This window comes from Tinamus guttatus, unplaced genomic scaffold, assembly GCF_059628265.1.
Source record: "Tinamus guttatus ecotype Peru unplaced genomic scaffold, ASM5962826v1 Tinamus_guttatus_pri_ptg000344l, whole genome shotgun sequence".
NCBI classification, from domain to species: domain Eukaryota; kingdom Metazoa; phylum Chordata; class Aves; order Tinamiformes; family Tinamidae; genus Tinamus; species Tinamus guttatus.
In genome coordinates, this window is record NW_028288878.1 from 305,658 (window position 1) to 438,039 (window position 132,382).

At 60.0% G+C, this 132,382-nt stretch overlaps 14 protein-coding genes across 24 annotated transcripts; 7 read left to right on the forward strand and 7 right to left on the reverse strand.

The window, feature by feature from the left end:
• Nucleotides 1-204: 204 nt before the first annotated feature.
• LOC104578339 (keratin, type II cytoskeletal cochleal) lies at nucleotides 205-3,557 on the reverse strand. The gene is made up of 9 exons (XM_010225895.2): nucleotides 3,037-3,557; nucleotides 2,344-2,558; nucleotides 2,098-2,158; nucleotides 1,824-1,919; nucleotides 1,538-1,702; nucleotides 1,278-1,403; nucleotides 878-1,098; nucleotides 574-608; nucleotides 205-476 (listed from the first exon to the last, which is right to left on the reverse strand). The coding sequence occupies exons 1-9, from the start codon at nucleotides 3,544-3,546 to the stop codon at nucleotides 205-207; spliced, it is 1,701 nt and encodes a 566-aa protein (XP_010224197.2). The 5' UTR covers nucleotides 3,547-3,557.
• A 3,939-nt stretch (nucleotides 3,558-7,496) lies between these two features.
• Nucleotides 7,497-11,220, reverse strand: LOC104578341 (keratin, type II cytoskeletal 6A-like). Of its 5 annotated transcripts, none has more exons than XM_088529781.1 (11): nucleotides 10,911-11,220; nucleotides 10,615-10,859; nucleotides 9,800-10,014; nucleotides 9,554-9,614; nucleotides 9,281-9,376; nucleotides 8,994-9,158; nucleotides 8,734-8,859; nucleotides 8,283-8,503; nucleotides 7,952-7,986; nucleotides 7,790-7,849; nucleotides 7,497-7,729 (listed from the first exon to the last, which is right to left on the reverse strand). In XM_088529781.1, exons 1-11 carry the CDS (start codon nucleotides 11,197-11,199, stop codon nucleotides 7,497-7,499), a joined length of 1,746 nt encoding a protein of 581 aa, XP_088385907.1. In that variant the 5' UTR covers nucleotides 11,200-11,220. The 5 variants fall into 5 exon arrangements, with proteins under 5 accessions (XP_088385907.1, XP_088385908.1, XP_088385906.1 ...); XM_088529782.1 differs by having other exon boundaries at nucleotides 10,615-10,844; nucleotides 10,905-11,220; XM_088529780.1 differs by having other exon boundaries at nucleotides 7,497-7,849; nucleotides 10,615-10,829; nucleotides 10,914-11,220.
• Nucleotides 11,221-15,061: 3,841 nt separating this feature from the next.
• On the reverse strand, nucleotides 15,062-19,343 carry LOC104578340 (keratin, type II cytoskeletal 6A-like). Of its 6 annotated transcripts, none has more exons than XM_088529777.1 (11): nucleotides 19,059-19,343; nucleotides 18,709-18,980; nucleotides 17,837-18,051; nucleotides 17,587-17,647; nucleotides 17,264-17,359; nucleotides 16,945-17,109; nucleotides 16,322-16,447; nucleotides 15,909-16,129; nucleotides 15,493-15,527; nucleotides 15,331-15,390; nucleotides 15,062-15,273 (listed from the first exon to the last, which is right to left on the reverse strand). In XM_088529777.1, exons 1-11 carry the CDS (start codon nucleotides 19,315-19,317, stop codon nucleotides 15,062-15,064), a joined length of 1,722 nt encoding a protein of 573 aa, XP_088385903.1. In that variant the 5' UTR covers nucleotides 19,318-19,343. The 6 variants fall into 6 exon arrangements, with proteins under 6 accessions (XP_088385903.1, XP_088385902.1, XP_088385900.1 ...); XM_088529776.1 differs by having other exon boundaries at nucleotides 15,062-15,282; nucleotides 15,325-15,390; nucleotides 18,709-18,977; nucleotides 19,053-19,343; XM_088529774.1 differs by having other exon boundaries at nucleotides 15,062-15,207; nucleotides 15,253-15,390; nucleotides 18,709-18,947; nucleotides 19,008-19,343.
• Nucleotides 19,344-24,270: 4,927 nt separating this feature from the next.
• On the reverse strand, nucleotides 24,271-29,282 carry LOC104578344 (keratin, type II cytoskeletal cochleal). The gene is made up of 9 exons (XM_088529783.1): nucleotides 28,755-29,282; nucleotides 28,173-28,393; nucleotides 26,905-26,965; nucleotides 26,372-26,467; nucleotides 25,862-26,026; nucleotides 25,338-25,463; nucleotides 24,884-25,104; nucleotides 24,646-24,680; nucleotides 24,271-24,545 (listed from the first exon to the last, which is right to left on the reverse strand). Exons 1-9 carry the CDS (start codon nucleotides 29,280-29,282, stop codon nucleotides 24,271-24,273), a joined length of 1,728 nt encoding a protein of 575 aa, XP_088385909.1.
• An 8,187-nt stretch (nucleotides 29,283-37,469) lies between these two features.
• On the reverse strand, nucleotides 37,470-41,563 carry LOC104578345 (keratin, type II cytoskeletal 8-like). Its single transcript, XM_088529785.1, has 8 exons — nucleotides 41,200-41,563; nucleotides 39,676-39,890; nucleotides 39,505-39,565; nucleotides 39,327-39,422; nucleotides 39,085-39,249; nucleotides 38,675-38,800; nucleotides 37,920-38,140; nucleotides 37,470-37,779 (listed from the first exon to the last, which is right to left on the reverse strand). The coding sequence occupies exons 1-8, from the start codon at nucleotides 41,533-41,535 to the stop codon at nucleotides 37,470-37,472; spliced, it is 1,530 nt and encodes a 509-aa protein (XP_088385911.1). The 5' UTR covers nucleotides 41,536-41,563.
• A 7,215-nt stretch (nucleotides 41,564-48,778) lies between these two features.
• Nucleotides 48,779-53,311, forward strand: KRT18 (keratin 18). The gene is made up of 7 exons (XM_010225898.2): nucleotides 48,779-49,222; nucleotides 50,635-50,717; nucleotides 51,316-51,472; nucleotides 51,568-51,732; nucleotides 51,955-52,080; nucleotides 52,724-52,947; nucleotides 53,191-53,311. The coding sequence occupies exons 1-7, from the start codon at nucleotides 48,779-48,781 to the stop codon at nucleotides 53,303-53,305; spliced, it is 1,314 nt and encodes a 437-aa protein (XP_010224200.2). The 3' UTR covers nucleotides 53,306-53,311.
• A 2,764-nt stretch (nucleotides 53,312-56,075) lies between these two features.
• EIF4B (eukaryotic translation initiation factor 4B) lies at nucleotides 56,076-67,604 on the forward strand. Its single transcript, XM_088529786.1, is given in 16 exon segments — nucleotides 56,076-56,089; nucleotides 59,363-59,446; nucleotides 59,449-59,499; nucleotides 60,485-60,693; nucleotides 62,865-62,981; nucleotides 63,223-63,277; nucleotides 63,810-63,953; nucleotides 64,619-64,729; nucleotides 65,000-65,179; nucleotides 65,289-65,523; nucleotides 65,748-65,875; nucleotides 65,960-66,173; nucleotides 66,322-66,389; nucleotides 66,591-66,678; nucleotides 67,083-67,155; nucleotides 67,392-67,604. Coding segments are annotated over 16 exon segments (1,839 nt in total). The 5' UTR covers nucleotide 56,076; the 3' UTR covers nucleotides 67,461-67,604.
• Nucleotides 67,605-69,962: 2,358 nt separating this feature from the next.
• Nucleotides 69,963-76,549, forward strand: LOC148593718 (tensin-2-like). Its single transcript, XM_088529760.1, has 7 exons — nucleotides 69,963-70,037; nucleotides 74,531-74,639; nucleotides 74,848-74,885; nucleotides 75,898-75,936; nucleotides 76,048-76,086; nucleotides 76,202-76,251; nucleotides 76,540-76,549. The coding sequence occupies exons 1-7, from the start codon at nucleotides 69,972-69,974 to the stop codon at nucleotides 76,547-76,549; spliced, it is 351 nt and encodes a 116-aa protein (XP_088385886.1). The 5' UTR covers nucleotides 69,963-69,971.
• Nucleotides 76,550-77,555: 1,006 nt separating this feature from the next.
• On the forward strand, nucleotides 77,556-90,622 carry TNS2 (tensin 2). The gene is made up of 23 exons (XM_088529761.1): nucleotides 77,556-77,727; nucleotides 77,806-77,856; nucleotides 77,937-78,059; nucleotides 78,966-79,030; nucleotides 79,890-79,973; nucleotides 80,685-80,797; nucleotides 81,883-81,943; nucleotides 82,025-82,094; nucleotides 82,323-82,452; nucleotides 82,541-82,606; nucleotides 82,683-82,799; nucleotides 83,880-83,971; nucleotides 84,059-85,174; nucleotides 85,277-85,475; nucleotides 85,860-86,171; nucleotides 86,251-86,379; nucleotides 87,037-87,129; nucleotides 87,198-87,275; nucleotides 87,438-87,515; nucleotides 89,157-89,325; nucleotides 90,191-90,259; nucleotides 90,339-90,368; nucleotides 90,481-90,622. The coding sequence occupies exons 1-23, from the start codon at nucleotides 77,578-77,580 to the stop codon at nucleotides 90,620-90,622; spliced, it is 3,537 nt and encodes a 1,178-aa protein (XP_088385887.1). The 5' UTR covers nucleotides 77,556-77,577.
• Nucleotides 90,623-91,207: 585 nt separating this feature from the next.
• SPRYD3 (SPRY domain containing 3) lies at nucleotides 91,208-98,980 on the reverse strand. 2 transcript variants are annotated; one of them, XM_088529788.1, is made up of 10 exons: nucleotides 98,833-98,980; nucleotides 97,379-97,454; nucleotides 97,183-97,307; nucleotides 96,975-97,110; nucleotides 95,968-96,156; nucleotides 92,519-92,668; nucleotides 92,382-92,439; nucleotides 92,006-92,125; nucleotides 91,772-91,926; nucleotides 91,208-91,345 (listed from the first exon to the last, which is right to left on the reverse strand). In XM_088529788.1, exons 1-10 carry the CDS (start codon nucleotides 98,958-98,960, stop codon nucleotides 91,211-91,213), a joined length of 1,272 nt encoding a protein of 423 aa, XP_088385914.1. In that variant the 5' UTR covers nucleotides 98,961-98,980; the 3' UTR covers nucleotides 91,208-91,210. The 2 variants fall into 2 exon arrangements, with proteins under 2 accessions (XP_088385914.1, XP_088385913.1); XM_088529787.1 differs by having other exon boundaries at nucleotides 91,766-91,926.
• A 2,717-nt stretch (nucleotides 98,981-101,697) lies between these two features.
• On the forward strand, nucleotides 101,698-105,919 carry IGFBP6 (insulin like growth factor binding protein 6). Its single transcript, XM_088529762.1, has 4 exons — nucleotides 101,698-101,986; nucleotides 103,260-103,381; nucleotides 104,784-104,903; nucleotides 105,787-105,919. The coding sequence occupies exons 1-4, from the start codon at nucleotides 101,698-101,700 to the stop codon at nucleotides 105,907-105,909; spliced, it is 654 nt and encodes a 217-aa protein (XP_088385888.1). The 3' UTR covers nucleotides 105,910-105,919.
• A 1,800-nt stretch (nucleotides 105,920-107,719) lies between these two features.
• On the forward strand, nucleotides 107,720-108,382 carry LOC148593721 (uncharacterized). Its single transcript, XM_088529763.1, has one exon. The coding sequence runs from the start codon at nucleotides 107,720-107,722 to the stop codon at nucleotides 108,380-108,382; it is 663 nt and encodes a 220-aa protein (XP_088385889.1).
• Nucleotides 108,383-109,795: 1,413 nt separating this feature from the next.
• CSAD (cysteine sulfinic acid decarboxylase) lies at nucleotides 109,796-118,789 on the reverse strand. The gene is made up of 14 exons (XM_088529754.1): nucleotides 118,696-118,789; nucleotides 118,453-118,579; nucleotides 116,391-116,481; nucleotides 116,143-116,249; nucleotides 115,930-116,045; nucleotides 115,771-115,850; nucleotides 115,633-115,687; nucleotides 114,573-114,689; nucleotides 112,450-112,514; nucleotides 112,277-112,358; nucleotides 111,983-112,182; nucleotides 111,827-111,878; nucleotides 110,683-110,772; nucleotides 109,796-109,985 (listed from the first exon to the last, which is right to left on the reverse strand). Exons 1-14 carry the CDS (start codon nucleotides 118,711-118,713, stop codon nucleotides 109,812-109,814), a joined length of 1,374 nt encoding a protein of 457 aa, XP_088385880.1. The 5' UTR covers nucleotides 118,714-118,789; the 3' UTR covers nucleotides 109,796-109,811.
• A 2,964-nt stretch (nucleotides 118,790-121,753) lies between these two features.
• ZNF740 (zinc finger protein 740) lies at nucleotides 121,754-130,997 on the forward strand. Its single transcript, XM_088529765.1, is given in 8 exon segments — nucleotides 121,754-121,762; nucleotides 122,041-122,155; nucleotides 122,158-122,195; nucleotides 122,277-122,298; nucleotides 122,301-122,362; nucleotides 127,209-127,338; nucleotides 130,703-130,821; nucleotides 130,908-130,997. Coding segments are annotated over 8 exon segments (585 nt in total).
• The last annotated feature ends 1,385 nt before the right edge of the window (nucleotides 130,998-132,382 follow it).

The window sequence follows — 132,382 nt, forward strand, 5'->3', positions numbered from 1 at the left end:
CTGGAGACTGGGGAAGCTCCAGGAGGGGCCGGGATCTGTCGGCGGGACGATGTTTTGCTGCAAAGCTCCATTCATGAAGGATGGAAGGAAGCTATGAGCTGTAAGGGAAGCAGTTCTTTGCTGGATGCCGAGGCTGGACTCGAGGGGCTGCACTGCTGGCCAGAGGCGGGAGATGCTTCTTCCCTTGGAGGAACTGAGGAGGGCTCAGTATTTTACACCTGTAGATTTGACCGTTGTGGTTGTGACACATCTCCGCACGGAGGAGGATCCAGCCCCAGGACCAAAGCTGCCCCCTGCGGAGCTGCACACCCTTCCACTTCCAGAGGAGAAGCCACCGCTGAGGATTCCTCCTCCCACGCCACAGCTGCCTCCCACGATGCTTCCTCCTCCGACTGCGCATACTCCTCCTCCCACACCGTTGCCGACTCCGAAGTTTCCAACTCGACCTCCAGCAACAGTGGTTCTGCCTACCACAGCTGGGAGAGAAGGAGAGACTCAGTGATCAGCCTCATAATCCCAGGAATACCCATCAGCAAGGGCATTTGGAGAGGAAGGAGACTGCACGATACTTACAGACATTCACGTTGGACGCGTTATCTCCACACAGCCTGGACAGGGAGAGGAACACGGGTTATTTACGCCATACAGAAGAAGGTACTTCAGCTAAGCACGACACTGCACTTTCCCAAGTACTATTTTATTTTCTGCTTTTCTTAAAATCAAGCAAAACTATTGGGACCTACTCCCTGTCAGGGCCTTCTTTCTAGAAAAAATGAGATCAATTCAAAGCCCAGATTTAAATGGGTTGTGACACATAATGAAATCTAAATCTATTCTAAGGAGCTAAGTCCATCCTGAGGAGGACAGCAGATCTCACCTGCTCTCCTCTCCCTCCAGCAGTTTCCTGTACATGGCAATCTCAACATCCAGTGCAATCTTGGTGTTCAGCAGCTCTTGGTATTCCTTCACCAAGCGAGCAAGATCCTCCTTGTCTTTCTGCAGGGCACATTCCAACTCTTCCAATTTCCTCCTGGCATCCTTGATGGCCAGCTCACCCCGCTCCTCTGCCTCAGCAATAGCTGCCTGCAGCTGCTGGATCTGGGAAAGAAGGAAGGCAGATTCTCAATCCCCTTCCGCATGCCTTCGTTGGAGCAGTCCGCAAGGCCCAAATGGGTGGGAGAAGAGATAGGAACAAGCAAGGTTCTCCAAAACCATTAAACGATCCTGGTTCTCCCAGTCTGTTCCTCTGGACCCATCCTGATGCCAGATAGCCCTACCTGCTTCTTCACGCTCTCAATTTCACCCCGCAGCCTCTGAATGTTCCTGGTGAGCTCTTGGATCTCTATCTTGGTATTACGCAGGTTGTCTCCCTGCCTTCCAGCAGTGCTCTGCAGCTCCTCATACTGATAACACAGAGACAAAACAATCCTTGAGTGACAGGAGCTACAGGGAACTCAACCCTTTTCCTTGCTGCATGGTAAGGAGGGCAGCGAGCCATGATGAGCATCGGAGCATCCTCAACTGCTTTGGGACTCACCCGGCTCTGGTACCAAGCCTCAGCCTCAGCCCTGCTTCTCTGAGCAATCTGTTCATACTGCTGTCGGACTTCCTCAATGATGCTGTCCAGATCCAGGTGGCGGTTGTTGTCCATAGACACCACCACAGACAAGTCCCGGCTGAATGACTGCATCTGAGCCAGTTCCTGAAAGCAAGAGAGGAATTAATGTGAACTTTTGAGGAGCTGAGGAGGGAGCAGCAGTTGCAGAGAGCCCAAGAAACTCCCAAGACTAAATGCACCTAGTCAAACATGAATACCTTCTTACCTCCTCATATATGTTCCTCAGGAAGTTGATTTCATCAGTCAGAGCTCCCACCTTTGCTTCCAACTCTACTTTGGTCATGTAGGCACAGTCCACATCCTAAGGGAAGATCACAAAGGTAAAGAGCCTTCTCCTCTGATCCCTGAAGAGCTGATGACAACCAGTGCCTCCTGAGGAAGCTGCTCTTCCTCAAGCTGCCTCCTTTCAATGCCTTCCCAAACTGTCCCCAACCCACATACACACACACACACACTTTAGTGGTGTCTGTGTGACTCACCTTCTTGAGCACCACAAACTCATTCTCGGCAGCGGTGCGCCTGTTGATCTCTTCTTCATACCTGTTGAAGGGAAAACAAGAGGATGAGTCTCTTGGACTACCCCACAGTCAACCAGTTGAACAACGTACTCTAGAAACCATCTTCAGCGCTCAGGAGCAAAGGGAAGACAGCGGTGAAATCTCAGAGCTGCTTCAGATCTCCTTGCCTTGGTGGTTACTTCTTCCCCATCAGGCCCCAGCACTTACTTGCTTTTGTAATCCTCAACATATTGGCGCATGCACTGCAGCTCAGACTCCAACTCTCCCCTCTGTCCCGCGAGAGAGTCCAGTCTCCTCCTCAGGTTCTGAATGTAACCGTCAAAGATGACATCGAGGTTCTTCCTTGGCCCAGAAGGCCCTTGCTGTTGCAGGAGCTCCCATTTGGTGGAGAGGACCTTGTTCTGTTGCTCCAGGAAGCGAACCTGAAAGCCCACAGAGGGGAGTGTAAGAGATTTCCCCTGGGATTCTGGGAGATGTGTCAGTCCTTGTACTTTCTGGGCAGCTTAGGGATTTTTTTTCTCCAGTTTAGCCTGCATTAGGTTGAAAATATTTTAGGTAATGCTTGCAAAACCTTCCAAAGTATGAAATTAGATGTGTCTATATCTCAGAGAACATTCCCCTTATGAGGTACAAAGAGTACTGAATACATATCTCTTGTCTTGATTCTGCAGAGAACACTAGAAATAAAAGCTAAGGAACATTTGGACCAGACAACTGTAGAGACAGTCCTTTGATTTTCCTGTGGATGTAAAATTTTCACACTTACTTATAAGAACTACATGAGAAAATCACTGCCCACCTTCCAGACCCGCCAACATTGAGCTTATAAGGACCTCTCCACAACACAGCAAAGATCCTGAGAGTCTCCATTCCCAGCTAAATACAGTTCCATCCTCTCACCTTGTCAATGAAAGAAGCAAACTGGTTGTTAAGGGTCTTGATCTGTTCCTTCTCCTGACACTTCACTTGTTGGATCTGAGGATCAATATCAACATGGACTGGCCGCAGGAGGGTTGGGTCAACTTGCACAGGTTGAATGCCTGCAGGGAACCCAGGGCCACCTCTCACAGAGCCACCAAAGCTGCCTATTCCTCCACCAATGACACCTCCTCCGAAGCTGCCAATTCCTCCTCCATAGCCTGCACCAAAGCTACCAATTCTAGATCCATATGCACCACCATAACATCCACCCACGGCAATCCTTCCACTTCCACCTATATTATGGAGGCTCCTGCTGCTAAAGCCTCCACAACGTCCGCCGCCTCCAGTTCCCCTGCATGTGGAGAATGAGCTATAGCTGATCCTGCTTCTGCCCCCGCTTCCTCCAAAGCCACCACCGACGGCAGAGCAAGAGCTGTATCCCCTTCTGCTTCCGCCTCCAAAGCTTCTACAGATCGACTGCCGAGACATGATTGCTTCTTCTAAGCAGAGTTGAGAAGTCAACAAAGCTGTGCTGCAGAGGGGCGAATGCAGAGAGAAGTGTTGAGAGTCTTCTCTGACTCCACAGCTTCAGGCATTCCCTTTTATCTGTTTCAGGAGGTGGGCTGGGTCTACATGGGTGTGAGGAGGAAACCAATTTATTGTGTTCATCAGCTTTGTGCGGTTAACAGATTTTTGCCAAATGTAGACTCCACCCAGAATTACACTTTGCAATGTAGAAGAGCAATAAAACAGCAAGAACAGTGAAACAGGTCTCAGTGAGTAAGTGGACTCTCATATCTCTACGGCATCTGGAAATATATCTTCTACACTGATGTAGTCATGTTCATCCCTCCTCCCACCTTTCCATCCATTCTTAGCAATTTCTCGTTTATCTGGATTTGGATCTTTTGCACCGAAGCACAATGTCAGGCAAGCATTTTGGTCAAAATCAGCGAGAATGAGACTTTCACAATTCCCCCAAACACACCCCAAGTCTTTTTTTTTTTTTTTTTTTTTTTTAATGTGGAAAACTGCTGATTGCTTTTCAGGAAGCAGTTTCCCAATGTAGAGCAAGAATGCCACACATTAACATTTAACAAGGGTCAGCATTTCTTTTTTAACCAGATAGGAGGTGCTTAGCTCCTTTGCTTACCATCACTTGAGATGGGAGTGCCTTCTCCTTCTAGAACAAATTCCAATTGAATGTATCTCTGAGAGTCTGGGTTTAGCAGGTACCAAGATGATGAACACTACGACACACCAGGAATGAGAGAACGTGGATGGCCAAGCTCCTTTCCTATGCTTTTCCAATGGATTCAAGAAATGTTGAACCTGCAGAGGAATGGAATGACGCTTCGGATGCTTGATGTGGTGGTGGCTGGAGACAGGCAAATCATAGAGAAGCACAAGCAGAGATATCAATGGCTTTCTTAAGATAACTTTTTAATTAAGTTGGTAAGTAAAAAATGTAGCTGAGTGTCATATTTGATCATTTCTGAAAGAGGGAAGCAAAGGGGGGAAGAAGCTCTGAGGCTCCATTAAGTAGTTACAGTAAAGAATGCTGCTGTGTATCATATGTGTTTTAGATTTGAGGCAAGAGCACCTTAGGCTACAGTTTGGGGGTGAGTAGGGCTGGGGACTTCCAGCCTAAATTCACTATAGGAAAAAAAATGTAGTTCTAGGACACCAGCTTCAGCTTCAAACTATTGAAAAATAATGGTCAATATCATGCACCTAGCAATGAAGTATGAATTTCACAGGTAAAAAGTCTTGAGGATATTTCATGGGTCATATTAGTCAACCATACATTTTAGTGACATTTATAAATTGTTGGAAAAATACATATCTTATATTTTTTCGTAGATAGTAACTTCTAAAACTCATCAATAGTTTTCAAAGCAAATATATCTTACAGTCATCTAAGCAATTCACGTATCCAAAATATGAGATGACTTTAAGATTCCAAGGGCAAATATACTTGTTCATTAAGTCTTCAGAAAGTTCCCTGAGACAAGTAAATTTTGTTACAAAAACCAGATTGCCTCTTCTCTTGGCCTCATTCCACGTTGCCAAACACGGGGTTTGCTCTTCTCTGTAAATGCCCTCATGATATCACAGATGGCTACCCGAAAACCAAGAGGAAGATCTGCTGTGTCAGCAAAATACCAAGATGCTGACCAGGTTCTACACATGCAGATAAGACGCCCAGATTGAGTCAGTCTGACGTCTTCAGACAAGATTTGGAGATTATTCCCAACCTGGAGTCATATCAACCTCCTCCAGGTAAAACTCGATAGACAGCCTGGGCTCCAGCCCCCCTTCAGATCTCTTATGCAAGGAGCTGTGCACAGCAAAAGCATCAACATTTGGGCAAGAGAAGCCCAACAGAAAAAGCAGCTTGAGCAGCCCAAGCCAGGCTGCAACTTCAGGTCACACACAGCCAAGCAAATCTGGCCAACATTCAAAGGAAGTGTAGATGAGGGCACCACACTGATTCCCAATAGCAATCCCACAAGAGCGTGTTTCAGGTTTTAAGGCTAAATATTAGCCTGTGTTTCTCTTCAGAAGCAGAGCAGTTGACTCTTCCCCTGAGCCAAACCCCAAAGCACTCTTGGCACAAGCCCCTCTCCTGAAACTCCTTGTCTTCTCCTCGCTCTGGCCAGGCAGATGCTTCCCAACTCTGAAAGTGCTCTGATATCCTCAGAAATGAGCAGAAGAGCCTTTCCTTGAGTCCCATCACCGGCCCCATTGCAAGCTCATGCAGCCTTGCGTGGAGCTCTTGCCAAGTCCACCAGACTTTCTAGACCTGCTACAGGGACACTGGCAGCTCTGAGCACGTTGCTGTGGGCGTCCTGAACCACTGCTGCAGGTGTTTGTGTCTCTTTGATCTCATCTTGTGGTGGAAAAACTGAAGCACAGCACAGATCAAACACATGAGCACTGCACTCACGTCCTGCTCCCATGCACCCCCCTGGGGCCAGAGCAAGACTCATCTCCCTTGCTCTCAATGTAAAGAAAACCCTTCCGGACACTTAGCTTTCCATGGAATGGAATGGATGGCTACCTGAGGTGGCAAGTTGAGATGACCTGTCCCCTTCTAGCCCCTTGAAATCCCACTACCAGTCAATGTGGAACAGGATGAGTCAATGCTCCTGAGAACTTGTAGAGTGAAGGACTTTGCAGCCTGCCTGGGCAAAGCTGTCCTGTGTGCTTAGATCTTCATCCGTAGTGATGTTCACAGAATGTTGCAATAAGGGTGCCGTACTATCACTGCACATGAGTTCTGCCACTGCCACCTTCTCATGACCTTCTCAAGACAAGCGTAATCTGTTGCCTGCTACCTGCCAATTCCCATTGTCGACATCTTTGGGTCTCCACCAGTGGAACCTTGATGCACTCAAAGGGCTCCTGCACAAAGTCCATCATTTTCTACATTCAGGCACTAACATGGCTGGTGAGAGCCAAGAAAGGTATCATGAAAACCACCAAAACCTACACGCTTGCTTCTCCCATGCCACACACCATTTCCATTCCCTCCTAAAACCATGACAACATGATAATGTTGAACAGAGGAAGAACCCAGAGTATGTCCACAAGTGGCTTCCCCAAGACAACACTGGTTATGTAGGAGTGACCCTTAAAACAAGGACACATAGACAGGAGATATGTTCTCTGCAATTTATTGAGAATGGCAACATCCTGAGGAAGTAGGACATACCATGAAAAGAAGAGGAAGGGAGGTGAGGACCGTACAGCCTGTTCCATGTCGCAGGGAGCGTAGGGCTGAGGAACACGCTTGGCAAAGAACATGCTGGAGAAGGGCCTTGTGTTCATCAGGTGTCGACAGCTTTTGCAGAGCAAGGAGAGGTGGAACCAAGTTGCCCAGTTGCTCCACTCCAGGGCCAGTCATCCCTCTGGCCATCTGCTTGCTCCCCAGCTCTGCCAAGATGGAAAGTGCTTTGCCCAGCCTTGCCATGGCCCCTATGACTAGCGAATGGAAGAAGTAGATGTACTACTTGCTGAAGCACCCCGGAGACATGGCCATTGAGGAAGCAACAGGAAGGCGAGTGAGCAAAGAGGACTTCTATACATGTTTGCCTCCAGGCAGCCAGAAATGTACAGCAAGAAAGGCAGAGCGTTTCCCTCCGTTAAAGCAGCTCTCCGTGCTGGGTATCCGCAAGGGAGACTTTTCTTTGCTCGTACTGATTCATCACTGGGCTTGGGGCTAGCCAGCAGCTTGCCAGGACCGTGAGGAGGGCATGGCCTTGCCACCAGACTGCCTTTCTGGGTCAAGCCCAGAAGACAAGCTGGTGCGTGGAGGGCCATGGGGGACAAAGTTCGTTTCTTGCCAGGATACCGGAGGCGGATTTAAGGAGGCTGTGCTACTGCCAGGAGAAGAGAGGAGATGCTTCTTTGGTTGTGTGCTCTGACTCGAGGGCTCAGAACCGCACGCCAGAAGATTTGACAGAGGTGGTTGTGACACATCTCCGTACAGAGGAGGATCCTCCACTGGAGCCATAGCCGCCACCTCCTCCAGAGCTGCAGATTCTTCCACTTCCAGAAGAGAAGCCACCACTGTGAATTCCTCCTCCTATTCCGCAGCTTCCTCCCAAGCTTCCACCACTGTAGCCTCCTCCTACTCCACATACACCTCCTCCTATGCCACTTCCACCTCCGAAGCCTCCTCCTATGCCACTTCCACCTCCGAAGCCTCCTCCCATGCCGCTTCCACCTCCGAAGCCTCCTCCCACGACTCCTCTGCCTCCAGAGATGGTGGTCCTGCCAACCACAGCTGGAAGAGAAGCACAGGTTACACGTTGTACAGGACAATCAGGGGAGTCGTAGTTGACTTAGCTCAACACAACCTCACAATTGAATGAACATGGATACTTACAGACATTCACGTTGTTCATGCCATCTCCACACAACCTGTGATGGGAAATAATATTGGTCAATAACTGAGAAAGCTCAGGCTGAGAATGCCACCTTTTTCATAACTATACCTTCTCTATTCTTTCTGGGCTCTTTTTGTGTGTGTGTGTGTGTGTCCCAATTAGTAACACTCAACTTTGTATTTTTATAACACAGATGGGTCAACATTCTGAAGGCAAAGAATTATATCATGAGGAAGAAGGAATACATTCCCAGGCATTTATCCCAAATCCTACTATAGAAACATAGTGTAATCACGTAACGATCAATCAAGAACAAAAAAGAAAGGGCACCTGCTCTCCTCTCCTTCCAGCAGTTTCCTGTACATGGCAATCTCAACATCCAGTGCAATCTTGGTGTTCAGCAGCTCTTGGTATTCCTTCACCAAGCGAGCCAGCTCCTCCTTGTCTTTCTGCAGGGCACATTCCAACTCTTCCAATTTCCTCCTGGCATCCTTGAGGGCCATCTCCCCACGCTCCTCTGCCTCAGCAATAGCTGCCTGCAGCTGCTGGTTCTGAGAAAGAAGGAAGGCAGATTTTCAATCCCCTTCCACACGCCTTCGTTGGAGCAGTCCCCAAGGCACAAATGGGATGGAGAAGAGGTAGGAACAAGCAAGGTCATCCTAAAGCATTGCTTTACACTGACTACACTTCAATTGAAGCATCCTGGTTCCCCCAGACTTCTCCTCTGGAATCCATCCTGATGCCAGTACCCAACGTGGTTGAGGAGCTCAAGGAGCCTTACCTGCTTCTTCACGTTGTCGATTTCAGCCCGCAGCCTCTGAATGTTCCTGGTGAGCTCTTGGATCTCTACCTTGGTATTGCGCAGGTTGTCCCCCTGCCTTCCAGCAGTGCTCTGCAGCTCCTCATACTGATAACACAGAGACAAAACAATCCTTGAGTGACAGGAGCTGCAGAGAACTCAACCCTTTTTCTTGCTGCATGGTAAGGAGGGCAGCGAGCCATGATGAGCATTGGAGCATCCACAACTGCTTTGGGACTCACCCGGCTCTGGTACCAAGCCTCAGCCTCAGCCCTGCTGCTCTGAGCAATCTGTTCATACTGGCGTCGGACTTCGTCAATGATGCTCTCCAGATCCAGGTGACGGTTGTTGTCCATAGACACCACCACGGACAAGTCCTGGCTGATTGTACGCATCTGAGCCAGTTCCTGAATTCAAGAGAGGAAGTAACATGAACTTTTAAGGAACTGATGAGGGAGCAGCAGTGGCAGAGAGTTGCAAGAAACTCCCAACATTAAATGCACCTAGTCAAACATGAATGCCTTCTTACCTCCTCATATATGTTCCTCAGGAAGTTGATTTCATCAGTCAGAGCTCCCACCTTTGCTTCCAACTCTACTTTGGTCATGTAGGCACAGTCCACATCCTAAGGGAAGATCACAAAGGTAAAGAGCCTTCTTCTCTGATCCCTGAAGTGCTGATGACAACCATTGCCTCCTGTTGGAAGCTGCTCTTCCTCAAGCTGCCTCCTTCCAATGCCTTCCCAAACTGTCCCCAACCCACATAAACACACACACACTTTAGTGGTGTCTGTGTGACTCACCTTCTTGAGCACCACAAACTCATTCTCGGCAGCGGTGCGCCTGTTGATCTCTTCTTCATACCTGTTGAAGGGAAAACAAGAGGATGAGTCTCTTGGACTACCCCACAGTCAACCAGCTGAACAACGTACTCTAGAAACCATCCTCAACGCTCAGGAGCAAAGGGAAGACAGCGGTGAAATCTCAGAGCTGCTTCAGATCTCCTTGCCTTGGTGGTTACTTCTTCCACATCAGGCTCCAGCACTTACTTGCTTTTGTAATCCTCAACATATTGGCGCATGCTCTGCAGCTCAGACTCCAACTCTCCCCTCTGTCCCAGGAGAGACTCCAGTCTCCTCCTCAAGTTCTGGATGTAACCATCAAAGACGACATCGAGGTTCTTCCTTGGCCCAGAAGGCCCTTGCTGTTGCAGGAGCTCCCACTTAGTGGAGAGGACCTTGTTCTGTTGCTCCAGGAAGCGAACCTGAGAGCCGACAGAGGGGAGAGTAAGAAATTTCCCCCGGAATTCTGGGACACGTGTCAGTTCTTAAGCATTTCACTTACTTGGACAGCTAAGGGATTAATTTCTCAAATTCCCAATGGAATTGCAGCTCATTCAAATTTACATATATTCTCCTACAAGGCAATCTGTAATTCTCTGGTTTTTCTTTGAAATGAAATTAATTTCAGACTTTACTTTTAATTTTTTATAGGATCACATCCATGAGAAGAGCAATTGTCAAAAAGAAAAGTACAGTAGCGAGACCTGTGTTAGATATCTAAATATTCTATGATGACTTAACCCTGAATCACTGGAACTTCCACACATTAAGCTGAAGAGATGCCTGGGCAAGAGACTCTTCGGAATGTACTCAGGATATTGCCTCTTCTATTAATATTAAACCTTATCCAGTCTTCGATATATGTAGTAAGAACTTAACAATGACCTCTTACTAAAGCATCAGTCTTGCTAATTTTAACAAGTACTAGTTCGTGAGAAACAAACAAAAAAAAAACTCCTTTTCCATAGCACAAGTAAGTCAAAAGAGCCCATGCTCAGTAAAGCACAGCCCTAAATTCTCACCTTATCAATGAAGGAGGCAAACTGATTGTTCAGAGTCTTGATCTGCTCCTTCTCCTGGTTTTTCACTTGCTGGATCTGGGGGTCGATCTCAACATGGACTGGCCGCAGTAGGCTTGAGTCAACGTGCACTGGATGGATGCCTCCAGGGAATCCAGGGCCACCAAAACCTCCCACTCCTCCACCACCCATTCCTGGTCCACCAAAGCCTCCCATTCCTCCACCAATTATTCCTGGTCCACCAAAGCCTCCCATTCCTCCACCACTCATTCCACCAGCACATACTCCTCCACCGTAACCACCCAGTCCTCCAAAGCCACCACCGTAGCCAATTCTGCCTCCATAGCCTCCACCACCATAACATCCACCCACGGCAATCCTTCCGCTGCTGCCTATGTTATGGAGGCTCCTGCTGCTAAACCCTCCACAATGTCCACCACCTCCAAATCCCCTGGACGTGGAGTAGGAGCTGTAGCTGATCCTGCTTCTATTGCCACCTCCTCCAAAGCCACCACCAATGGCCGAGCAAGAGCTGTAGCCCCTTCTACTACCGCCTCCAAAGCTTCTACAAGCTGACTGCCGAGACATGACTATTTCTTCTTAGCAATGTCAAAACTGAGAAGAAAGATCAACAGAGCTAAGCAGCAAGGAGAGCAATGCAGAGAGAAGTGCTCAGAGTCTTCTCTGACTCCGCAGCTTCAAGCACTCCCTTTTATCCTCCTCAAGAGGTAAGCTGGGATTGCATGGGCGTGAAGATGGAAACCAATTTATTGTCTTCATCAGCTTGGTGATGTTGACAGATTTTCAATGTAGCTTTACCATATTTGGGTCTGTCTAGAGGCACACCCTGCAATATAGAAGGGAATAAAAGAATAAGAACATTGAAACAGGTCATAGTGACTAAGTGGACTCCAGTGTCTTTACGGCATCTTGAAAGCCGTCTTTTACTGCAACACGCTTCTCTAGCCCCTCACTAGCTTCCCTGCATTTGTTAATGGTCCCCAGTAATTCCAAATCTAAATCTTTCAATCCAAAGAAACACTGAAAGGAGAAGTTTTGATGAGAGCCCAGCTATAATATGGCTTTCACAATTCCTTACACACACCCTAAATCTTCACTCTGTGTGTAAATTTGCCTTTGGCACTTTAGGAAAGGTTTCCCAATCTTGAATGGGAATTTATGACAACAAAGTTTGAAGAAAATCAGCATATTCTTCTCTTAGAAAGGAATTACCACTCCTTGGAGTATGAGTAGCATCACTTTGGATGGGAGTGTCTTCTCCAAGTGGATTAAATTCCCTCCAACTGCATCACCCAGATTCTTTGATAACTGACTACCGAGGACCTTGGACAACACTGGAGCAGAATGAACAAGGCAACATGAATGTTTCTGCTCCGTGCTTCTGCGATGGGGAATGTCTACCTGCAGAAGACTGGAAGGATGCTTTGGACAACTGCTATGGTGATGGTGATGGGGACAGAGACAAGAAATGGAAAGACAGATGAATAATTTGGGGCATGGGGAGTTCCTACTGTTCAGATGAATGTGGTTGACTGCATAATTACTTGGTTATTTCTAAAGATGAGGCAACTAAAGAGAAAGAAATGTTAAGAAAAGGAACAGTGTGGTTTTCCTTATTTTCAGAAGCTGTGATGCATAAGGGACATACTGTACAACTCTGTACTAAGAAGTCTCTGAAAGAATCTCATTTTGATTGCATGCATATGAACTTTTAAATAATTATTCATAAGGCATCAGATTAGGGTCCAAATTGAAGAATGACAGTGATGTATAATGTTCTGAAAAAGGCACTAGTTAAATACAGAGGTCTGTAAGCGCTATTTAAACTCTATTCTGCAGCTATTCTGCATCTGAATATTATTACATTCAGATGAATATAATATTATTAATCACATGTATCTTTAAGTTAAATGTATTATTCATCCTGAATGTAATAATATTCAGATGCAGAATAGCTGCAGAATAGAGTTTAAATAGCGCTTACAGACTCTGTATTTAACTAGTGCATTAATCAGAACATTCTACATCACTGTCATTCTTCAATTTGACCTAATCAGATGCCATATGAATACATTATTTAAAAGTTCATATGCATCAGCAATCAAAAACAGAGAATCTTTCAGAGACTTCTTAGTCACAGAGTTGTACCAGTAAGTCACCTTATGCATCACAGCTTCTGAAAACCTAACCCGGAAAATCACTTGCAAAAGCCATAGGAGTGAGGAGACACAGCTCAGGATGGCAGCCTCAAGGGTGATCCCCATGTGGGTGGCATGTCCTCCATGGTGCACTACAGCAGGAAGGAGACTCTTCCCCTTAAAAGGGGTCTATGATGAAGAGAGTCTCATATGATGGTGGTACTCGCAAGCCCCAATGATTAGTGCATCCTGCAGTCCAGTTGACCACTCCAAATCAATGGTCCTTAGGAGATAAAGGACAGATCAGAGGTTTCTGTAAAAAAAAAAAGAGGCTGCCTCTTCTCTTGGCCTCCTTTCACATTGCCAAACATGGGGGCTGCCTTCCTCCACAGACAACGTGAGTGTATTGTAACATCCACATGGCAGCACCACAACAAACAGGAAGATTTGCTGCATCAGCCACATGCCAAGATGCTGACCATGTGCTATAAACACATATTGAGTCACTGTGACATCTTCAGAGGAGATTAGCGGATCATTCCCAACCTGGAGTCACATCAACCTCCTCCAGGTAAAACTCAATAGACAACCTAGGCTCCAGCCACCCCTTCAGATCTCTTATGCAAGGAGCTGAGCATAAGATGCTTATGCACAGCAAAAGCATCAACATTTGGGCAAGAGAAGCCAACAGAAAAAGCAGCTTGAGCAGCCCAAGCCAGGCTGCAACTTCAGGACACACACAGCCAAGCGAATCTGGCCAACATTCAAAGGAAGTGTAGATGAGGGCACCACACCGATTCCCAACAGCAATCCCACAAGAGCGTGTTTAAGGTTTTAAGGCTAAATATTAGCCTGTGTTCCTCTTCAGAAGCAGAGCAGTTGACTCTTCCCCTGAGCCAAACCCCAAAGCACTCTTGGCACAAGCCCCTCTCCTGAAACACCTTGCCTTCTCCTCACTCTGGTAAGCCCCAATGACCCTTTTTAATGGAAAGAGGCCAGGCAGATGCTTCCCAACTCTGGAACTGCTCTGATGCCCTCAGAAATGAGCAGAAAAGCATTTTCTTGAGTCCCATCACTGGCCCCATTGCAAGCTCATGCAGCCTTGCATGGAGCTCTTGCCAAGTCCACCAGACTTTCTAGACCTGCTACAGGGACACTGGCAGCTCTGAGCACGTTGCTGTGGGCGTCCTGAACCGCTGCTGCAGGTGTTTTGTGTCTCTTTGATCTTTGTGGTGGAAAAAACTGAAGCACAGCACAGATCAAACACATGAGCACTGCACTCACGTCCTGCTCCCATGCACCCCCCTGGGGCCAGAGCAAGACTCGTCTCCCTTCTCTCAGTGGAAAGAAAACCCCTCTGGGTGCTTAGCTGACTTTCCGTGGAATGGAATGGATGGCTACCTGAGGTGGCAAGTTGAGATGACCCATCCCTTGAGATCCCCCTACCAGTTAACACTGGTTAAATAGGAATGACATAGACAGGAGATATGTTCTCTGCAATTTATTGAGAATGGCAACATCCTGAGGAAGTAGGACATACCATGGAAAGAAGAGGAAGGGAGGTGGGGACCGTACAGCCTGTTCCATGTCGCAGGGAGCCTAGCAATGAGGAGCACGCTGGGCAAAGAGCATGTTAGAGATGGGCCATGGGTTCATCAGGTGTCGGCAGGTGTAGGCAGAGTAAGGAGAGGTGGAAATGGCACTCCACTGGAGCTATCAGGGGAACCAAGTTGCCCAGTTGCTCCACTCCAGGGCCAGTCATCCCTCTGGCCATCTGCTTGCTCCCCAGCTCTGCCAAGATGGAAAACACTTTGCCCAGCCCTGCCATGGCCCCTATGACTAGCAAATGGAAGAAGTAGATGTACTACTTGCTGAAGCACCCCAAAGACATGGCCATCGAGGAAGCAATAGGAAGGGGAGGGAGCAAAGAGGACTTCTATACACATTTGCCTCTAGGCAGCCAGAAATGTACAGCAAGAAAGGCAGAGCGTTTCCCTCCGTTAAAGCAGCTCTCCATGCTAGGTATCCGCAAGGGAGACTTTTCTTTGCTCGTACTGATTCGTCACTGGGCTTGGGGCTAGCCAGCAGCTTGCCAGGACCGTGAGGAGGGCATGGCCTTGCCACCAGACTGCCTTTCTGGGTCAAGCCCAGAAGACAAGCTGGTGCGTGGAGGGCCATGGGGGACAAAGTTCGTTTCTTGCCAGGATACCGGAGGCGGATTTAAGGAGGCTGTGCTACTGCCAGGAGAAGAGAGGAGATGCTTCTTTGGTTGTGTGCTCTGACTCGAGGGCTCAGAACCGCACTCCGGAAGATTTGACAGAGGTGGTTGTGACACATCTCCGTACAGAGGAGGATCCTCCACTGGAGCCATAGCCGCCACCTCCTCCAGAGCCGCAGATTCTTCCACTTCCAGAAGAGAAGCCACCACTGTGGATTCCTCCCAAGCTTCCACCACTGTAGCCTCCTCCTACTCCACATACACCTCCTCCCATGCCGCTTCCACCTCCGAAGCCTCCTCCCATGCTTCCGACTCCAAAGCCTCCTCCCATGCCACTTCCACCTCCGAAGCCTCCTCCCACGACTCCTCGGCCTCCAGAGATGGTGGTCCTGCCAACCACAGCTGGAAGAGAAGCACAGGTTACACATTATACCAGACAATGATGGGAGTCCTTGTTGACTTAGCTCAACACCACCTCGTGATGGAATGAACATAGATACTTACAGACATTCACGTTGTTCATGCCATCTCCACACAGCCTGTGGAGAGAAAGTATCACGTGTTATTTACTATTTGACATCCTAACCTTGGAACTTAAATAACCTTTTCCCAAGGTTTTGTGATTTTTTTTTCTGTATTCTAACCTTAATTTGGCACTTTGGCATCATAAACTTAATTTGTGAGAGGAAGCCATGACAATTTCACTTAGAGTTTCTTCCAGAGATAAGGTTCAAATAATCAGCACATAACAAAATTGAACTTGGACAATATGTCCATTGTTAATTCTGGCCTCCATCAAACTGAATCCAAAGGACACATAGCTATTTTACCCATTTTGATCAGAATAGTCACGCCGAAACTAGAAAAGAACTGCACTACTCAAGGAGTCCAGTGCAGATAGTCAAAGGTCAAGTGCCCACCTGTTCTCCTCTCCCTCCAGCAGTTTCCTGTACATGGCAATCTCAACATCCAGCGCGATCTTGACGTTCAGCAGCTCTTGGTATTCCTTCACCAAGCGAGCCAGCTCCTCCTTGTCTTTCTGCAGGGCACTTTCCAGCTCTTCCAGCTTAATCCTGGCATCCTTGATGGCCATCTCACCCCGCTCCTCTGCCTCAGCAATAGCTGCCTGCAGCTGCTGGTTCTGGGAAAAAAGAAAGGCAGATTCTCAGTTTCTCATTTTGTCAGCTGAGATCAGCTATCAAATCCCCAAGTGAAGGCAACAATATCTTTTGGAGTGAACAGCAGAGAGTTGAAGAAGACATTTGTGCCCCATACATCATCATTTCTGACCAGCCTCATGTGGATAAGCATCAAGGCACCAACAAGCTCCTACCTGCTTCTTCACGCTCTCAATTTCGGCCCGCAGTCTCTGGATGTTCCTGGTGAGCTCTTGGATCTCTATCTTGGTATTGCGCAGGCTGTCCCCATGCCTTCCAGCAGTGCTCTGCAGCTGTTCGTACTGATGGCACCAAGACAAAGCACACCTTAATGGAACATTCCTGGGGCCTAGACAAGATCTGTCAACAGTTTCACAGCTCACGTGTACCCTCAGCACTTATGACAGCATGGTGTTGATGGCCAGCTCAATGTTAAAAGTGGTTCTGAGACTCAATATTCCTTTCCTGTTATGTTTTTGAACTCTGAGATAGATCTTAATCATACTAATGTGCATTCACTGGCTTCAGAAGACCTATTTTGTCCTGCCATTTTCTTGTTAGGCCTGTTCCTTCAGCCATTTTTACTGAGGAGTGTACCTTGCACAAAGCAAGATCCTGGAGTCCTTGAAAAGTCAGCCAGGCCCCTCAAAAACACGCTTTCTTTTGAGACATCCTTGCATGAATGTCTGTAGGACTCACTCATCACCTAAGGGGATTCCCTCTGGGGTCTCCCATTTTGTCCTAAACCATCTGAAACTCTGGCCATGAGCCAGGCTCCCTCAACTGCTTTGGGACTCACCTGGCTCTGGTACCAAGCCTCAGCCTCAGCCCTGCTGCTCTGAGCAATCTGTTCATACTGGCGCCGGACCTCCTCGATGATGCTGTCCAGATCCAGGTGGCGGTTGTTGTCCATAGACACCACCACGGACAAGTCCCGGCTGATCGTCTGCATCTGAGACAGTTCCTGCAAAGCACCAAAATCAGAGCAGACACAAATTAGCAACGAAAGCCACTGCGCTGCTCCCCGAGCAAACCCACCAAGGACCCAAATGAGCCTCAGATAAACAAAAATACATCATCAGAATCTCAGCTACCTAAGGGAAGGAGAAGCTCCTTACCGCCTCGTAGATGCTCCTCAGGAAATTCATTTCATCGGTCAGAGCTCCCACCCTTGTTTCCAACTCTACTTTAGTCATGTAGGCAGAGTCCACATCCTAAAGGAATGATTAGAGAATAGTTTCATCTCTTTTGGGAAACTACTCGGGACAGCAGAAACTGTGTATTTTGCTGAGGGTAACAGCACCATTCACTGCACAAAGAAAAAGCAGCCCAGTAGCAGCTTGCCAGCTACTGAGCTTGGACCTTCCTTTAACAGGGAATCCCCTGGAAGCACAGGTAAAGGCTATATTCAAGTGCTAATTATGCATCATGTGTGACTCACCTTCTTGAGCACCACAAACTCATTCTCTGCACTTGTGCGCCTGTTGATCTCTTCCTCATACCTGGGGAGAAAAAGGGTACAAACTGAGTTTCCTGAACTTTCCAACCTAAGGCCGCTAAACCGAGATGAAGAAAAAATATTTGAACTGAGTGATGTCTAGAATTGTTATAAAAAGTATGTGTGTGAAGAAAAATGGCCTGGGAGATAACGGATGCTGCTTGAGTTGTTTTCTGTGTTACTCTGCACTTACTTGTTTTTGAAATCCTCAACATATTGCTGCATGTTCTGCAGTTCTGATTCCAGTTGTCCCCTCTGTGCCAAGATTGAATCCAGCTGCCTTCTCAAGTTCTGGATGTAATTCTCAAAGATGACATCGAGGTTCTTCTTTGGCCCAGAAGGCCCTTGCTGCTGCAGGAGCTCCCACTTGGTGGAGAGGACCTTGTTCTGTTGCTCCAGGAAGCGAACCTGAAACCCAACACATTGGAGTGTTCACCACGACATGCAGAACAGCCAAGGCACCCGTTTCATCACATTAAAAGGGTGCTGGTTCTCTTTTGCATGATGGTGTGAGAGCCAGGTAACATTCTAATAAGATTTTCTACTGATGAGTAAATTGCAAGATCAGTAAACGGAAGCAGTTTCTAAGATATATACAAGTCAAAGGAGCTTTTAAATGTAGCACCAATTCCAAACACATTTCCAAAGCAGGCAGTGTAAACATCTTAGATTTCTACTCCAAATAACTAAATAAATAGAAAAAAAATGCATTAGTGAAAACCTAACATAAACCTAACCTAAAGGAGGAAAGCTTTTGAGAAGCGATCGGTACAGAAGTACAAGTTTGCCCATGAAACTCATAGGTACCCGGAGGTGTTTAACCTGCTTGCAAGAATAATCTATTGAGTCTAGTTCAACAGTCTAGAATAAAGCCCTGAAGATATAGCTTTGATCTCCTATGGAAGAGTGATTCCCATCTTTTCCCTGGCAGTACTAAATAAAAAGAAATATTCCCAAGCTTCCCATCCTACCGACATTTAGCTGGAAAGGCCAATATTTCTGCAGCACATGAAAGTTCCTCAAAGTTTTGACACTTAATTAGACATATTAATCCCATCCTCTCACCTTATCAATGAAGGAGGCAAACTGATTGTTAAGAGTCTTGATCTGCTCCTTCTCCTGGTTTTTCACTTGCTGGATCTGGGGGTCAATCTCAACATGGACTGGCTGGAGGAGGCTGGTGTCAACCTGCACTGGCTGGATTCCAGGGCCACCTCTACCAGGGCCACCAAAGCCAGGGCCACCAAAGCCTGGTCCACCAAAGCCTCCTACTCCTCCACCACCCATTCCTGGTCCACCAAAGCCTCCCATTCCTCCACCAAAGCCACCCATTCCTCCTCCACCACCCATTCCTCCACCATAACCACCCAGTCCTCCACCAAAGCCACTCATTCCTCCAAAGCCACCACCGTAGCCGATTCTGCCTCCATAGCCTCCACCACCATAACATCCACCCATGGCAATCCTTCCGCTGCTGCCTATGTTATGGAGGCTCCTGCTGCTAAACCCTCCACAACGTCCGCCACCTCCAAATCCCCTGGACACGGAGTAGGAGCTGTAGCTGGTCCTGCTTCTGTTGCCACCTCCTCCAAAGCCACCACCAATGGCCGAGCAAGAGCTGTAGCCCCTTCTACTACCACCTCCAAAGCTTCTACAGACAGATTGGCGAGACATGACTGTTTCTTCTAAGTAAAGCCAAAAAAAAATGAAAAGAGAAGATCAACGCAGTTGTGCTACAGCAGATGAGTACAGAGAGAAGGAAAGTGAGTCCCTCTGACTCGAGGGCAGTCAATGCTCCCTTTTATCTGTTTCTGGAGGTGGGCTGGGTGTGCATGGGCGTGAAGGAGGAGACAGTTATTGTCTTCATCAGCTTGGCGTGGTTTACAGATTTTCATCTTCAATTTGCCAAACATTGACCCTACCCAGAAACACACCCTATAATGCAGGGGAGAATTTTAAAATGATCCAACAGTGTCTACCAAATGGTAGTCTTATACTTCTGCGGCATATTAACAGTCTCTCTATGATATGCTGGTCTTTTTTTAACCTTTCATTTATTGCAGTTGGTTTCCCTGCTTATGTTTATCTTTATTTTCATCTTTCAGTCCAAAGCCCCATGGCAGGCAAGCACTGCCGCTCATGCCAAATTGTAGCACGGCTTTCACAATTCCCAAAACACACCTATGTTACACCCTAAGTCTTCTTTTTTACGTGGAAAATTGCCTTTGGCTTTGAGAAGCAGTTTCTCAATCTAGAGCCGGGGCTCAGCAAATTGCATTTTGATGAGGAGCTGCATCTTTTTGATAAATAAAACTTCACCAGTGCGACGTTCCTGTGGCAATGGTTGGTGCTTGGAATTTCTTTTGTTGTTGAATTGAAATCTTTCTGAAAGTGAATCTTGGAGTCAAGATGGTCTCTTCATCAGGAGAAAAATGTCATTAATGTGACAGATGGCAAATTCCTTTGGGATTTTCTGTAGGTTTCAAGAAATAACTGAGCATGAGAAGAGCCAGAGCACACACAAGGCACCCAGCAGCTGCCCTTGGAAGCAGGGACAGACAGACAGCTCCAAGAAAAGGCAAGGAAGAGGAGGGAGGAAAAATCATGCTGACCACATAATAAATATTGCAACAATTTAAATGCAATTAGTTAAGCAGAGGATGCTGGAGAGCTAAGCTTGTTTATAAAAGGATATTAAAACATCGAGAACAACATGCACAATAATGTCCACACAAGGGAAAGCACATTTTCGGGCTATTGGTATTGATATACCAATATACCGAGTGTATTATTGGCAGACAGATACACTTGTGATTTGTCTTGAGTCCCCTTTGAGAATAGAGATATATAAAGCTTTTTAAGCTTATTAAAATACTCTAGTTTTGATGCTCAAATGACAAAGAATTAGCTTATGATATAGACTTGCAATGATAACACTATGAAACATCATGCATTTCTCATTTATTTTGTAGAAGTCTGGTTAACAAATAACATTGCTTTTGTTATTTTTTTTTATTTTTGCACTTTTATTGGCAAATGTTTTGAAGTCCCCCCAGACTCTCTGGTAATTTAGGCATCTAACTGTTCTGCTAGCTGCCTAACAGGCTTTTCAAAAGTTGCCCCAGGACAGTGGCAATTAAGTGCATCTTGAAAATCCATGTTAGCAACTCTTAGCATCCTCAGATATCTAAAATCCCCTAAAAATATAGCCCAGACACCCATTCCAGATGCCACTGGAGAACCTTGGTGTCCCTCCATGGGCTGCTCATCCACCCCTGCACCATCATGGTCTTTGGGAACATGTCAGGAAGCAGCTCATGAAATAAATCCAACTAAAAATTTATATGCAATGATAACACAGTCACTGTGAGACAAAAGAGGTGGAGAGAACTGGGGTTTTGGTAACTGCAGAGCGTAATTTAAATGCACATTAAACCTGTGCCCTGAGGAAGTCCCATATGGCTTGTTGGGCTTCATCAAGACTTTGTCTCTTGCATGATTCAGTTGGGACAAACTCCTAACTTGCTTGGGTGGTTTTGAAATATTACCTCAAGGAACACGGCAAACATTATCCCAAAAAAAGGATGAACATTCGAGCATCTCTCCGGGCCAAAACACAACGGCCACCTCTACAACAGGAAAGGGGAGTCCTTTCCATCTAAAGGGGAGGTGAAGAGCAAGCAAGACCTGGCAACTTTGGATTAATCACTCAAATGCATTCCATCATTCCCTGCCATACCGCAAGGTTCAGGAGGGTGCTCTGAGTTTGCAGCTATTAGGGATGTAATTATATATATATATGCGCATGCACAGACGCACACACATTTAACAAGTGACTTATTTCTTCCCTTGCCTCCCTTCGGATTACCAAATACGCGGTTACGTTTTTTGGTCTGTAGGCAGTACGACACCATCATAAAGTTTCACATTCCCAGCCGCGCTTGACAGGCGGAGATTCGTTAAGTCAGCACAATGCCCAGGTCCCAAGTGCTCATGTTTAGATAACAGGCTCATTGAGTCACCGCCAGGTCTCTAGCCAAGCTTAGGAAATCAAGCAGGGATTTGAATGTCAACATCATCATCCCGTTCAAGTGCAATCGACAGCTTAGACACCAATGAGCTCAATCAACATCATTGTACCCTAAGTCGAACAAGGGAAAACACGCGGGCAGGAATACAGGAAAAGCTACTCAACCCTTCAGGAGCAAAACCACCGTCAGTTCACATGCATTGAATTTCTGGATGTCTTCATATTTTCTAAGAATTCTCCCTGTGTAAGTGTGCTTTAGGCTAGGGACACTTAAAATGGAAGGGAAGATTGGGAAAGTCAACCCAAATTTATTTTAGGTCAAATAAAATGTGTCGCTCCTCCAACAGAGGCTGAAATGTCATATCTCAGCCCAGTTCAGAAGATTTTTCACCTAATTGCTGTAACAATCATACAAACAGAATAAAGGGCTTTTTGTTGTCTTTTTTGACTAATGTATTTGTAAGCATCTGGAAAGGCTTCTGTTTCTTCTTGGAGCTGCCCTTATGCCAGTCATCCGCTGGAGGCAAGTTTACACAGAGGTTTGGTTAACTCAAAGGGAAGTCATTGTCTGCTCATTCAACACCATCTCAGGTCACTTTACAACCTACTAGAGTATTTACCATTGCCCAGACAATGTCCCCATCCAAGTAGTTACATGCCTTCATTGGCAAAGTTGAGGCATTCCACAATCACTAGCAGATGCATTGCTTGAACATTTAGGAATGGGCAACCCAGCATGGCATAAATGAAATGACTCATCCAGATCATGGAGCAAGCCTGCAGTTGACCAGGGACATGACTGCTTTCTTCTGTGAAAGCAGTGCAATCACACCAGTGGTTTTCAATACTTTAAATTTACAGGTCCCCAGGAATATTCTAAACTTACATAGAAATATTCTAAAGTAATGACAGGGCCTTGCAGAGGGCTGGGAGATCCCTGGGGTTGGTTGAAACCAGATGCAGTGTGATGTTTCCTGCCCATCAGAGCCAGAACATAGCCAAAACAAGACAGAAATAGCAAAATAGCAGAAAATCTGCTCTCTCTGCAGGTCTTGGGAGAAATCCCTTTTCCTGCCTGGACCCCAGCATCCTTCAAGAATCCATGCACAGAGATTGTTCTGATTTAGCTGGAGGTTTGGGAACCACCTTTTCCTCTTGACACCATCTCCCATAGGATGCACCAAAAACATTCTGTACCGTGGACTTTCCTCCTCGTGACAGCACCAGCTTTGGGGTAACAACCTCGCTCTGCCGTTGGGACACAAATTTGGGGAAGATCATTCTAGAAGACGGGGAATCACGGGTGGTGGCTGGGAACTGCTCCCAGTGTTGAGGTGGTGGCTGAGGAGCTTGTGAGCAGCCCAAGTAAGCAAAGAGTTTTGGAGAAGAAAGGGGAAGAGTCTAAGATCCCTAAAGGGCCCAACGAGGAGGAAGGCAAGAACAATAAAGCTTTTAAGCTTGACTCAGAGCTGCATCATCCTCTCCTGCCACCCCTCCAGAAATGAAACGACTCTCAGGGAGGTAATTCAAGAAAACCCTGCGTTCTGCAGGCTTAACCCAATCAAACCGCAAGAGAGAGTGAGCCTAACCCAGCAATTTTGTCCGCCCAACCACTTCAGCTCCCAGGACCTCCACTCTTTCTGCCAAAGTGCCAAACTACACCAGGTGTTGGAGAGTCAGGGGGCGGGAGAGGGGTAGAACTTGACAAACGCTGCAGGAAAACAGGCTACAAATTAGCTCTGGTTCCTTCAAACGCAAACTTCAAAGGGCACGGGAAAGTCAGGGAAGACTTTCAGATCTCAGCAAAAGCCGAGTCTTGTTACAACATGAAACTCTTCAGTCAGAAAGGAAAAACACACCAGCTCACTGCCTGTAGTGTTTAATAGGATATGCCTTCTGCCAAAGGAGAAAAGCTTAAGCAAACAAGCACAAGTGTTCCCATGATCGCAATGAGAAAGCAAAACCAGCACAAAATGAACATCTTAACAGTTGCTTCTAAAGGAAAGTAGAGAAACTACCAGCATCTTGTTTAGACAAAACTGCGGTGGGGTAAGGGACGAGTCAGCATTAGGAAATTCTTGTTTTGGAGTCAGAGCTTTGGCTGATGTGTAGCCAATCGCAATTGCACCATATCTGGATCCAGCACAAATGTTTTAAAGTCAGGCCGCTGTGTAGGCTTTATAGAGCAAGAGTCTTCTGAAGTCTTCTTGGTAGCAGCATGTGGACCAGTCCTGTCTAGCTGCCATGGTTGGAATGTCCCTCATTTGGCCCACCGTGCTTAATACCAATATTCCGGGGCTGGTTGGGGCCTTTTGGTGCTCTGGTAGATCCTGCTTTCCGCAGAGCCTCTGGGAGAGCAGGAGAAGTGGGAAGCAGATGCGGAAGGGGGCGAATCAAGCCCCAAACACTGTGGAGAAGCTCAGTCACTAGCAAGTTGCCTTATTTTATTTTTCTGTGTAGTTGCTAAAGGATCATGGAGTGGTTGGTTTCAACCAAAGTAGATGGTCGTCACCTTGGCGGTGGGTGGGTGGAAACGGTCAAAATGCCAGATGACTCCGTTCTCCTTTGGGAGCAGCGGGATGAGATAGCTCCCTTTCCTAGGCCCTCCGGCTCACGGAGCTCGTCGACACGGAGGTGGTGGTTTTCAGGATGGTGCCGGATCCCGCTCCAGAACCAGAGCCTCCAACCACAGAGCAGACTCCTGCGCCCGAGCCAAAGCCCCCTGCTCCTCCCAAGCCGTACCCACCGCTGGAGCAGAAGCCACCACTGCTTCTGCCACTTCCAAAGCCAATTCCGCCTCCTCTTCCACCTCCAAGGCAGAGCCCGCCGCTGAGGCCACCTCCTACAGCACTGCTGCTGCCTCCCACCACCGCTGTGGAGAAAACAGAAGAGATGCAATTATGTCCAGAGCCATCCCGGAATGCAACCCCGCAGCCCGCTGTGCTCCTTCCGGAGCGAGGAATGCTACTTACAGATGCTCACGGCGCTCTGGCACTCCCCAGACATCCTGCAAGGAAAAGACAGACCGTCATCTTCAACCAGAGCTTTCTGCATGCAGCCAGGCTTGGTCTAGGAGACCTTGGGTGTGAGCAGCAGCTGTAGGACCTTAGGCCATGGACTATGATCCGTTAATGGCCATGCCATTAACATTATTTTAACAAGGGGGTGTGTTGCATCCTTCCCATTGATTTAGCAGGATATCTCACTGACCTGCACTCCTCTCCCTCCAGCAGCTTCCTGTAGGTCGCGATCTCGATGTCCAGGGACAGCTTGACGTTCATGAGCTCCTGGTACTCGCGGAGCTGCCGGGCCAGGTCTGCCTTGGCCTTCTGCAGAGCTGATTCCAGCTCAGCCAGCTTTGCCTTGGCGTCCTTGAGGGCCACCTCTCCACGTTCTTCGGCATCCGCAATAGATGCCTGCAGTGCTTCACACTGAAGAGCAATACATGGGTCTTATGAATTGGTGAAGGACAACCATAGATATTGAGAAAATGCCTGAACATGCAATGCCCTTCATATTTTTATGTGTAAATCAGCTGGGGTCAGCTACTCCCAGATACAGGTAGTTCTTTTCTGTTTACTCTGTTACTAGAACATTTGCTGGTAGGGAAGTCCTGAAGAGATTTACCTGTTCACACCCATTTCTAAGAAAATGCAGCCCCTACCTGTTTCTTGACATTCTCAATCTCAGCCCGTATCCTCTGGATCATGCGGTTGAGCTCAGCGATCTCAGTCTTGGTGTCCCTGAGGCTGTCTCCGTGTTTTCCTGCGGTAGCCTGCAACTCTTCGTACTGATGGGCAGAAACAAGAGGAGCACTTGATGTCCAACACGGGTTGTTCCCCACAGCAGCTCCCCATGCAGCAGCCAGGGTAAACGCACCCACACTAGCTGCAGCCAAGCACCAGTATTAGCAATATTCCATTTCCCAGGATAGGGTGCACAAGCCCAGCTAAATCCTCGGCATGGCCTTGAGTTTAGAACCAACTCCTTGAGAAGCCCACTGCAGCCTGGGATTTACAGAGCATGAAGATCTCCTCCATTCGTCCTCTTTGCAGTTTGTTCAAGGAACCAGAGAAAGCCCCATTTCTCCTCTACACTCCCCGAATCAGTGTTAAATGGTCCCGTATTTGTTCTCCGAGTCTAGCACCTCAGCCCTCCATGACCATGAGCGACTTGTAGATCGCTTACCTTGCATTGGTACCAAGACTCAGCCTCTAAGCGACTCCTGTTGGCAATCTCCTCATACTGTGCTTTGACCTCTGCAATGATGCTGTCAAGGTCCAGTTGTCGATTATTGTCCATGGACAGAACCACCGAAGTGTCAGAGACTTGCTGCTGGATCTGGGCCAGTTCCTGCAGGTGACAGCAGCTTTAAAGTCTTTCCTTAGAGTATTATACTCCATTCTTATCTATCCCCTTCCCTTTCTAGGATCTACCCCTGTCCCCAGACCTATATGTTTTCAAGTGACTAGCAATTATAGTTGAATTCATGAGACATCTAGAAGAAGCCTGGTGCTCATTGCCCAGCAGTATCAACATGGGGACAGGCACACCAATATTTGACTGCTCTTTGGACAAAAAAAAGAATTGTCCAGGCATGCAAAAAAGGCAAGAAATAGGAGCATTCATGGGGCAAAGCGTGGAGAGGACTCAATTAGAGAAGCCCTTTGAGATCAGGAGAACAACTGGACCACTCACCATTTCATAAAGACACTTCAAGAAGTTAATCTCATCCGCCAGACTGTCCAGATTTGCCTGAAGCTCGATCTTGTTCATATAGACCCCATCGACATCCTGCAGCAGAAATTGGAAGTGAGTCTTTCCACCCAACACGTTATTGTTATCCCATACTGAATGGTGGACCCAGTACTTCCCTCCACCGGTCCTGGTTTATGCCTGGTGCTTGCAAGCAATTTCAACAGGAATACAAGCAATGAAGCAAGGCATTCCCTGAGCAATGATGGGCCTTTGTGGGGGGAATTAAACACATCAGTGTCTTGAGCATGCAGATGAAGACCTCATTTACACATTTGGTTATTTCCCTCCTGGCAGCAGGAATACTAGGACCTAACATTTTCCTTGTCCTCTGCTCCATCATGAAGTTATCCTGACATCAGCTCTGTCTTCATGCTCTGCTCGCTCTAATTAGGGACAGGTTTAATTAAAATCTGCCCACACAGTTCCAAGGGCTTTGTGTTCCTCATTTATGTTTACCCAGCCGAGCACTTTACCTTTTTTAGGAGCACAAAATCGTTCTCTGCCGCTGTCCGTCTGTTTATTTCCTCCTCGTACCTGTTGATTACAATGAGGAAGATGGAATCTCTTTGCTTACTTTGGCTCTTGCAGCCACTGCTGGCAGCTAAGACACCATTGGCCTCAGACTAATGAATGTGGCAAAAATAGACCTGCTGTGAGCAAGATTTATGGACAAGCCTCAGCACTTTACCTTTCCACTGGCTCCTGCTATCTCAAATACCTTTTGGAAGACAATTTGCAAGCCTTGAGATCTTTCAACATAGTCCTGGTTGCTCTGGCCACTCCAGCTGCTTTCACTGGCCCAAGGGACCTTCAGGCCCCAGCACAGCCCATCCTAAATATCTCAGACTATTCAAATTTGGCATTTTTTTGCTGCAAAGTGTGAAGTGGTAAAGATGATCCCCAAAACAAAGTCAATTCTCCCATCTGCAGGCTCAGTAAAGCAAAGAACCGCTGGTCCTGAAGAACCCTGGATCTGCTTTCCTGCAATTTCTGCCTATCAAATTACTTTCCGTATCTTTTTCAGTGGAAAGAATTCTCTAGGCTCCCTTCTTGCTTTTCTGGCTGAACAAATTATTCCAGTAGCACAAGGAAAAGCATTGCTTTTCTTTCATTTCTGCTTTCAAAAGAAAGCTCTAATCTTGAAATGATCCAGGAGGAAGTTATACTAGGATTTAACAACTGATCTGAGTTAATTAGTTCATTAAATCGTAACAGATTAAGTGGGTAAGGCAAAGAGTAGATTAAGTGGGTAAGGCAAAGAGTAGATAATCCTGCTTTAGTGACAAGCATAACTCAGACAACAAATAATAGAGACTCAGAAAAATCTCAAAAGAATCATTGTCAACCGTCAAAATTGACAACTGATGAAAACTTCACCAAAACTTGTCTTTTATATTGTCTAATCCTCAATGCAAGAGGAACATTGAGAATTCTTCTGAGTCTTTGAATTCTGTGACTGTTCAAAGCAAGTTTCGTTTCTATTTTTCACCCTTTTCTATGTGAGGACGGAAGGCCACCCATAAAAGTTTCAAGTTTTGTCCAGCTCCATGTACAGCTTGATACAGCTGGGAAAACAACATATAAAAATATATGCAGCGGGGGAAATATAATCAGACTTCCTAAGAAATCAGACAGAGCTGAGACAGTGCTATAAATTAACTCAGGGCAGAATTTAAGCCTAAATTGGGAGAGAATTCCCATGAGGCTGTCAGTACATTCGACCACATGGAAAACAACCTACTTGCTCTTGAAATCCTCCACCAGATCCTGGAAGTTCTTCAGCTCTGCTTCCAGCTGGTGCTTCTCGCTGGAGAGCCCGTCCAGCTGCTTCCGCAGCTGGTTGATGTAGGCTTCAAAAACCTGCTCGAGGCTCCTGCTGTTGGGGCCTGTGCCGTGGCCTTGCTCCTGCAGGAGCTTCCACTTGGTCTCCAGGACTTTGTTCTGCTGCTCTAGGAATCGGACCTGGATGATGAGAGGGAAAGAGTCGGACTTCTCCAGGAGCATCTGCCTGTTGCCATTTTTCTCCATGCTGCTCAGATGGACCCAAGCAACAGGGTCCCTCTGGAGATGTCCTGCATGTTGATGCCCAGTCCCATGGTTTAGCACAAGCATCATGGTTTTAAGAGCCAGGGATCCTATTCCTGATTCTCTCTATAGCCTTGGGAAAGTCATTTCTCCAGCTACCACCTGCCTCCTCCCTGCATTCTTGGGGCTGTCTGTGCAACACCAGACCTTGACCTTGAAAGTCATCACAGCAATTGCAGTTAAACACAATGAGCTCAAAATCTCCCCAAATTGCAGAAAAAGCCACCCCCTTTCTCACCTTGTCAATGAAGGAGGCAAATTTGTTGTTGAGGGTCTTCATCTCCTCCCGCTCCTGCGTTCGCACCTTCTGGATCTCGGGGTCGATCTCCAGGTTCAGGGGGACCAGCAGGCTCGGATTAATGCTCACTTCCTTGATGCCACCCGGGGGGCACACAGGAAAACCTCTCCCATCGAACCCAACACCAGAACCAAAGCCACCACCGAGGCCTCCACCAAAGCCACCACCGAGGCCTCCACCAAAGCCACCTCCTGCTCCACCACCAAATCTTCCCCCAGCACCATAAGCGAAGCCAAAGCCTCCTTGGCCACCAGCCCCAAAGCCTCTAGCAACCCCACCAAACCCACCCAGGGAGGTGCATTTGCTCCCTCCCAAGCTATAGAGGCTCCTGCTCCCGAAGCCACCGGCGTTCCCGGGTCCCCTGCCTCCTCCACGGGCCACGGAGCTGAAGGTGACTTTGCTGCCCCCTCCAAAGCAAGCAGAGCTGGAGCTGAAGCCCTTTCCGAGTGCGCACGACTGGCGAGACATGATGGATCTCCAATGGGAAAGCCACGGAGAGCTTAGCCGCTTCGAGTCCAGAGGCAGGAGAGGGTAAGTCCTGTAAGAGCAATGCCCAAATTCTCCTTTTTATGCGCTCAGGGAGTTGGCTGGGTGATAGGGGAGTGGAGAAAAAATGTCATTTTTTATTCTATTCATTGTTTTAGGTGTGCTTGGCACCGTGCCCTCCCCTCTTTCCTCCACCACCGCGATGACCTGCCTCCAAACACTCCCTGGAGAGCTAAATAAACAGAGTTATTGTTGGTATTGGAAACTCATCTTCGAATCAGGTTTCCTTTACTAAAAACTGTCAACTCATCAGATGCTTTTCAAGGCTCTTTGGGCCATGACAAAGCAATGCAAACTCCCTGACACATTTCACCCCCAAGGGAGACCCTTCTTTTAGGCACATCACTCATTTTGGGTTTTGTGGCAGGTGCTCGTTTCGCTGAATTCCAAAAAAATATATATATAAAAAAAGTGGCTTCCCAGTCACACCCTCGGATGCACCCGAGTTCAACCTTCTGCTCGGAGAAGGTTTGATTTGGTTTGGCCAAATGTGTTTCACAACCAAGGGAGGGAGCTGAAAGAGCATGGGTGGTGGGACAGGCTATAAAATTGTGTCTATCATGGAGAAAATGCTAAAATGGAAATATTGGGGACATTAAAAGAAGACACAAGGGAAGGAGACACTCGTGGAGACAGATTCCTTCTTCCTCACAGCTCCCATCCATGAAGCAGGATCTGCTTCCAGCAGGACCTTTATTTAATCCATGGAGGAAAGTGCTGTGGTCACGGGAGCAGAAAGGGAGCTGATTTCTACCTGAGAATGTTTCTCATGTCGATTTCTACATGAGACGTGGTTGAAATACCCATGTCGAATTGGGGTGAAATAGAGGGTTTTCATACCCAGCGCTGGATTTTCAGGTTTCTCCATTTTTCTTCCGCACTTTCCTTCCTCCTGCCACCCTGGCTCCCGCACTTACCCCTTGGCAAACTCATTGCTTAAAGAAAAAAAAAGAGCTTAATTGCTTAACTGCTTTTAATTTATATTTTAATTAGCAGAGGTGTCTGGAGGTGCCTCCAAAGCCAGGATCCCCATTTATCCTGCCATTAAAGACAACAACAAAAATACGATGACTTCCCCCCAAACCACAAGCTGCAGCCATGGCAATAAATCGGCCCAGTGCCGCACTCCATAATTATCCCTTTTATTGGAGACACTTTTATTGTCCCTTTTATTGCAGGTGCTTGTGGGAGAGGTTTGGGGGAGTTTCAGCTCTGAGTTTACCCGCTGCCGACTTTTTTGTTCACATGCAAATCCAGGTCCTGATAGAGGCTTCAATCCCTCTTGCCGAGGAATCCCAGGAATCTGGAAAGGGAGGGCTCTTCCTCCTGCAGCTTCTGCAAGCTTCCCAGCCAAAGGTGAAGGGAAAAGCCAAATTCCTGTTGCTCTCCGTCAAAAAAATAAAACTTTTATGAGTCTCATCCAGGCAAACTCTCCTGTTTCCACTGAGAAATCCTTTCCCATCGCAGTTTTCCATCTCCCAGGGTCCAAGGAGACCTCGGAGGAGGCAGCGGCCGCCTCTTCCCAGGGTTATGCAACCAGATCTGCTAAGAAACCAAAAGAACCTGTTTGAGCCCAGTTGGCCAACGCCGGGACAGGGAGAGCAAGCAGCTGCCGGGAGTTCCCAGGGTGGCTCCGCTCCTAATTCCGAGCACAACCGCACTTATTCACCGCTCTGGGTGACGGTTGCCAACCCGATCCTGGCACTCGGCAAGAACCCGGTGCCCTGCTGTGCCCAGGACTCATCCTGCCCCTTCGCGGGGTCCCGGGATGGGAGGTGGGATGGGAAAACGTGGGATAAAAGCAAGGCAGCGGTTTCCAAAGGCAGGAGCCACCGGGAGGCTCCTAAAAGCCAAGACTCCGGGTGCTCTCCGAGCTCTCTCCAGGCCAAAGGGAAAAGAGGCTCTTCCCATGCAGAGATATAAATAACCCACTCGAAGCAACTTCTTTGCATCCCAAATGCAGCCCAGAGGTGGAAGCCGCTCTGCTCTCACGCAAAGCTGCATTTGCCCAATTTTAATGTCCTCAGCCCCTACGTAGGCATCTCCGTTAGGAGAAGAACACCCACCCCCCAGCATTCCAGGCATTGGGATATGCGTGGAAGCACCATAAACTTAGATAAATTAGGACTAAAGTTGAATTGGAAAGACTTCCAGCTATGTTAACACAGAGAAACACACAGCCAAAACAACCTAAACGTTGGGATTTTCCAGGAGTGAGTGGCAGCTCCTAGTAGGACCCTCCAGCCTGGGGATGCTGGAAGCAGCAAGGTTTTTACTGGACACACACGGCAAAGCTGAAGAGCCCAAAATTTAGCGCTTTTCCTCCCAAAAGGCACAGCAGAAGCCCAAACTCGCATTAACTCCGCGGGCAAATTGCAGGGCTGGGAGGCGAGCTGGGAACCGGAGAGCAGGAATAACAAGGTGGATCCCAAGGGAGATCAAAGGCGCCTGGTGCAGGAGGCGGCCGGCACACCTAGTCCCGGCAGAGCTGCAATCTCGGCACGGAGCAAAGAGCCCAGGGCTTCTCTCAATGCAATAAATGATTTTGCTAACCCATAGCTTACAGGCAACACCTTCTCCTGGGAATCGGTGGCCCTCCGTAAGCAATAAGAATAATGATAGCGATTCCGATGATTACGGTGCCATTAATACGTTGCTCGCCGCTGTCCCCTGCCCATTAATGGGAATTACGCTCTTGCCGTCGGGCACGGAGGATAAGCCGGCGCCGCACAGGGATATCACGGAATGTGTAAGGAGGGCACTGGGTGATGGGCAGGAAGGACCTTTCCTACCCCAGGAAAATGCCATTTCCCAGGAAGCGCCGCCTCTCGTGGTCCCTCTTGCTGGAACAGAAATGGGAATGAGGCCCTGTTCCCCCCAAATTAATTATTGTTATATACATATATACACATATTTAAATGCTTTTATATGCATATATACACATATATATAAGTTTTGGATGAGTCCCCGGTGATCGCGCTAAGTGATCCGGGACAAATCACCGCTTCCGCACAAGGAAAGGGAGCATCTGCTGCAGGATGCGGCCGGGCTGGTGGCTCCTTGCAGGAATGTGATGGAACCCACAGCCTCATTGAGGCCTGAATCCAACCCTGTGTGAACGGGACTGGTCAGAAATCACATCCTTGGGGGAAAACTAAGCAACCAGGAGGAGAAAGGGAGGGAGGAGAAAATAAAGAGGGGGTAATTGTAAAGCCGAAGGGGATACGCTAAATCCAAGTCCAGCTGCTTCCTGCAACTCCAAAAATACCGAGTGAAAAGTGAGGTGCATCACCAGAAAACATGCCTGGCACTGAGGAAAGAGGGTTTTTTTATACCAGTTTTTGGCTCAGGAGCTGAAAAAGACAAAAGTTTGGGGGTTCCTTGGGTGGAGGAGCAGGGCTTGGGTGTCCTCCTTGCATCGTCTGAGCTGTCGTTGTCCTCCAAACTGGAGCACAAGGGTTAGAACTTCCCAGTGGAGGCTTTTGCATGAAGCAACCAGAGGGAGAAAATTGGAGAAAAACAGGACGGAGCGGAAAGCGCATTCCCCCCTTTAGCAAAATCCAACCCCGCTCCGTTCCCTGTGGATGCTCCCAGGAAGGGGGAGGCCCAAAATGCCCCCAGTGTCCCCACACGGCCAGGGAGCTGCAGTGGGGAGCCCCGGAGGGGACAGCAAGGGGTGTGCGTGCGAAAATCGGGAGCGAGCGGCTTGGGGCGGCTCCAGCCGCGCCGCTAATTGCAGGCGAAAGCGCCGGCGAGCCCGGGCTTGCGCCGAGCGCGCCCGGGGACGGCCGCGGATGGGCGAGGAGCCCGCGGGCCCCCGGCCTCGCTGCGAGGTCCCCGGGCACCCGAGGGTGCAGGGTCCCTGGGCACGCGCGTGTGCAAGACCCAGGGCACGCGCGTGTACAAGACCCGGGGCACCTGCATGTGCAAAGCCTGGGAACTCGTGCATGCAAGACACGGCGCCCGGTCCCATCTTGCTGAGCTGCTGTAGGGTTGCAAAGGGCTCCCCAGATGTTCAGGAGCTGCACGAGGGGCCCAGGCGTCCTGGTTCCTGCAGAACCCCCTCCCCACCCCAAAGCCAGGTTGGGAATGGGGGAGCAGGACCCCTTCCCGTCCCGCAGCTTGCAGTGACCCTCCCGCCCTCCCGCAAAGCCGCGGGGACCCGTCGTGCCCGTGGGCCGCGCGCGGGGCCCCGGCACGTCTGCGCCCGTGAGTCACGGCCTCCTCCCAGCCCGCCCGTGCAACGAGCTGAGTCAGGCGTCAGCCCGGCCCGGCCCAATGCGGGGCCCCCCCCCTGCACCCCCCTGCTCTCCCACTGCCCGGGCTGGGCTTGGGGGTCAGATCCTGCCCCACAGAGCCCCACGGCAGAGCCCCCATTTCCCTGGATGCAGAAACAGCCGCCGGCTCCAGGCCGTAGCTTTCCGGAGGCAGCGGGTGGAATGCCGGCACTGAGCCCCTCATCCCACCGGGACACTCCGTTTGCAATAAACCCCCCGAGTGCATTTCCAAAACGCGGCACTTTGCTCCCTTATCCCATCCAGGAGCAAAAGTAGGAAGGATTTAGCACAGCTGGGCAGGGTGGTGCCTGCATGGGGGCTTGAACAGGCACCTGGGGGGGGTTATTTGCCACCAGCTGGGGTGGGAACGGGAAAATATGGGAGCAAACGGGTCCCAGAGCAACGCGTTGGCACCGAAGGGGGGTTGTGGAACAAAATGCCACCGCGCTGGGGCCGCTGTGTCCCGTCCCGTCCCATCCCATCGCCGGTAACGCTGAAACCTCTTATCTGGGCTGGCCGCGGGCGGCACCGCACCCTGCCCGCTCCAAAGCGCTGCCTCCTTCCCAGCGCCGCCCGTGCCCGGCCCGCGGGCGCCCGCGCTGCCAGGGCCTGTCCCGGTGCCACCCGCGCCACCGGCACCGGCGGGAGGCGGGGGCGGCTTTCGGGGGTGTCCCCCTGGGAAAAAAAAAAAAAAAAAAAAAGGGAAAAAGGGGGATATTTGGGACATTGGTGTCCGCCCCTTGGAGCCCCTTGGTGTCCCCCTGGGAAAAAAAAAAAAAGGGAAAAAGGGGGATATTTGGGACATTGGTGTCCGCCCCTTGGAGCGGGCGCAGCCGCCGGTTCTTGTCTCGCTGTCCCCGTTGCTGCCGTTTCCAGCCCAAACCCCCGGGTCGGGGGGGCAGGAATCCCGGGCCCCCCCATCCACACGCATCCAGGGGGCAATTCCCGCCCCCGCCGCCCTGGGGACCCCCCAGCCAGCAGCGTGTCCCCCCGCGAAGCTCCGGCCTCAGTTTCCCCGACGGGGTCGGTTCACCCCGTGCAGCCCGCAGTGCCCAGGCGCCCTGGATCCTTCCCTCCCTTCCCAACCTTGGCTGCCTCCCCCCCGCCGCCACCAACGTGGCTCCCAAAGGGGAGCCAGGAACGCGGCGCCCCCGGGGGTTTCTCCAGCACCGGGAGCCTCCGGCACCGGGAGGATGAGGACGGCGCGGCCCGAGGAAGGCGGCGGCGGGCAGAGCCCGGCCGAGGCGGGCGCCGTTCCCGCTCCTCTGCCGCCCTCCAGCGTCGCTGCGGTCCCGGTGCCGGCGGGAGACCCGGGGCGGTTCGGGGGGCTCCAACCCCCCACCGGGGGCACCCTCTGCCCCGCAACACCCACAAACCCCCCCAAGAAACTCGCCGCCAAACCCCCGCCCCGAAAGAGAGGGACCTGGTGGCCCCGCCACTGCACTGCCACTCCACAAAGCATGGCCACAAAGGGGGGCTCTGTGCACCCCAAAATCCTGCCCAAAATTGGGGCCCGGGGCTGGCCCGGGGGCTCGTCCAGGACCGCGGTGCCCGGGGGTGCTCGGGGGTCCCTGGGGTGACCTTTCCTGGCCACGACGCTGAGGCTCTCGGGGAGCCTCTGGTGGCCACCGAGGCTCCCAAATCCTTTTGTCACTTCTCACGAAGCCTTTCGGGGTCCCCTGGGCCAGGCCGGTGGCACTAGGGGGTCCCATCCCTGTGGTGGCCCGTGCGGGAGCGTCATCGCTGCGGCGCGGGGGACACTTCCCCAAGGATGCCCCCAGCGCGGTAATTAGCAGCAAGCGCTAATTGCGGCGGCACTTTATGGTGCAGACGGCAGGTGTCACCTCCGTACCGGGAATTACAACCGGGTGAGCCTTGTCCCCTCCATCCCATTGCGCCTTGTCCCCTCCATCCCATTGCGCCTTGTCCCCTCCATCCCATTGCGTCTTGTCCCCTCCATCCTGGCCACCGTTCCTGTGTACTCCCCTGCCTCCAAACCTGCAAATTTGCAGCCCCTGCAATTAAACCGAGGCCCCAGGAGCACTGGAAGAGCTAAAAGCCACCCAGCCGGGGGCTAATCATTAACCCAAGGGCAAAGTCCCCGCGGGCTGGGTGGCCACGGACCCAGTGGGGGGATCCTGGCTCCAGCAAGGCAGGAAAGGGAAGTGTGGGGGGGTCGCATTGCACCCCAAGTGCCCCAAAAAGCCCCCAAAAATGCTGCGGGTCCGGGGGGAGTGGGCAGGGGGGGAAAGTCCCTTCCCTGGGGTGCGTCCTCATGGAATGGGAGATTGTTTTTAATGGGGAGAAGGTTGGACCAAGAAAGGGTCTGGTCCGGCCAGGAAGGATCCAGGGGGACAAAAGCCCCCAGCCAGCAGGGAGAAGCAGGGCCAGCCATGGCAGGGAGCGGGATATTTGTGTCCCTGTGCCGGAGGAAGGAGCCTGCGGGGGGAATGCGGCTCCATCCCAGCTGGACTCGCCCAGGGAAGGGGGGTTTGCAACTGCGCTGCCTCCCAAGGACGTTTGGGCCACCCGCCTGTCCCCATCCTCCCACCCGCCAAACCGGCCGAGCGGCCCCAGCAGCAAGACAAAAGCTGCAGGTGCGTCGCTCCCATCGCTCCCGTAGTTCCTGTCGCTCCCGTGACTCTGCAGCAGCTGCAGGAGACACCTGGGATTTTACTCCTCAAAAGGCCCAAGTGGCTCCCCACCCCTGTGCTCAACCCTCCTACTAGACACTAGAGAATCTCCGGGGCGACCCAGAGGCATGAGAAGTCCCTATCCCCCAGCTCCAGGTGCAGCTGAGCCCATCCCAATGCCCGGAGTCACAGGGCTGAGCTGTGGAGGGGGTTGGAGCCGCTGGATTGGGGAAAACACAGGAGCTTGTGGCTAATGGGAACGTCTCCTCCGTATCAACACCAGCAAACAACCGTCGGGAGCCAAATCTCCTTCCCAAGCAGAAGAACTGACACCTCCAAAACACCCCCCGACAGACCCATCCAGGTATTTCATGGAATTTTGGTTCCTCAAGTCTCACTCCCTGCTGCATTCCCTCATCCAGCTTTTCACCAGGGAGCTTTTCCCAGGCACCCAGCAATGGCCTTGGCTTTGCCACAGCTTTATCCTGCATCCTGGTGAGCTCCTTTGCTCCACTGGGATGTTTCCCCATCAGCTCTTTGCCAACAATAGGGAAAAATACCTATTTTTATGGGCGGAATTGGGTGGAAAAAGCCCATTTCAGCAGGATTCACTTGCAATCCGCCTTGCAACAGGCACCTCCCGAGCTGGGGCCGTGCTCCCAGCTTTGCATCCTGGCTTTGCACGAGTGCAGGATCAGGTAAAATGCTGTGGGATGGGGGCCAGGACTTGTGCCCAGAGAAAATAAAATAATAAAATAACAAAATAAAATAAAATAAAATAAAATAAAATAAAATAAAAATAAGATAAAATAAAAATAAGATAAAATAAAAATAAGATAAAATAAAAATAAGATAAAATAAACTAAAATAATAAATAAAATAATAAAATAAGATAAAATAAAAATAAGATAAAATAAACTAAAATAATAAATAAAATAATAAAATAAGATAAAATACAATAAGTTAAAATAAAAATAAGATAAAATAAAATAATAAAATAAGATAAAATAATAAAATAAGATGAAATAAAATAAAATAAGATAAAATAATAAAATAAGATGAAATAAAATAAAATAAGATGAAATAAAATAAAATAATAAAATAAGATGAAATAAAATAAGATAAAATATAAAAATAAAATAAAATAATCTCGGACCACAGTGGACAGAGCGGTTTATTGCTGACGGAGCGGCGGGCGCTCAGTTGGCCAGCACGTCCGCGCACTCGGACACGAGTTTGCCGTCCCGCGTCTCGATCTTCTTGATGACGATGGCTCTGGCCTTGGGCACGGCCGAGCTCTCCAGCCCCGCGGCGGGCGCTGAGAAGCTGCTGCTGGAGAAGGAGCCGCCGTAGCCACCGTAGCCACCGAGGCTGCCGCCGTAGCCACCTGCGAGGGGGACAGCGCTGAGCGTCGTCCTCTGCGTCCCTCCCCGAGCCCAGGTGTCCCCACCAGCCTTACCCGAGTAGCTCTTGGTCTGGATGCTGAGGGTCTGCATGCCGGTCTCCAACCTGCGGGGACGAGGTGGCCACGGGGACATTAGTTAACATGACCAGGGTAGGGGGACATCACCCTTGCATCTCCTGCGCTCAGCGCCCCATGGCCCTCCACAATTTTATGGGACACCCCATGGAGCACCCGTGGGTCCCACCTGCTCTCCTCTCCCTCCAGCAGCTTCCTGTAGGTCGCGATCTCGATGTCCAGGGCCAGCTTGACGTTCATGAGCTCCTGGTACTCGCGAAGCTGCCGGGCCATGTCGGCCTTGGCCTTCTGCAGAGCTGATTCCAGCTCGCCCAGCTTGCCCTTGGCGTCCTTGAGCGCCAGCTCGCCGCGCTCCTCCGCCTCCGTGATCGCCGCTTCCAGGCTGGCCCGCTGCAAAGTGCCGCCGGGGGGGTTAAACCTCCAGGAAAAGCAAATCCGGGGGGTCCCCGCAGCCCCATGGAGGTGCAAAACCCTCCTGAATGCTCCAAAGTTTTGCACTGGTGGAGGGACCCCCCCGGCGCTAGGGACCACCCCTCCCCAGTACCAGGGAGCCACCCCCATCACAAGGGACACCCCAGCACCAGGGACCCCCCATCCAGTACCAGGGACCCCCCCATCCAGCACCAGGGGACTCCCCAGGCCCTGCAAAACTGGAGTTTTGCAGGGATAGAGGGATGCATCCCCCACAGAAAAGCAGGGATTGCCCCATATGGAGGCGATGCCCAGCAGCACCAGCCCGGGGATGCTCCCGGGACGCAGGGGATGCCCCCAGGATGCAGGGGATGCCCCTGGGGTGCAGGAGATGCCCCCGGGATGCAGGGGATGCCCCCAGGATGCAGGGGATGCCGCCGGGATGCAGGGGATGCCCCCGGGATACAGGGGGTGCCCCCGCCGTCACCACCCCGCGCCGGGGAGCCGGCGGACCTGGTTCTTCAGCGCCTCGATCTCCGCCTGGATCCTCTGGATGAGCCTGTTGAGCTCGTTGATCTCGGTGCGGGTGCTGCGCAGGTCGTCGCCGTGCTTCCCCGCCGTCGTCTTCAGCTCCTCGTACTGCGCCGGCAGGGAGGGAGCGCGTGGAGCCGCGGGCGCCCGGCCCGCGCCGCGGGCGTCCAACCCGCCCCGCGCCGCCGCTCCGGCCCCGCGGGATTTTTACGGCACCGTCTAATCAGGAGGAGCCGGGATGCGCCAGCCTGGGAGCGCGGCGAGCCGCGGGCCCCGGGGCAGGGAGCGCTGGGCACGGCCGGGTTCAAGGGTGACGGGACGGAGCCGGCGCTCCACAAGGAGCCGGGAGCGTCCCCTTGGGAATGCCGCCGGGACCTCCTTCCCCTCCTCACCTTGATCTGGTACATGCTCTCGGCCTCGGCGCGGCTGCGGTTGGCGATGTCCTCGTACTGCGCCTTCACCTCGGCGATGATGCCGTCCAGGTCCAGGCTGCGGCTGTTGTCCATGGAGAGCACGACGGAGGTGTCGGAGATCTTGGCCTGCAGCTCGCTCAGCTCCTGCGGGGCGGCCGGCTGAGCACGGGGCCGCTCGCCACGCGGGTGGCTCCTGCCATCCCACCCCGTCATTCCCGTACCTCCTGGTAAAGCTGCCGCAGGAAGTTTATCTCGTCCGTGAGACTCTCCAGCCTGGACTCCAGCTCCACCTTGTTCATATAGGCTTCATCCACGTCCTGGGGGACACGCGGAGCCCGTGAGCCTGTGGCCACCCGTGTCCCCAAGCCCTCCCCTGGCGTCCCCTCGAGTCGCATCCACCTTCTTGAGCAGCACAAACTCGTTCTCCTTCTCTGTGCGGTGGTTGATCTCCTCCTCGTACCTACAGGGAGAAGCAGGGCTGGGGACACCTTGGTGGCACCGTCCCCACGCGCCGTCCCCTCGCAAAGCGGGTGGCCGGGGCGGGTCCTGGGGGCGCGTGGGGCCGCTCACTTGCTCCTGAACTCCTCCACCAAGCCCTGCATGTTGCCCAGCTCGGCCTCCAGGCGCAGCTTGTCCTGCGCCAGCGCGTCCAGCTGCCGCCGCAGGGTCCCCACGTAGGCCTCGAAGAGGCCCCCGGCGCTGCCCCGCGCCGGCGCCTGCTGCTGCTGCTGCAGGAGGCTCCACTTGGTCTCCAGCATCTTGTTCTGCTGCTCCAGGAACCGGACCTGGTGGCGAGAGGTGGATCAGGACCCCCCCATCCATCCCTCCATCCATCCCTCCATCCATCCACCCATCCATCCATCCACCCATCCATGTATCCGTCCATCCCTCCACCCTTCCGTCCGTCCGTCCGTCCATCCATCCATCCATCCATCCATCCATCTATCCATCCATCCATCTATCCATCCATCCATCCCTCCATCCATCCACCCATCCATCCATCCATCCACCCATCCATGTATCCATCCATCCCTCCACCCTTCCGTCCATCCATCCATCCATCCATCCATCCATGTATCCGTCCATCCATCCATCCCTCCACCCGTCCATCCATCCGTCCATCCATCCGTCCATCCATCCGTTCATCCGTTCCTCCCTCCTTCCAACACTTCTCCAGGGTTTGCACCAGGAACCTGCTGCCTCCCAAGGAGGAAAAGCCCAGGTTTGGTGTGGGGGGGGGGCGGGTGCTGCTAATTGATGCCCTTTTTAATTAATTCCTCTGGGGAGGGGGAGGAGGGGTAGAGGTGGGTCCTGGATGTCCCCTGCAGGAGATGGGGGGCCCCAATGTCCCCCGTCGCTTCTCGTCTGCCACCAGCTCCCTGCCTGTGGGCTCTGCTGCCACCACCCCCATGGATGGCACTGGGGGGAGGGAAAAGGGGGGGGATGTCCCCAAGGCCACCTGGGTGTCACCAAAGGGGGCAGGACACCCCCATGGGAGCCGAAATGTGCCCCAAGGGGCCAGGGTGTCCCCAAGACAGGGCTCAATGTCCCCGAGGGGGCCAAGATGATCCTTATGGCACCAGGATGTGTCCAAAGGGGTCAGGAGGGACCCTCAGGGCATTAGGAGGTCTTTGATGGGACGGAGATGTGCCCAAAGGGACCACAATGTCCCCAAGGGAGTCAGGAGGGCTCCAAGGGAGTCCCAAAGGTTTCACGATGCCTCTGATGGGGCAGAAGGTCCCCAAGGGCGTCAGGAGGTCCCCAAGGGGGTCAGAATACCTCAAATGGGGCCAAGAGCTCCCTGATGGGACCAGGACAGTCCTTAGACTGTCCCCAATGAGGCAGGAGGTCCCTGAGGGCCTCAGATGTCCCCAAGGGGGTCCAGGATGTCCCCAAGCACCCGTCCACCCATGAGTCCCTCCCCATTCCCCTTTGCCCGCCTCCCAGCCCACGGCAGCCGCAGAATCGGGCCAGAAAGAAAGACCAAGCTTGGCAAAACCCCTCCAGGAGCTGCGCAAGGACCGGGGGTGTCCCCAGGACTGGTGGCACGGAGGAGGAGGTGGCCCCATGCCAGCTCTCCGCCCCCAGCCTCACCTTGTCGATGAAGGAGGCAAATTTGTTGTTGAGGGTCTTGATCTGCTCCTTCTCCTCCTTCCGCACCCGCTGGATGTTGGGGTCGATCTCCAGGTTGAGGGGGGTCAACAGGCTCTGGTTGACGCTCACGGACGCGATGGAGCCCCCCGCTCCAGCCCCCACGGCCGGAGCGCGGAACAGACCCGCTCCGAAGCGGCCGCCGCTTCCATAGGCGCCGAAGGCCGTGGCCGCGCTCATCCTCACGCCGGGGCTGGTGGTGTAAGAGTGGGAGCTGAAGGAGCGCCCGGGCACAGCCGAGCTGCTCCTCATGGTCTTCCTGGTGACCGTGATGGACATGGTGGAGGCTGGAGGCGGGACGGACGGACGGGAGCCTTGGAAAACGGACGGGAAGGCGGCGAGAGGAGCAAGGAGGTTGCGAAAGGCGTCGGAGGGCTGCAGGACAGGCACGGATGGACGGACAGACCGGACAGGCCGGAAGAGCAGGCAGGAGCCCTGCAGATCTAGGGCGGGGAGTGAGCTCCGTATTTATATCCCTATCCCAGGAGCTGGGGGAGGAGAGCAGGAAGGGAGGGCCCGGCCGGGCAGGAATGCAGCACCTGCTTTAACCCCTTCCGAGCGGCCCGGATCCAACGGGATCCGGTGGGATCTGCAGCGCCCGGACCCCTCTCGGATGATGCTTTGGGGCTGGCAGCATTCCCAGATTTTCCATAGGGGACTGGAAGGGCGGATGGTTCCAGGCACCTGGATCCTCCCTGGTTGCTGCCCCTCACCTGGAGGTCGGAAGCCTGTGGCTCCCTCCTCTCATCCCGGCAAAATGTGCAGCACGGAGGGAACATCCAGGTTGTTCCCCGAGCAGCTGAATCTTCCCCACAATTTTCTCCCTCTGGGCCATGGGGATTCTCCGGTGTCTAATAAGGGTTGTGCTCCCGCAGAGGGTTCCATGCAGCCGAGCTCCCTGTGGACCGGGCACCAAAAACCCTGGCAATCAACACCCCGGAGAGGGAGAGGGAATTGCACGAGGGTGATTTCAAAGGCACCCATGGAGAGCACGGAGCCCGGCGCATCCCACACGGCTCCCGCCTCTCTCGACAGGTGCCGGGAGCGTCCGGATCAGGACCAGGCTTGTCCCGCACTGGGAATGCCGGGCACCAGGCCGAGGCAGCGCACCCGCTCGGCACCTGCAGGCAGGGATTTACTGCCTTCCCGACGGCTTTTTTTTTTTTCCCAGTTTCCTCGAAGCAGCAGCAGGGCCAGCTCTGGATCGCCGACAGGACGGGGCTGGGATGGGGAATCCTGCCAGGTCTTTGGGTGATGCTGGATGAAACCCACCCATTCCTCTGCTCCTTTGCTTCCACACCTCCCTGCAGGAGTCTACTTGCCCATCCATCAATTCATCCATCCATCCACTCATCCATCCATCCATCCATCCATCCATCATCCATCTCTGGCCAGACCCATCCCTCCAGGTACCCTTGTGGATATTCATCCATTTGTCCATCCATCCATCCATCCATCCATCCATCCATCCATCCATCCATCATCCATCTCTGGCTAGACACATCCTTCCAGGTACCCTTGTGGATATTCATCTGTCCATCCATCCATCCATCCATCCATCCATCTCTGGCCAGACCCATCCCTCCAGGTACCCTTGTGGATATTCATCCATTTGTCCGTCCGTCCATCCATCCATCCATCCATCCGTCCATCCATCATCCATCTCTGGCTAGACGCATCCTTCCAGGTACCCTTGTGGATATTCATCCATCCATCCATCCATCCATCCATCCATCCATCCATCCATCCATCCATCCATCATCCATCTCTGACTAGACGCATCCTTCCAGGTACCCTTGTAGATATTCGTCCATCCGTCCATCCGTCCATCCACCCATCCCTGCATCCACACGCTCATTCCCGTGCAGATCCACCTTTCTGCATGGATCCATCCCTGGCTCTGTCCATGCATCCATCCCTCTGTCCCTGCACCTCCATCCTTCATCCCTCCAGCAAACCCTCCCTCCATCCCTCCATCCGGCTCAGCTCACTGCTGATCCCTGCCTGTATTCCCAGCAAAAGGAGGACAGAAAAGGGTTCATCCTGCCCATATGGAAGCAAGGCCAATACGTTCCCATCTCCCTGGGCATCTCTCCCTCTTCCTGGCCCCTTTTTCCCAGTCCGTGCCTCTTCCTCACCCGCACAGGAGCAACAAACATGGGAAGGGGGAGGAAGACACACATTTCGCCGCTCCCTCCTCTTCCTCAGGCCCCAGGCCGCCTGTCTCCTTGCAGGAGCTCCTCCACCCGCCCAGCCAAGGAATCTTATCTTCAAGGAATTTGCAATCCAGGCAAATCCTTCACTCCCCGCTGAGATTCCGCAGGCAGGGAGGAAGCAGGGCCAGGGCAGGCGCCGAGGGGGACGGGCACAGGGGAGATGCAGGGGATCCCCACGGAATGTCCCCAGGCTCCAGGCCGCACACGGAGCCTCCCCCGGACGCCTGGGCCCGCGGCAGCCTGGAGCGGCCCCCGTCCGGACACCCGGTGCCTGCCAAGCCCTGCGGTGGCCCCAGGCCAGGAGCCACCTGGTCATAAATCCCGGCCTGGCCCCCGTTGCCCAAGCGACAACCGAATTTCCCTGACACCTGAGCCGAGTTTTCCATGCGGATGGAGCCAGGTGGGACAGGGGCCGCCCGGCCCATGATGTCCCCCGCGTCCCAAGCCTGTGTCACCCCAAGGGACAGCAGAGAGAGGCGGCAGGGGACGAGGTGGCGGCTTGGGACGGATCCAGCCCTTGTTTGCACTGGTTGGGCTGGAGCGCGGCAGGGCCACGGGGACGTTGCTCATGGGCTGGCACCTTCCCAGCCCTGGCGCGGGGCCACCCGCTCTGCCCGCGCCGCGGTGCCCTTGGGTGCTGCAAGGGAGGTTGTGGCCTCATGGGTGCTGCATGGGGGAATGCAACCTCATGGGTGCTGCATGGGGGAAATGCAACCTCATGGGAGCTGCATGGGGAAATGCAACCTTGTGGGTACTGTACGGGAAAGTGCAACCTTGCAGGAACTGCATGGGGAAATGCAACCTCGTGGATGCTGCAAGGGGAAATGCAACCTCATGGGTGCTGCATGGGAAAGTGCAACCTTGTGGGTACTGCATGGGAAAGTGCAACCTTGCAGGAACTGCATGGGGAAATGCAACCTCATGGGTGCTGCATGGGAAAGTGCAACCTTGTGGGAGCTGCATGGGGAAATGCAACCTTGCAGGAACTGCATGGGGAAATGCAACCTCGTGAGTGCTGCATGGGGGAAATGTAACCTTGTGGGAGACACATGGGGAAATGCAACCTTGTGGGAGCTGCATGGGGAAATGCAACCTCGTGGGTGCTGCAAGAGGGAAATGCAACTTTGAGGGTGTTGCAAGGGGAAATGCAACCTCATGGGTGTTGCAGGGGGGAAATGCAACCTCATGGGTGCTGCAAGGGGGAAATGCAACCTCATGGGCGCTTCAGCAAATGGGTTCAGCAGCAGGTGGGAGGGAGCCAAGGGGTCTCAGTCCACCTCATTTCCACGATCTGGAGCCCCCGCTGCGGCGCTGCTGCCACCTCACCACCCACGAGGCGCCGGGTGAACCGCAGCCGCCCACCCCACGGGTGCACAACCCTTATGAGACATCAGAGACTCCACAGGCTGCAGGCGCCTTCCTGAGTCAGCCCCAGCAGCAGGAGCAGCCGGCGCATCCCGGAGGCTGGTGCAGGGCCCTGGGAATGGAGGGCAGACAGGGAGATGCCCCGAAATCCCCCTGCAGCCACTTCCCACCCGGATGAGGATTTCCCACGGGGACAGGGCCAGCATGCAGGAATCGGAGCCAGGGTGGCATCAGGAATGGCATGGAGGAATCAGGGATGCGCGGTGGGATTGGGGAGTCGTGGAGAGACCACGAATGCACTGAGGGACTGGGGATGTCCAGACGGATTGGGAATGCATTGAGGGATCAGGGAAGCAGCAGGGGGATACCCCAAGGCATGGGGACCTTTCCAGGGAGTCCCCAAGGGCCACGGTGGCTCCTTGCACCTGGGACCAAGCCCCTAAATGATTCCCATGCAGGATGGGAATAGGGACAGGGATGGGAACAGGGACAGGGATGAGGACAGGGACCGGCTCGGCCATGTCTCCCTCCGTGCGGCCCTTCCCGTATCCTGCTGCTCCTCTGTTTGCAATCCAAGCGGAGCTGTTTGGGGAAGCAACTTTCCCGCCCGCTCCCAGCAGGAGGGAGGGAGGGGAAATTCCCACCAGGAGACGGCACCGGCTGTGGCTTCATTGCTCAGGAATGCGCTGGGGGATCCAGGGGGGGGCCCTGGGACACATCCCTGCCCAGGACCACAGGATCCCCCCATGCTCTGCAGTGAAAAGGGGGGAATCTGCCACTCCCGTGTTGTTTTTCCTGGGATTTTCCAGGATGGGGAGGATCTCAGGGCCGCGTCCAGCAGCCGTATGTGGAGACGGGGGGGCACGGAGGGACCTTATCAGTGACAGGTCCTTAATCTCTGTCTTACCCAGAGCCGTTGGGAGGATGGGACGTGCTGGGGGTCAGGGCTGCTCCGGGCAGGAATGTGTCCGATAAGGAGCTGGGATGTGCAAGGGCTCCAGAGAGGAGCTGGAAAAGCTTGGAGAGACCCCCAGGGCCATCGGAGTGCCTTCCCCCCAGGCACTACAGGGAATCTGGGATCGGATAGCCCCTAAATCGTGGGATTAGGCACTGCTGGGACCCAGGTTGGGCCAGCTCCTGGATCCCGGGATCGGATACTGCTGGCATCCAATCCCTGTTTCCCGGGGTTGGATGCTGCTGGTGCCATTGGGCCAAACACCTTCAGGATACGGGGTCAGCCAGCACCTGAATCCCGGGATCAGTCACTGCTGGGACCCTGGGATCAGGCAGCACCGGGATCTGCAAGACAGACCCCTGCGAACCACCAAGACCCTGGATGGGATAAAGATCCGAGCGGAACACGGCCCGGAGCAGCCTCCGGATCTCGCCAGCACATTCAAAGTGCAGGGAAATGGCACAGGCTGTGCCAAGAGAAACCCGTCAGGCCAGTGATCCGGCTGCCGGGGAGGAGCCGGCCTGGAAAGCTCGGAGCCGGGAATCTTGGAGGTGGGAAGCGGCACAGGCAAAGCAGGTGACAGGCAGCGCTGGGACGGAAGGAAGGAAGGATAAAAAGGGAAGAAAAGAGGAGGTTGCACCCTAGGAGAGAGCTGCATGGATCAAGGTTACAGGGATAAGGTTCCTAGGGATAGAATGTTGGATTTTGCTGGGATTCCACATTCCCGCTGGCACAAGGACGTGGCAGGGCTGGACACAACCAGGGAAAACAGGGTGCCCGCCCTGCAGAAAGGCTTCCCGTGGCCACCGCTTCCTGGGAAAACCAGCCTGGATGGAGCAGCCCCCAGGCAGGTGCCATCGCCCCGGACCCCGTGCAGCCCCCTGGGCACCTCTGCATGTGCGAAGGTGCATGTTTGTGCAAGGTGCACGTTTGTGCAAAGGTGCATTCCCCTGCAAAGGTGCATTTCCCTGCAAAGGTGCACGTGGGTGCAAAGGTGCATGTTCGTGCAAAGGTGCACGTTTGTGCAAAGGTGCATTCCCCTGCAAAGGTGCATTTCCCTGCAAAGGTGCATGTGGGTGCAAAGGTGCACGTTTGTGCAAAGGTGCATTCCCCTGCAAAGGTGCATTTCCCTGCAAAGGTACACGTGGGTGCAAAGGTAGGTGCTTGTGCAACAGTGCATGCTTGTGCAAACGTGCATTTCCCTGCAAAAGTGCATTTCCCTGCAAATCCATGTCCATGCATTTCCCTGCAAAAGTGCATTTCCCTGCAAGAGTGCATTTCCCTGCAAATCCATGTCCGTGCATTTCCCTGTAAATCCATGTCCATGCAACACTGAGCGTCTCCACAAAGGCGCACGTCCATGCAAAAAGGGGGCACTTAGGCAAAGGCGGCTGCTTGCCCAAAGTTGCACTTTGGCCAGCTCGGAGCAGGGTAAAGCAGTTCCCACCTGCAGGCCCCATTGGATGCTCCAGAGGCTGGAAAAGTCGCTCCAGAGGCTGGAAAAGTCTCTGCTCCTGCCTCTGGGACCCCAAGGAGCGGGATGTGGGAACGTGTCCTGCAACATGCCCCGGAGAGGGGAGGCAGGGGGCAAAGCCTGGGGGACACAGCCCTGCAGAGCAAACAGAGCCGATGCTCCGGCAGATAAAGGCTGGAATGTGCGTTGGGAATGCGCGGCGCTTTCGTGCCGCCCGGAGCCAGATAAGGGCCAGGGCTCCCGCGGGAATGTGGAGGGGGGGGGGTCAGGCAGGGAGAGCGGGATGGGGGGGACACCTGGATGCTGCTCCCCCATCCCAGGAATGGGGCTGGGATGGAGAAGGTGACGGGCCGGATTCCTGGAGCCGTTTGGGCAGCGTGACCCTCCCCTCTCCATGATCCCCCCCAAAAATGCCTATAGAGACCCCACCATAGCCTGGTCCCAGCAGTCCCCCCACAGGCAGCAGAGCCAGCCCCCAGACCCCATGGATGTGTGGGGCTGGGTCTCTCCAGACCCCCAGGGACACATGGGGCTGAGCCGCTCTTGGTCCCCATGGGTGCAAGGAGCTGAAACACCCCAGTCCCTTTGGGCACACGGGGCTGAGTCACCCCTGTGCCCCAATGTACACGTGGGGCAGAGCAACCCCCAGGCCCCCAATGGGGCTGCGCCACCCCAGACCCCATGGACATGTGGGGCTGAGTCTCTCCAGACCCCCAGGGACATATGGGGCTGAGCCGCTCTTGGTCCCCATGGGTGGATGGAGCTGAAACACCCCAGTCCCTTTGGGCACACGGGGCTGAGTCACCCCCCTACCCCAATGTACACGTGGGGCAGAGCAACCCCCAGGCTCCCAATGGGGCTGCGCCACCCCAGACCCCATGGATGTGTGGGGCTGGGTCTCTCCAGACCCCCAGGGACATATGGGGCTGAGCTGCGCTTGGTCCCCATGGGTGCAAGGAGCTGAAACACCCCAGTCCCTTTGGGCACACGGGGCTGAGTCACCCCCGTACCCCAATGTACACGTGGGGCAGAGCAACCCCCAGGCTCCCAATAGGGCTGGGCCACCCCAGACCCCATGAACATGTGGGGCTGAGTCTCTCCAGACCCCCAGGGACATATGGGGCTGAGCTGCTCTTGGTCCCCATGGGTGCAAGGAGCTGAAACACCCCAGTCCCTTTGGGCACATGGGGCTGAGTCACCCCCGTACCCCAATGTACACGTGGGGCAGAGCAACCCCCAGGCCCCCAATGGCCCCATGGATATGTGGGGCTGGGTCTCTCCAGACCCCTATGGGCATATAGGGCCCAGCCGCCCCCGTCCCCCGGGATTGGGGCCCCTGGGCAGGAACAAAAGCCGGGCAGGGCCCGGCCCCACCTTCCCGGGCTTGGCACGGGCCAGGCCTGGAGGTGGGGCCAGCGGCTCCCTGCTCCGGGCTATAAATCCTGCCCTCCCGCTCGGCCCGTGTCCCGTCCGTCTGTCCCTCTCGGATCCCTGCAGGCTCCCGCCGGCACCATGAGCTTTTCCCGGAGCACTACCCGGAGCACCGTCTATTCCAGCGGCTACCGCCCCGTGGGCAGCCAGAGCATCGTGACCACGCGCCGCATCGCGCCCGTCGGCAGCGCGGCCAGCGTCTACGCCGGCGCCGGCGGCTCCGGCTCCCGCATCTCCATCTCCAGGAGCACCAGCCTGGGAAGCGGCTACGGCGCCGGGATGAGCGGCTACGGAGGCGGGATGAGCAGCAGCCTGTTGCTCTCGGGCTCCGGCGTGGTGCAGAACGAGAAGGAGACCATGCAGGAGCTCAACGAGCGCCTGGCCACCTACCTGGACAAGGTGCGGAGCCTGGAGCAGCAGAACCGCCAGCTCGAGCTCCAGATCCGCGACTTCATGCAGAAGAAGGGCCCCAGCGCCCGCGACTGGAGCCACTACTGGGAGGTCATCGAGGACCTGCGCAACAAGGTGAGGCCCGTGGGCTCCGCCATGCGATGAGTTGGCGCCAGGGCTCAGCCTTGAGGTCCCACTCAGGGGACCACTCAGGGTGGTGGCATCTCCCGGTTGGTGCCCCAAGGCCACGGGAGCCGTTGGCCATTAACCCAGGTGATCTTTGCCCGAGGGAGCGGCAAAGGGACCGCCCGGTGCCACAGCCCCTCCCATAGCCCTGGGGACAATGACACCCTTTGTTGGACGAACGAGTCCCCAGGGTGTCCCCTGTTTTAGATCCTTTTGACCCATCCCGCAGGATCCCCCTCTCCCAAACGTGTCCTCTGTTCTAGATCCATTTGACCCATCCCGCAGGATCCCCCTCTCCCAAACGTGTCCCCTGTTTTAGATCCATTTGACCCATCCCGCAGGATCCTCCTCTCCCAAACGTGTCCCCTGTTCTAGTTCCATTTGACCCATCCTGCAGGATCCCCCTCTCCCAAACGTGTCCCCTGTTCTAGATCCATTTGACCCATCCCGCAGGATCCTCCTCTCCCAAACGTGTCCCCTGTTTTAGATCCATTTGACCCATCCCGCAGGATCCTCCTCTCCCAAACGTATCCCCTGTTCTAGATCCATTTGACCCATCCCGCAGGATCCCCCTCTCCCAAACGTGTCCCCTGTTCTAGATCCATTTGACCCATCCCGCAGGATCCCCCTCTCCCAAACGTGTCCCCTGTTCCAGATCCATTTGACCCATCCCGCAGGATCCCCCTCTCCCAAACGTGTCCCGTTTTAGATCCATTTGACCCATCCCGCAGGATCCTCCTCTCCCAAACGTGTCCCCTGTTCTAGATCCATTTGACCCATCCCGCAGGATCCCCCTCTCCCAAACGTGTCGCCTGTTCCAGATCCATTTGACCCATCCCACAGGATCCTCCTCTCCCAAACGTGTCCCCTGTTTTAGATCCATTTGACCCATCCCGCAGGATCCCCCTCTCCCAAACGTGTCCCCTGTTCTAGATCCATTTGACCCATCCCGCAGGATCCCCCTCTCCCAAACGTGTCCCGTTTTAGATCCATTTGACCCATCCCACAGGATCCCCCTCTCCCAAACATGTCCCCTGTTCTAGATCCATTTGACCCATCCCGCAGGATCCCCCTCTCCCAAACGTGTCCCGTTTTAGATCCATTTGACCTATCCCACTGGCTCAAGGTCACTGGGAAGAGCCAAACCCCACGGATGCCTCTTCCCCCCCATCCTGGGACTGCGTCAATGCCTGTCCCACCCAAAGGGGCCCAGGCGTCCGGGCTCCCGCGGTGGCCCCGGGCTTTATCGCGGTTTTTCCGGGGCGAGGTCCCGCGGATCCGGTCACCGGAGCCGCGCCTGCCCGCGGTGACGTGGCCGGCGGGGACGGGATGTCCCCAAAGCCACCCCTGTCCCCCCGCAGATCTACGATGCCACCGTGGATAACGCCCGCACGCTGCTGCAGATCGACAACGCGCGCTTGGCCGCCGATGACTTCAGGGTCAAGTGAGACGGGACGGGGACAAGGGCGGGATGGTGACAAGGGGACAGGGATGGAAACTGGGACACGGATGGGGCTGAGCGGAATGACCACAGATGAGGATGGGGATGGAGATCAGGATGGGATGGGACAATGAAAAGATGGGGACAAGATGGAAATTGGAACAGGGATGGGCTTGGGCAGAAGAACTGGAGAAGAGGATGGGGATGGAGATCAGGATGGGATGGGGACAAGGTGGAAATTGGAACAGAGATGGGCTTGGGCAGAAGAACTGGAGAAGAGAATGGGGATGGAGATCAGGTTGGGATGGGGACAAGGTGGAAATTGGAACAGAGATGGGCTTGGGCAGAAGAACTGGAGAAGAGGATGGGGATGGAGATCAGGTTGGGATGGGGACAAGGTGGAAATTGGAACAGGGACGGGCTTGGGCAGAAGAGCTGGAGAAGAGGATGGGGATGGAGATCAGGATGGGATGGGGACAAGGGATGGGAACTAGAACAGAGATAGTGACAGCACTGGGGTCAGGATGGAGACCTGGATGAGGACAGACATGGCGATGGGGATGGAGATGGGTTGGGGACAAGCAGGCACCGTGTCCCCCAGGTACGAGGCCGAGCTGGCCATCCGCCTCTCGGTGGAGAACGACATCATGGGGCTCCGCAAGGTCATCGACGACACCAACATGGCCCGGCTGCAGCTGGAGGGCGAGATCGAGTCCCTCAAGGAGGAGCTCATCTTCATGAAGAAGAACCACGAGGACGTAAGTCAGGGCCTGGGGCCATGGCCTGGGGCTCTGTGGGGACCTGGGGGCTTCGGCTCCCCGGGGACCTCACGGTGGCCGCTCGGTGTCCCCAGGAGGTGAAGGGCCTGCAGGCTCAGATCGCCGACTCGTCCGTTACGGTGGAGGTGGATGCCCCCAAGTCCCAGGACCTGGGCAAGATCATGGCCGAAATCCGGGCGCAGTACGACGCGCTGGCCCAGAAGAACCTGGAGGACCTGGAAAAGCAGTGGGGGCAGCAGGTGGGTCCGGTGCCCCATCATCTCCACCCCAAGATGTTCCTTGGAGGTCTTGGCCTGGTGGAGGGGACCTCAACCCAAGACGGGGGACAGTCCCCAGTGCTGGCATTGGCCAGGGAGCCCCCAACCTGATGTTGCCCGTTGGGACCTTCCCCAAGGGAGCCCTGGTCCAACACAGGGGACACGGGTGGTGACCCCCCGCGCCGTGTCCCCTCCCCAACGCAGATCACCGAGAGCACCATCGAGATCACGCAGAGCAGCAAGGACGTGGACACGGCGCGCAGCACCGTGCTCGACCTCCGCCGCACCGTGCAGACCCTGGAGATCGACCTGGACTCCCTCCGCAACCAGGTGGGTCAGATGGAGCCCCACCAGGGCCACCGCTGCGTCACCGCACGCGCCACCACCTCCATAGAACCATAGAATCATAGAATCATTAGGGTTGGAAGGGACCTCTAGGGATCATCTAGTCCAACCTCCCTGCACACGCAGGGTCACCTAGAGCACGTGGCACAGGGCTGCGTCCAAGCGGGTTTGAAGATCTCCAGAGAAGGAGACTCCACAACCTCTCTGGGCAGCCTGTTCCAGGGCTCTGGCACCCTCACTGTTAAGGAATTCTTCCTTAAGTTCCTATGGAACTTTTGGTGCTTCAGTTTGTGGCCATTTCCTCTAGTTCTGTCGGTGCCACCAGTGCAAAGAGGCCGCCCCATCCTCCTCACAGCCTCCCTTGAGGTACTTCTAGACACTGCTCAGGTCCCCTCTCAGCCTTCTCTTCTCCAGGCTGAACAGGCCCAGCTCCCTCAGCCTCTCCTCACAGGGCAGATGTTCCAGGCCCCTGATCATCCTTGTCCATCTCCAGCAAGCAGCAACCCCAACCTTTGCTCACCTAAAAAAGAGGGGTGGAAATTGCAAAAAACAAACAAACAAAAAGTAAGCAATGTCCCCATGGAGGACATCTCCATCTCACAGGCTCCGGGGGCGGTTTTCCTTGCAGAAAGCCGGCTTGGAGGGCAACCTGCTGGAGGTGGAGAACCGCTACGCGCTGCAGATGGAGCAGCTGGGCGGGCTGATCGCGCGCGTCGAGGCCGAGCTGGCGCAGGCGCGGGCCGAGCTGCAGCGCCAGGCCGACGAGTACCAGGCGCTGCTCAACGTCAAGGACAAACTGGAGGCGGAAATCGCGACCTACCGGCAGCTGCTGGAGGGCGGCGAGGAGTTCAGGTATCCCCATGCGGCGGGATCCGCTGGGATTTACCCTTAGGTGGGATTTGCTCCCTATAGGATGGGGTTGGGAAGCTCTCAGCACGTCCAGGTTGCTCCAGGTCCATCAGCACTTGGATCTGGGCATGCTTGGGGTGGCGGAGGGGAAAGGAGGGATGTTGGGGTGTCCAGCTTGGAGAAGCACCCCTGGGTGCGGGGATGGCACCCTTGGGTGCCCTGACCTGGCCTTGTCCCACCCCGCAGCCTGCGGGACGCCCTGGAGAAGGAGAGCACGTCCACGGTGCACAGGTCCACCCAGAAGATCGTGGACGGGAAGGTGGTGTCGGAGACCAAGGAGGTGAAGGTGCGGACGTACTGAGCGGGCGGACGAGACGGCATCGCGCCCGCCTCCACCGACACTCCAATAAAATGGCATCGCAGCCTCGTGTCTCTGTGTGCAGGGGACAAGGGGGACAACGGGGGCCCTTGGGTGGCGTGGAAGCCTCTCCGGAGTGGAGAAACTGAGGCCCAGGGGCTGCGAGAGGCAGGAATCAATGGGGTCTAGAGCTGCTCCCTGGAGCAGAGGTGGCCCTGGGATGTCCCCAGAGCTGTGGGGTGTCCCACAGGGTTCCAGGGTGTCCAGCGGAGCCCCAGGGTGTCCCCCAAAGCGCTGGGAGTCACTGAGAGCCCCAAGGTGCCCTGCAGAGTCCCAAGGGGTCCCAGCAAGTCCCAGAGGGTCCTGCAGAAGCCTGGGGGTCCCAAAGAGCCCCCAGGTGTCCCTAAGATCTCCAGGGCGTCCTGCAGAGCCCTGGGGTGCCCCATCATGCTCTGGGGGTCACCAAGAGCCCCGACGTGCCCCATAGAACCCTGGGGGTCCCAAAGAGCCCGGGGTGTCGCAGGGAGCCCCAGGGTGTCCTGCAGAGTCTTGGGGTGTCCCAGAGAGCCTGAGGGTGCTGCAGGGAGCCCTTGAGGATCCCAAAGAGCCCTAGGGTGCCCTGCAGAAGCTTGGGGTGTCCCACGGGGTCCTAGAAGGTGCCAGGGACCCACAAGGTGCCCTGCAGAACCCTAGTGTGCCCCAGAGAGTCTCAGGGTGCCCTACAGAGTCCTGGGGCATCCTGAATAGCCCCAGGGTGCCCCCAAGAGCCTTGGGGTGCCCTACAGTTCCCAGGGGTGTCCCACAGAGCCCTGAGGTGTCCTGCAGATCCCTAGAGTGTCCCAGAGAATCCCAGGGTGTCCAAGGGTGCCCCAGAGAGCCCCAGCATGTCCTACATTGCCCCAGGGTGCCCCTGAGAGCCTTGGGGTGCCCCACAGAGCCCTGGGGTGCTCCATAAAGCTCCAGGGTGCCCCAGGGAGCCCCAGTGTGTCCTCATAGCCCCAGGGTGCCCCTAAGAGCCTTGGGGTGCCCCACAGAGCCCTAGGGTGCCCCATAAAGCCCCTGAGAGTCCCATAGAGCCCCAGTGTGTCCTACATAGCCCCAGGGTGCCCCTGAGAGCCTTGGGGTGCCCCACAGAGCCCTGGGGTGCTCCATAAAGCTCCAGGGTGCCCCAGGGAGCCCCAGCGTGTCCTCATAGCCCCAGGGTGCCCCTAAGAGCCTCGGGGTGCTCCACAGAGCCCTGGGGTGCCCCATAAAGCCCCGGAGAGCCCCAGCATGTCCTATATAGCCCCAGGGTGCCCCTGAGAGCCTCAGGGTGCCCCACAGAGCCCTGGGGTGCTCCATAAAGCCCCAGGGTGCCCCAGGGAGCCCCAGTGTGTCCTACATAGCCCCAGGGTGCCCCTAAGAGCCTCAGGGTGCTCCATAAAGCCCTAGGGTGCCCCAGGGAGCCCCAGTGTGTCCTACATAGCCCCAGGGTGCCCCTAAGAGCCTTGGGGTGCCCCACAGAGCCCTGGGGTGCTCCACAGAGCCCAGAGGTCCTCCATAAAGCCCCAGGGAGCCCCAGCATGTCCTACATAGCCCCAGGGTGCCCCTAGGAGCCTCGGGGTGCTCCACAGAGCCCTGGGGTGCCCCATAAAGCCCCTGAGAGTCCCAGGGAGCCCCAGTGTGTCCTACATAGCCCCAGGGTGTCCCTGAGAGCCTCAGCGTGCCCCACAGAGCCCTGGCGTGCCCCATAAAGCCCCAGAGAGTCCCAGGGAGCCCCAGTGTGTCCTACATGACCCCAGGGTGTCTCTGAGAGCCTCAGGGTGCTCCATAAAGCCCTAGGGTGCCCCAGGGAGCCCCAGTGTGTCCTACATAGCTCCAGGGTGCCCCTGAGAGCTTCAGGGTGCCCCACAGAGCCCGGGGGTCCTCCATGAAGCTCCAGGGAGTCCCAGGGAGCCCCAGCATGTCCTACATAGCCCCAGGGTGTCCCTGAGAGCCTCAGGGTGCTCCACAGAGCCCTGGGGTGCCCCATAAAGCCCCAGGGAGCCCCAGGGTGTTCTACACATGGCTGCAGGGCAGCAAAGACGGAGTCAGCATCGGAGCCCGCAGGTTCCGTGGCCATGCCAAGATCCATTGCCGAGCTCTGGTCGCCATCCCGTGGCTGAGCCGCACTTCCCGTCACCCTTCCAATGGGATGGGCGGACGGACAGACAGACGGATGGGCAGCGTGCTCGTGCCCTGTGAAAAGGCTGGTGGCACTTGAGGTGGCTTCTTCCTTGCACGAGGGCCCTGGAGGGGCCACGGTGCATTGCACAAGGGCTGATTTGTACAAGGGGGGGGATTGTGCATTGCACAAGGACCATCTGTGCATAGGGGGACGATTAAGTATCCAAAAAGGGCCAGCAATGCATGGGAAGAGGGTTGATCGTGCTTTGCACAAGTGCTGGTGGTGCACAGGAAGAAGGCAGCGTGCATTGCACACTTGAGGGTCCATGCGAGTGAAGATCCTTCATTGCACAAGTGCTGCTAGTGTGGGTGAAGGTGCCTGTGCGTCGCAAAGGGGAAGGGATGGTCCTGTGCTGCACCAGGGCCACGCAGGACGACGGTGCGTGGCACAAGCGCCGGGCGGGCGCGCGACGCCAACCACAGAATCAACCACGCGGCGCCGCGCGCCCGCCCGCGCGCTTTTCCGAACTCGCTCCCCCCCACCCCGCGCCGGGGAGGGAAGGGCGGGGCCGCTCCTAATCACGTGACGCCGCCATCCGGGTCCTTTGGCTTCTCTGCCTCTTCCCAACATGGCGGCCTCAGGTGAGCGGCGCGCGGCGGCCGCGGCCGCCGGCCGGGCCCGGCGGGGCGCGGCGGCCGCGAGGCCCCCCCGGCCGGTTCCCCGGGGCGTCCCGCGGGCGGCGGGGGTGACCGCGGCGGCGGCGGCGAGTGGGGGCGGCCGCCCAAAAGGGCGGCAGCGGCGGCGGAACGGCCCCCCCCCCCCCCCCGGTCCTGCCGCGCCTCAGGGCACAACCCCCCCCCCCCCCCCGCCGCGTGATGGTGGGAGGGGGGGGGGCGCGCGCGCGTCCCCGCCGGTGATTGACAGCTCGCGGGGGGCGGGAGCCACAGGGAAGCGCCACTGCGCAGGCGCGGAGCGGGCGGGGGGGGGCAGGGCAGGGCGGCACCCACGTGGGTGCGCGGCTCGCGCGCGGGCGGGGGGGGGGGGCCGGTACCGGGGGGGGGGTTTCCACCCCCCCACCCCCCCGGGCGCATTTAATGCACCGGAGACCGAGACCCCCCCATTAAACAGCGTCTTCCCCAGCGCTTAATTTTCCCGAATTTTCATCCTTTTGTCGTTATTTTTGAATAAAAGCCACGCCGCTCAGGCCGTTGCTTTCGCTGCGGGCCTCAAATATCCCGCATCCCCAAAACCAGTCCCGTCGGATTCGCCGGTGCCGTTTGGAGCCCCCCGGCACAACCGTAAGCTCCTGTATTTCAGCAGAGCCGCGGGCAGAAATGCTGGAATTGCTGCTTTTTTTAAATTATTTCATGGCCTTCTTTTTGTATGTTTGTGGCTGGCTTGAAATGGCCAAAATGTGTGTGGTGAGACTCTTATAAACAAGGGAAGCTTTAAACCAGGGAAGAGTGTTTAAATGGAAGAGGGAATGTTGGTTGTGCCTGTTGGATCTTCCTTAAATTGCGGATTTGTGACAGCATCCAGGGCAGGACCCTCAGCAGCAGATCCTGGTTTTGGGATTGGCTCTTAAGGGGCAAGTTTGATGCAGCCGGTTCCCCAGGGGGAGGTTTTTTGGCAGCCAGAAAGCAACCCTTGATATTTTGGGGAAATTAAGGGTTAATAACAAATACCCTTATGCAGGATCCAAGGTGGGCAGGGCAGGGAGTTGCTCCAACTCCTTATCTGACTCCAAGCAGGCGGGTTCCTGGTGTTGGAGTCCAAAGCTAAAGGTGTCCAGAAAACCCCCCTTGTACCATCCGTTGAAAAGGCCTCTTTTCCTCCCAAACGAGGTGTTTTGGCCTCATTTTTCCCCCCTGTGGCTGCTCTCCCGGTATCCTGCTCCGTGCCCCGCGTCCTGTTCCTGGGAGTGTCCGTTCCAAAGGGCTGTCCTGCTGTAGCCACGTGTAGGTCGGGCCTTACGGAGGACACGGAAAAGGGACACCCGGACGGAAGCGGCCGGCGCTTCCGGGTGTTCTTCTCCCCTCGGCGGTGGTGTGAAGTCACAGTGTTCTCACTGTGACCCCGTCACCGTTCCCACGACAAGAAGGGACCCCCTGTCCCCCGCCTTTTCCAGGACCCTGTGACCAAACTGGGGGGCCGGGGGGGTGGGGGGGAAGGGAGCAGCCGATTCCCCCATCCCGGGCTCCGTTTCCATGCAGGAGGAAGGTGCGTTCGGAACCGGAGCGGGAAGGGTGTCGCTTGGCTCCTTCGGGTGCTCCCGTCGGCTCTTTCACCCCTTGCTGATCAGCCGGCCCTGCTAGCGCTTCCAGGCGGGAATTTTCCTTGGAGAAGGAGCTGGAGACGCTCCGAGAGCGGCCGGAATGGCTGCGATACCTCCTGCCATTGCCCGCCAAGGAATTCCCTGCTAAAACCCAAACTCCAGGACAGAAAGAAGTCGAAGAAGCCGCAGTCGGGAGGGCTGGGAAGGGGGCAAATTCCACTTGTCCCCATCATTTTTCCAAGCCGACTTTGTGCACAGGAGACTCACAGTTGTCACTGGTGCTCGTGTTTGTGGAAGGGCTGTTTTTACCTGCTGTTTTTACCTATTTTCACCCTCCCTGAGCCAGCTGAGCAAAGCGAATGGCAGGCGAGTGTTGCCTAATTAGAGGTGGACATTTAGGAGCCAGGTAAAACTCGGAGTCCACTATTATTACGTTAATTAACAGCATTGCAACATGTTTACCAATTAATTCTCGGGCTCCCTTGCCAGGAGGCTGGTGAGAGATACCTGTGTCATTTCCAGAAGTGCCAAACTTCATTATTTGCTCTTCCCAAATAATAATCCTCTCGTTTTCCCCCAGCGCTCCGGAGGGAAACGTGCTCCAGCCGCGGGGGGGCAGCAACACTTCCCCGAAGGAAAAACCCGGAATTTCGTAACCGCCTCGCACCCAGCTCCCTAAAAATAGCCTGGATTCTCCAGAGCTGCTCAAAGTTGGAGCCTGTCACTGTGCACGGCCGTTTTCAGACGCTTGCAAAGCCTCGATATTTAAAAAAACACATACGGAGCCGTGGGTTGTTCCTCGCAGAGCCAAAATATCCGCAATCCTGCAGGAATTAGGGAAGCAGTTCAGTGGAGCGGCTCCTGATCCATAGCAGGTTTTTTCCCTGCAAACAGCCTGTGTTTCCCAGAGCCCGTTAAGGAATTTTGGCCGGGATGGGTGAGATCGCTGCGAGCGTCGAATCTTGGGATGGAGCGGAGGCTGCTCCTCCAAACTGAGGCTTGGGATACGTTTTCCTGCCGCGTGTGGATGGAGGGGCCCATGGGCTCCTGTCCGTGGGTCCTTGGCCGTGTGGCCGCTGGTTCCGGTCCAGTTTGGAGCCCGGAAGCCCCTGGGCTCTTCCCAGGAGCGACGTTGGGATTCGTTAGCACGGGGCCATCGGGCTCCTTGGTGGCTTTGAGCCCTTCCAGTGCCAGGGACCCAATTCCCGCGAGCGGAGCCGGGAAAGGGCGCGGAGCTCGGCAAGGAGATCCCATCTCCTGCTCCATTCCAAGCTTTTGCCCAGGCCAAAGCACCGGTCGGGGCTTCCTACCGCATGGCACGGCAGTGCCGGAAAGCGGGAAGCGAACATCCGCCGGGAATTGCCGGGAAGGGTCATGGAAGCGTCCGGCTCACTCCTCACGGATAGGAGGGCTTAGGCCAAGAGGCGGATTCCCCCTGGCCTGGGTGCAATGTCGCATCTCCAGCTTTTCCATGAGCTTCCCATCTCTTCCCATCCCTCCTTTTGGGATGCTGTCGCTCCGAGACACCCCCGAGCAGCTCGGAGACATTCGGGCCGGCCCTTGTTTCATCCCTGCAGCAGAACGAGGCTGTTCCAGGACATTATTTCCCTAAATCCTTCTCTCCCCCTCTCTTTGGCAGCTAAGAAGAAGAACAAGAAGGGCAAGACCCTCACTCTGACGGACTTTCTGGCGGAGGATGGCGGCGGCGGCGGTGGGCCCACCTATATTCCCAACCCGTCAGCTGGGCCGACGAGACAGATGACCTGGAAGGAGATGGTACTGTCATTTCCCAGCTCTCGGCCGTGTGCGGCTCCCAACAGCTCTTTTCACAGTAAAACCCTGAAAAAAAAATCTGGCTTGCAGCATAAAAGGAAGGAATTCTCCATTTGGGGCTTCCTCGCTGCGTTTGGCAGCGCTATGCGAAGTCAGGTGGATTCTCCCCCTGTCTTAAAGGGCTGGGGGAGAAGCCTGGGTGTGAAATGTTGCTAAGGGCCTTGACCCTATCCTTTACCAGCTGATGATCCAAAATAAAACGTTAAAGCACTGCGAAATTTGCTAGTTGTTTCTTTTCTGGGTTAATAATTAAGCTCAGAGAATGAACCAAGTCCTTGCTGGGACTGGGGCTCGCAGGTGACGAGGTGGCAGGTGTCACCCTGGCCTCCAGCACCCGCAGGGACAACAGAAATTGGATCAAGAGCTTTTTAGTGGCGGAACAGCCAAAATGCAGCGTGAACTGGAAGTGGAGGCCGGGCAAATTCACAAAGCAGAGCAGTTTAATGGTGAGGGTGCTGACCCACTGGAAAGGGGCAGCACTTAGAGCGAATTTTCTGTCTGAAACAGTGTCAAGCTGTGGTATTTTTCCACAAGACATGCTGTAATTTAAACAAGAATTAATCCTGGGAGGACTTAATGCTCCATTCAGCAGCTCCTTGGTCTAAATGGTTGTTCTCCCTCGCGCTGTCTCAGTTTTCTCCTTAGCAAAGCTGTCCTTGACTGCACCTTCTCGTGCTTTTTGTGCACTTTTCCTGCATGTATTGGGGAAAAGTCACATTTGCACGTGGAAAACGATTGCTTTTTCCTTCCTGGACTGTCAAACAGTTGAGCCAGATCAGATTAGCTCAGGGCTTTAGCACGAAGCTCCTTAGCTGTAAAGTAGCTGAGTTGCCACCGCGTGCACCGTGTGGGACAGGGGGGGGCATGTAGAGGATCTGCCCTCCCGTCACGTTCCGTTTTGGGTGATTTTGCAACCTTTCTCTCTTAGTTTCCACCACTTGGCATAGTAACGATGACGATGTGTACCGGGCCCCTCCGATCGACCGCTCCCTCCTGCCCACGGCCCCGCGGGCCGCTCGGGAACCCAATATAGACAGAAGCCGCCTCCCAAAGTCGCCCCCCTACACGGCCTTCCTGGGAAACCTGCCCTATGACGTGACGGAAGAATCCATCAAGGACTTCTTCAGAGGACTCAACGTGAGTAAGGGCTTGGAGCGCCGGCCTGGGCTGGAACAGGGAGCCGTGCCCTGTAATTCATAGAATCATGGAATGCTGGAGGTTGGAAGGGACCTCTCGAGGTCACCTAGTCCAACCCCTGCACACGCAGGGTCACCTAGAGCACGTGGCACAGGGCTGCGTCCAAGCGGGTTTGAAGATCTCCAGAGAAGGAGACTCCACAACCTCTCTGGGCAGCCTGTTCCAGGGCTCTGGCACCCTCACTGTTAAGAAATGTTTCCTTAAGTTCCTGTGGAACTTTTGGTGCTTCAGTTTGTGGCCGTTTCCTCTAGTTCTGTCGGTGCCACCAGTGCAAAGAGGCCGCCCCATCCTCCTCACGGCCTCCCTTGAGGTACTTCTAGACACTGCTCAGGTCCCCTCTCAGCCTTCTCTTCTCCAGCTGAACAGGCCCAGCTCCCTCAGCCTCTCCTCACAGGGCAGATGTTCCAGGCCCCTGATCATCCTCGTAGCCCTGCGCTGGCCTCTCTCCAGCAGCTCCACATCCCTCTTGTCCTGTGGAGCCCAGAACTGGACACAATACTCCAGATGTGGCCTCAGCAGGGCTGAGCAGAGGGGCAGGATCCCCTCGACCTGCTGGAGACTCTTCTTAATGCACCCCAGGATCCCATTGGCCTTCTTGGCCAGGAGGGCACCTGCCGCCTCATGGTCACCTTGTCACCCACCGCGATGCCCAGGTCTTTCTCCGCAGAGCTGCTATTCCCGCAATTCGGATGCTCTAAGCCCTGTTCCTACCCTGCTGGGTGGATAGTGAGGACATTAAGAGTGAATTGGCCGTCCTAGGCCAAGCTTAAAGCAAATGTGACCGAGTGGAGCGTCGTGGCAGTGAGTTTGTCTTGGCTTCCCGTGCCATAGCCCCTCAGATTCATCATGTATCCTGTGTTGGTGCATCCTGCTCCGCACTGTACGGCTGCGGATCAGCCGAGAGGGCTCCCACCTCCTGGAAGGGGTTTGTGTCTGGATTTGGGAAGCATCCGATCGCTTGGGACTCCTCTGCCCTCACCCAGAGGACATGTCCCTTGCTGGGACGTGTCTCTTGCTGCTTTCTCGCCCAAAGCAGAGCTGGCAGCAGAGCTTTTATCCCAGCTTCCTTAAAGCAGCTGAATCCACGTAGGCTGGTGCCTCCCATGCATGTGTTGGATGTGAATCCAAAGGAGTTTCCCACTCGGAGCTCACTCGAGACGCTTCCTGCCTGTGGCTGAGAATAGAAGGTGGTCCTAGGGAGACTGGAAATACATATTTTTTCCATCTTTAGCAATATTTGGGCCCTTGGGTAGTTCGGGAAGGGGACGGAGGGCGAAGGGGAGTTACTACACAGGCCGGCGTGTGCCACGTGGCTCCTGGTGTCCCGGGTCACCTCTGCCTCCCATTTTCCGCCTGTTTTTCCAACCTTTTGTGCTTGCCGAGGCAGCATTCCCTGCTCCTCGGGAAGCAGCAGCACAGGAGCTGCGAGGAGGAGGGAATTGCCTGGCTGGTTCCCTGGCTGACTCTCCCGGAGCTGAGGGTGTTAGGAAACAACCAGAGCTCCGACTGATGCTCCGAGCAGCACAGTCGGACTTTGCAGCCGCTCGGGTGTTGGCTGCCTATCTTCCCTCTCGGAATCCAAGCTGTCTCCAGCCCTAAATCCAGGTTTTGCTCCTGCTCTTGCTCCGTGTCAGTCCCCCGAGCTCCCTGCACAGCCTCTCATGTCACTTGTGTGACTTGGTGGCTCTTGCAAATGACATTGGTGCTTTTCCTTCACTAGGACATAGTGAGCTCCGTGGGCTGATGCTCCCATTCCTTTGGGAGCAGCCACACTCTGGAAGATGAACTCAGACGAGGGAAGATTGTAGAAGGCATTAGTGCAGGAGACGGGATGGAGCCTGGGGATGATGCTGAGAGCTTAAAGCATAAATATGGGGCGAATGGAAATGTAACAGCCCCTGCAATGAACAGTCCAGCCTCAAAGGAACCTGTTGTGCGTTTGAAGGAGGAGGAAATCCTCCCTTTCCCTGCTCGTTGTTGAGGGAATTAAATTGAATGTTAATGCATTCCCTGGTCTCCAATAACTTGACCCTTCCAGTGGGCTGGAAGCATCATATGAACAGCAGAGAGCCAAAGCCTGATGAAAACTTCCCCGTTCTGTTTGCCCGCAGATAAGTGCTGTGCGTTTGCCCCGGGAGCCCACCAACCCCGAGAGGTTGAAAGGTTTTGGATACGCCGAATTTGAAGACATAGACTCCTTGCTCCAGGCCCTGAGCCTCAATGAAGAGGTGAGTGGAAACCCCACGGGAGAGGCCCAGCGTGTAGAGGTCCCCAAGTGTCACCCTTGCACGCCAGGCACGTGGCCCCCGCTGTTGTGTAACCCTGCGTGTTGAAGATGTATCTTGTAGAGGGGAAGCTAGCCTGAAGTGGGGAAGAAAGCTCTTTTTAGGGCCTTAAAATCCTCAGGAGAGCCCCTATGCTGTCAAAGCTGTGTGCTCTGCAAGGCTGATTTACTGGTGCTGTTTTCAGTCTCTAGGGAACAGAAGAATACGAGTGGATGTTGCTGATCAAGCTCAGGATAGAGGTGGGTCTCGATCTTCCCTGACTCCACAGCTGCCTCTTGCTGAACCTTCCAAGCAGGTGGATTTTCCTGACTGAAGAAATCCCGAGCAATGTGCCGTGTCCTCGAGATGCAGCTTTGCCTTCCCGATCCAGCAGACACGGGTGGGATTTGGGTTCACATCAGGCCCAACGCTGGGTCCAAACCTCTTCTAAGCCAGCGCCTGGGCTCAGCTCCTGCCTGCTTTGCCCAAGGACCCAGCTAGGATGTTTTTTCCTGCTGGAACTTATCTAATAATGTTGTGTTGGTGCCTCCCACACCCCTGTGCCGGCCGCATCTCACTAATTGAAGGCTGTTGTCTTTTCAAAGCGTTGGCAGTTCCTACTGATAACATTAATAGCAAAGCAAAGTGGTGAAGTCAGAGAGGCTGGATTGTCCTCGGTGTGTTTTAAGGCACGATTTTCTTGCCCATGCTGAACTCAAACTGCTCTCAATTCACCCGTTTTGGCTGCTGTGACCTGCCTGCAGGCTGAAATTCCTTTCTCTTCCCACGCAGACCGGGACGATCGCGGCTTCGGCAGGGATCGGGATCGCTTCCGTGACTCGGAGAGATTCGAGAGCGACTGGAGGGCCCGGCCTGCCAACACCGAGAGCTTTGATGATTACCCTCCGCGCAGGGGCGATGACAGCTTTGGGGACAGTGAGTTGGCAGAACGCTGCCTCTTTGCTCTCTTGCTGACCTAACACAGCGTTTTTTAAGCTGAGATTCTTTGGCCCATCTTGAGGGGGTCTGAAAGGTGCTGAAATCCATTTGCAGCCAGAGGGAAGGGTGGCATGTGCTGCTTCTGTGTAGGGATTTGCATCCCCTTTGGAGAACTCCTAAGGTTTCTGCGTCCAGAAAAGGGCTTCCAGTCTCTCCTGTCTGGTGTCTGATCAGGTCATCTGTAGTCACAGGCACTTCCCTCCACTAGAAGCACATTTCTTATGGGGCTTTGTGGTTGCTTCCCCTGCATCTGCAAACCAGAACTTTCTCGGGAGCTTGTCTCTTTCTGTAGGGCTAGTTCTTCATCATTTGCACCATTTTCTCTGAAAATCAGCATTATCTTGATGTCCAGGTGTGCTTTATGATGCTCTGTGCGACTGGACCCTCATGGCCAGTCCTCTATTGAGGTTATTGCTCAGGGCACATGGGTCAGTTCAGGAGAACAGCGAAGACCTCCCTGCTTTGCGAGCGGTTTGTAACCATGACCATAGCAAGCAGAGGAAAATCTTTGCCACAATCTGCCACGTGAGCCCTTAGGTGACAGGTGACACGCTGGCACGGCAGGAGTGTCACCTTGCTCATCCCTCCTCTCCCGCTTCCAGGGTATCGGGATCGCTACGACGATCGGTATCGCAACGGCCCCCGCAGGGACATGGACCGTGGCTTTGGGAGCAGGGATCGTTACGACGACCGCAGTAGGGATTATGACCGAGGTAAGGGGCTCTGCGTGCGGGGTGGGAATTCTGCGGAAGCGCCGTCCAACCCGGCACACTTCCCTCTCATCATTAGGGGAAGCTGAACTGCTGCTTTTCCCCTTCAGGCAACTTTAATGTCCCCTAGTCCTTATCAGAGCCCTGGTGTGGCCCCACGTGGAGGCTTTTTTGAAGACCTTAGTGTGTGGGGAGGCCCCTCTCTGCACCAGGTAGCCTCGGGAGTAGCAGAGCAGTGGGAATAACCGGATAGAGTTTCCACTTCTCCTGCAGGCTACGATTCCAGGATAGGCAGTGGCAGGAGGGCCTTTGGCAGCGGCTATCGCCGGGATGACGACTACCGAGGAGGCGGCGACCGCTACGAGGACCGCTACGAGCGGCGGGATGACCGCATGGACAGGTGGAATTCCCGGGATGATTACGGCCGGGATGATTTCCGGCGCGACGACAGAGGTACCGGCTCCGCTTGGGAAGGCTGTGGGAAGATGAGAACCGACGGCCCCTTTGGGAGCTGGTCGGGGTGGTTCCGTGGTCTCTCAGCCCCGTTTTCCCTCCCTCCCAGGTCCCACTCAGAGGCCGAAGCTGAACCTGAAGCCCAGGAGCGCTCCCAAGGAGGAGGAGGCCTCGGTGGCCCCCGCGGCCCAGTCCAGCCGCGCCGCCTCCATCTTCGGAGGGGCCAAACCCGTGGACACGGCGGCCAGGGAGCGCGAGGTGGAGGAGCGGCTACAGAAGGAGCAGGAGAAGCTGCAACGGCAGCTGGAGGACGACAAGAGGATAGACAGACGGCCCCGGGAGAGGTGGGCAGGGAGCGGAGCCTTTGCCAGGGATGTGGGATGTGCCTCAGGGATGACCAGGGAGCTGGGTGGCCGCTTGGACAGTCTGGGAAGCCAGAGGTTGATGCTGCCATGGGCTTGTTCCTGCTGTTATGCTTCCATTTGTGTTTCTCCTGGTGCTGGGGACTTCTCCCAGGGTCCCCTTGCACGGGGAGCATCCAGTGAGACCTTCTCTCCCTCCGGCACAGGCATCCCAGCTGGCGAAGCGAGGAGAACCACGAGCGCCCGGAGCGGTCGCGGACAGGGAGCGAGTCTTCCCAGACCGGCACCTCCGGTCCCCCCGGCACCTGTGCAGGAACCGGCCCTACGGGCAGAAGTAAGTCGGGGACACGGTGGCCCTGTCACACAGGGCTGGGGACGTGGCTTTGTGCTGTTCTCACTGCTGCCGTCTCCCCCGCAGCCACACGAAGGAGGGAGAGCGAGAAATCTTTGGAGAACGAAACCTTTGCTAAAGAAGACGAGGCCCCGTCTCCCACCTCCAAATCCCGGGAGGAGAAGCAGCCTCTGAAGGTGATGCCTGCCCCGCTGCCCAAGGAGAACGCCTGGGTGAAGCGGAGCAGTAACCCCCCGGGGCGCTCGCAGAGCTCGGATTCGGAGCAACCCTCTCCTACAAGGTCAGTAGGAGCCAGGATTCTGTCCTGGGCCTTGTCCTTCTCCATCCCTTGTGCCAGGAGGCTCCTAAAGCCACCGCAGCCCGTTCTGCCCTGATGGCAGTAAGTGCTCCGCTTGCCTGGGCTGAGATTCCTGCTCTTTATTCCCCAGTGGCAGCCAGACAGCACCGAGCCCGCCCTTGGAAGATGGGGTTCCTCCGAAGAACGCTCACAGGAAAGGTAAGACAGGGAGATGTCCTGGCTCTAGGAGTAGCTGGTCCATGGCTTGAAACTCTCGAAGCAAAAGTGATCTTAAAACTTCACCCAGGGGCTCGCTCGGGGCTCATTTCCATCCCTTGAAGCGTGTGGGTGGGATGAGGATCCTCCTTGCATGGTTTGAGGGGCTGATGTGAGACCCTCCGGCCTTTCTCCCCGCTCCAGGAGATGAGAACAAACCGGACGGCGGGAAGGAAGGTGGTTCGAAGGTCCGAAGTGGGAGCTCCAGCCGTGGTCCAGGAGATTCAGATAGGTGGGTGCTCCTGGGCTCTCGCTGCAGCCTCCACGTGGGCTTTTGGTGGAAATCCTGGCCCTTGAGCAGTCCTCTCGTTAGCCCCGGCTCTGGAAATGGCCCAATGTGGCCCCGATGGCAGCTCATCCCGGTGCTGAGGCAGGTCTGCACGTTGACCTGCCTTCCCTTCCCCTCTGCTCTGCAAACGGGCGCTGTGCTGCGATCCAGGGAGATCCCTGCCCTGTTTGGGTGCAGATCAGGGTTGGATTAAGACCTGGGCTACCCAAAACCCCTTTATGGGCCTGCTGTGGGACACGGGGCTTCCAAGTGCCCCGGTGTGCCTCGTGCTGGGCTCATCCGTGTGGCTACAGCAAAACGACCCCCTCGGGCAGCACTGCCAACTCAGCGGCCTCTCATCCTTGCAGGAAAGAAAGCAGAAAGGATCACGAGCCACGACCTGCACCTGAGCCAAAGAAACTCGACGAGAACCCGGCCTCCGTAAGCACCGGGTTTGGGAACGGGGCGGCGGGCGGCACCGGGGGGGACTGTGGAAACACCGAGTCCCAGCGGATCCCGGCACCTCCGGCTGGAATTCACCCCGGTGTTGACCAGTGCTGGGGCAAAACGGGTCCCTTTTAGATGCTCCTTCACCACGACACCCTCCCATCCCCTGCCGAGTGCTTTTTGGCCGGTACCTAACGCCAAAACGTCTCTTTGGGCCCCTTCTTTTCCAGCAGTTCAGCCACGCTAGCAAGTACGCTGCCCTGTCAGTCGACGGCGAAGACGAGGAATACGCCGAATAAAACCTCCCGGCCCTGCGCCGTCTCCTAGCCAGCTGCCACCCGGGATCATTTGGAGAGTCAAAACCAAACCTCTACCCAGACGAGACAGAAATAAAGCCTAAAACTCAGCATCTCCTGAAGACCTTTCTTAAACTTTTTTTAAAAGAGAGAAAAAAACGCATCAAAAAAAACCCACCTCACGAAATGCAAAACAGGAAACCTCTTGCATGCTGCTGCAGTCTTTAAAGTATTGAACTAACTGGAGAAACCTCTACAAAACGTAGCGGGAGAAGTGCAGGGGTAATATTTTTCCCAGGAAAGCGCCTCCGGCTCGTTGCGGAGCCGAGGCCTCGGAGGTGCCTCCACGGAGCGCGGCCGCGGGATGCGGTAGCCGGGGACTCCGGAGAGGCGCGAGCGCTTGGAGCAATAGGGCAGCCGAGGAAGAACTGGCTTTTCCCCCTCCTCTTCTTGCTAGCCTAAAAAAAAATGGATGAATTCTGCAACGCTACCTTAAATAAAAGATCACCTTGAAGGTAGGGACTGGTAGTCTGAGGTTCTTGGAGTTGCGGCTCCGTGGAGGGGGCGTTGGATGGAGCCCGTGGCTTTGGGAAGCCCCCGGGATGCTCCTCGGTTGCGGATGCTCCAGCCCATTCCAACAAGACGTTCCTGGGCGGGTGGGAAGTGTCCGATGGCTCCTTCAGGAACGGCCGGAGCGCTGCGGATCCTGGGCACGTTTCCGCGCGGGAAGCGGCGCTTCCAAGGATGTACCAGGTATCGGCCTCCCCATGGGCATCCCCTTCTCCTGTCCCTCCTCTTCCTCCCTTCCCGCTAATCCCGGGCGGCAGCAGCCAGCACGGAATTTCACTCCCCTTATCCAGCATCCGCTTTTCCCGGCTCCCTCTGGAAGTCCTCTTGCCCCAACCCGCTGCGAAATAGCCCCGAATTGGCACCGATCCGAATCCGATCTCCAAATTGGCCGTTTTAGCAGAATTTCTCCCCTTTGCCAGCTCATGTCACACAGGCTTGGGGACACGGGGCCCAAAATGGAGGTGGCAGCGTCAAGGTAAGGTGACCGTCACCCTCTTGGCAGAGAGGAGCTTCCCCGTGGGAGCCCCTGGCTCCTTTTGAGGACATTGGGGACATTGGGGACGTTTTATTTTAGCGAGTCCAAGAAAAGGTGGCACCGAGGGCTGGGGCTCGGGCCACCTTCACTTCATTGTGTTTTCCATGTTCTGTAAAATTTGTACAAAAATATCTTCTATGAGAATGATTTGTAAGCGGTGGTGGCCTCCCTGGGAGATGTCTTTTATGATGTAACCCCCTCACCTGGATTCTTTGGGGATTTTTTCTTCGTTTTCTTTTGTTTCCTCCAATAAAGCGAATCTTGAAAACACCCTCGAATGCCCCCGGCGTCTGCAAGTCTCTGGCTCCTCTCCTGGCCGGAAAACGGGAGCCCTTGGAGCTGCTTTTCCAGCCTGGAGGGAGGTCCTGGGTCCTGGAGGTGGCGGGTCCCAAGGGTGGCCTCATTCCAGCCTGTCCCTCTCCTTGCAGATCCCATGGGAGCCGCCCACCGATCCCAGGCTCTGGATAAGGTGACTCTGGCAAACAAGCTCGGTCTGTAGGAGAGTCCTGGAATAAATCCCGGAGAACCCTCCTCGTGCAGGGGAGCTTCATCCCTGGCTCCCTGCTTGGAAAAATCAAGCTGGGATCAGGCACCCGGATTTGGCCTCCGGGCTTCCTACCTGCAATCCCTGCGGATCCCAGCGCCGCGAGGCCGGAGGCGGCTCCCGCTCCGGCGTGTCCAGGAATCCGCAGCGGAGGCGGTGCCGGATCAACCCCCCCGGAGCCAGGGAACAGCGGCCTCCTTGTTGCTTTAAAGGGGGAAAAAATTCCCAAGGCGGCGCCTGGGGCCACGGCCCTTCCCTACGGCCACAATCGGGCTCTGTCCTCGCTCGGAGCTCGGGACTTTTCCAGCTCCGGCTTTTTCCAGCCCTCCCGGGTGCTGCTGGGGGGTCCCTATGTGCCAGGAGGGACTTAGGGGTCCCGGCAAGACTCTGAATGAGGGAATCTGGATCCTGGATCTGTTCCCTCTAACTGCCCTAGACCTGTGCGCCCGTATCCCGCTTCCCATTGCTCTTGTATCCCGCTTCCCGTTGCTCCCTGCAATCGGCAGCATTTTCCCCTCCGATCCCCCCGGCTCCAGCTCTTGAGTCCCAACAAACTCAAACCATCCCAGACGCCGGATCCACCTCCCTCCCAGCACAGAGGCTGAGCCGAAACGGGATTCCGATTATCCCGCTTCCCTCCCGCTCCTGACCCCCATCCGCCCCCGGCGATGCCCGTGTCACCCGTCCCGGTGGCACCTGCACGGGGACGGGGCTGGCACCGCTCCGGCTGCCACAGGAGGAGGAGTTTGGACGGCGGCTTCCAAGATCGCCAAGAAGGAGGAAAGGGAGGGAAAAAAAAAAGGAAAAAAAAAACACTCCAAGGGGAGGGAAAAGACGGGAAAAATAATAACGGCCGGAGGGAGCCATGGGCCGGGGAGGAGGCGCCTGGTGCTGCGCCCGGCCCCCCGCGGCCGCCCCGCTGCCCCCCCAGGTGTGTGAGGGCCCCGGGGGGACCCTGGAATTTGGGTGGAAAAGGGGGGGATTTGGGGCCGGTCGCGGCCCCGAGGCCAAGGGGGTGGACGCGGAGGGGGAAACAGGGGGGTTTGGGGAGCCCAATTCCTCTGTACAATGGGGGCAATGAGGGTCTGTCTGCTCCTGGGATATCCCCCCCCCTGCTCCCGGGATAACGCCCCTGCTCCCGGGATAACGCCCCCGCTCCCGGGATAACGCCCCCGCTCCCGGGTTATCCGCCCCCTCTCCCGATCCCTCTGCCTCCCCCCGGGATTGGCGGATGCTGCTCGTGGTTTTGGAGGTGCCGTCGCCCTCCCGGCTCCCTTCCGGAATGCCGGGGGCCCGGAGGCTCCCGGCTCTCTCCGCCGCTGGGATTCCAGCGCGGCCGGAACCAGGAAGAGCCGCTGGAGCCGAGCAGGGCCCGGACGCCTGGGCCCTCCCGCCCAGGCCTCGGGGGCAGGCGGCTCCGGAGCCTCCCCACAGCGCTCCAGGCTCCGGCTCCTCCCTGGGATCAGGTGGGGAAAGGGGGAAAATCCCGCAGGAAGAGGAGAGCCAGAGCCCGATGCCGACATCCTGTGCCCCATCCCTGCATCCCGCACGCCATCCCTGCATCCTAAACCTCATCCCTCCATCCTGTGCCACATCTCTCCATCCTACACCCTATCCTTGCATCCCAAACCCCATCCCTCCATCCCGTGCCTTCTCCTACCTCCTAACTCCATCCTACACCCCGGATTTCCAGACTTCACTCAATCCCTGTCCCATATACTGTCCTATATCCCATCCCTCCATCCTGTATCTCCCAATCCATCCCTCCCTGGAGCAAGGATTCCCCAGGGTCCCAGCTGCCCGGTATCCCAGCCCCCCTGTCGCCCCCTGTGCCCCCCAAGGCGGGATGCCACGGGGATGGGCTCAGGGCCTCCCGCACACCCAGCCGTGCTCCTATACGGTATGGGGGCTCTGCGGTGCCTATAGAGCCCGGGCTGGATGGGGCAGGGCAGTATGGAGATATATGGCCCCTATAGAGCTCGGCTGGATGGGGCAGGGCAGTATGGAGCTATGTGGCCCCTATAGAGCCCGGGCTGGATGGGGCAGGGCAGTATGGAGATATATGGCCCCTATAGAGCTCGGCTGGACGGGGCAGGGCAGTATGGAGCTATATGCTCCCTATAGAGCCCAGGCTGGATGGGGCAGGGCAGTATGGAGGTGTGTGGCCCCTATAGAGCCCTGGCTGGACAGGGCAGGGCAGTATGGAGCTATGTGGCCCCTATAGAACCCGGGCTGGATGGGGCAGGGCATTACGGAGCTATGTGGCCCCTATAGAGGCCAGCCTGGACAAGGCAGGACAGTATGGAGCTATAGGGCCCCTGTAGAGCCTGGGCTGGACGAGGCAGGGCAGTATGGAGCTATGTGGCACCTATAGAACCCGGGCTGGACGAGGCAGGGCAGTATGGAGCTATATGCTCCCTATAGAGCCCAGGCTGGATGGGGCAGGGCAGTATGGAGATATATGGCCCCTATAGAGCTCGGCTGGATGGGGCAGGGCAGTATGGAGCTATGTGGCCCCTATAGAACCCGGGCTGGATGGGGCAGGGCAGTATGGAGGTGTGTGGCCCCTATAGAGCCCTGGCTGGACAGGGCAGGGCAGTATGGAGCTATGTGGCCCCTATAGAACCCGGGCTGGATGGGGCAGGGCATTACGGAGCTATGTGGCCCCTATAGAGGCCAGCCTGGACAAGGCAGGACAGTATGGAGCTATACGGCCCCTGTAGAGCCTGGGCTGGACGAGGCAGGGCAATATGGAGGTATGCGGCCCCTATAGAGCCTGGCTGAATGGGGCAGGGCAGTATGGAGCTATACGGCCCCTATAGGGCCCAGGCTGGACGGGGCAGGGCAGTATGGAGGTATGCGGCCCCTATAGAGCCCTGGCTGAATGGGGCAGGGCAGTATGGAGCTATACGGCCCCTATAGGGCCCAGGCTGGACGGGGCAGGGCAGTACCGAGCTATACGTCCCCTATAGAGCCCGTGCCACGGGGCGCGGGGCCGCAGGGGTTAACGGGCCGCGGAGGCCCCCGGGCAGCGGCGGGAGGGACGGAGCAGAGGGAGGGAGCGAGGAAGGAGGGAGAAGGAGGAGGAGGAGGAGGAGGAGGAGGAAGCGGCGGCAGCATCGCCGCTCGGTTCCGCCCGGGGCCGCCCCGGTCCGGGGCCGTCCCGCCGCCATGAAGGTACGAACCGGGGGAGGCGGGGGCGGGGGGGGGCGCTTCCCGGGTCCCCCGGATTCCCGGGATGCGGGAAACTGAGGCAGGGAGCGGCGGCGCCACCGGTGTCACGACGGCGTCCGGGCTCAGCCGGCCCCGCCCTGCCGGTGCCTCCCCCCGCTTCCCCCCCCCCCCCCCGCCGCACGGGAAGGGACTTATTGTGTGCGCGGAGAGCGGCGCCCCCGGGCCCGCCCGGTCCGGAGCCCGGTCCGGATCCCGGTGCCGGTGCCGCTCCCGGCCCCCGCTTCGCCATGAAGCCCCGCGGCGCCGTGGGGACGCTGCTGCGGGCGCTCGGCCGCCGCGGCGGCACCGGCACGGTACCGTACGGGACATGGACCGGAACCGGGGCGGGAACGGGAACGGGACGGGGAATCCCTGGAGGCGGTGACGTAGGGGAGCCCCCGGGGAGGGGGGGGTCCTGGGGGGGCAGTGACGTAGGCAGCGGAGGGGGGGTCACGCTCAAGGGCTCCACGGGGACCCCCCCCCGCCCCGGTGCGGCCCCCCCCCCCCGGTGTTCCCGCCCCCCGACATTGCCCCCCCCCCGCCCCGGACGGGGCGGGGGGGGGCAATGTCGGGGGGCGGGAACACCGCGGGGGGGGGGTCCTCTCTGGACTCCCCCTCCCCCCGAGCCCCCATCCCATGGGGGGGTCCCCCCTCCCCGCCTTCCTCCGTGACACGAGTTCGCGGGGTCTCAGCCGGCTCCGTCCTGCGCCCCCCCCCCCCCCCCGCCGCGTTGTTGGGAGGATGTGGGGAAGGGCCCGCGTGGGGGGGGGGGGGTCACTGCGTTCATCCCCCCCCCCCACCCCGCTCCGAGTCCCTCTTCCCACGCAGGCCCTTTCCCACGCGGCGCCGTGGGAAGCGGGCGGGTCCTGCCCCCGGGGCCCCGTTTCCTGGGCTGGCCCCGTTCCCCCCCGCGCCGCTTCCTGCAGCGGGACACGGTGTCCTGGAGCGGGGACAGGCCGGGAGGGGCCCGCGGCCCCCAGGGGACAGCGCGTTATTTATAACCCCCCCCGCTGTCCCCATCGGCTGCCCCCGTGTCCCGGGCCAGGCACCCTTGGGTGCTTCTGCCCGTGGGTCTGGGCACGGGGGGCTGCAGCGTTTGGCTCTGCGCCCCCGCGGGGGCAGCTGGTCGCCGCATCCGTGTGTTGGTGCACCCGTGTGTTGGTGCATCCATGTGTTGGTGCATCCATGCGTCCGTGTGTTTGTGCATCCATGTATTTGTGCATCCGTGTGTTTGTGCATCCGTGCATCCATGTGTCGGTGCGTCCATGTGTCGGTGTGTTTGTGCATCCGTGTGTTGGTGCATCCGTGTGTTTGTGCATCAATGCATCCGTGTGTTTGTGCATCCGTGTGTTTGTGCATCCGTGTGTTGGTGCATCGATGTGTCTGTGTGTTTGTGCATCCGTGTGTTGGTGCATCGATGCATCCGTGTGTTTGTGCATCCGTGTGTTGGTACATCCATGTGTTGGTGCATCCATGTGTCTGTGTGTTTGTGCATCCGTGTGTTGGTGCATCCGTGTGTTGGTGCATTGATGCGTCCGTGTGTTGGTGCATCCATGTGTCTGTGTGTTGGTGCATCCGTGTGTTGGTGCATCGATGCGTCCGTGTGTTGGTGCATCCGTGTGTTGGTGCATCCGTGTGTTTGTGCATCCATGTGTTGGTGCATCTGTGTGTTGATGCATCGATGCATCCGTGTGTTGGTGCAGCGATGCGTCCGTGTGTTGGTGCATCCGTGTGTTTGTGCATCCATGTGTTTGTGCATCCGTGTGTTGCTGCATCAATGCGTCCCTGTGTTGGTGCATCCGTGTGTTGATGCATCTGTGTGTTGGTGCAGTGATGCGTCTGTGTGTTGGTGCATCCACATGTTTGTGCATCTGTGTGTCGGTGCATCCGCAGCTTTGGGCGTTCCGGAGCATGGCAGACTCCCATGCAGCACCCCCCTAGCCCCGCCTGGGCACCCATGGGTGCTGCGTGTGCATCCCACGTCCCTCCTGCACCCCGTGGATGCCGCATGTGGGTCCCGTAGCCCTTATGCACCCATGGGTGCCACATGCAGCTCCTTTCCCCTTATGCCCACGGCTTCGTGCAGCCTGGGCATTGCTCCCGTGCCCCTGCACCCATTGCTCTTGCGCACCCATGGGTGCACCCACGTGGGGCTGCGCGGCAGATCCCCGGCACCCACGGGTGCCCCGTGCCCACGCGTGCCCCCCGCAGCCCCACAGGGTGCCCGAGCCCCACAGCTTCCGCGAGAAGGTCTTCAAGAAGAAGAAGCTCTGCGCCGCCTGCAAGGAGCCCATCGACGCCCAGGGCCTGCTCTGCAGAGGTGACACCGGTGACATCCCGTGTGACTCCCCCCGCTTGGGTGCCAGCTCCGTGCACAGGGTGCTGGCACCCCCTGGCCAAAGCGGATGGGAAAGGGGGGGCTCCTGGGGGCGGTGGGTGCTGGAGGGGGGTCGCTGGTGGTGGGAGGGGGTTGCTTTGCCTTGGGGACAGTCGGTGACACCCTTTTGTGTGTCCTGTCCCCCCCGCAGTGTGCAAGGTCGCCAGCCACAGGCGATGCGAGGCCAAGGTAGGGGCTGGGGGGGGAACCAGCGACACCATCTGGGGTGGCTTCCAGCACCAGGGGGACACGGGGGGACATGGGGGGACATGATGGGGGGTCCCCATGTGTGACCCCTGCCCCGGGAGCTCACGCAGCCCAGAGGACCCTCTCTGGTCCTCCTGTGGGGCTGGGGTCTCGCTATGGGGCCGTGGTCCTGCTGTGGGCCGGGGAACCCTCTCTGGGTCCTCCTGTGGGGCTGGGGTCTCACTATGGGGCCGTGGTCCTGCTATGGGCCAGGGAACCCTCTCTGGGTCCTCCTGTGGGGCTGGGGTCTCACTATGGGGCCGTGGTCCTGCTATGGGCCAGGGAACCCTCTCTGGGTCCTCCTGTGGGGCTGGGGTCTCGCTATGGGGGCCGTGGTCCTGCTGTGGGCCGGGGAACCCTCTCTGGGTCCTCCTGTGGGGCTGGGGTCTCACTATGGGGCCGTGGTCCTGCCCAGGGGTCCTCCGTGGGGCTGGGGTCCTTTTATGGGGTTAAGGTCCTGCTTTAGGGCCAATGTGCCTCTATGGGGTCCCGCAATGGGGCTGGGGTCCTTTTATGGGGTTAGGGTCCTGTTCTGGGGCCAAGGTGCCTCTATGGGGTCCCGCAATGGGGCTGGGGTCCTTTTATGGGGTTAGGGTCCTGCTCTGGGGCCAAGGTGCCTCTATGGGGTCCCGCAATGGGGCTGGGGTCCTTTTATGGGGTTAGGGTCCTGCTTTGGGGCCAAGGTGCCTCTATGGGGTCCCGCAATGGGGCTGGGGTCCTTTTATGGGGTTAGGGTCCTGCTCTGGGGCCAAGGTGCCTCTATGGGGTCCCGCAATGGGGCTGGGGTCCTTTTATGGGGTTGGGTTCCTGCTTTAGGGCCAAGGTGCCTCTATGGGGTCCCACAATGGGGCTGGGGTCCCGCGATGGGGCTGGGGTCCCTCTACGGGGCCTCACTGTGGGGCTGGGGTCCCACTTGGGGGTCCCGCTGGGGGTGACCCCCCCTCGCCCCTTGCAGGTGGCCTCTCCCTGCCAAGCGCTGCCCCCTCCCGAGCTGGTAAGTGCTGGGGGGCTCTGATGTGGGGCGAGGTGGGGGGGACACACAGAGCCCCCCCTCGCCGTGGGGCCGGGCCCCCCGGATCCACCACGACCCCCTTTTCCCGCGCAGAGGAGGAACACGGCCCCGGTGCGGCGCAGCGAGAACCTGGTGGGTGCCCCCCCGTCCCCCGTGTCCCCCTCCTTAGGGACGGGGACACGGGTCCCCGCCGGGGTCTGTCACCACCCGGTGACCCCCCCATTTCTGTCCTGTCCCCTCCTCGCAGGGCTCCACCAAGTCGCTCAACGGCAGCAGGCAGCGCAGCACCCTGCCCAGGCAGGGGACACCGGGGACACCGGGGGGACAAGGGGGGCTCCAGGGGGTCCCGTGCACCCCAGGGTGGGGGCTGTGGGTGCAATGGCCCGGGGGGGGGTCCAGGAGGGGTGCAGGGGTCCCGGCGGGGGGTGCGATAGTTCCGGAGGGATTGGGAGAGGGGGATGTAACATTCCAAGGTGGGTGCTATGTCCCCAGTGGGTGCTATGTCCCCAGTGGGTGCTATATCCCACAGGGTGGGTGCTGCGGGGGCGGATTTAATGCCCTGGGGGGGTGCAATGCTCCAGGCAGGGTGCAATGATCCAGGGATGGGATGCAACACTCCGGGATGGGATGCAATGCTCCTGGGATGGGATGCAATGCTCCTGGGATGGGGTGCAACGCTCCTGGGATGGGATGCAACGCTCCTGGGATGGGATGCAATGCTCCCAGGGATGGGTGCAATGCTCCGGGGATGGGATGCAATGCTCCGGGGATGGGTGCTACGTCCCCATCTATAGTGGGTGCTATATCCCACAGGGTGGGTGCTTTGGAAGTGGGGTGGGATTCAGTGCCTCAGTGGGGTGCAATGCTCCTGGGATGGAATGCAATACTTCTGGGATGCGATGCAATGCTCCAGGATGGGGTGCAACGCTCCTGGGATGGGGTGCAATGCTCCTGGGATGAGATGCAATGCTCCAGGGATGGGGTGCAATGCTCCGGGGATGGGATGCAATGCTCCGGGGATGGGATGCACCACTCCACGATGGGTGCTACATCCCCAGTGGGTGCTATCCCACAGGATGGGTGCATGGTGCTGGCAGTGGGGATTCAGTGCCTCAGGGGGGTGCAATGCTCCAGGATGGGTGCTGTATCCCCCTGGATGGGTGCAATGCTCCGGGGACGGGATGCAATGCTCCTGGGACGGAATGCAACACTCCAGGATGGGATGCAAAGCTCCTGGGATGGGTGCAATACTCCTGGGATGGGATGCAATGCTCCAGGATGGGTGCAATGCTCCAGGGACGGGATGCAGCACTCCAGGCAGGGTGCAATGCTCCTGGGATGGGATGCAATGCTCCAGGGATGGGATGCAGCACTCCGGGATGGGATGCAATGCTCCTGGGATGGGATGCAATGCTCCTGGGATGGGATGCAGCACTCCGGGATGGGTGCTACCTCCCCAGTGGGTGCTACCCCACAGGATGGGTGCACGGTGCTGGCAGGGGGGTGCAATACTCCAGTTTGGGTGCTGTATCCCCCCGGATGGGTGCAATGCTGCTGGAGGCCGTGGGAAGGGGAGGATGGATGCAATTCCCTTCCCGCAGGAGCTTTAGCCTGGAGCGGGTCATGGAGCGGCACCTGGACGCGGACGTCACCTACGTGACCGAGCGCATCATCGCCGTGTCCTTCCCCGCGGCGCTGGCCGAGGGCCGCTTCCGCGCGCACCTGCGCGAGGTGGCCCTCATGCTCACGTCCCGCCACCAGGACAAGTACATGGTGCGAGGAGGGGACACGGTGACAGGGCTGTCCCCGTGCTCCCCGCGTCCTCCTCATCCTCCCCGTCCTGCCCTGCAGCTCTTCAACCTGTCCGAGAAGCGCCGCGACATCGCCCGCCTCAACCCCAGGGTGACGCGGGGACCCGGGGGGTGTCCCCAGGGTGCCGGGGTTGCTTTGGTGACACCGTGTGTCCCCGTGTCCCCGTAAAGGTGCAGGATTTTGGGTGGCCGGAGCTGCACGCGCCGCCCCTGGACAAGCTGTGCTCCGTGTGCAAGGCCATGGAGGGGTGGCTGCGCGCGCACCCCCAGCACGTGGCCGTGCTGCACTGCAAGGTGGGGACACGGCGGGTTGGGGACACAGGGGGTGCTGGGGACACGGAGGGTGTCGGGGACATGGGGGGGTGTTGGGGACAGGGAGGGTGTTGGGGACAGGGAGGGTTTTGGGGACACGGGGGGTGTTGGGGACGTGAGGGGGTGTTGGGGACATGAGGGGGGGTGTCGGGGACACGAGGGGTGTCGGGGACATGGGGGGGTTGTTGCGGATATGGAGGAGTGTTGGGGACACGGGGGGGAGTGTTGGGGACACTGAGGGGAGGTGTCGGGGACACGGGGAGGGGGGTATGGGGGACACGGGGGGTGTCAGGGACATGGGGGGGGTGTCGGGGATGGGAGGGGTGTCAGGGACACGATGGGGTGTAGGGGACATGGGGAGGGTGTCAGGGACATGGGGGGTTGTCAGGGAAACGGGGCAGTGTCGGGGACATGGCGGGGTGTTGGGGACACGGGGGGGCGTCGGGGACACAAGGGGGGGTGTTTGGGACACAGTGGGGGTGTTGGGGACACGGCAGGGTGTTGGGGACACGGGGGGGTGTTGGGGACACACGGGGGGGTGTGTTGGAGACACGAGGGGTCTCAGGGACACGGGGGGTGTTGAGGACATGGGAGGGGGTGTCGGGGACATGGGAGGGGGTGTCGGGGACACGGGGGGCCGTCGGGGACACGGGGGGGTATCAGGGACATGGGGGGGTGTCAGGGACACGGGGGGGTGTCAGGGACATGGGAGGGGATGTCGGGGACATGGGGGGGTATCAGGGATGGGGGGGTGTTGGGGACACAGGGGGGATGTTGGGGACACAGTGGGATATCAGGGACATGGGGGGTGTCGGGGACACAGGGGGGGGGTGTCAGGGACATGGTGGGGGGCCCTGACACCCCCTCCGTGGTTCCCCCCCCCATCAGGGCAGCAAGGGCAAGACGGGCGTCATCGTGGCAGCCTACATGCACTACAGCAAGATCTCGGCCAGGTATGGGGGGCTATATATATATATATATGTGTGTGTGTGTTGGGGACATATATATATGTCGGGGACATTGGGGGGGGGTGGAGGGTCTGGGGCGGGGAGGGGCCAAGGGGCAGTATAGGGTGGGGATGGGGGGGCCATGGGGCAGTATAGGGGGCTGGGGGGGACACGAGGGACCTGGGGGTGCCTGGGGGTTTCGGGGTGGCTCTGGGGGCTCTGGGGGGTCCGGGGTGGCTCTGGGGGGGTCCGGGGGGTTCGGGGTGGCTCTGGGGGGTCCAGGGTGGCTCTGGGGGGTCCGGGGTGGCTCTGGGGGGGTCTGGGGGGTTCAGGGTGGCTCTGGGGGGGTCCGGGGGGTCCGGGGTGGCTCTGAGGGGTCCGGGGTGGCTCTGGGGGGTCCAGGATGGCTCTGGGGGGGTCCGGGGGGTTCGGCGTAGCTCTTGGGGGTCCAGGGTGGCTCTGGGGGGTCCGGGGGGGTCCGGGGTGGCTCTGGGGGGTCCGGGGTGGCTCTGGGGGGGTCCAGGGGGTTCGGGGTGGCTCTGGGGGTGCCTGGGGGGTCCGGGGTGGCTCTAGGGGGTCCAGGGGGTCCAGAGTGGCTCTGGGGGGGTCTGGGGGGTCCGGGGTGGCTCTGGGGGGGTCCAGGGGGTTCGGGGTGGCTCTGGGGGGTCCGGGGTGGCTCTGGGGGGGTCCAGGGGGTTCGGGGTGGCTCTGGGGGTGCCTGGGGGGTCCAGGGTGGCTCTGGGGGGTCCGGGGTGGCTCTGGAGGGTTCGGGGTGGCTCTGGAGGGGTCTGGGGGGTCCGGGGTGGCTCTGGGGGGTCCAGGGGCGGTTACAGGGGATGGGTGCACTGACCCCCCCCCCCCAAAGTGCCGACCAGGCGCTGGGCACCCTGACCATGCGCAAGTTCTGCGAGGAGAAGGCGGCCCCGGCGCTGCAGCCCTCGCAGAGGAGGTGGGTGACGGGGACACCGGGGAGGGGGGGAAGGGACCCCCTTTGGGTGCCCCCCACGCACAGCCCAAGGGCAGCGGGGGGAGCCGTGGGGGACGGTGGAGGGTGCTGGGGGGGCTGGTGGGTGCTGGGGGGGGTTGTTGGGATGCTGGGGGGGTTGGTGGGTGCTGGAGGGGGGGTACTTGGGGGGGTTGTTGGGTGCTGGGGGGGGGATTGTGGGTGCTTGGGGGGTTGTTGGGTGCTTGGGGGGGTTGTTGGGTGCTGGGGGTGTTGTGGGATGCTAGGAGGGTTGTTGGGTGCTCGGGGGTGTTGTGGGTGCCGGGGTGGGGGTTGGTGGGTGCTGGGGGGGCGGTTTGGTGGGTGCTTGGGGGGGTGTTGGGTGCCGGGGGATTGTTGGATGCCGGGGGGGTTGGTGGGTGCTGGGCAGGTTGTGGGGTGCTTGGAGGGTTGTGGGTGCCGGGGGGGTGCTGGGTCCCGGGGGGGTTGTTGGATGCTGGGGGGGTTGATGGGTGCTGGGCGAGTTGTGGGGTGCTGGGGGGGGGGTTGTAGGTGCTGAGCGGGTTGTGGGGTCCCGGGGGGGCTGTTGGGTCCCGGGGGGGCTGTTGGGTGCTGGGGGGGTGTTGTGGGGTGCTGGGGGGGGTTGTGGGGTGCTGGGGGGGTGCAATGAGGCCCCGGGGGGGGCAGGGTGCTCAGCTCCCCCTCCTGCCCCCCCAGGTACATCAGCTACTTCAGCGGGCTGCTCTCGGGGAGCATCAAGATGAACAGCAGCCCCCTGTTCCTGCACCACGTCCTGGTGCCCGCCCTGCCCGGCTTCGAGCCCGGCGCCCGTGAGTGCCCCGCGCGGCGCCACCACCGCCCCGAGCCGGGGGGGATCCGCGTGGGGACGCGCGTGCGAGAGGCTCCGCGCGTGCGAGGGCACCGGTGCAGCGCCGTGTTCGTGGGGGGCTCGTGCAAAGCCTCGTGCTTGTGCAAAGCCTCATGCTTGTGCAAAGCCTTGTGCTCGTGCAAAGCCTCGTGCTTGTGCAAAGCCACGTGCACATGCAAAGCCTCATTCATGTGCAAAGCCTCGTGCTTGTGCAAAGCCTCGTGCTTGTGCAAAGCCTCGTGCTCGTGCAAAGCCACGTGCATGTGCAAAGTCACGTGCTTGTGCAAAGCCTCGTGCAAAGCCTCGTGCACGTGCAGTCACGTGCTTGTGCAAAGCCTCGTGCTCGTGCAAAACCTTGTGCTCGTGCAAAGCCTCGTGCACGTGCAAAGCCACGTGCTTGTGCAAAGCCACGTGCACATGAAAAGCCTCATTCATGTGCAAAGCCTTGTGCACGTGCAAAGCCTCATGCACGTGCAAAGCCTCGTGCTTGTGCAAAGCCATGTGCTTGTGCAAAGCCACGTGCATGTGCAAAGCCTCATGCACGTGCAAAGCCACGTGCTTGTGCAAAGCCTCGTGCACATGCAAAGCCTTGTGCGCATGCAAAGCCTTGTGTGCATGCAAAGCCTCATGCATGTGCAAAGCCATGTGCACGTGCAAAGCCACGTGCTTGTGCAAAGCCTCGTGCACATGCAAAGCCTCGTGCTTGTGCAGAGCCATGTGCACGCGCCAAGCCTCATGCATGTGCAAAGCCTTGTGTGCATGCAAAGCCTCGTGCTCGTGCAAAGCCTCGTGCTCGTGCAAAGCCACGTGCTTGTGCAAAGCCACGTGCTTGTGCAAAAACCTCGTGCTCCTGCAAAGCCACGTGCTCGTGCAAGGCTGCCGGTGCTCGTGCAAGGCTGCAGGCCCCGTGCTGCTGCAGAGGCGCCCGTGTGCGGCGGCTGCTCGTGCAAGGGCGCTCGCACGTTGGGGCTGCTTGCACGTGGAGGGGGGCACACGCCGCGCGAGCCCCTGCTCCATGCAGAGCCGATGCCCCTCTGCCCCCCGCAGCCTTCCAGCCCTTCCTCAAGATCTACCAGTCCATGCAGCTCGTCTACACCTCGGGCGTCTAGTGAGTACGAGCTGGAGGGGAGGCAAAAGGGGGTGCAGGGACCCCCCCTGCAGCCCTCAGCCCTGTCCCCTGCACCCACAGCAGCACATCGGGCACCCAGAGCCTCTGCATCACCCTGGAGCCGGCCCTGCTGCTGAAGGGGGACGTGATGGTGAGCGGGGACAAATGGGGAGGGGGCGGCTTGGTGCATAGGTGCAATTGGGGGAACCCCCCCAAATGATGGGGGGGGTGCAATGGGGGGACGTGTGTGCAAATGATGGGGGGGTCATGCACACGTTCACGGGTGTGTGTGCATGGATGCACCGGGGTGCACGTGAGCATGCGTGGGGCCGTGCACACACGTGTGCATTGCATGTGACCCCCCCTCCCACTTCCACAGGTGAAATGCTACCACAAGCAGAGCCGCGGCGCCGAGCGCGCCGGCGTCTTCCGCGTGCAGTTCCACACGTGCACCGTGCACGGCGCCCAGCTCTGGTTCGGCAAGGACGAGCTCGACGAGGCCTGGCAAGGTGAGGAGGGGCAGCAGGGGCTGCGCAGCCATGGGGAGGGGGTCCCTGCACCCCCACGTGCCCCCCATCTCCCCATTGCCCCCCGCAGATGAACGCTTCCCCTTCGAGGCCAGCGTGGAGTTCGTCTTCTCCTCCAGCCCCGAGAAGATCAAAGGTGAGAAGGGAGCGGGGAGCACCCGTGTTACCCCCCAACAAGGGGGTCCAGGCACCTTAAAAATACCCCCCCGCAGGCTGGGACAGCGTCCGCAACAGCCCGAGCGTCACCGTGGACTACAGCATCTCGGAGCCGGCCGTGCGCTGGGACTCCTACGAGGGCTTCAACGTGCACCACGAGGACAGCCTGGAAGGTAGCGCCCGCCCGGACGCCTGGGCCCCTCCGCAGCACCCTGGATTTTTGGGGGGTGGTGGGAAGGGGCATCGCACCCTGGGGTCGCCCCTAGCCCTGAGCGCTCGCTCTGCCGCCCGCCCGGACGCCTGGGCCCCTCCGCAGCACCCTGGATTTTTAGGGGATGGGAAGGGGCATCGCACCCTGGGGTTGCCCCCAGCCCTGAGCGCTCGCCCTGCTGCCCGCCCGGACGCCTGGGCCCCTCCGCAGCACCCTGGGTTTTGGGGGGAAAGGGGCATCGCACCCTGGGGTTGCCCCTAGCCCTGAGCGCTCGCCCTGCCGCCCGCCCGGACGTCTGGGCCCCTCCGCAGCACCCTGGATTTTTTGGGGGGTGGGAAGGGGCATCGCACCCTGGGGTCGCCCCCAGCCCTGAGCGCTCGCCCTGCCGCCCGCCCGGACGCCTGGGCCCCTCCGCAGCACCCTGGGTTTTTGGGGGGTGGTGGGAAGGGGCATCGCACCCTGGGGTTGCCCCTAGCCCTGAGCGCTCGCCCTGCTGCCCGCCCGGACGCCTGGGCCCCTCCGCAGCACCCTGGATTTTTGGGGGGTGGTGGGAAGGGGCATCGCACCCTGGGGTCGCCCCTAGCCCTGAGCGCTCGCCCTGCCGCCCGCCCGGACGCCTGGGCCCCTCCGCAGCACCCTGGATTTTTCGGGGGTGGTGGGAAGGGGCATCGCACCCTGGGGTCGCCCCTAGCCCTGAGCGCTCGCCCTGCCGCCCGCCCGGACGCCTGGGCCCCTCCGCAGCACCCTGGATTTTTCGGGGGTGGTGGGAAGGGGCATCGCACCCTGGGGTTGCCCCTAGCCCTGAGCGCTCGCCCTGCCGCCCGCCCGGACGCCTGGGCCCCTCCGCAGCACCCTGGATTTTTCGGGGGTGGTGGGAAGGGGCATCGCACCCTGGGGTTGCCCCTAGCCCTGAGCGCTCGCCCTGCCGCCCGCCCGGACGCCTGGGCCCCTCCGCAGCACCCTGGATTTTTTGGGGGGGTGGGAAGGGGCATCGCACCCTAGGGTCGCCCCCAGCCCTGAGCGCTCGCCCTGCCGCCCGCAGAGCTCCCGCACACGCTGGGGCCGCTGGACGGCAGCCCCTACGCCCGCGTGCAGAAGCAGCCGAGCGCCCGCGCGGCCACCGGGCCCCCCTGGGTGGCTACGGGACCCCCCGATGACACCGGAGCCGCCGCCGCCCCGCGGTGCCGCCCGCCGCCCCCGACGGCCGCCGAGCGCCGCGAGCTCGAGCTGCTGCTGGGCGGCTTCGGCGTGAGGCCCCCCGAGGGCGAGGAGCGGCCCCCGGCCCGCGCCGGCTACCGGCCCGCGGGCTCCGCCAGCCCCGGGGCCACCGCCGGCCCCGGGGGCTCCGTGGGCACTGCCGGGCCCGGGGGCACCGCCGGCCCCGGGAGCTCCGTGGGCATCGCCAGCTCCGGGGGCTCCACCAGCCCCGGGGGTTCCGTGGTCACCTACAGCCCCGGGAGCTCCGTGGGCATCACCGTACCCGGGGGTTCCGTGGGCACCGGGTGCTCCGCCAGCCCCGGGGGCTCCGTAGGCACCTACAGCCCCGGGGGCTCTGCCATCCCCGGGGGTTCCATAGGCACCGGGAGCCCCGTGGGCACCTACAGCCCCGGGGGTTCTGTGGGCACCGCCGGCCCCGGGGGCTCCGTGGGCACCTACAGCCCCGGGGCCACCGCCAGCCCCGGAGGTTCCGTGGGCATCTACAGCCTCACGGGCTCCGTGGGCACCAGGGGCCCCGTGGACGCCTACAGCCCCAGGGGTTCCGTGGGCACCTACAGCCCCGGGGGCTCCGTGGGCACCGGGGGCTCCGTGTGCTCCGCTCTCCCCGTGGGCACCGCCAGCCCCGGGGGCTCCGTGGGCACCTACAGCCCCGTGGGCACCGGGGGCTCCGTGTGCTCCGCTCTCCCCGTGGGCACCGCCAGCCCCGGGGGCTCCGTGGGCACCTACAGCCCCGTGGGCACCGCCAGCCCCGGGGGCTCCGCTATCCCCGTGGGCACCGCCGGCCCCGGGGGCTCCGTGGGCACCTACAGCCCCGTGGGCACCGCCAGCCCCGGGGGCTCCATAGGCACCGGGGGCCCCGTGGGCTCCGCTATCCCCGTGGGCACCTACAGCCCCGTGGGCACCGCCAGCCCCGGGGGCTCCATAGGCACCGGGGGCCCCGTGGGCTCCGCTATCCCCGTGGGCACCGCCAGCCCCGGGGGCTCCATAGGCACCGCCAGCCCCGTGGGCTCCGCTATCCCCGTGGGCACCGCCGGCCCCGTGGGCTCCGCGGGCCCCGCGCGGGCGCGCGCGGACGGCACCGCCGAGGCCGGCGGCGGCGGCGGCTCCGAGCGGCGGCGGGCGCAGCGCTCCCTCTCCGAGGGGCTGCGGCCCCGCGGGCCCCGGGAGCCGCCGGAGGAGCCCGGGCCGCGCTGCCCCTGCCCGCGCTGCCGCGGCCCGGAGCTCGCGGCCGCCGCCGCCGCCTTCTACGGGCTGCGCTTGGAGCGGGAGGCGCCGCCGCCGCCACCCGCCGCCGAGGTCGCCGCTTGTCCCCGCTGCGGCCGCCGCGGCCCCGCGGCCCCGGGCTACGAGGCGCTCGCGCTGGAAGCCCGCGATGGCTACGGGATCCCCGGGCAGCCCGAGCCGCTGCGGGTGCCCAGCGGTGAGCGGGTGGCTAGTGGCCACGGGGCGATAATGTGGGTCGGGGGCTGCAGAGGGGCTAATAGGAGGCTGGGAGTGGCCACTGATGGGGGTGGAGGATGCAGAGGTGCTAATAAGGAAATTGGGTAATTAATGGCTACTAATGGGGCTGATGAAGGTGGGAGGGAGGCTAGTGCTGACAAAGCGGCTAATGAGGGGTAGGGAGGGGGCTAGTGGCCACAAAGGAGGCTCGAGGGATCTGGGAGGGGGGCAATGGTCAAAGAGGGGCTAATTTGGGGTGTCGGGGACGCTATTGGCTGCGGAGGGAAATAGGGGGCTGGCGGGACGTGGCTAGCGGAGGGGGGGGGCTGCTAGCCCCCTGACCTCCCCCCCTCCTCACCCACAGAGCGAAGGAGCCCGGGCGAGGGGGGGCCCTGGCGCGGGACCCCCGAGGGCCCCGGTAGCCCCGAGCCGCCCCCCGATAGCCCGGACGGCGCCGGGGGCTCCCTGGGCTCCCCGACCCCCTCCTTCCCCCCCGCCGCCGCCTACGACGGCCCCCCGGGCCCCCAACCCCCCCTGCCCGAGAAGCGGCACCCGCCGGGCCCCCCCCCGGACCCCGAGCCGTGGGGCGGGGACCCCCCGGGGAGCCCCGGGAGCGTCACCTTCGTGCAGGACACGTCCAAGTTCTGGTACAAACCCGGCCTCTCGCGGGAGCAAGGTAGGGGCTGCAGGGGGGGGGGGACGGGGGGGGGTTGCGGAGGGGCCCAGGCGTCCGGGCTCACCCCGCGCCCCCGCAGCCATCGCGCTGCTCAAGGCCGAGGAACCGGGCGCCTTCCTCATCCGCGACAGCAGCTCCTTCCAGGGCGCCTACGGGCTGGCGCTGAAGGTGGCCACGCCACCCCCGAACTGTGTCACCCACAGCAAGGGTAAGGGACACCCCCCGCCCCGCGTCACCCCCTGCCCCATGTCACCCCCGTCCCGTGGGGGCACCCTGGCACCTCCCTGGGGTCCCTGATGTCCCCAGAGCCTTTGAGCCCCTTTCCTGTCCCTTTGCTCCCCGCTGTGTCCCCAAGCCCTCCCCGTGTCCCCAGATGCACCTCCCTTGGTCCCCAGTGTCTCCCCAAAAGCACCTCCAGGGTATCCCATGTCCCAACACCCAATGCCCCAAACTAAGGGGGGTGACAGCAGAGCCCTGTCCCTTGTCCCCAGGGGACCCCCAGGAGCAGCTCGTCCCTTGGTCCCCGGTGTCTCCCCAAAAGCACCTCCAGGGTATCCCGTGTCCCCCCCCCAACACCCAATGCCCCAAATGAAGGTGGGTGACAGCAGAGCCCTGTCCCTTGTCCCCAGGGGACCCCCAGGAGCAGCTCGTCCCTCAGTCCCCAGTGCCTCCCCAAAAGCACCTCCAGGGTATCCCAATGCCCCAAATGAAGGCGGGTGGCAGCAGAGCCCTGTCCCTTGTCCCCAGGGGACCCCCAGGAGCAGCTCGTCCCTTGGTCCCCGGTGCCTCCCCAAAAGCACCTCCAGGGTATCCCAATGCCCCAAATGAAGGCGGGTGACAGCAGAGCCCTGTCCCTTGTCCCCAGGGGACCCCCAGGAGCAGCTCGTCCGCCACTTCCTCATCGAGACGGGGCCGCGGGGGGTGAAGATCAAGGGCTGCCCCAAGGAGCCCCATTTCGGTGAGGAGCCGGGGGGCGGCGGGGGGGGATATGTGGGGTGCCCCCCCTTACCGCTTCCCCCCCCATAGGGAGCCTGCCCGCCCTGGTGCTCCATCACTCCATCAGCCCCATCTCCCTGCCCTGCGCCCTCCGCATCCCCAGCCGAGGTAGGTGAGGGGGGACACGGGGGCATGTGGGGTGTCCCCCCCTCATCCAGGACCCCCCGTGTCCTTTGAGGATGGGGAGCCCTCCCCAAGGCTGGGGGGGCTTGGGGGGGGATGTGTCCTGGGGGGGGTCCAGGCTGTTTTTCCCCCCCCTCTCATTTCCAGACCCGCTGGAGCAGAAGCTGGAGGTGCCCGTGGCCCCCAACATGAGCACGGCCGCGGATCTGCTGCGCCAGGGAGCCGGTGCGGGGGGACACGGGGATGGGGACAGGGGGACACGGGGGGATTGGGACAGGGATGGGGGGGACGCGGGGATGGGGGGACACCGGGATGGGGACAGGGGGACACGGGGGGATTGGGACAGGGATGGGGGGGACGCGAGGATGGGGGGACACGGGGATGGGGACAGGGGGACACGGGGGGATTGGGACAGGGATGGGGGGGACACGGGGATGGGGCTCCAGAATGGCGAGAGGGGGATACATTGGGATTGGGACAGGGATGGGGGGGATGCTGGGATGGGGGATACTGGAATGGGGCTCCGGAATGGGGAGAGGGGGACACAGGGGGATGGGGACAGGGATGGGGGGGATACTGGGATGGGAAGTCCAGAATGGGGAGGCACATTGGGATTGGGATGGGGGGATGCCGGGATGGGGGTTCCAGAATGGGATGGTGGGGACACATGGGGATTGGAACAGGGTTGGGGGGATACCGGGATGGGGGCTCCAGAATGGGGAGGGGGGCACATGGGGATTGGGACAGGGAGATACTGGGATGGAGGCTCCGGAATTGAGGGGCACACGGGGATTGGGACAGGAATGGGGGGATACCGGGATGGGGAGATACCAGGATGGGGGTTTCAGAATGGGACACATGGGGATGGGGGGGGACAAGGATGGAGGAGATACCAGGATGGGAGTTCCAGAATGGGATGGTGGGGATACATTGGGATTGGCACAGGGAGATACTGGGATGGAGGCTCCAGAATGGGGGGGCACACGGGGATTGGGATGGGGGGATGCCGGGATGGGGAGATACCAGGATGGGGGTTCCAGAATGGGACACATGGGGATGGGGGGGGACAAGGATGGAGGAGATACCAGGATGGGAGTTCCAGAATGGGATGGTGGGATACATTGGGATTGGCACAGGGAGATACTGGGATGGAGGCTCCAGAATGGGGGGGCACACGGGATTGGGATGGGGGGATGCCGGGAATGGGGAGATACCAGGATGGGGGTTCCAGAATGGGATGGTGGGGACACCTGGCAATTGGGACAGGGACAGGGGGATACTGGGATGGGGCTCCAGAAGGGGGGGGACACATGGGAATTGGAACAGGGTCAGGGGGACACCGGGATGGGGGCTCCAGAATGGGGGGACACATTGGGACGAGGAGATACTGGGATGGAGGCACATGGGAATTGGGACAGGGGGATATGGGGATGGGGATATACCAGGATGGGGGTTTCAGAATGGGACACATGGGGATGGGGGGGACAAGGATGGAGGAGATACCAGGATGGGGGTTCCAGAATGGGGGGGCACACGGGGATTGGGACAGGGATGCGGGGATACTGGGATGGGGAGATACCAGGATGGGAGTTCCAGAATGGGACACATGGGGATGGGGGGGACAAGGATGGAGGGGATACCAGGATGGGAGTTCCAGAATGGGATGGTGGGGACACATGGGGATGGGGGGATGCCAGGATGGGGAGATACCAGGATGGGAGTTCCAGAATGGGACACATGGGGATGGGGGGGACAAGGATGGAGGAGATACCAGGATGGGGGTTCCAGAATGGGATGGTGGGGACACACGGGGACAGGGACATGGGGACACCGGGTCGGGCCAGCCCGGTGCCAGCCCCGTGCCAGCCTGCAGCGTGCTGTACCTGAGCTCCGTGGACACGGAGTCGCTGACGGGGCCGCAGGCGGTGGCCAAGGCCGCGGGCGCCGTCCTGGGCGCCAGCCCGCGCGCGTCCGCCTGTACCGTCCACTTCAAGGTGTCGGCGCAGGGCATCACCCTCACCGACAGCCAGCGCAAGTGAGTGTCACCCCCCCGCGCACCGGGTGTCCACGGCCTTGGGGTGACGCAGCCCCGAGTGTCACCCGCTGGGCGCTGTCAGCCCCAGCTGCCGCTGCCCTCTGCGTACCCAGTGTCACCTCCACTTAAGTACCACCAGCCCCGGGTACCACCGCCCTCTGGGTGCCAACCCTACTGCCGCCACTCCAGTGTCACCCCTCCTTAGGTACCATTGTCCCCAAGTACTATCATACACTGGGTACCAACCCCCCCATGGAACCACCCCAGTGTCACCCCTCCTTAGCTACCATCGTCCCCAAGTATCACCACCCACAGGGTACCAACCCCCCATGGAACCACCCCAGTGTCACCCCTCCTTAGATACCATCGGCCCCAAGTACCATCATACCCCGGGTACCAACCCCACCACCCCAGTGTCACCCCTCCTTGGTACCATCATCCCCAAGTATCATCATACACCGGGTACCAACCTCCCATGGAACCACCCCAGTGTCACCCCTCCTTAGGTACCATCATCCCCAGGTACCATCATACCCCGGGTACCAACCCCACCACCCCAGTGTCACCCCTCCTTAGGTACCATCGTCCCCAAGTACCATCATACACCGGGTACCAACCTCCCATGGAACCACCCCAGTGTCACCCCTCCTTAGGTACCATCATCCCCAGGTACCATCATACACCGGGTACCAACCCCACCACCCCAGTGTCACCCCTCCCTAGGTAACATCGTCCCCAAGTACCATCACCCACCGGGTACCAACCCCACCACCCCAGTGTCACCCTCCTTAGATACCATCGTCCCCAAGTACCATCACCCCCAGGGTACCAACCCCATCCCAGTGTCACCCTGTCCCCCTTCCAGGCTCTTCTTCCGCCGTCACTACCCCGTGGGCAACGTCACCTACTGCAGCACAGACCCCCAGGACCGCAGGTACCACGGGGGGGACGGGGACAATCGGCGGGGGACACCTGGCTAATTAACCCCCCTGCTAACGACCCCGTGCCCGCAGGTGGGCGAACCCGGATGGCACCACATCTAAGTAAGTACCGGCGCGGGTTGTCCCCGGTGCCACCTGCTTGTCCCTGTTTTGGGGACCGGTGCCACCTCCATGTGTGTGTGTGTGTGTCCCAACAATGTCACATTCCCACCAGGATCTTCGGCTTCGTGGCCAAGAAGCCGGAGGGTCCCTGCGCCAACGCGTGCCACGTGTTCGCCGAGCTGGACCCCGAGCAGCCGGCCGCCGCCATCGTCACCTTCGTCACCAAGGTCATGCTGGGCACCCACCGCAAGTGAGGGCCACCCCCAATGGGGACAGGGCTGCTCCTGTCCCCCCCAGGGTGACAGTGTGCGGGGTGGGGGGGACACACAGGGTGTCCCCACCAAGGGGGAGGGCGGCAGCCAGTGCCACCCCCTAACGAAGCAGAGTCTATTTTTGTCTAAGAAAGGATTTATATGAGCTTTAATCAGACGTCTCTAATATATATATAATATATATATATATGATATGGGGGGGCACCGAGCTATAGCGTGATGGGGGGGACGGGCCCCCCCATGTCCTCCCTGTCCATGTGCAAATGCCAATGGAGAAACGAAGCGGAGCCTCCTCCTTTCCGTGCACGCCGGGGGGGGTATCCAGGATTTGGGGGGGGGTCCTGCCCCTTTGGATTGGGGGGGGGGGAGTGTTTTACATTCACAAAATTGGGGGGTGACAGTGACACCACGCGCGGGGTGACAACGGGGGGTAGGGAGGACGCTTGACTCTGCCCCTCCAGTTCAACCTGAAACTGGGGGGGAGAAGAGACTGTAGCTGGAAAGGGGGTGTTAGGTGCGTACCCCCCTCCCCGCAACACCCCAAGGGACAACGGGGACAAGGGGGACCCCTCAGCCGCTCAGGGGGTGCAGATCCACCTTGACCTTCTCGCCGCTGCTCAGCATCCCCACGGTGGGGAAGTAACCGCCGGCCGGCACCGCCGCGTCCTTCTTGCCGATGATCTTCCCGTTGCGGGTGAAAAACACCTGGCGGGGGCGGAAAACAGCCGGTGAGGGGGGACAACACCCGGCGGGGGGGAAAACACCCGGGGAGGGGGGTGTTTTCACCCCTATTTGCCCCCCCTGCAGCCCCTGTTGTCCCCACCACCACCGGGCTGTTGGGGACAGGGGACGAGCCGTGTCCCAACACCCCGACGCGGTTGTGGGGGTCCAATTTGCACCCCCCCCTCCTGTTGCGGGCGGAAAACACCCGGTGAGGGGGGGAAAACACCCGGCGGGGGTGGAAAACACCCGGTGAGGGGGGTGTTTTCACCCCTATTTGCCCCCCCCTGCAGCCCCTGTTGTCTCCACCACCACCGGGCTGTTGGGGACATGGGGACGAGCCGTGTCCCAACACCCCGACGCGGTTGCGGGGGTCCAATTCGCGCCCCCCTCCCCAGCTCTCACCACGACCTTCCTGCCCTCGTGCTCCTGCTCCATGTCCTCCTCCTCCTCCTCCTCTTCCTCTTCATCATCCTCCTCCTCCTCGTGGTGCAGGTAGAGGACGTTGCGGACGCCGCGGGCCTTGGGCTTGGTGTCGGCCGCGTCACCCGCGTCGTCGCTGTCACCTGGGGGACGCGCGGGGGTGCCGGGACGCTGGGGACGGTGCCACCGTTGTCCCCCCCTGTCCCCCGAGCGCGGCGGTACCTTCGCTGTCCAGGGTGTAGTCGCGGGGGAACATGATGCCGCAGCCCATGATGTCCCCCTTGTAGCAGCGCGGTCCGAAGGGGTCCCCGACGCCGCTGCCGTGGAAAATCTTCCCGTCGTCTGCGGGGACATGGGGACACAATGCAGGGGACACGTGTGTCATTCCCTCCTGCAGCTGTGTTGGCTCCCGGAGCCAGCTGGGATGGGGAAAGGATTCCAGGAAAAGGAGGCCAAAAGGCTGGGAATGGTCCCGGGAGGCGCCGGCTCTGCCATTTGGGCGGTGACGGAGGGGACAAGCGGAAACAAAAGGAGCCACCGGGGACAAGTGACACCAGGGGGGTGACACTGGGGGGTGACAGGGGGACCCCGCGCTCACCTGCGTGATAAGCCACTGAGCCCCTGCTCCAGCCGGGATGCCGGTTCTTGGGATAATCCTGGAGCGGAGAGCGGAGGCGGAGGAGGGTGAGGGTGGCCCGGCGGTGTCCCCTGCTGTCCCCAACCCCTGTCACCCACCTTGCGCGCCAGCCCCAGCGCGATGTAGCACTTCTCGCCCGGGTCCACGATCTCCACCTCGAAGTAGTGGCTGCGGGTGCTGAGCGGGCGCCGCGCCTGCGCCAGCCCCACGTCGATGATGCTCTTCCCCTTCCCCACGTATTCCAGGAGCTTGGAAGAACGGGAAAGATTGAGGGAAGCGGCCGGGAATGGCCCCGCGCAGCGGGAATAACGGCAGGGATTTAGGGAAGCGGCCGGGAACGCGCGGAAGGGGACGCGCGGGGACCCCGAAAACCCCATCCCGGGGATGCCGATCTATCTGCAACACCGATCGGAGATGCCGGGAAGCCGGTGGGAATTTCCAAGCGGGGTTTTTTGGGATGTTTACGCGGCTCCGGCCGGGGCGAATTCCCGCCGCGAGGCCGCCGCTCCCGGGATTTGCTTTGGCCGCCGGCCACATTCCAGCCCGGCCGCTTTTGTTTCCTGCCTCCGAGGGCCGGGGGTTGCGTCCGTCCCGGAGCAGCTGGTGGAAAAAACTACGGAATCATCCGGAGCCGGTGCCCTCCGGCCTCCTCCGCGCGAGGCCGAAGGCAGCAGCATCCGGGGTTTGGAGAAGGCCGAGGCAGGAGCAGGGCCGGAATAACCAGAGGAAAGGAAAAACGGGATAAAAATGGAGTAAAATAAACTCCATCGGCATTTAAAGAAAAATGTGGGGCCGCTGCGGCGCATTGCTGGAATTCCAGCTCCGCCGCGCTCATTTCCGGGCGGATCGGAGCGCTCCGGAGGCATCGGGGAGGCCGAGGGGTTAGGGATGCCGAAGGGACCCCCGCATCCCGCGGGATGGAGGGATTAGGATGCGCCGCGAGCTGCTGGAAGAGCTGGAATCTGCTCTCCGCAGGGTTTGGGAATCACGGAGCAAACAGAGGCTGCTCCAAGGAAACTCCGGGCAATTTGTCCCCCTCGGAAAAGCCGGGGATGGGGTTTCCGGGCCAGGAATGCTGTGTTTTGCCTCCAATATTCCCGGTTTAAAAACAGGGAAAACCGAGGCACATGGAGAGGAGGGGATGATCAGCTGGAATGGGGATCCCTGGCGTTCCCTGGGTGTCCCCAAGCCCTGGGGACTCCGGAGCAGCGGCTCCCGGAGCAGCATTCCCGGCGCTCCGGCCTGTCCGGCCCAGCCAGACGTTCCGTCCACGGAGCAGGGGGGGGTTGAGCATGGAAAAGGGCCCCGGGCCCAAGTTTGCGGATGCGGCTCTGGGATCAAAGAGCGGCCCCGGCCGCGCAAACAGCTGCAAATCCTTAAAATTTGGAGCGGCCGCGAGCCCGGGGGCTGTTTGTGCCGACGGGAGCAGCGGGATGGGAGCCCGGATTCCGGCCCCGGCTCCGGCACCCTCTTGCAAAAGCTCCCGGGATGGAGCCGAGCGGCTCCACGGACCCCGTTTGATCCGAACGCCGGGAATGGGAGCACGGGAATGCCCCACGGATCCCGTCCCGGCGGGAAGGAGCCGGCTCCGGATCCAGTTTCCAGAGCGGATCCGGGGTCTTGCCGGTGGCACCGGGTCCTTCGGAAGCAAACGGGAGCCGCCGGGAGAGCTCGGCCCCGGAATGAGAGCCGGGCGGAGCGGGAGCGCGAGGCAATTCCTGGAGCTCTTCCGAGCCCTTTTCCCGCTCCCACGCGCTCCGGAGCCGACGGGAGCTCCAAGAACAGGGAGGGCAGGAAAAACACACCGAGATCCGGAGCGGATAAACAAGCGGCCGCCGCGCTCCGGCCACGGGAAATGAGCCGTTTTCCCGGCTCCGGAGCCAGCCGGGGAGGTGGAGGAGCCACGGGATCCGTTTCGGCCGCTTCCTGACAGAGCCAGGACCTCCCTGATCTGGCTGCTTTGGGAAAACACCTTTGGAATGTCGGGAAAGGGGAGAGCTGGGTTAAGGGCCCAAGCAGGGCTGGAAACACACAGGGAAACTCCCTGGATATTGGAGGAGCGGCAGGAGGATCCCATGAAGCCCCAAATCCCGACGGCCTCGGGCCTGTTGGGATTTAAAGCGGGAGCTTTCAATCCATGGATCCAGGAGCATCTCAAGGAGCTCCTGGATGCACCAAGGCCGGGAAGAGCCGAGGCCGGGAAGAGCCGAGGATGGGAAGAGCCGAGGCCGGGAAGAGCCGAGGTTGGGAAGAGCCGAGGATGGGAAGAGCCGAGGTTGGGAAGAGCCGAGGATGGGAAGAGCCGAGGATGGGAAGAGCCGAGGATGGGAAGAGCCGAGGCCGGGAAGAGCCGAGGCCGGGAAGAGCCGAGGCCGGGAAGAGCCGAGGATGGGAAGAGCCGAGGTTGGGAAGAGCCGAGGATGGGAAGAGCAGAGGTTGGGAAGAGCCGAGGCCGGGAAGAGCTGAGGTTGGGAAGAGCAGAGGATGGGAAGAGCCGAGGATGGGAAGAGTTGAGGTTGGGAAGAGCAGAGGATGGGAAGAGCCGAGGCCGGGAAGAGCCGAGGATGGGAAGAGTTGAGGATGGGAAGAGCCGAGGCCGGGAAGAGCCGAGGATGGGAAGAGCCGAGGTTGGGAAGAGCCGAGGATGGGAAGAGCCGAGGTTGAGAAGAGCCGAGGCCGGGAAGAGCCGAGGTTGGGAAGAGCCGAGGATGGGAAGAGCCGAGATCGGGAAGAGCCGAGGATGGGAAGAGTTGAGGATGGGAAGAGCCGAGGCCGGGAAGAGCCGAGGCCGGGAAGAGCCGAGGATGGGAAGAGCCGAGGATGGGAAGAGCCGAGGATGGGAAGAGCCGAGGCCGGGAAGAGCCGAGGTTGGGAAGAGCCGAGGCTGGGAAGAGCCGAGGCTGGGAAGAGCCGAGGCTGGGAAGAGCCGAGGCCGGGAAGAGCCGAGGCTGGGAAGAGCCGAGGCTGGGAAGAGCCGAGGATGGGAAGAGTCGAGGCCGGGAAGAGCCGAGGTTGGGAAGAGCCGAGGCTGGGAAGAGCCGAGGATGGGAAGAGCCGAGGATGGGAAGAGCAGAGGCCGGGAAGAGCCGAGGTTGGGAAGAGCCGAGGATGGGAAGAGCCGAGGATGGGAAGAGCCGAGGATGGGAAGAGCCGAGGCCGGGAAGAGCTGAGGCCGGGAAGAGCCGAGGCTGGGAAGAGCCGAGGTTGGGAAGAGCCGAGGATGGGAAGAGTTGAGGTTGGGAAGAGCCGAGGATGGGAATTCCGAGCCGATTCCTTGCCGGGAAGAGCCAAGGCTGGGAATTCCGAGCCGATTCTGAGCCGGGAAGAGCCCAAGCTGGGAATTCCAAGCCGATTCCTCGCCGGGAAGGCTCAGGGCCTGTCCCGCCCCTGCTCCGGATGCTCCCGGGATGCCGGCGCAGCGGGAATGCCACAAAACAGCTCCCTGCAGCCCTCGGGACGGGCTCCCCGCGGAGGGGACCGCCGCATCCCGCCGCATCCCGCGGCATCCCGCGGCATTCCGGGATGGCTCCGGCCGTTCCGCACTCACCGTGCCGCACACGCGGACGTCGTGCAGCCGGCCCCACTCGTCCTCGTGGCTGTCCACCATCATGGCGCTGTCGTCCTCCTCGGTGGCCAGCTCGGCGTGCAGGTGCAGCCGGACCTCCTCTCCCAGCGAGTGCATTCCCACGGCCGGGAAGAGCCCGTCGGGAGACAGCGGCATCACGGTGGAGCCCACCTGCGGGAGGGAGCGCCATGGGATGCTGGGGCGGCTTCCCAAGAGGATTCCGGCCCGGCTTCCCAAGGGGATTCCGGCCCAGCTTTCCAAGAGGATTCCAACCCAGCTTTCCAAGTGGATTCCAACCCGGCTTTCCAAGCAGATTCCAGCCTGGCTTTCCAAGCGCATTCCAGGCCGGCTTCCCAAGCGGATTCCAGCCCGGCTTTCCAAGCGCATTCCAGCCCGGCTTTCCAAGCGCATTCCAGCCCAGCCTTCCAAACGGATTCCAGCCTGGCTTTCCGAGCAGATTCCAGCCCAGCTTTCCAAGCAGATTCCAGCCCGGCTTTCCAAGCGCATTCCAGCCTGGCTTCCCAAGCGGATTCCAACCCAACTTTCCAAGCGGATCCCAACCCGGCTGTCCAAGCGCATTCCAGCCCGGCTTCCCAAGCGGATTCCAGCCCAGCTTCCCAAGTGCATTCCAAGCGCATTCCAGCCTGGCTTTCCAAGTGGATCCCAGCCCAACTTTCCAAACGGATCCCAACCCGGCTTCCCAAGCGCATCCCAGCCCAGCTTCCCAAGCGGATTCCAGCCCGACTTCCCAAGTGCATTCCAGCCTGGCTTTCCAAGCGGATTCCAGCCTGGCTTCCCAAGCGCATTCCAGCCCAGCTTTCTAAGCAGATTCCAGCCCGGCTTTCCAAGTGCATTCCAGCCCGGCTTCCCAAGCGGATTCCAGCCCGGCTTCCCAAGCGGATTCCAGCCCGGCTTTCCAAGCGCATCCCAGCCCGGCTTCCCAAGCGCATCCCAGCCCCACGAGACGGGAATTCTCCCGGCTCCCTCACCCTTTTCCCGTTTTTGGTGAAGAAGACCTGGGCCGTCTGCACCTCGAAGGAGACCAGCTCGATCCCGCAGCCGATGCGATCCCCGGAGCTGCACTTGGATCCGAACTGCCGGCCCTTGGCGCGGCCGCTGTACAGCCTGCGGGATCGGAGCCGCATCCAACCCCGTTCCCCATTCCCGAGCCGCTCCCGGGGCGCTTCCCGCACTCACTTCCCGTCGTCCGCATGGTAGGCCACGGAGTCGGGAAGCCAGCCGGGCTGGTGGTCCAGGCTGTAGTACTGCGGGACCAGCCCCACGGCGATGGTGCCGCGCACGCCGCTGTCCACGATGGACACCTACAACGGGACGCGCGGATCCCTGCGGATGCGGCCGGGAACGCCGGGAGCGCCGGGAAGGAGCCGCTCACCTCGAAGTAGTTGTTGTCCCTGCTGAGCGGCCGCGGGGCCACGTAGCAGCCGACTTCACCCGAGTTCCCGTGGTAGCTGCGGGGGACAGGGATGGTGACAGTTGTGACGGTGACAGTTGTGACGGTGACGGCCACGATTGTGACGGCCGTGACAGTGACAGCCACAACGGTGACGGCCGTGACGGTGACGGTTGTGACGGTGATGGTGACGGCCACGACAGTGACAGTCGCGACAGTGACAGTCGTGACGGTCGTGACAGTGAGTGTCGCGACGGTGACGGCCATGATGGTGACAGCCGTGACGGTGACAGCCGCAACAGTGACGGCCGTGACAGTGACAGTCGTGACGGTGACGGCCGTGACAGTGACGGTCATGACGGTGACAGCCATGACAGTGACAGTCGCGACAGTGGCAGTTGTGATAGTGACAGTCTTGACAGTGACGGCCACGATCGTGACGGCCACGACAGTGACGGCCATGACGGTGACCGGTGGCAGTCGTGACAGTGACGGCCGCGACAGTGACAGTCGTGACGGTCGTGACAGTGAGTGTCGCAACGGTGACGGCCGCGATGGTGACGGCCATGATGGTGACGGCCGTGACGGTGACAGCCGCGACGGTGACGGCCATGACAGTGACGGTCATGACGGTGACAGCCACGACAGTGACAGTCGCGACAGTGACGGTTGTGATAGTGACAGTCGTGACGGTGATGGCTGCGATCGTGACGGCCACGACAGTGACGGCCATGACGGTGACCGGTGACAGTCGTGACAGTGACGGTCGTGACGGTGACAGCTGTGATGGTGACGGCCGCGACTGTGATGGTGACGGCCGCGACAGTAACAGTCGCAACAGTGACAGTCGTGACGGTGATGGCCGTGACGGTGACAGCCACAACAGTGACGGCCACAACAGTGACGGTCGTGACGGTGACGGCCGTGACGGTGACGGCTGCGACAGTGACAGTCGCGACAGTGACTGTCGTGACGGTGACAGTCATGACGGTGATGGCCACGACAGTGACAGTTGTGAGGTGACGGCCACGATCGTGACAGCCACAACAGTGACGGCCATGACGGTGACCGGTGACAGTCGTGACAGTGACGGCCACAACAGTGACGGCCATGACGGTGACGGCCACGACGGTGACAGTCGTGACGGTGACAGTCGTGACAGTGACGGTCATGACAGCGACAGTAGTGACGGTGACAGCCACGACGGTGACGGCCACGACAGTGACGGTCGCAACGGTGACGGTCACGACGGTGACGGTGGCGACAGCGACGGTCGTGATGGTGACAGCCACGACGGTGACGGCCACGACAGTGACAGTCGCAACAGTGACAGTCGCGATGGTGACAGTCGCGATGGTGACAGTCGTGACGGTGACGGTCGTGACAGTGACAGTCGTGACGGTGACGGCCGCGACGGTGCCGCCGCTCCCGGTTACCTGAGCGTGTCGCCGTCCACCAGGATGTGCTTGAAGCGCTCCTGGTAGCGCACGGCCCGCACCTCCCGGATCTCCCGGATCCGCCGCCGCCAGTTCAGGAACCTGTAGTGGAGGTTCAGGTCATCCATGGCGGTGCTGACGGGAAACCTGCCGGACAGCGGGAGGGAAGCGCCTCGTCTCCAGGCCTTTCCCGGGAATCTGCGGCTCATTCCCGGGTGGATCCTCCTGCTCCGGCCTCCATGGATGGCCCCGAATCTGCCTCCCGCTGGCCCATCCCGGGCATCCGTCCCTGCACCCCATAACGGGACCCCCAAAACCGACCCCCAGCTCCCCCCAGACCCCCGCCCCATTACAGGACCCCCATAACTGCCCCATTTCCCCCACAGACCCCCACCCCATAATGGGACCCCCATAACCGCCCCCACCCCATAATGGGACCCCCATAACCACCCCCACCCCATAATGGGACCCCTATAACTGCCCTCACCCCATAATGGGACCCCCAAAACCACCTCCCAGCGCCCCCACAGACCCCCGCCCCATAACGGGACCCCCATAACCGCCCCCACCCCATAACGGGACCCCCAAAACCGCCCCCATCCCATAATGGGACCCCCATAACCGACCCCCAGCTCCCCCCCAGACCCCCGCCCCATAACGGGACCCCCATAACCGCCCCCCAGTTCCCCCACAGACCCCATCCCATAACGGGACCCCCATAACCGCCCTCACCCCATAATGGGACCCCCATAACCGCCCCCACCCCATAACGGGACCCCCATAACCGCCCCCATCCCATAATGGGACCCCCATAACCACCCTCACCCCATAACGGGACCCCCATAACCGCCCCCATCCCATAACGGGACCCCCATAACTGCCCCCCAGTTCCCCCACAGACCCCCGCCCCATAACGGGACCCCCATAACCGCCCCCACCCCATAATGGGACCCCCATAACCACCCCCCAGTTCCCCCACAGACCCCACCCCATAACGGGACCCCCATAACCGCCCCCATCCCATAACGGGACCCCCATAACCGCCCCCACCCCATAACGGGACCCCCATAACCGCCCCCACCCCATAATGGGACCCCCAAAACCACCTCCCAGCTCCCCCACAGACCCCACCCCATAACAGGACCCCCATAATCGCCCCCACCCCATAACGGGACCCCCATAATCGCCCCCCAGCTCCCCCACAGACCCCCGCCCCATAACCGCCCCCATCGCAGCTCCCCCGGCCCCTCGCGCCCCACAACCGGACCCCCCCCCCGCCCCATAGCCAGACCCTCCATCCCTCCCCACATAACGGGGCCCCGTCGCGGCCCTCACCGGGGCGGCCCCGCCCGCCCCCTCCATGGGCGCCCCGCGCTCGCCGCCGCTTCCCGGCCCCGCCGGCCCCACTCACATCCGGGCCCCGGCGCCGCGCTTCCCTCCCCCCGCCCACCGCCGCCCGGCTCGGCCAATGGCGCCGCGCCGCGCTCCGACTGACGGCGCCGCGGGCCAATAGGGAGCCGCAGGGAGGGGGAGGGGCCTCGGGGAGGGGGCGGGGCCGGAGCGAGGCGGGTGAGGGCGCCCCCTAGGGCGGGGGCGGGGCTGTGCAGGGGGCGCTGGGGACGGGGGCGGCCGGGGACACGGGGGACACGGGGGACAGCGGGGACAGGGGGGACACGGGGGACAGCGGGGACACGGGGGACACTGGGGACACGGGGGACAGCAGGGACAGCGGCGACACGGGGGACAGGGGGGACACCGGGGACAGCGGCGACACGGGGAACACGGGGGACACTGGGACACGGGGGACACGGGGGACACGGGGGACAGGGGGGACACTGGGGACAGCGGCGACACGGGGGATACCGGGGACACGGGGGACAAGGGGGACACGAGGGACACGGGGGACACGGGGGACAGCGGGGATATGGGGGACACTGGGGACACGGGGGACAGCGGCCACACGGGGGACACGGGGGACACTGGGGACACGGGGGACACCGGGGACAGCGGGGATACGGGGGACACGGGGGACACCGGGGACACGGGGGACAGGGGGGACACGGGAGACACCGGGGACTCGGGGGACACCGGGGATACGGGGGACAGGGGGGACAGGGGGGACACGGGGGACACTGGGGCTGTGCGCAGGGGGCGCTGGGGACAGCGGGGACCGGGGACACAGGGGACAGGGGACACCGGGGACACTGGGGCTGTGCGCGGGGGGACACTGGGGTGGACAGTGAGGACAGGGGCGGCGGGGAGGGGGTGTCGCACCGTGGACACCGGGGACAGGGGACCCCGGGTACAGGGGACACCGGGGCTGTGCGCGGGGGGACACTGGGGTGGGCAGCGGGGACAGGGGCTGCGAGGTGGGGGCGTCGCACCGGGAGGGACACGGGGGACACGCGTGGGGGGACACTGGGGTGGGCAGCTGGGGTAGGGTGCACGGGGGGGTCCCCTGGGACACCCGGGGCTGTGGCACTGGGGACACGGGGGGCTGTGGCACTGGGGAGGGCCGGGGGACAGCGGGGCTGGACACGGAGGGGACATCGGGACAGAGCATCGGGGACACCGGCTCCCCATGGGGGGCACCAGGCAGTGTGGGGGGACGAGGGGACACCGGGATACGCGGGACAGGAGCCACCCCCTCCGCGGGCAGGGAGATCCCGGCGTCCCGGACCCCGCTCCGGTCCCGGTCCCTCCGGTGCCCCCCGGTGCCCCCCGGGCCGGGCGCACCTGGCGGGGCGGCCCGGGGGCCGGGCGCGGTATTTAAGGCGGCGGCGGGGCCGGGCGCGGGCAGAGCGGGCGGCGGCGGCGCCCGGTCGCGGTCCCGGTCCCGGCCGCGGTCCCGGTGCCGGCCCGGCCATGCAGGCGGGTTGCTGGCTCGTGTCGGCGCTGCTGCTGGCGCCGGCTCCGTGGGCCGCGGCGGCGGCTGCCGGTACCGGAGCCGGTAGCACCGGAGCCGGGAGCAGCCCCGAGCCGCCGCGCGGCCCCGGGGAGCCGTGCGGGGTCTACACGCCGGGCTGCGCCCGCGGGCTCCGCTGCATCCCCCGCGCCGGGGAGCGCGCCCCGCTCCGCGCTCTGCTCCGCGGCACCGGCGTCTGCCGCGCCCTGGCCCTGCGCGCCCGCCCCGCCGTTACCGACTCCCCCGCAGGTGAGCGGCCCCCGGGACCGGGACGGGCGGTTCGGTTCCCCTGGACCCCCCCCCGCAGGTGAGCGGCCCCCGGGACCGGGAGGGCGGTTCGGTTCCCTGGACCCCCCCCAGCAGGTGAGGGGCCCTCGGTACCGGGAGGGGCGGTTCGGTTCCCCTGGACCCCCCCCCAGCAGGTGAGCGGCCCCCGGGACCGGGAGGGCGGTTCGGTTCCCTGGACCCCCCCCCGCCCCCGCAGGTGAGCGGCCCTCGGTACCGGGAGGGCGGTTCGGTTCCCCTGGACCCCCCCGTGGGACCCTCCGCACCCGCGGGGAGGCGGCGCCCGTCGAGGGCAGAGGCGGGAGCCCCGGACACCCGCCCCCCCCGCCGCCGCCGTTGAGGGGGGGGCACCGGGGGGAGTCCCCGGGGCGGGATGGGGGCAGCGGGGACGCACGGGGAGGCTCCGGGAAGGCTCCATCGGGGAGGGACGGGGGCACCGGGACCCCCGCCCCGGATCACGGCGGGGGAAACTCGGGCACCCACCATCGGCCGCGGAGGGACCGTCCGCCGGGAGCGGGACCGGGAGGGACCGGCGGGACGTTGGGATGCGTCGGAGGTCCCGGTGCTTCCGGACATGTCCGGGCAGCGCCGTCCCGGTGCGGGCCGGGGCGGGGGGGACAGTGGGGACGCGTCCCCCGCCGTGTCCCGGGGAGGGGGGTCCTGGCCGTGCCCCGTGTCCCGGGAAGGGAGGGGGTCCCTTATCCCTGTTGGAAGAGCTGGGGGGGGGGGGGGGTCCCTTATCCCTGTTGGAAGAGCTTGGGGGGGGGGGGTCCCTTATCCCTGTTGGAAGAGCTGGGGCGGGGGGGGGGGTCCCTTATCCCTGTTGGAAGAGCTTGGGGGGGGGGGGTCCCTTATCCCTGTTGGAAGAGCTGGGGCGGGGGGGGGGGTCCCTTATCCCTGTTGGAAGAGCTTGGGGGGGGGGGTCCCTTATCCCTGTTGGAAGAGCCGGGGGGGGGTCCCGGGGGTGCAGCGGGAATGAGGGTGACCCCGGGGGGGGGGTGCAGGGGACACCCCGTGGTGTCCGGAGGCCATGGCGGGGGGGGGGACATGCAGCGGGGGGGGCCCTTTGCCACTCCCCCCCCCTCCATGAGTCACCCCCCCCGCCCCCCTCCCGTGGCGCCTGCGCCGCCCCCGCGTGGCCGTGGGGGGGGCTGCAGCGGGGGGGGGCACCCGCGGCTCTGGGCGTTGCCCCCCCCCTCGTCTTGACCCCCCCTTTCCCGGTTTTCCTGCTCCATAGGGGACAGCTCCAAGGAAGGGCGCAAAGCGCCGCCCGCCACGTCGGTGCCGCGGGCCCCCCCGGCCCCGCCCGGCGCGCGCGAGCGCCCCCCCCCCGCCGAGGGCCGCCAGGAGCTGGAAACGGTGGGTGACCGCGGGGGGACATGGGGGGGACATTGGGGGGGACAAGGTGGGGACATGGGGGGGGATATGGGGAGGGACAAGATGGGGACAGCCTGGGGGACACGGGGGGGACATGGGGGGGACAAGGTGGGGGACATGGCGGGGGATATGGGGAGGGACAAGATGGGGACAGCCTGGGGGACATGGGGGGGACATGGGGGGGACAAGGTGGGGACATGGCGGGGGATATGGGGAGGGACAAGATGGGGACAGCCTGGGGGACATGGAGGGGACAGCCGGGGGGACATGGCGGGGGATATGGGGAGGGACAAGATGGGGACAGCCTGGGGGACATGGGGGGGACAAGGTGGGGGGACATGGCGGGGGATATGGGGAGGGACAAGATGGGGACAGCCTGGGGGACATGGCGGGGGGATATGGGGGGGACATGGTGGGGACAAAGTGGGGACAGCCGGGGGGGAGCATGTGGGGGGACAAAGTGAGGACAGTCGGGGGGACATGGCGGGGGATATGGGGAGGGACATGGGGGGGACAGCCTGGGGGACATGGGGGGGACAGCCGGGGGGACATGGTGGGGGGATATGGGGGGGACATGGTGGGGACAGCCAAAGGGACGTGGTGGGGACATGGTGGGAACAGCCGGGGGGACACTGGGGGGGGACAAGTTGGGGACAACCAAGGGGACTTGGTGCGGACATAGGGGGGACAAGATGGGGACAGCCGGGGGACCATGGGGGGAGATATGGTGGGGACAGCCAAAGGGACGTGGTGGGGACATGGTGGGGACAGCCGGGGGGGCATGGGGGGGACAGCCAGGGGGACAAGGTGGGGACATGGGAGAGGGACAAGGTGGGGACAGTTGGGGAGACACGGCAGGAGGAACATGGGGGGGATAAGGTGGGGACAGCCCAAGGGACGTGGTGGGGACATGGTGGGGACAGCTGGGGGGACACGGGGGGGGACAAGGTGAGGACAGCTGGGGAGATATGGCGGAGACAGCCGAGGGGACGTGGTGGGGGACAAGTTGGGGACAGCCAAGGGGACGTGGTGGGGACATGGCGGGGACAAGGTGGGGACAGCCGGGGGGACATGGGGGGGATATGGGGAGGACAAGGTGGGGACAGCCAGGAGAACATGGGGGGACATGGGGGGGGGGACAAGTTGGGGACAACCGGGGGGACATGGCGGGGGGACCAGTTGGGGACAGCCAAGGGGACGTGGTGGGGACATGGTGGGGACACCTGGGGGGACATAGTGGGAGGACACGGTGGGGACCGCCAGGGGAACGAGCTGGGGAAATCCCGGGCGACAAGATGGGGACAAGCAGGGGGAGCAGCAGGGACAGCCCGGGGGTCCCGCCCGTGTCCCCCCGCCGCAGCCGCCGTGTCCCCTGGTGTCGCAGGCTCCGTGTCGCCTCCACCTGGCCGCCGTCATGCAGGAGCTGAAGGCCGCCCTGTACCGCAGCGCCGAGGACATCTTCATCCCCAACTGCGACACCAGGGGCTTCTACCGCGCCAAGCAGGTGGGGACCCCCCCGAGCCACCCCCCCCGGGGGGGGGTGACACCCCGAACCCCCCCCCCCAAGCCGCAGTGTCCCCAATTTGGGTGTCCCGGCAGGAAGCACCGACCCCCCCCCGCCCTGCCGCTCCGTGCCTTGAATTCCCCAAATGGGGGGTCCTGCGTGGAGGGGGGGGGCACCCAGGATCACCCCCCCCCCCCCCGCAGTGTCCCCAAATTGGCTGTCCCGGGTGGGGAATCCCTCAGGGCCCCCCCGTTTCCAGCGGGAGGGGAGCCTCCCGTGCCTCAGTTTCCCCGCGGTGTTTATATATATATATATAACATATATGTATACATATATATATATATTTATTTATTTATTGGGGGGGGCACAGGGGGTCCCCCATGCGGGGTGATGCCCCCCCTCCTTTGACGTCCCCCCCCCCCGTCCTGCGTGGGGGGGGGGGCACCCAGGATCACCCCCCCCCCCCGCAGTGTCCCCAAATTGGCTGTCCCGGGTGGGGAATCCCTCAGGGCCCCCCCCGTTTCCAGAGGGGGGGGTGGGTCTGGAGCCTCCCGTGCCTCAGTTTCCCCGCGGTGTTCATATATATATAAAACATATATATATATATATATATACACACACACATATATATATTTTATTGGGGGGGGGCACAGGGGGTCCCCATATATAAAACATATATATATATATATATATTTATTGGGGGGGGGCACAGGGGGTCCCTATATATAAAACATATATATATATATATTTATTGGGGGGGCACAGGGGGTCCCTATATATAAAACATATATATATATATATGGGTTTTTTTTGGGGGGGTACAGGGGGTCCCCCATGCGGGTTGATGCCCCCCCCCACGTTGACGTGTCCCCCCCCCCCGCAGTGCCGGGCCTCCAAGGGGCCGAAGCGGGGCCAGTGCTGGTGCGTGGACCGGACCGGGCACCCGCTGGCCGGCACCGAGGGGCAGGGGGGGGGCACCCGCTGCCCCCCCGGGGGCCCGGCCTGACCCCCCCCCCCATCATCCACACCGGGATACGACGGAAAGATCCTCCCCCCCCCCCGCACTGGGTCCGGTCGCCCCCATTTTGGGGGGGGGGACACCCCAAATCTCCCCCCCCCCCCATGGGGCTGCTGTGGCCACCCCCGAATCACTGCGGGGGGGGGAACCTGGGGATATGGGGGGGGGCCCAATGAGGCGGGATGGGGAGTCCGGGGGGGGGGGGGGGTCCTGCTGCACCGGGTCGGGAGTCCCAAATAAACCTCGATTTTGGGGGAAAAAAGTGTTATTTTGGGAAACTCGCTTTGGAGAAGTGGTTTTTGTTGTTGTTGTTTTTTGGCCGCGGTTGGAGGCTGCTCCCCCCCCGCCTTGTCCCCCCCCCGCCCCATGCCAGACCCCCCCGGGGTTCCCCCTCTGTCCCCCCAAAACCGCCCCCCGACCCCCCAGAACTGCCCCATAGGCCCCCAAACCGCCCCCCCACCCCCTCTCAACCCGCTTTGGCCACGCCCAGCCCATCCGGACACGCCCCCCGTTGTTCCCGCCCTCCAGCCCCGCCCCCTTTTCCCGCCCTTTTCCGCCCTGGCGCCGCCCCGCGCGCTTTTTTTGGCGCGCTTTGGAGGCGGGAAAGGGGCTCCGCGCTGGGGTGAGCGGGGGGCAGCGGGGGGGACACGGAGCCCCCGACAACCTGGGGGGGGAATCGAGGGGTCCGGGCCCCACAGCAGCTTGGGGGGCGTCGGGGGGGGCCGCCATGCTTGGGTGGGTGCGGGCGACCCTGCCCCATAGCAGGCTGGGGACGTCGTGGGGAGGGGGGACGGGTCTGTGCCCCATAGCAGGCTGAAAGGGGAGGGGGGACACGGGGCTGGCCCCATTGCAGGGTGGGGGGGACATCAGGGGGGTCCGGCCCCATTGCAGGCTGGAGGGGACATCAAGGGGGTCTGGCCCCATAGCAGGTTGGAGGGGACATCAGGGGGTCTGGCCCCATAGCAGGCTGGAGGGGACATCAGGGGGGTCGGGCCCCATTGCAGGCTGGAGGGGACATCGAGGGTTCTGGCCCCATTGCAGGCTGGAGGGGACATCAGGGGGGTCTGGCCCCATTGCAGGCTGGAGGGAACATCAGGGGGGTCTGGCCCCACTGCAGGCTGGAGGGGACATCAAGGGGGTCCGGCCCCATTGCAGGCTGGAGGGGACATCAACGGGGTCCAGGCCCATTGCAGGCTGGAGGGGGCATCAGGGGGGTCCGGGCACATTGCAGGGTGGAGGGGACATCGGGGGCATCTGGGGCCATTGCAGGTTGGGGGGGACATCAAGGGGGTCCGGCCCATAGCAGGCTGGAGGGGACATCAGGGGGTCTGGCCCCATTGCAGGCTGGAGGGGACATCAAGGGGGTCTGGCCCCATAGCAGGCTGGAGGGGACATCAGGGGGTCTGGCCCCACTGCAGGCTGGAGGGGACATCAGGAGGGTCCGGCCCCATTGCAGGGTGGAGGGGACATCGGGGGGCTCTTGCCCCATTGCAGGCTGGGGGGCACCTGGGGAGGTGGGTCCCAAACAGGCTGTGGGTCCCGGTGGGGAGGGAGAGGATTTGGCCCCATAGCAGGTTGGGGGGGGGGGACATCAGGGGTGTCCTGGCCCCATAACAAGAGTGTGGGACCCCACGGGGTGGGGGGTCTCCTGGCCCCACAGCGATTGGCAGCGACCCCAGGCCCCATAGGAGGCTGAGAGACCCCCGGGGGGTCCAGGCTGGGCTCTGTGCCCCCCAGCAGAGCGGCGAGGGGCAGCGGAGCACCCGGAGCAGCACCCGGAGCGCCGGGAACGCCGGGAATGGCCGGGGCGGACGAGCGCGCGACGCTGCTGGAATTGCAACTGGCCCTGTCCGAGGAGCAATTCCAGGCGTTCAAATTCCTGCTGGAAGAGCGGATCCCCTGGAGCCGCCTGCAGCCCGCGGGGCGCCCCGAGCTCTGCAGCCTCCTGCTGCAGCACTGCCCCGGGCAGGCCCTGCTGCAGAGCGCGGCCATCCTGCGCCGCCTGGGCCGCCTCGACCTCATCCGGCGCTTCCAGCTTCCCGGAACGCCGGAGGGCGGCGAGCGGCATCCCGGCGGATCGGAGGCGATGGAGGAGGGCTCCTCCGGTGAGGATGCGCCCGCTGTTCGGGATGCGGGATGCGCCCTTCCCGCTGCATCCCCGCGTGTGTCCGTAGGGAACGAGCGGCCGCTCGCGGAGCGGGAGCTCATGCAGGTGGCCCGGCTCCTGGGCAAGGAATGGCAGGAGGTGGCCATTTGCTGCCTGGGGCTGGAAAAGCGGCTCCTGGAGCAGATCCGGGAGGACAATCCCGGGAACGTGGTGATCCAGGTGTTCGAGGGGCTCCGCGCGTGGCAGCGCCGCGAGCGGCACCGCGCCACGGCCGCCAACCTGCGCGCGCGCCTGGCCGCGGCCAGCGTCGATCCCGACGTCCTCGTCCTGCTCCGGAGCATCGGGAGCGGCTGACGGAGCGTCCCATGGAGCCGGCCCTGCCTCCCTTTCCCGGCCTTTTTTACAGGGAATCGAACAGTAAAGGCTCTTTTTCCTACTCTTTTTTCCCGTGGGATGTTCTTGGGGTCTGGGGGCAGAGCCAGGTTCCACCCGGACACTGCTCATCCCGGAGTGGAGATGCAGGATTTTTGCTCCCCTTTCCCGGGAATCCTTCCCCACGGATGCCATTGTGTCCCGTGCCACCTCTTCCCACGGGTCCCGGATTCATCCCGCTCTTCACTCCATATTTATTAATCCCGTGTTCATCCCGCTCCTCACTCCATATTTATTAATCCCGGATTCATCCCGCTCTTCACTCCCTGTTTATTAATCCTGGATTCATCCGTCTCTTCACTCCGTGTTTATTAATCCCAGATTCATCCCACTCTTTACTCCGTGTTTATTAATCCCGGATTCATCCCGCTCTTCACTCCGTGTCTATTAATCCCGGGTTCATCCCGCTCTTCACTCCCTGTTTATTAATCCCAGATTCATCCCGCTCTTTACTCCGTATTCATTAATCCCGGATTCATCCCGCTCTTCAGTGTTTATTAATCCCGGATTCATCCCGCTCTTCACTCCCTGTTTATTAATCCCGGATTCATCCCGCTCTTCAGTGTTTATTAATCCCGGGTTCATCCCGCTCTTCACTCCGTGTTTATTAATCCTGGGTTCATCCCGCTCTTTACTCCGTGTTTATTAATCCCAGATTCATCCCGCTCTTCACTCTGTGTTTATTAATCCCAGATTCATCCCACTCTTCACTCCGTGTTCATTAATCCCGGATTCATCCCGCTCTTCAGTGTTCATTAATCCCGGATTCATCCCGCTCTTCACTCCGTGTTTATTAATCCCAGATTCATCCCGCTCTTCACTCCCTGTTTATTAATCCCGGATTCATCCCGCTCTTCAGTGTTTCTTAATCCCAGATTCATCCCACTCTTCACTCCCTGTTTATTAATCCCAGATTCATCCCGCTCTTCACTCTGTGTTTATTAATCCCAGATTCATCCCGCTCTTCACTCCGAATTCATTAATCCCAGATTCATCCCGCTCTTCACTCCGTGTTTATTAATCCCGGATTCATCCCACTCTTCACTCTGTGTTTATTAATCCCAGATTCATCCCGCTCTTCACTCTCTGTTTATTAATCCCAGATTCATCCCGCTCTTCACTCTGTGTTTATTAATCCTGGATTCATCCCACTCTTCACTCCATGTCTATTAATCCCGGGTTCATCCCACTCTTCACTCCATGTTTATTAAGCGTTAGCCCTAGGGTGACGGATGCACGGGGGGGTTCGGCCGGTCGGGAGCGATTCCCACCGGGATCGCGGCGGAAGCCGGGCGCATCCGTCGTTCCTGGCGGAGCAGGATCCCTACAGATCCCGGGATTCCCGGGATCCCTACAGATCCTGCCCGAGCCTCTCGATCTCATCCAGGAAGAAATCCAGGTCGGCCCTGGTGACCGCGGGGTTGGTGACGACCTGGCGGAAGAAGTTGGCCCTGGCGCCGTGGGGCTGGTACCCGACCATCATGGAGCCCGTGCGCATCATGCGCTCCTTGATCGCCGGGGCCACCTGCGCGGGGACGGGGGACACGCGGTGACACCGGGGGGGGACACTCGGTGTCATCGGGGGGGACCCCGCGGGGTGGGGGGTCCTGGCCCCACAGCGACCCCCGGCCCCATAGGAGGCTGAGGGACCCCCGGGGGGTCCAGGCTGGTGGCCGCGGTGCCACCAGACCCCCCCCGTGTCCCCCCCGTGCTCCAAAACCGCCCCCCCGACGCCCCAGAATTGCCCCATAGGCCCCCAAACCGCCCCCCAGCCCCGCCCCGAACCCGCCTTGGCCACGCCCAGCCCGCCTTGGCCACGCCCAACCCATCCGGACACGCCCCCCTTGGTCCCGCCCCCCCAGCCCCCCACACCGCTTTGACCACGCCCCCCGGTCCCGCCCCCCAGCCTCGCCCCCCACCCCCCCCCGAACCCGCTTTGACCACGCCCAGCCCATCCGGACACGCCCCCCTTGGTCCCGCCCCCCAGCCCCCCACACCGCTTTGGCCACGCCCCCTCCCCCCGGTCCCGCCCCCCAGCCTCGCCCCCCACCCCCCCGAACCCGCTTTGGCCACGCCCAGCCCGTCCGGACACGCCCCCCCGGTCCCGCCCTCCAGCCCCGCCCCCTTTTCCCGCCCTTTCCCGCCCTGGCACCGCCCCGCGCGCTTTCTTTGGCGCGTGGTGGCCCCGCTGGTGGCCGCGGTGGCCCCGGTGGTGGCCTCACCTTGCCCAGGCGGGCGCCGTAGTCGGCGGTGGCCTCGTGTCCCCGCAGACTGGGTGGCACGAACCAGAAGCAGAGGTTGAGGAACTCGGGCTGGGGGACAACGGGGGACACGGTGGCACCGCGGGGACCCAACGGAGCGCCCGGAAAACGGGAGCGCCCGCTAGCCCCGTTTTGGGAATCACGGGCCAAATCCCGTGTGTGCCTGGTGCTTTGGGAATCACGGGCCGGTTCCTGTGATTCCCTTGTTCCTGGTGCTTTGGGAATCACGGGCCAAATCCCATGGTTCCCTGTGCCTGGTGCTTTGGGAATCACGGGCCGGTTCCTGTGATTCCCTTGTTCCTGGTGCTTTGGGAATCACGGGCCAAATCCCGTGGTTCCCTTGTTCCTGGTGCTTCGGGAATCATGGGCCAAATCCCGCGGTTCTCTGTGCCTGGTGCTTTGGGAATCACGGGCCAAATCCCATGGTTCCCTTGTTCCTGGTGCTTCGGGAATCACGGGCCGATTCCTTTGTGCCTGGTGCTTTGGGAATCACAGACCAAATCCCGTGGTTCCCTTGTTCCTGGTGCTTTGGGAATCACGGGCCAAATCCCCTGGTTCCCTTGTGCCTGGTGCTTCGGGAATCATGGGCCGGTTCCCTTGTTCCCTGGTGCTTCGGGAATCATGGGCCAAATCCCGCGGTTCCCTGTGCCTGGTGCTTTGGGAATCATGGGCCGGTTCCCTTGTTCCCGGTGCTTTGGGAATCACGGGCCAAATCCCATGGTTCCCTTGTTCCTGGTGCTTCGGGAATCATGGGCCGGTTCCCTTGTTCCCTGGTGCTTCGGGAATCATGGGCCAAATCCCATGGTTCCCTTGTTCCTGGTGCTTCGGGAATCACGGGCCGATTCCTTTGTGCCTGGTGCTTTGGGAATCACAGACCAAATCCCGTGGTTCCCTTGTTCCTGGTGCTTCAGGAATCACAAGCCAAATCCCCTGGTTCCCTGTGCCTGGTGCTTTGGGAATCACGTTCCAAATCCCGTGGTTCCCTTGTGCGTATCCCGCTCCCCTTGGGTTTGCGGCACGTGCAGGGGGTGCACGAGGATCCCCGGACACCGGCGCCATCCCGGTGCCGTCTCTCCCAGCCCCTTTCCCGCCGGGAATCCCGTACCTCCAGCACCAGCTGGAATCCTTCCCTCCTCTTCAGCTCCTCGGCCAGGTACCTGCGGGCCAAGCAGGAACGCGAGACACGGGATCAACCTACGGATGAGGAAGCGGAGCGGCCCCGAACGGCTTCCGAGGGTTATCCCGGGTATCCGGCGCTCACCGGGTGCACTCGAATGCCCGATCCACGCGTTGTTCCAGGCCTTCCGTTCCCACGGCTTTCCATAGGATCCACAATTTGAGGCAATCCACCCTGCGGCCGCACTGGATGCTCTTGTCCCCGGTGTCGTAGGACACGTCGTAGAACTTGTCGGGCTGGAACAGGTACGTGGCGCCGGCGCCGTGACACCGCTGGAGCAGCCCCTGGGGGACACGGGTGTCACCCGCGTGGGGACGGTCCCCACGGGCGTCCCCAGGGTTGGGATATTGGGAAAAGCGGGATGGACGCGGGACCTACGGAGCCGTCGCGGAGCAGGAAGGCTGAGCATTGCAAGCCGGCCGCGAGCAGCTTGTGGGGGTTCCAGGCCACCGAATCCGCCCTGCGGGAGAGGGACGGAGCGGGATGGATGCGGGATGCAGGGAGCCGGAGCCGGATCCCGTTCCGCGGCGGAGCCGGATCCCGGGACTCGCCTGTCGATGCCGTCCAGGAGGTGCCGGTGCTTCCTGGAGAGCAACGCGCTGCCGCCCCAGGCGGCCTGCGAGGGGACACGGGGGCGTCAGGGCAGGCGCCATCCCTTGGGAAAAGCCCCTGGAAAAGCTGGGGGGGGGGGGGTGTCCCTCGGGAAAACCCCCTGGGAAAGCTGGGGGGGGTGAGTCCCTTGGGAAAAGCCCCTGGAAAAGCCGGGGGCGGGAGTGTCCCTCGGGAAAAGCCCCTGGAAAAGCTAGAGGGGGGTGTCTCTCAAGAAAAGCCCCTGGAAATGACGGAGGGGGATATCCCTTGGGAAAACCTCCTGGAAAAGCCGGGGGGGGGGTGTCCCTTGGGAAAAGCCCCTGGAAAATCTTTGGGGGGGGGTGTCCCTCGGGAAAACCCCCTGGAAAAGCTTGGGGGGGGGTGTCCCTCAGGAAAAGCCCCTGGAAAAGCTGGGGGGGGGGGGTGTCCCTCGGGAAAACCCCCTGGAAATGATGGAGGGGGGTGTCCCTCGGGAAAAGCCCTTGGAAAAGCCGGGGGGGGGGTGTCCCTTGGGAAAACCCCCTGGAAAAGCCGGGGGGGGGGTGTCCCTTGGGAAAAGCCCCTGGAAACGCCGGAGGGGGGGATATCCCTTGGGAAAACCCCCTGGAAAAGCTGGGGGGCGGGTGTCCCTTGGGAAAAGCCCTTGGAAAAGCTGGGGGGTGGGGGTGTCCCTTGGGAAAACCCCCTGGGAAAGCTGGGGGGGGGGGGTGTCCCTCGGGAAAACCCCCTGGAAAAGTTTGGGGGGGGGGGTGTCCCTTGGGAAAAGCCCCTGGAAAAGCTAGAGGGGGGTGTCTCTCAAGAAAAGCCCCTGGAAATGATGGAAGGGGATATCCCTTGGGAAAAGCCCCTGGAAAAGCTGGGGGGGGGGGCGTGTGTCCCTTGGGAAAAGCCCCTGGAAAAGCTGAGGGGGGGGGGAATGTCCCTCGGGAAAACCCCCTGGAAAAGTTTGGGGGGGGTGTCCCTCGGGAAAACCCCCTGGAAACGCCGGGGGGGGGGTATCCCTTGGGAAAAGCCCCTGGAAATGACGGAGGGGGGTGTCCCTTGGGAAAAGCCCCTGGAAAAGCTGGGGGGGTGAGTCCCTTGGGAAAAGCCCCTGGAAAAGCCGGCGGGGAGTGTCTCTCAAGAAAAGCCCCTGGAAATGACGGAGGGGGATATCCCTTGGGAAAACCTCCTGGAAAAGCTGGGGGGGGGTGTCCCTTGGGAAAAGCCCCTGGAAAAGCTGGGGGGGGGGTGTCCCTCGGGAAAAGCCCCTGGAAAAGCTGGGGGGGGGGTGTCCCTCGGGAAAACCCCCTGGAAATGATGGAGGGGGATATCCCTCAGGAAAAGCCCTTGGAAAAGCCAGAGGGGAGTGTCCCTCGGGAAAACCACCTGGAAAAGCTGGGGGGGGGTATCCCTTGGGAAAAGCCTCTGGAAAAGCTGGGGGGGGGGCGGTGTCCCTTGGGAAAAGCCCCTGGAAAAGCTGGGGGTGGGGGCGGGTGTCCCTTGGGAAAAGTCCCTGGAAAAGCTGGGGGGGGGGGGATGTCCCTCGGGAAAACCCCCTGGAAATGATGGAGGGGGGTGTCCCTTGGGAAAAGCCCTTGGAAAAGCCGGGGGGGGTGTCCCTCGGGAAAACCACCTGGGAAAGCTGGGGGGGGGTGTCCCTTGGGAAAAGCCCCTGGAAAATCTTGGGGGGGGGGGTGTCCCTTGGGAAAAGCCCCTGGAAAAGCTAGAGGGGGGTGTCTCTCAAGAAAAGCCCCTGGAAATGACGGAGGGGGATATCCCTTGGGAAAAGCCCCTGGAAAAGCCGGGGGGGTGTCTCCCTTGGGAAAAGCCCCTGGAAAAGCTAGAGGGGGGTGTCTCTCAAGAAAAGCCCCTGGAAATGATGGAGGGGGATATCCCTTGGGAAAAGCCCCTGGAAAAGCTGGGGGGGGGGGTGTCCCTCTGGAAAACCCCCTGGAAAAGTTGGGGGGGGGTGTCCCTTGGGAAAAGCCCCTGGAAAAGCCGGGGGGGGGGTGTCCCTTGGGAAAAGCCCCTGGAAAAGCCAGGAGGGGTGTCCCTCGGGAATCCCCTCTGGAAACGGCATCCCGATGCGCTCCGCACTCACGTCCACGTGCAGCCACAGGCCGTGGCGCTGGCACACGGCGGCCACGCTCCGCAGCGGGTCGAAGGCGCCCAGCACCGTGGTGCCGCTGGTGGCACTCACGAAGAAGGGCACGGCGCCCTGCGGGGACACGGGGACAGCGCTGGGGGGACACGGGGACACGGGGGAGCCCTGCGAGGACACGGGGACAGCACTGGGGAGCCCTGTGGGGACAAGGGGGAGCCCTGTGGGGACACGGGGACAGCGCTGGGGGGACAAGGGGACAAAGGGGAGCCCTGCGGGGACACGGGGACAGCGCTGGGGAGCCCCGTGGGGACAAGGGGGAGCCCTGAGGGGACACGGGGGAGCCCTGCGGGGACAAGGGGACAGCGCTGGGGGGACAAGGGGACAGCGCTGGGGAGCCCCGTGGGGACAAGGGGACAGCACTGGAGAGCCCTGCGGGGACAAGGGGGAGCCCTGAGGGGACAAGGGGGAGCCCTGCGGGGACAAGGGGGAGCCCTGCAGGGACAAGGGGACAGCGCTGAGGAGCCCTGTGGGAACACGGGGGAGCCCTGCGGGGACAAGGGGGAGCCCTGTGGGGACATGGGGACAGCGCTGGGGGGACACGGGGACACGGGGGAGCCCCGTGGGGACAAGGGGACAGCCCTGGGGAGCCCTGCGGGGACAAGGGGGAGCCCTGAGGGGACAAGAGGGAGCCCTGCGGGGACACGGGGACAGTGAGGTGAGCCCCGTAGGGACAAGGAGGAGCCCTGCGGGGACAAGAGGACAGTGCTGGGGAGCCCTGTGGGGACATGGGGACAAGAGGGAGCCCTGCGGGGACAAGGGGGAGCCCTGCGAGGACAAGGGGGAGCCCTGTGGGGAGAAGGGGACAGCGCTGAGGAGCCCTGTGGGACAAGGGGGAGCCCTGCGGGGACAAGGGGACAGCGCTGGGGGGCCCTGTGGGGACATGGGGACAAGAGGGAGCCCCGTAGGGACACGGGGGAGCCCTGCGGGGACACGGGGACAGCACTGGGGCCACCATCCGCGCGTCTCCGCGTCCGGGGCCACCCCCTGCCCGGCCCACCTCGGCCTTGGCCCGCTCGATCTCCTTCTCCAGCTCCTCCGGGAGCATTTTCCCCCTGGAAGGGAAGGGCACGAGCGGGATTGGGCGCCGGAGCGGAGCCGGGACGCGCTCCGGTTCCGAACGCCCCGGCGCTCCCACCTCTCGTCAGTGCCGACCAGGCGGACGTTGTCGGTGCCGATGCCCAGGAACGCGGCTCCTTTCTGGATGGAGTAGTGGCTCTGGGAACGGAGCGGGTCACGGAGCGCTCCCAAACGCTCCCGCGCGCATCCCGGCGCGGAGCGTCCGCATTCCCGGTACCTCCCGGGATGTGAAGAGCGCCAGGCGCGGCAGGGCCCAGCTCCCTTTCCGCTTGCTCTCCGGGAAGCGCCGGAATCGGGCCACGTTCATGGCATACATGTTGGATACGGAGCCACCTGCGAGGGACAAACCCCCCTGGCCGTGTCATCCCAGAGCCGGGAATGAGCCCCCTATCCCGGGAATTCCGACGGGAAGGGTGCCGGATTCGCGCACCCGGAGCGAAGATGCCGTCGCCGCCGCTCCAGCCGAGCAGCTCCCGCAGTTTGGCCAGGACAACCTCCTCCATGAGCACGAACACGGGCGCGATCTCGTACGTGTACCTGGAAGCGCGAGCCGGAGTCGGATGCGCCGCGGGATGCTCCCGCTTCCAAACCTCTGGATGAAGGGAGAGCCCTCCCGAATTCCCGTTGTTTACGGAGGTTCCTTGGGTGCTATGGAGCCTCCGGGCTCCGGGCGCTCACTGGCTGGTGTTGAGGGTCTCCGTGATCATGCGTCCCACCAAGGCGTGATGATCCAAGCCGGAAAACAGCTGGTTGAAGAAGCGCGGATGACCTGGAGAGGTGAAAGGAGAGACCTTGGGATGTCCCAGGGAGGACAGGGATGTCCAGGGAGGAGAGACCTTGGAGATGTCCCAGGAGGACAAGGATGTCCCAGGGAGGACAGGGATGTTCCAGGGAGGAGAGACCTCAGAGATATCCCAGGGAGGACAGGGCTGTTCCAGGAGGACAGGGCTGTTCCAGGAGGACAGGGATGTTCCAGGGAGGAGAGACCTTGGAGATGTCCCAGGGAGGACAAGGATGTCCCAGGGAGGAACAGGGATGTCCCAGGAAGGACAGGGATGTCCCAAGGAGGAGAGGCCTCAGAGATATCCCAGGGAGGACAGGGATGTCCCAGGGAGAACAGGGATGTCCCAGGGAGGACAGGGATGTCCAGAGAGGAGAGACCTTGGAGATGTCCCAGGGAGGACAGGGATGTCCCAGGGAGGACAAGGATGTCCCAGGGAGGAACAGGGATGTCCCAAGGAGGACAGGGATGTCCCAAGGAGGACAGGGATTGCCCAGGGAGGACAGGGATGTCCCAAGGAGGAGAAGCCTTGGAGATGTCCCAGGGAGGACAGAGATGTCCCAGGGAGGCCACCAGGGACAGGGGGTCCCTGGGCCACAGCCACGAGGTGGCCACCGGGACCAGTGTGAGCCGGACACGAGGGACTCGGGGGACATTGAAGGGTGACTGCGGAGGGGTGGGATGGGATGGATGGGATAGAGTGGAATGGGATAGGATAGGGTGGGATGGGATGGGATGCGATAGGATAGGATAGGATTAGGATAGGATAGGATAGGATAGGATAGGATAGGATAGGATAGGATAGGGTGGGATGGATGGGATATGGATGGATGGAGTGGGGTGGTATGGGATGGGATATAGGATAGAGTGGGATGGGATAGATGGATGGGGTAGGGTGGATGGATAGATGAGGTGGGATAGGGTGGAATGGGATGGGATAGAATAGGATAGGGTGGGATGGGATGGAATAGGATAGGATGGGATGGGATGGGATAGGATAGGATGGGATGGGATAGGATAGGATAGGATGGGATGGGATAGGATAGGATAGGATAGGGTGGGATGGATGGGATATGGATGGATGGAGTGGGGTGGTATGGGATGGGATATAGGATAGAGTGGGATGGGATAGATGGATGGGGTAGGGTGGATGGATAGATGAGGTGGGGTAGGGTGGAATGGGATGGATAGAATAGGATAGGGTGGGATGGGATGGAATAGGATAGGATAGGATGGGATGGGATAGGATAGGATGGGATGGGATAGGATAGGATGGGATGGGATAGGATAGGATAGGGTGGGATAGGGTGGGATGGAATGGGATAGGATAGGATAGGACGGGATAGGATGGGATAGGGTGGGATGGGATAGGATAGGATAGGATAGGATGGAATGGGATGGATGGGATAGGGTGGGATGGGATGGTTGGGATGGATGGGATAGGGTGGAATGGAATGGGATGGATGGGATAGGGTGGGATGGAATGGGATGGATTGGATAGGGTGGGGTGGAATGGGATGGATTGGATAGGGTGGGGTGGGATAGGATAGGATGGGATAGGGTGGGATAGGATAGGATGGGATAGGGTGGGATGGTTGGAATGGATGGGATAGGGTAGGATAGGATGGGATAGGGTGGGATAGGATGGATGGGATATGGTGGGATGGTTGGGATGGAATGGGATAGGGTGGGATGGTTGGGATGGATGGGATAGGGTGGGATGGAATGGGATGGATTGGATAGGGTGGGGTGGAATGGGATGGATGGGATAGGGTGGGATAGGGTGGGGTGGGATGGATAGGGTATGGTGGGATGGTTGGGATGGATGGGATGGGGTAGGATGGGATGGGATAGGGTGGGATGGTTGGGATGGATGGGATATGGTGGGATGGTTGGGATGGATGGGAAGGATGGGATAGGGTGGGATGGTTGGGATGCATGGGCTCCCTCGGCACTCACAGGTCTTCACGCTGTACCGGAGCACGTCCCGGCACCGCTCCAGCACCTTGTCCCGCGGCTCCCCGCGGCTCCGCAGCTCCAGGTCCAGCAGCTCCCGCAGCTCCTGCGGCTCCTTCCACTCGCAGACCTGCCGGGAATGGCAACGGGAGCCGTTCCGGGTGACAAAGGGGGACAACGGGGTCCCCAAGGAGGTGGCACCACCTGCACCCCCTTCCCTCCTCTTCCTGCTGCTCCAGGACTCACCTTCTCCGCCGCATCCATGCCCTTCCGGACGCCTTCTTCCAGCAGGATCTGGAAGGCTTCCTGCAGGAATTCCTCCCGGCTGCCGTATCCAGGCCGGGATGCTCCAGGCTGCTGCTTTCTGCCATCACGGACGGTTTCTCCTGCTCATTCCCTGGAGCAGCGGGGACACCGGGACAGACGTCACCCGGTGCCACCACCACACGGCTCGGGAAGGGCATTCCCAGGAAAAGGCCAGCCCCAAATCCTGTCATTCCCAAAGTTTAGTAACAAGATCCGAGGATCTACGAACCCGGAGCGGATCCGTCGTCGGAGAGACTCCGGTTCCCCAAGGCGCAGGATGACGCTCCCGTGCTTTTTTCCCACCTTGCACAAACGGGGCTTTTTCCAGCCTTTCCGGAGTCCCGCCGCAGCCTCGGGACACGGAATTCCTCCTGTTAAAAGGAAAACATTCCCTGAAAGGCGCCTCTCCGTGCCATGGAAACGCGGAGCCGCTCCGAGCGCCCCGGCGCCCAAGCATGGGGATAATCCCTGTTCCCAAATCCACGCTCATCCGGAGGTGACAGGACAACGAGGCGCTGCCGTTTCCAAGCTCCATCCCCCCCATAACCCGGCTCTCCGTGGGATTTATCCCACTCTCCATGGGGTTTTTCCCGGGATCCCGGCGGCCGAGGTTACCCGCTCCGGGGACGGTGACGTGTGGCAAGGGGACAAAGTGCAGCGGGAGCTGCCGGAGGGCACCCGAGCGCTCCATGATCCGGAGGGAAAAACGGGATCTTATCTCCAGGGAGGAGCCGTGGGAAGGAGCAGAGGGAAAGGAGGAAACTTTGGGATCCCGTCTCCCTTCTCCCATTCCCGGGATCCTCTTGGATCCCCCTTGGAAGAGCCTCGTGATCCCATCCCGCCTGAGTGGAGCCAGATCCGCTTCCCTCTCCCTTGCACTGTCCCCAAGGGGGCCAAAAAGCAGCATTTTGGGGGACACTAAATAAAAATGGGGATAGATTTGGAGTGGGGGGGCGGTATTTTGGGGAATATGGGGATGGAATATGGAATATTTGGGATATGGGAGCTCAAAGGGCAGCCGGAGGGGCTGGGAATAACGGGGAGAGGGATGGAAATGTTGGGGGGGGCTCCTGCTCATGGGGTCACAACGGGGGGGGGGGGCAGGACCCCCCCCTCGAGGGGGGCTAAGACCATCGTGAGGGGCAATGGGGTGGGGGGTTATTGCCCCAGGGGCAATAACGGGCTGGGGGGGGCAGCCCCCATAAGGGCAATAACGGGTTGGGGGGCAGTTCCCCCCCATTCAGGGGTAGCAACAACAAGGGCGGAACCTCCGCCCGGGGGCCACAATGCGGAGGGGGGCGGCAAGAGGGGACGGACACTTCCGCCCTCGCCTGCCCCCTCGGTCGCCTAGGCAACCGCTGCCCGGTTCCAAGATGGCGCCCGCGCGCGCGTGCGCGGCGGCGCGGCCTCCCGCCCCGCCCCGCCGGAAGCGGCGAGGCGGGGCGGGAGGCGGTTGTTTCCGGTTCCGGGTTGCGGCGGCGGCGGCCGAAGGCGGGGGGGGCCGGCGCGGAGCGGAGCGCGGAGGGGCCGCGCCAGGTACGGAGCCCCCCCCTCCCCCACCGGGACGGCCCCGCCCCCTCCCACCCCCCCCAAAGGCCACGGCGGGAGGGGGGGGGGCGGCGGCGCCGCGGGGGGGGCCCAACGCGCACGCGCGGTTCCCCCCAACCCCCCCCCCCCCCCCCCGCCTTTTCCCGGGGGGAGGGGGCAGGTCCGAGGCTCCGCCCCCTCCCCAGCCCTCCCTTCCCCCCCCCCCTTTTTAGGGATCCCCCCCTTGAACGGGCCCCCCCCCCGGGTCCCCCCCCGCCCACATTTACCCCCGGACCCCCCCCATACCCCCAATTCTGGGTTATTTCTACCCAAAACGTGTCCCCCCCCCCCCAACCCGGGTCACTGCTCCCCCCTCCCCAAATATCCCCCTCCCCCAGGGCCCATTGGGGACATTGTCCCCTTCCCGCCCCATGTCCCCCCCTCCCGCCTTGGGGACCTTCCCGTCCCCGGTGGCACCAAGGGAACCCTGTGTCCCCCCCCCCTCCTTGTCCCCCCTGCCACCGTGTCCCCCCTTTGTCCCCCCTGTCACCATGTCCCCCCCCGTAACTGCGTCCCCCCCGTCACCTGTGTCCCCCCCAACCGTGTCCCCCCCGTCACCGCGTTGTCCCCTCATGTTGTCCCCTCACGTTCCCCCCGTGTCCCCCTCTCTGTGTCCCCTCCATCACCATGTCCCCCCCATAACTGCGTCCCCCCATCACCGCATTCCCCCCCCGTGTCCCCCCTGTCACTGTGTCCCTCCCTCTGTGTCCCCCCGTCACTGCGTCCCCCGTCATCGTGTCCCCCCTGTCCCCACGTCCCCCCCTCCATGTCCCCCCCTCCGTGTCCCCACGTCCCCCCCATCACCGTGTCCCCCCCCGTGTCCCATCACTGTGTCCCCCATCACTGCGTTGTCCCCCTCACGTTCCCCCCCGTGTCCCCCCGTCCCCATGTCCCCCCCCGTAACCGCGTCCCCCCGTCATCGTGTCCCCCCTGTCCCCACGTCCCCCCCTTCATGTCCCCCCCTCCGTGTCCCCACGTCCCCCCCGTCACCGTGTCCCCCCCTCCGTGTCCCCGTCACCGTGTCCCCCATCACTGCATTGTCCCCTCACGTTCCCCCCCCCGTGTTCCCCCCCGTCACCGTGTCCCCCCCGTCACCGTGTCCCCCCTCCGTGTCCCCCCCTCACGCTGTCCCCTCTGTCCCCCGCAGGCTCCGCCCGCGCAGCCGAAGGACCCGCAGGTGGCCGCGATGTCCCCGCTGTCCCCGCCGTAGGGGCGGCCCCGCCGAGGAGGCTCCGCGACGCTCCGGAGATCCCGGAAAAGATGTCGGCGAAGTGGAGGGTACTGGACGAGACCGGCCAAAAAAAAATACCATTAACAGAAACGGTCCTTCTATCCTTAAAAACATTCCTCCCTGGGAGAGCGTTAAGGCTTAAGGAATTGGTACAATCCGTTTGTTGAGGACAGACACAAGATGGCTCAGGTAATGAGCCCCAATTTCCCCCCGTTTCACCCCGAGCCGCAGAGCCCCCGCGGGAATCCGCTCCGCTCCGCGGGAATCCCGCCCTCGGGAATCCGCTCCGCTCTCCCCGGAGCTCCAGGGAATCCCGGAAAACCCTCCAAGCTCTCCCGGTAGCTCCCGGTAGCCGATAGGTCCCGGTGCCCCGGGGGTGGGAGGAAACTCCGAGCCGGGCTTCCCGGCCGTTCCCACATTCCCCGCGATATTCCGGGCGCGTTCCCGGCTCCGGACGTGTCCTGCAGCCGCCGCCGTGTCCCTTGTCCCCCCAGGCGAGTCTCCTGGCCTGCGAGGGCCTCTCGGGCGTTTGTCTCGTGCCAACCGTGGCCAGCAAGAAGATGATGCCCAAGCCGAGCGCCAAGGCGAGAACGGCGAGCGAGGGGGCAGCCCGGACGTCCTGGTAGGGAAAAAAAATCCCGGAATTCCCATGGGAAGCGGCGCCGGGATGGGCGTTGAGGTCCCCCGTCTGCTTATTCCGCAGGGGCTCCGCGCGGATGCGGAGAAATCCGGAGCCGCAAGGAGGACGAGGGGACCAAGGCGGCGCAGCCCAAAAAGTCCCTTAAAAAGGCAGGTAAATGGGGGGTGGGTTTGGGGTCCCCGCGGTGGCGCCGGGACCGCCCGGTGGCACCGGGACCGACCGGTGTCCCCGGTGTCCCCAGCAGCGGCGCGAGCGGGCGGCCGGCGCCGACGGACAGAGCCGAGCGTCGCTGCGAGCGCCGCGCCTGGATAACCAGGTCTGGAATGGGGAGGAGGGACGGGGGGGATCCGGCAGAGCCGGGGGGAATCCGGGAGTTTTGGGGGGGAATCTGGGAGTTTTGGGGGAATCTGGCAGATCTGGGGGAATCCGGCAGGTTTGGGGGGAATCTGGCAGTTTTGGGGGGGAATCTGGCAGTTTTGGGGGGAATCTGGGAGTTTCGGAGGGAATCTGGCAGTTTTGGGGGGGAATCTGGCAGTTTTGGGAGGGAATCCGGCAGGTTTGGGGGGAATCCGGCAGGTTTGGGGGAATCTGGCAGTTTTGGGGGGGAATCTGGCAGGTTTGGGGGAATCTGGGAGTTTCGGAGGGAATCTGGCAGTTTTGGGGGAATCCGGCAGGTTTGGGGAATCTGGAGTTTCGGAGGGAATCTGGCAGTTTTGGGGGGAATCTGGCAGTTTTGGGAGGGAATCCGGCAGGTTTGGGGGGAATCCGGCAGGTTTGGGAGGAATCTGGCAGTTTTGGGGGGGAATCTGGCAGTTTTGGGGGGAATCCGGCAGATCCGTGGGGAATCCGGCAGGTTTGGGGGGAATCTGGGAGTTTCGGACGGAATCTGGCAGTTTTTGGGGGGGAATCCGGCAGGTTTGGGGGGAATTCGGCAGATCTGGGGGGAATCCGGCAGGTTTGGGGGGAATCTGGCAGTTCTAGGGCAGAATCCGGCAGGTTTGGGAGGAATCTGGGAGTTTCGGAGGGAATCTGGCAGTTTTGGGGGGGGATCCGGCACATCCGGGGGAATCTGGGAGTTTTGGGGGGGGAATCTGGCAGTTTTGGGGGAGAATCCGGCAGGTTTGGGAGGAATCTGGGAGTTTTGGGGGGGAATCTGGGAGTTTCGGAGGGAATCTGGCAGTTTTGGGGGAATGCAGCAGATCCAGGGGGAATCCGACAGGTTTGGGAGGAATCTGGGAGTTTGGGGGGGAATCTGGGAGTTTCGGAGGGAATCCGGCAGTTTTGGGGGGGAATCCGGCAGTTTTTGGGGGAATCCGGCAGGTTTGGGGGGAATTCGGCAGGTTTGGGAGGAATCTGGGAGTTTCGGAGGGAATCTGGCAGTTTTGGGGGGGAATCCGGCAGTTTTGGGGGGGAATCTGGCAGTTTTGGGGGGGAATCTGGCAGGTTTGAGGGGAACTTGGCAGTTCTGGGGGGAATCTGGCAGTTTTTGGGGGGAATCCGGCAGGTTTGGGGGGAATCCGGCAGGTTTGGGAGGAATCTGGGAGTTTCGGAGGGAATCTGGCAGTTTTGGGGGGAATCTGGCAGTTTTGGGGGGGAATCTGGCAGTTTCGGGGGGAATCCGGCAGATCCGGGGGGAATCCGGCAGGTTTGGGGGGAATCTGGCAGTTTTGGGGGGGAATCTGGCAGTTTTGGGGGGGAAATCTGGCAGTTTTGGGGGGGAATCCGGCAGGTTTGGGGGGAATCCGACAGTTCTGGGGGGAATCTGGGAGTTTCGGAGGAATCTGACAGTTTTTGGGGGAATCCGGCAGGTTTGGGAGGAATCCGGCAGTTTTGGGGGGGAATCTGGCAGTTTTGGGGGGGAATCCGGCAGGTTTGGGGGGAATCTGGGAGTTTCGGAGGGAATCTGGCAGTTTTGGGGGAATCCGGCAGATCCGGGGGGAATGCGGCAGTTTTGGGGGGAATCTGGGAGTTTTGGGGGGAATCTGGCAGTTTTGGGGGGGAATCTGGCAGTTTTGGGGGGGAATCCGGCAGGTTTGGGAGGAATCTGGGAGTTTCGGAGGGAATCTGGCAGTTTTGGGGGGAATCCGGCAGATCCGGGGGGGAATTCGGCAGTTTTGGGGGGAATCTGGCAGTTTTGGGGGGAATCTGGCAGTTTTGGGGGGGAATCTGGCAGTTTTGGGGGGGAATCCGGCAGGTTTGGGGGAATCCGGGAGTTTCGGAGGGAATCTGGCAGTTTTGGGGGGGAATCCGGCAGGTTTGGGGGGAATCTGGCAGTTTTGGGGGGAATCCGGCAGGTTTGGGGGGAATCCGGCAGGTTTGGGGGGAATCCGGCAGGTTTGGGAGGAATCTGGGAGTTTCGGAGGGAATCTGGCAGTTTTTGGGGGGAATCTGGGAGTTTTGGGGGAATCTGGCAGTTTTGGGGGGGAATCCAGCAGGTTTGGGGGGAATCCGGCAGGTTTGGGAGGAATCTGGGAGTTTCGGAGGGAATCTGGCAGTTTTTGGGGGGAATCTGGCAGTTTTTGGGGGGAAATCTGGCAGTTTTGGGGGGAATCCAGCAGGTTTGGGGGGAATCCGGCAGGTTTGGGAGGAATCTGGGAGTTTCGGAGGGAATCTGGCAGTTTTGGGGGGGAATCTGGCAGTTTTTTGGGGGAAATCTGGCAGTTTTGGGGGGGAATCCGGCAGGTTTGGAGGGAATTCGGCAGGTTTGGGGGAATCTGGGAGTTTCGGAGGGAATCTGGCAGTTTTGGGGGGAATCCAGCAGATCCAGGGGGAATCCGGCAGGTTTGGGGGGAATCTGGAGTTTCAGAGGGAATCTGGCAGTTTTGGGGGGAATCTGGCAGTTTTGGGGGGGAATCTGGCAGGTTTGGAGGAATCTGGGAGTTTTGGGGGGAATCTGGCAGGTTTGGGGGGAATCCGGCAGGTTTGGGGGGAATCTGGGAGTTTCGGAGGGAATCTGGCAGTTTTGGGGGGAATCTGGCAGTTTTGGGGGGGAATCTGGCAGTTTTGGGGGGAATCCGGCAGGTTTGGGGGGAATTCGGCAGGTTTGGGGAATCTGGGAGTTTCGGAGGGAATCTGGCAGTTTTGGGGGGGAATCTGGCAGTTTTGGGGGGAATCTGGCAGTTTTGGGGGGAATCCGGCAGGTTTGGGGGGGAATTCGGCAGGTTTGGGGGAATCTGGGAGTTTTGGAGGGAATCTGCAGTTTTGGGGGGGAATCTGGCAGTTTTGGGGGGAATCTGGCAGTTTTGGGGGGGAATCCGGCAGGTTTGGGAGGAATCTGGGAGTTTCGGAGGGAATCTGGCAGTTTTGGGGGGGAATCCGGCAGGTTTGGGGGGAATTTGGCAGGTTTGGGGGGAATCTGGCAGTTTTGGGGGGGAATCTGGCAGTTTTGGGGGGAATCCGGCAGATCCGGGGGGAATCCGGCAGGTTTGGGGGGAATCTGGAGTTTCGAGGGAATCTGGCAGTTTTGGGGGGGAATCCGGCAGGTTTGGGGGGAATCCGGCAGGTTTGGGGGGAATTTGGCAGGTTTGGGGAGAATCTGGGAGTTTCAGAGGGAATCTGGCAGTTTTGGGGGGGAATCTGGCAGTTTTGGGGGGAATCCAGCAGATCCAGGGGGAATCCGGCAGGTTTGGGGGGAATCTGGGAGTTTCAGAGGGAATCTGGCAGTTTTGGGGGGAAATCTGGCAGTTTTGGGGGGGAATCCGGCAGGTTTGGGGGAATCCGGCAGGTTTGGGGGAATCTGGGAGTTTCGGAGGGAATCTGGCAGTTTTGGGGGGGAATCTGGCAGTTTTGGGGGAATCCGGCAGGTTTGGGGGGAATTCGGCAGGTTTGGGGGAATCTGGGAGTTTCGGAGGGAATCTGGCAGTTTTGGGGGGGAATCTGGCAGTTTTGGGGGAATCTGGCAGTTTTGGGGGGGAATCCGGCAGGTTTGGGAGGAATCTGGGAGTTTCGGAGGGAATCTGGCAGTTTTGGGGGGGAATCTGGCAGTTTTGGGGGAATCCGGCAGATCCGGGGGGAATCCGGCAGGTTTGGGGGGAATCCGCAGTTTCTGGGGGGAATCCAGCACTTCTAGGGGGGAATCCAGCAGTTCTGGGCTGGAATCTGGCAGTTTTGGGGGGAATCTGGCAGTTTTGGGGGGAATCCAGCAGATCCAGGGGGAATCCGACGGGTTTGGGGGGAATCCGGCAGTTTTGGGGGGGAATCCGGCAGTTTTGGGGGGGAATCCAGCAGATCTGGGGGGAATCTGGCAGTTTCGGAGGGAATCTGGCAGGTTTGGGGAGAATCTGGCAGTTTTGGGGGCGAATCCGCAGTTGGACTCTGGCAGTTCTGGGGGGAATCTGGCAGTTTTGGGGGAGAATCCGGCAATTTCTGGGGGGAGTCCGGCAGATCTGGGGAGGAATCTGGCACTTTCGGGGGTGAATCCGGCAGTTTTGGGGGGGAATCTGGCAGTTTCTGGGGGAATCCTGCAGTTCTAGGGGGGAATCTGTCAGTTTTGGGGGTAATCCGACAGATCTGGGGAGAATCCATCAGTTTTGGGGGGAATCCGGCAGCTCTGGGGGGAATCTGTCCGTTTTGGGGTAAATCTGGCCGTTCTGGTGGGAATCCCGTTGTTCTGGGGGTAAATCCGGCTGTTTGTGGGGTAAATGCGGCCGTTTTGGGGGGGAATCCGTCCGTTCTGGGGGTAAATCCGTCCGTTCTGGGGATAAATCCGTCCGTTTTGGGGGGGAATCCGGCAGTTTTGGGGGTAAATCCGTCCGTTCCGGGAGGAATCCATCCATTTTGGGGTAAATCCACCCGTTCCGGGGTAAATGTGGCCGTTTCGGCGCGGGCCGCTGCGGTTCACAGCTGCGGCGGGGGGAATCCATCCATTTTGGGTGGAATCCGGCCGTTTTGGGGGTAAATCCCTCCATTCTGGGTGGAATCCAGCTGTTCTGGGGTAAATCCGGCTGTTTTGGGGGTAAATCCGTCCATTTTGGGGTAAATCCGCCCGCTCCGCAGGTCGTGGTGATCGAGCAGAACGGCTCCTTCCAGCTGCTCAGTGACCAGCAGAGGAACTTCATCTGCGAGCACTGCTTCGGGGCCTTCCGCAGCAGCTACCACCTCAAGAGACACGTCCTCATCCACACGGGTACGGGGACACGGGGGACACGGGGACATGGGGACATGGGGACACGGGGACATGGGGACACGGGGACACGGGGCTCAGCAGAGGAACTTCATCTGCGAGCACTGCTTCGGGGCCTTCCGCAGCAGCTACCACCTCAAGAGACACGTCCTCATCCACACGGGTACGGGGGGACACGGGGACATGGGGACACGGGGACATGGGGACACGGGGACACGGGGACACGGGGACATGGGGACGCGGGGACACGGGGACACGGGGACACGGGGACACGGGGCTCAGCAGAGGAACTTCATCTGCGAGCACTGCTTCGGGGCCTTCCGCAGCAGCTACCACCTCAAGAGACACGTCCTCATCCACACGGGTACGGGGACACGGGGGACATGGGGACACGGGAACACAGGGGACATGGGGACACGGGGACATGGGGACACGGGGACACGGGGCTCAGCAGAGGAACTTCATCTGCGAGCACTGCTTCGGGGCCTTCCGCAGCAGCTACCACCTCAAGAGACACGTCCTCATCCACACGGGTACGGGGGGACACGGGGGGACACGGGGACATGGGGACATGGGGACACGGGGACACGGGGACATGGGGACATGGGGACATGGGGACACGGGGACATGGGGACATGGGGACACGGGGCTCAGCAGAGGAACTTCATCTGCGAGCACTGCTTCGGGGCGTTCCGCAGCAGCTACCACCTCAAGAGACACGTCCTCATCCACACGGGTACGGGGGGACACGGGGGGACACGGGGACACAGGGACAGACACATCCTCATCCACACGGGTACGGGGACATGGGGACACAGGGACAGACACATCCTCATCCACACGAGTATGGGGACACGGGGGGGACAGGGACAGACACGTCCTCATCCACACGGGTACGGGGACATGGGGACATGGGGACACGGGGACAGACACGTCCTCATCCACACGGGTACGGGGGGACACGGGGGACATGGGGACACAGGGACAGACACATCCTCATCCACACGGGTATGGGGACACGGGGGGGACAGGGACAGACACGTCCTCATCCACACGGGTATGGGGACACGGGGGACATGGGGACACGGGGACAGACACGTCCTCATCCACACGGGTACGGGGACATGGGGACATCCTCATCCACACGGGGACGGGGACACGGGGGGGACAGGGATGGACATGTCCTCATCCACATGGGTACGGGGACGAGGACGGGAGGACATGGGGACATGGGGACCAACACATCCTCATCCACACAGGTACGGGGACATGGGGACATGGGGACACGGGGACAGACACATCCTCATCCACACGGGTATGGGGACATGGGGACGTCCTCATCCACACGGGGACGGGGACACGGGGGGACAGGGATGGACATGTCCTCATGCACATAGGTACGGGGACGGAGGGACATGGGGACCAACACATCCTCATCCACATGGGTATGGGGGGACGGGGACATGGGGACACAGGGACATGGGGACGGGGACGTCCTCATCCACACAGGGACGGGGACATGGGGACATGGGGACCGACACATCCGCATCCACACGGGGACATGGGGACATGGGGACACGGGGACCGACACGTCCTCATCCACGTGGGTACAGGGACACAGGGACACGGGGACGGACACGTCCTCATCCACATGGGTACGGGGACGAGGACAGGAGGACATGGGGACATGGGGACATGGGGACCAACACATCCTCATCCACACGGGTACAGGGGGACACGGACGTTCTCATCCACACGGGGACGGGGACGGAGGGACATGGGGACATGGGGACCAACACATCCTCATCCACACGGGTACGGGGGGACGGGGACATGGGGACACAGGGACATGGGGACAGGGACGTCCTCATCCACACACATAGGGGGATGTGGGGACACGGGGACGGGGACACGGGGACGTCCTCGTCCACACGGGTACAGGGACAGGGGGACGGGGACATGGGGACCAACATCCTCATCCACATGGGTACGGGGACATGGGGACACAGGGACGGGGACGTCCTCATCCACACAGGGACGGGGACATGGGGACATGGGGACTGACGCATCCTCATCCACACGGGGACATGGGGACACGGGGACCGACACGTCCTCATCCACGTGGGTACAGGGACACAGGGACACGGGGACGGACACGTCCTCATCCACACGGGTACAGGGACACGGGGGACATGGGGACAGAGCGGCTGAGCTTGGAACGGATCCCTAGGGATCATCCAGCCGGGACGCGGGGACACAGGCGGCTCGGGAAGATCCCCACGAGCCCCCGGCCATCCCCTCCCCATCCGTCTAATTACCGGGCGTTAATTAACCACCCGGGTGCGTTGGGACGGGGCAGCCCCATCCGCACGCGCGGTGTCCCCTCCCCGTGTCCCCTCCCCGTGTCCCCTCCCCGTGTCCCCTCCCGGTGTCCCCTCCTGGTGTCCCCTCCCGGTGTCCCCTTGTGGTGTCTCCTCACGCTGTCTCCTCGCGCTGTCCCCTCCCGGTGTCCCCTCCCGGTGTCACCCCCCGGTGTCCCCTCCCAGTGTCACCTCCCATGTCCCCTCCCGTGTCCCCTCGCGGTGTCACCCCCCGGTGTCCCCTCATGGTTTCACCTCATGGTGTCACCTCCTGGTGTCCCCTCCCATGTCCCCTCCCGTGTCCCCTTGTGCTGTCCCCTCCCGGTGTCCCCTCCCGGTGTCCCCCCCCGTGTCCCCTCCTGGTGTCACCTCGCACTGTCCCCTCGCGCTGTCCCCTCACGCTGCCACCTCCTGCTGTCCCCTCCCGCTGTCCCCTCCCGGTGTCCCCTTGCACTGTCCCCTCCCGTGTCCCCTCGCGGTGTCACCCCCCGGTGTCACCCCCCGGTGTCACCTCCCGGTGTCTCCTCCTGGTGTCCCCCTCCCGGTGTCACCCCCTGCTGTCTCCTCCCATGTCACCCCCCAGTGTCACCCCCCAGTGTCACCCCCCTGGTGACACCTCCCAGGTCCCCTCCTGGTGTCCCGTCGTGGTGTCCCCTCGCGGTGTCACTCCCCGCTGTCCCCTCCCGCTGTCCCCTCCCGCTGCCACCCCCCGCTGCCACCCCCTGGTGTCACTTCCCGTGTCCCCTCCTGGTGTCCCCTCCTGTGTCGTCCCCCCCCGGTGTCCCCTCCCGGTGTCCCCTCCCGGTGTCACCTCCCGTGTCCCCCTCCCGCTGCCACCTCCCGGTGTCTCCTCCCGTGTCCCCTCCCGCTGCCACTCCCCGGTGTCACCCCCTGGTGTCACCCCCCGCTGTCCCCTCCCGCTGTCCCCTCCCGCTACCACCTCCCGGTGTCACCCCCTGGTGCCACCCCCCGGTGCCACCCCCCGCTGTCCCCCCCGGTGTCCCCAGGCGAGAAGCCCTTCGAGTGCGACGTGTGCGACATGCGCTTCATCCAGAAGTACCACCTGGAGCGCCACAAGCGCGTGCACAGCGGGGAGAAGCCCTACCAGTGCGAGCGCTGCCTGCAGGTACAGCCGCACGCGGGTGACAGCCGCGTCACCCGGCGTCACCTCCGACTGTCCCCCCATCCCGGGATTCCCTCCCTTTCCCGCAGAGCTTCTCCAGGACGGACCGGCTGCTCCGACACAAGCGGATGTGCCAAGGATGCCAGAGCAAAGGCCCCGACTCGCAGCTCCTGCTCTAGCTCCGACGTTCCCTCCGGAATTCCCGGGAGAGCAGGCCCCTCTCCGAGACTTCCCTCCGGAATTCCCGGGAGAGCAGGCCCCTCTCCGAGACTTTCCAACCGCTTCCCACACTGTACATACGCTCCGGAGCATCCGGAATCTTCTCCTTGTCCCCTCCAAGCAGCGGAAGCACCTGCCCTTCCCTCACATCCCTTCCCGATCCCGAATCCCAACGTTTGCCTTTTGGGAAAAGCCCTGAGCGACAAACGGGCCCAAACAGGGCAAAATAGCGACACTCGCTTCCAAAAAAACCCCATTCCCGTTCCCTTGGGATGGGATCGCGCAGCCGCTCGGCTCTCAGGTAGGAATTTCAGCAGGGAGGAACCGGCTCCAACTCCCGGTTTTCCCGCCAGCTGTTCCCGGGAGGCTGTTGATCCGGGTGGGAATGCCGGGATCGCGGCCGGCTGCGGCGCTTCCCTTTTCGCTCCTAATCTGGTGGTTTTGGTTAAACTCGGCCTTTCTGCGCCCACCCCGTGTCCCGGCGGGATCCGGCCCCGTGTCCCGGCGGGATCTGGCCCTGTATCCCAGCGGGATCTGGCCCTGTATCCCGGCGGGATCTGGCCCTGTATCCCGGCGGGATCTGACCCTGTATCCCAGTGGGATCTGGCCCCGTATCCCGGTGGGATCTGGCCCTGTATCCCGGTGGGATCTGGCCCCGTATCCCGGCGGGATCTGGCCCTGTATCCCGGTGGGATCTGGCCCTGTGTCCCGGCGGGATCTGGCCCCGTATCCCGGTGGGATCTGGCCGCATCCCGGTGTTTTTAGGAGCAAAACGGAGCCCTGGGACGCGGGATGAGTCGGGAAGCGGCCGAGGGCCGTGTCGGTGCCACCAGCTTCCGAGAATTCCGGGAATGCCCTGGGATTCCCGGCCGGATCCCTCTGCTCTTCCCGGCTTTTGCTCCGAGCGGCCTCCAGCGGCACCGTGACGGTCAGATCCCGACCGCCCCCCGCATCCCAGTCTGGGAAAACACGGGAAAAGAGCAGGAATGGCCTCTGCTCGGATGGACTATCCCGGGAAGCCGCCAGGAGCAGCTCCATGACCCGGCTCCGGGCACCGGGATGCGGCGACGCGGCGGGATGAGAGGCTGATTCCCAATGGGATGAGAGGCTGCTTCCCAATGGGAGGAGAGGCTTATTCCCGATGGGATGAGAGGCATGTCTCCAATGGGATGAGAGGCTGCTTCCCAATGGGAGGAGAGGCTTATTCCCGATGGGATGAGAGGCTGCTTCCTCACGGGATGAGAGGCTGCTTCCCGATGGGAGGAGAGGCTGATTCCCAGTGGGATAAGAGGCTGCTTCCCGATGGGACGAGACATTGCTTCCCAATGGGATGAGAGGCTGCTTT

Excerpts from the sequence above, each read along its gene's own strand:
- CSAD (XM_088529754.1), bottom strand. Across the intron at positions 116,250-116,390 it reads GAGACCCTCAACACCAGCCA|GTACACGTACGAGATCGCGC; the intron begins GTGAGCGCCCGG and ends TCGCGCTTCCAG. Across the intron at positions 112,359-112,449 it reads CTCCTGGACGGCATCGACAG|GGCGGATTCGGTGGCCTGGA; the intron begins GCGAGTCCCGGG and ends CCTCTCCCGCAG.
- LOC104578340 (XM_088529772.1), bottom strand. The coding sequence starts at position 19,317 with ATGTCTCGCCAATCTGTCTGTAGAAGCTTTGGAGGTGGTAGTAGAAGG. Across the intron at positions 17,648-17,836 it reads GTTGAGGATTTCAAAAACAA|GTATGAGGAAGAGATCAACA; the intron begins GTAAGTGCAGAG and ends TTTTCTCCCCAG. Across the intron at positions 16,130-16,321 it reads TTGAGAGCGTGAAGAAGCAG|AACCAGCAGCTGCAGGCAGC; the intron begins GTAGGAGCTTGT and ends CTTTTTTCCCAG.
- LOC148593721 (XM_088529763.1), top strand. The coding sequence starts at position 107,720 with ATGGCCGGGGCGGACGAGCGCGCGACGCTGCTGGAATTGCAACTGGCC.
- LOC104578339 (XM_010225895.2), bottom strand. The coding sequence starts at position 3,546 with ATGTCTCGGCAGTCGATCTGTAGAAGCTTTGGAGGCGGAAGCAGAAGG. Across the intron at positions 2,159-2,343 it reads GTTGAGGATTACAAAAGCAA|GTATGAAGAAGAGATCAACA; the intron begins GTAAGTGCTGGG and ends TCCCTTCAACAG. Across the intron at positions 1,920-2,097 it reads AGTTTGTGGTGCTCAAGAAG|GATGTGGACTGTGCCTACAT; the intron begins GTGAGTCACACA and ends ATCTTCCCTTAG.
- IGFBP6 (XM_088529762.1), top strand. The coding sequence starts at position 101,698 with ATGCAGGCGGGTTGCTGGCTCGTGTCGGCGCTGCTGCTGGCGCCGGCT. Across the intron at positions 101,987-103,259 it reads CGTTACCGACTCCCCCGCAG|GGGACAGCTCCAAGGAAGGG; the intron begins GTGAGCGGCCCC and ends CCTGCTCCATAG. Across the intron at positions 104,904-105,786 it reads GCTTCTACCGCGCCAAGCAG|TGCCGGGCCTCCAAGGGGCC; the intron begins GTGGGGACCCCC and ends CCCCCCCCGCAG.
- TNS2 (XM_088529761.1), top strand. The coding sequence starts at position 77,578 with ATGGAGCGGCACCTGGACGCGGACGTCACCTACGTGACCGAGCGCATC. Across the intron at positions 82,607-82,682 it reads CAGCCCCGAGAAGATCAAAG|GCTGGGACAGCGTCCGCAAC; the intron begins GTGAGAAGGGAG and ends ACCCCCCCGCAG. Across the intron at positions 82,800-83,879 it reads CCACGAGGACAGCCTGGAAG|AGCTCCCGCACACGCTGGGG; the intron begins GTAGCGCCCGCC and ends TGCCGCCCGCAG.
- LOC148593718 (XM_088529760.1), top strand. The coding sequence starts at position 69,972 with ATGGGCCGGGGAGGAGGCGCCTGGTGCTGCGCCCGGCCCCCCGCGGCC. Across the intron at positions 74,886-75,897 it reads ACAGGCGATGCGAGGCCAAG|GTGGCCTCTCCCTGCCAAGC; the intron begins GTAGGGGCTGGG and ends CGCCCCTTGCAG. Across the intron at positions 75,937-76,047 it reads CGCTGCCCCCTCCCGAGCTG|AGGAGGAACACGGCCCCGGT; the intron begins GTAAGTGCTGGG and ends TTTCCCGCGCAG.
- KRT18 (XM_010225898.2), top strand. The coding sequence starts at position 48,779 with ATGAGCTTTTCCCGGAGCACTACCCGGAGCACCGTCTATTCCAGCGGC. Across the intron at positions 51,733-51,954 it reads AAAAGCAGTGGGGGCAGCAG|ATCACCGAGAGCACCATCGA; the intron begins GTGGGTCCGGTG and ends TCCCCAACGCAG. Across the intron at positions 52,081-52,723 it reads TGGACTCCCTCCGCAACCAG|AAAGCCGGCTTGGAGGGCAA; the intron begins GTGGGTCAGATG and ends TTTTCCTTGCAG.
- LOC104578341 (XM_088529778.1), bottom strand. The coding sequence starts at position 11,199 with ATGTCTCGGCAGTCAGCTTGTAGAAGCTTTGGAGGCGGTAGTAGAAGG. Across the intron at positions 8,860-8,993 it reads AGGCTTGGTACCAGAGCCGG|TATGAGGAGCTGCAGAGCAC; the intron begins GTGAGTCCCAAA and ends CTGTGTTATCAG. Across the intron at positions 7,850-7,951 it reads CATGAACAACGTGAATGTCT|CTGTGGTTGGCAGGACCACC; the intron begins GTAAGTATCCAT and ends CTTCTCTTCCAG.
- SPRYD3 (XM_088529787.1), bottom strand. The coding sequence starts at position 98,960 with ATGGATGACCTGAACCTCCACTACAGGTTCCTGAACTGGCGGCGGCGG. Across the intron at positions 97,111-97,182 it reads TACCATGCGGACGACGGGAA|GCTGTACAGCGGCCGCGCCA; the intron begins GTGAGTGCGGGA and ends CCGATCCCGCAG. Across the intron at positions 96,157-96,974 it reads TCACCAAAAACGGGAAAAGG|GTGGGCTCCACCGTGATGCC; the intron begins GTGAGGGAGCCG and ends TCCCTCCCGCAG.
- LOC104578345 (XM_088529785.1), bottom strand. The coding sequence starts at position 41,535 with ATGTCCATCACGGTCACCAGGAAGACCATGAGGAGCAGCTCGGCTGTG. Across the intron at positions 39,423-39,504 it reads AGTTTGTGCTGCTCAAGAAG|GACGTGGATGAAGCCTATAT; the intron begins GTGGATGCGACT and ends CGTGTCCCCCAG. Across the intron at positions 39,250-39,326 it reads TGCGGCAGCTTTACCAGGAG|GAGCTGAGCGAGCTGCAGGC; the intron begins GTACGGGAATGA and ends GCCGCCCCGCAG.
- LOC104578344 (XM_088529783.1), bottom strand. The coding sequence starts at position 29,282 with ATGTCTCGCCAGTCGTGCGCACTCGGAAAGGGCTTCAGCTCCAGCTCT. Across the intron at positions 26,027-26,371 it reads TGAAGTGTCTTTATGAAATG|GAACTGGCCCAGATCCAGCA; the intron begins GTGAGTGGTCCA and ends TGTCACCTGCAG. Across the intron at positions 24,681-24,883 it reads CTGGAGGGAGAGGAGTGCAG|GATGTCTGGGGAGTGCCAGA; the intron begins GTCAGTGAGATA and ends TTTTCCTTGCAG.